This window comes from Pelmatolapia mariae, linkage group LG20, assembly GCF_036321145.2.
Source record: "Pelmatolapia mariae isolate MD_Pm_ZW linkage group LG20, Pm_UMD_F_2, whole genome shotgun sequence".
Taxonomy (NCBI): Eukaryota; Metazoa; Chordata; class Actinopteri; order Cichliformes; family Cichlidae; genus Pelmatolapia; species Pelmatolapia mariae.
In genome coordinates this window covers 27036019-27144810 of record NC_086244.1, presented here as the reverse complement: position 1 = coordinate 27144810, position 108792 = coordinate 27036019, and the positions used below count along the sequence as shown (strand labels likewise).

The following is a 108792-nucleotide window of genomic DNA, read 5'->3' as shown; positions in this document are numbered from 1 at the left end:
GGCTGTCAAGAAGTTCATCTTAAGGAAGGGAATCAGAGAGAAAAGGCAAATTACACAAGAACAGAGCCCAAAATCAGCAGCAGCATTTCAAGGTTGTCAACATGCAATACAATCTGAAAACAGTGTGACTGGCAAAAGTCCAAACACACTGCCAGTTTATTAAATGCAAACCTGGAAAGAAAAACATCCAATAGAACATTTTCAGTCATGGATCGGCCTCCCCAGAGTCTGGACTTCAATATTGATGCAGTGTGGAATCATTATGGAAGAGAATGGACTCAAAGGCTGGAGAACTTTTCCCGAAGATGTCTTCAAGAAATGACAAGGAAACTTGCCTACAAGACCGATCGAGGTGTGTTAAAGAATAGATTTTAGATGTTAAAGATGTCCATACTAAACATTGACTTTCAGTCTTATTAGAATAAAAAAAAAAAAGTCTGTTTTTGCCTTATAGACTGTGTTTCCATATATGTTTACATATACACTGAACCTATTTCCCAATTTTTGCTAGTAAAACAGAAAGAAATGAGGGGTGGCTCAAGACCTTTCCAGGGTACTGTAAGCCCTGGACCAATGGTAAAAGATGATCATGTTCCAAATAACATGTATATGAACAATATTAGCAGATTTGTTTCTAACTCTAATCCTGTGTTAGCCCTGCTGTGTTAACCCTTGTGAACTGTCCAGGGTGTAGGCTGCCTCTCGCCCAGCTAGCTGGGAAAGGCTCCAGCCTCCCTAGTGACCCTTAACTGAATAATACAATAATATATTGCTTACATAGGAAACACAGGTCATAATGAACAAAACGAGTGGCTTATTAGTACTTATATAAATGATGTTAGTAGATTGTTTTTCAGTGAATGATGCAAAAGTATGTGTGGGTTGATCTGATCTGTATAGAGATCTGGAATATGTTGTTAAATTTGTTATGACCCCTCCCACCCCTTCTTACTATGCTAAACATGGGTGTCTCATCCAAGGTACAACTACAGGCAGTAGTCTTCACCCTGCTCATGAAGATTTCCACAAGATTTTTCTTCCTCACATTCATCTGCAATTAATCCAGTAGTGTGGTTGGGCAGTGCTATGGGGTGGCTGAAGGACAGACTCACAACTTTAATTTCATTTTGTCTCAATTTTGTTTGATTGATGTCAAAATGGGAAACTGCATCTTGTTTGTTGCATAGATAGCTAGAATGCTACTTCTGCCCTCTGTTGGTGGTTTTGTGAATAGCTGATAAAAAGTCACATGGCACACACAAACGTTAATTAAATGTTTTTTTTTATTCATCTCCTCCTTCTCGTGTGCTATTGACAAAAGATGCACCCATTACACATCATCATCAGACACTGTTGGATATCATTTATCTTGCAGACTTGTCAGAAACGATGAGAAACGTTGACATCATCATTAGGCCAAACAGTTTTTTTCTCTGTATTGGAGGTGGATACAGCATAACGTTTAGTATAAATAATAGTAGTGCAATTATACTCCATCTTAACTGAGGAGATATTTTGATAGTCTCAGCTAGTGTCTCGTTGATGCTAAACTTTGTATTGCATACAGAATTTAGGCAAGTGAAACGCAATAGGAAATGATAATTGTAAAAAATTGTGCTTTGGAAAACCAAAGAAGTATAATTGACTTTTGTATAAATTTCCTGCAATAAAAATTAAGCAACAGGAGAAGCTGAGTAGGTTTTATCGAAAGAAGGTACTGTGCTCTCTGTGTTTCATCAAGTAGAAGTTATGTATCTCAAACCCGGCCCTTCAGAAATGAATCAGGGTGTTAGTGGAAGCAACCTTAATAGTGGTCCTATGCTGTGCACCATTCTTTAAAAAAGAAAGAAAGAGGATATTACATATAAACACATGCTTTCTGAGGCGCTGATTATAGAATTGTGTACTGGTTAAAACCTGTCAGCTTTTGCTGTTATTGTGCAATCTGTTAATAATAATAGTATCTGCATATTTAATATACAGTATTTACATTTAAGCCTTTATAATGCATATGTAAGTGGTTACATAGGTCGCGCTGATTTAGTCTGAAGAGTGAACGGCTCATGTGACGCTGATCGACGCTGATCTGAAAAAGCCCTTCTGATGAAACATCAATACAATATATCATGCACATATATTAGATTATTTATATGTATGATATGTTAGCTGAATTCTGTAGCTTTAAATGACACAAGCAGTTGCATTAATGCGATTATTGAAGTGCTTACTGAGACGCATTCATTTTTGTGAGCAATGCAAGACATGAAATGGATGCAGAAAAGAGAACACTGGTGGTTGTACGCACATGAAATCTGACATGTTTTTGATTAAAGTCTATGCATATATATAATGTATATCCTGCTATGTGGGCAGAGAATAAGTAATAATGGTTATAAGACCTGGTACTAATGTAAATACATCACCAGAGGTCACCCTCATGTCCAATGATAATAAAATACTTTCCCAGGCTTGTTAGGAAGTAAACCTTTACAATCAGTTCATGTGCTCAAAGATCTTACATGTTCCTATAGAAGAGATGAAGTCTTCTCAGTTGTGTAGTGTAGTGAGTGTCCACAGCTTCTTATTCACAGAGCAACTTAATGCTGACACTATATTGACAGAGTAACAGCAAAATATTGGACATAAATAAATAAATAACCATGTTCCTGGCTGCGTAGCTTACGGTGATGCGCTTATTGTAATTTAGAGCTACAATCACCAAGCACCACGTTCAGAAGACACACTGAGGTAATATTTAACTGTTAATTGTCTACAGATGTTGTTGGAAATCATTAATCTTTCTCATTTCTAATATTTCCATTATTATTATTATTATTATTATTATTGGCGTATTTAAAAAGTTGGTTCCAACAAAAAAGAAAGGTGGTTTAGAAAGTTTTACTTTCAAACCGTCTTAATGAACATTTTGAAGTTAGTCCTAAGACAGAACCAGTTGTGGAATAACCCATGTTAAACATGGGTTATCTGTGATCAATTATTTCTGGGAGGATAAAACAATTTTACAAACTTTTTTTTTTGGGGGGGGTAGGAAAATCATGTAAATACAGTAAAATTTTGTAAAGTGTAAGTATTTAGGATATTTAGATGTGATAACAGACCTTTTCGGGTTTTGCCTCCAATCATCTGCAAACCACAGTTATTATAAGTAATCCTTCCTAAGCCAGTGTTTATACATTCATAGCTGTGACAAAGATGCATATGGACTGTCTGTGCATGTCTGTGCTTGTTATACACGTGTTCAGCATCACTGTTGTGTACAGATATGCAATCAGTGACACCGAGAGTGAGCTTACGAATTATAAACAGTAGTAACAACAGTTACAGTAAAAAGGTCAATAGAAAGAAGAACATAAAAACAGGAGCTGCAAGTAAGGGAAAGTAAGAGTCCTCTAACATAAGTGACAACATGATGCCTCTGACATTGCATTTGTGCTATAGAGAAAACATTTGGTTAAACATTTGGAATGACAACTCATCGAGAGCTGCAGAGATGGAAGACATACAAAGCTGATTTTCTGTCACCCTCTTTAAGTGACGTGTATCAGTCACAAACCCCCTGGAACCCTGTGTTGGGAGGGTGTATAGGTTTTACACTGGTAGCTTTGCTATGCTACAGGACTGTAGGCTAACTTCCTCTGAACTTTACAGGTGTGTGATGTAGCTACAGTGAGAGGCGAATCTGCCTGTGTGAGCAAACGTAGGCTGGCACACCTTTGTCAGGTGACTTCAAATGTAAAAGCAGGGAGTGAGGTACAGGTTTAAGGTCACGGTGAGAGAAAAATATGAGAAAGGGGGCAGATAGTGAGTTGTAACTGCACGGCTACACTGTTTTTCTGAAATACCAGTGCACGTGGAGCTGTAGAAATTGGCCCTGAGTGGTAGTGGGAGCAGGGAGTTTTTGCCGAGGGGGCAGCAGTAAGGTGGAGGCTCCTTCTTCTGTTGCAGCATTGATCAAATCATTCTCCTCCTTCTTCTTGTTTTCCTGTTTTTTGTGTCTTCTCTCCTTCCAGCTCACCAGCCTCCTGCTCCTTCTCTCTCACCATACTCTGCTTTTCCTCTTTTCTTTGGCCCAGGTGTGGCTGGAGAAGGTGGTGGCTAGGTTTGGAGAGACGAGGACTGCTGCTGCCCCCTGGTGGTGCCCTGGTCCCTGTGCGCTACGACTTCTTGTCCGACCCCAGCTGACAACACAAGCTGCTCCTGCAGAGGTCGAAGGGGCAAATTTCAAGAGACAGTAACGATAGCAGATCCAGAAAAGTAAAACAGACTTCATCTCACCTACATCTGAAGTAGTGCTCATTCTATCAACTCTTGAGTCTCAGAAAACTAGAATGGACACAGGAAGCAAAGGATATATTATTAATAATGCATCCGAAAGTAGTAAATCAAGCACCACCTGAGGAGTTTCTTTTTCCTCTTACCTGTTGGCTGGAGTTAGCAGAAGGTGGAGTTATCACACTTTGGTCCAGTAAGGGATTCACTGGGGCAGAACAGGGGAGGTGCGTAGCACGCCAATAAATTTCCAGGTACTCTGCAAGGTGGTCACATGCATCTTCCAGCTGATTCTCATCCAGGATGACATCAAACATCTCCTGTTGATTCAGAAAATGGTAAGAGAAGACTTATACAAAGTCCTTAAATGAAAACTTTTAAAATATCATTTAATTATATAACGTGACATACAGGTGGACACTGAGCGAGCTTGTCCCCCGCCATCATCTGGACATTGAGGTGTTTGCTTTGTGATTTCCCTCGAGATTTAATCAACCTCTGAAGAACCTGCCAGATGATTCAGACACACACACAAAAACAATGAACGAGCATGGTTTTAATTTAATTTCATACAATGAATTTATCAGTTTTAACTGCATTAGACACGCCCCTTACAGACAAAAATTGTTTAAATAACGCTTATGCGTACGTTCAGTAAGAAAGATCTGTAATCACTCATCTGCCTGCTTTCCTGTTTCCATGTCTACCTCTTTTCCATGCTGTCCGTCTCAATATTGACATCTTTACTCTAGTCCAATCATCTTCTCGCCCGCCTTATTTGAGCCAATCAGCCTCCATTCTGTGTGGTTTAAATCTACCCTCTCTTTCATTCTCCCTTTCAGACTCTCATTTGTGCAACCCGCTTCCTCCCCATCCCCCACTCAGAGTCACTCAGTGCTCTAAATCCTATCACTGCTGGGATTCTGTTCTGCCATTATGAGTCATCAAAGTCTCAGTTCCTGTTCAATTCTTCCAAATGATTTCTCCTCATTGATTTGCCTCTTTCGAGCTTCTTCAAACAAATGTTAATCTGTACGGGGAGTGTACTATTTTAAAACCTTCCGAGTTGAACTTTCTAATTCTGTTATCATTTATCCATCCAATCATTTATCCATCCATCTTCTTTCTCTCATCCTATTCAGGTTTACAGGGAGGCTGGAGCCTATCTTAGCTACTTCTGGGCGAGAGACAGGGTACAGTTCACCAGCCTGTCACAGGGCCAACACAGAGAGAGAACCATTCACACCTGTGAGTTATTTACAATAACCAATTAACCTAACTCTTAATTGCATGGACTGCTTTGGACTGCTGGAGGATGCTGGAGTACCTGGAGAGAACCATGTAACCATGTACATCATTTATCATGTAAACTTGTCTAAAACAAGGCATTTTGTGTACAATCCCGCAGATGCTGGGAAGCAGCAAATATTTAAATAATTAAAATAGTGCCACAGAGGGTTAATTAACCACTTGTTTACTCAGAATCCAGAATATGACCAGAAAGGCAGCTTTGAGGATTGTACTCTACTTTAGGTGACGAGACTTTGACGTAGACAATGATGGGAGCCAGAGAGGTTTTGAGGAGTTGTGCTGGGTGATTGATGGTGTCTGCATCCAGGACGACCAGCTGAAGAGACTTGGCCAGCTCGAAGATCCTCTCTATTTCACTCTGGACCTCAGCTGTGAATGGCAGAGAGTTGCATAAGCCACTTTTAACAGAGCTGCATCACTTATTTAAGTTTTTCTGTCATTGAAGACAGAAGAGGCATCTATTTTTAGCAGCTGCCCATCTTTATTGAGCAAAAAAAGATTAAAGACAAGTTTTTTTTGTGTGTTTTTTTTTTAAAATCTCTTACCCAGACTTGAGCGTGTGTTGGATCTCTCCATTATGGCTTTCTTGTTCAGCACTGAGCGCTTTGCCAATGACAGATCAGCGGTCACCCGGGTAATAGTGATCCTAAACAAGAAGCGTCTTATCACATCACATCCACAACTGTTCCATTTCAAAGGAGGAGACGAACTCGTGCTCTCTCTCGCTTGCAACTAAAAATAAATCATCGTCATCAAGTGTGCTTTCGAGCACGAAACGTGAAATGCAGAAACCCACAAACAGCTCGGCAGTTCAGACATAGCGTTACTGTACGCTGCTCTGCATCTGCAGAAAGCGACACAGACAGCCGTTACCCACCTGCCATCAAATCGGTGCTTTAGGAAGTCAAACAAAGCTTTCTGCATCATGTCTGTTACCTAGGAAACAGAAACGAGGAAGATAAGTGAGGGACGTTGTGAGAGAGAAAGTGCTGTGAAATATGCATTCACTCATGCACACATGTCTAGCTCTTTAGTATTTCTTGCATGTTTCACTGATTTTAGTGACACCTGACTTTAAGTGTCTGCACTAAATGAGGATTAATACAGCTGTCACACACTATAATGAAGCTGTAAACAGCTGGAAGGACAGTGACGTGATTTTTTAGCATTAAGACGAATCAGTTATAGCTTTGTAAAGAGACAGAAGAGTCGGCACAGCTAAAAATGAGCAGCATTACAGTCCTTCTTTTTTCAGTGTTAAATCACTTGGATGTCTGAGTTGCACAATGATGTTTGTGCACTGCCTGGATGAAGTGAAGCAGTCTATTTTCAAACAGTCCTGAAAAATGAATGGCCTTTGGAGTAGAGGATGAAGCTTCCACACTGAAACAGAGAGATGGGGAAAGAAGGCGAAGGAGTGGAAAGGAGGAGAGACAGTGCCGAAGAACCCCGATGAGTCGCCGAAAATAATTTGCACACGAGAGACGGAGCACAGAGAAAGAGAATGTGAGGGAATGAGAGAAAGAGGCAGCCTGGCATTCACCACTGGAGCATCCCCAAAGCACATTACCAGAGCAATGCATAAATATTTCAACACACACACACACACACACACACACACACACACACACACACACACACACACACACACACACACACACACACACACACACACACACACACAAAACAAACAGCTTGGCTCATAGCCTGCACCGCCACAGAGGAAAGAGCAGGGCGGGGAGAAAATGTTGAAGCACATGCCTCACATATTCATCCACCGAGTCATTCGAAATTGATGCATTCTGACATTATTTCGTTTTGACTGCAGTGTGTTTTCATATGTCTCAGCTGTGATGTGTGCGTGTGTGTGCGTGTCTGTTGAGTATGGGAGTATAACACATAGTGTGGCTAATGCAAAGGGGCATACATGCAGTTCTGTAGCTCTCAAATGGATCTAAGATGCCTACTGTGTGCCCTTTAATTTCATCAGGGTGGGACTGCGGCTTAGTAAAAGTGTTCATGGGATAATGGAAGCCAACCACCCCAGTTTTACTGGATCAGAAAATCCACACCAGATTAAACTGATGCTAGAAAGGGAAGCCAGAAGAGAAAAAGAGCAGAAACTAGCTGGAAATAACTCAAACATCTAAATAGGTTTAACATAGAATAGAATAGAATTCAACTTTATTGTCATTGCACATGCACAGGTACAGGGCAACGAAATGCAGTTTGCATCCATCCAGAAGTGCTTTAGCCGTGATATAGATATATTACAATATATATTAGCAATAATATAGATATGTAAGTATATTACAGAAAAACATATAGTTACAGTAAATATTATTGCTTAATTTCCTGCTTAATTTCCTAATTTTTTATTCTTTGTTAATAAAAGCAAAGTGAATTAGCTTTACATAATGGCTAATTCCCAGTTAGATTACTGCAACATTAAGTAATGCCTCAGAATAGCTTATTTGTCTTTTTCTGGAAAAGCGATATGGTACATTGCAGCTCTGTGGGTTGCACTTAGGCACACTGGTACTTTCAGCTAACTGCTTGTGTCAGCATACTAATGTGCTCATAATAACAATGCGAGTTTACTAATTATACACATTTTACAGCAGGGGCTACTATGGGACATCATTATGTTTGCAGCTAAAAAGTGAGATTTTGACCTGAGAATGGCAGCCAATGACTCATCATGAGCAGCATGAATCTCAAATTTCATAAATGTTCACGCTAGAGACAAAGTTAAAAGATGGCCAAACGACTGCTAAAACTTCACAATTTGTCAGATAGCTATTGCAGTATTTTCTTACTGGACCAAAATGCAACCCTGATCAAATGTGTTGTCCATAATAAAAATACATAAAAAAAAAACCTATCTCTAAAAAAAACATTTAATATTTAAATCAAATTAATTTACATGCATCAAAACACAAGATTAAACAGAACCAGGCCCGAATAACTGAAGAACTGTACTGATGGCTGACTCACCTCGTAGCCTTTCAGCGAAGGACCCACCAGGACCACCGGTCGCATTGAAGGGACCACATCATATGGGGGAACATGTTCAGTCTGCACAGGCCACAAGCAGACAGTGTGGAAGTCATGAAAATGAAGATATGTGGAAGTTACAGTAATACACAATCACAGAGATAGATTTTAAAGTTATAAAAATTAAATAAATTTAAATTCACTAATTGGAGCAGAGTGATACACAGATGAATACCCCAACATACCTGTTTCTGCTTCTGTTTGGCTTTGAAAACAAACAGAATGAACATTGAGCAAAGAGGAGAAAAGCTAAGTGGGTTCTTGCAATTAGTGATGAGCAGGGGCCTATCCAGTGTTTGTGAAAATGGAGTGGAGGGGGTTATGATTCCACTTAGCAAAATTGTAAGTTACTAACTGGGCTAACAAGACTAAAACATTTTTAAACAATAAAGACTAAACAGAAATGAGTAACCCCACTCTGGAAATAAACTGAAAATAATAAAACAATTTAAGAAAAAGAACAATAACAATCTGGGCTTCTTTTTTTTTTTTTTTGCATTCACTCGAGTTTTTCTTCACAATTGCACTGTTTTGTTAACTGTGTGTTATTCAGGAAGCTCTGATCCAAATTCAGCAGTGATCAAATAACTTTTGAACTTCAGTTTGATTTAAAGTAAAACACTATAGTAAAAAGATTTTTGTAAACACGTGTTTTCCCTGAAGGTAACATTTTTGCCCAGAAATAGTCCCTGTACGCAAATCTGACTCAGTAGCAGCTTGAAGGCCTGACAGACAGACATGGCAGCAGGACTCCTTCAGTCTCTCTCACCTGCAGATGGAGGGGTGGACCTCCAGCCTCCGGATGACGCGTTCCCTCCTTTCCTGTAGAGCAACATAATGCAAAGCTTCATTATGCGTGGATCCCCTACGGAGGCAATTTAGAAAGAAGGACCTCCAAACCACAGCAACATATGAGCAGAAGTAATAAAAATAACTTTACAAAGAGTGTGCTGCAGAGGAAGCTGCTAAAATTAGGACAACAGTGTCAGAAAAACAGAGAGGTCTCTCAGAGCTGCGTGATCTCTGACCTAGCTGCTGCTTTCTGCTCTTGCTTTATCCTCATGGCCTCAAGTTTGACTGGACTGGGGATGAAAGTGATGTCTGCCCCTTCCTTCACCAGCCGACCAATCCACCAGTCATTGTTGTATTTCTGTGTAAGAGTGAAAGACACCTCTTATGATGCAAGATGCGTTAACATTAATCAGAGTAAATATTTAATTTTACTTTATTTGTAAACCATGTAAAAATGCAGAATTGTAATGGCTCTCACCTCTTTTATGTGCAGAAAGTCTTTGGTTTCAAAGTTAATTGCAGCACCTTGGACTGGACAATCTTCATCAAGGGCCCCACAGTAACTCACATTGGTTCTCACTGCAAATGCTACTGATTTAGCCTGTGGACAACAATGGCAGAAAAAACCAAATAAGATCTATGGCAATATATCGAATGACCTTTTCTTTAATATTCAGCAAAATTTGTATCTGAAGATTAGTTTTAGTTCTGTAGACCCTTACACACATAAAGACTAAAGTGGTCAACTGGAACGCAAGCTTTCAGCATGACTCAGGACTTTATTGCTGTACCTTGACTTTTGACCTTGAGGCTCTCACCTTGGCTCTCTCCAGCTGCAGCTGAGCCTGGCGCTCGGCTTCACGCCGAGACGCCTCCTGGTCCTCCTCCAGGGACAGGTCGGAATCAGAGGGTCGACTAGTGTAGGAATCGGCTGAACCCTGAGTGAACGAGGAAAGGAAAGAAACAAGTCTTAAAGCAGGTGGAGAAGACATAAATCAGCCCAATAAGGTACCTGGAAGCAGCTGTTCAAAATTCCTCACGGCATAGAAAACACAGACTTAGCTCATATGTTGCGGATTCAGCTACAGATAGATCATCATCTACGTATTGACCTCCGTATTTCCCTGTTCTTTCCTTCTTATTCACCTGTTTCTGCACCTGGGTGTCTTCTTCTGCAGCTTTCCAAAGCATGTCACCCAGGGGAATATGAACACGAGTTCTGCAACACTAACAAGCAACACGACCTTGCTGTCTATTTATTCACTCAGACTGGCACACCATACATTGGCAAAAGTCCAATTTTCAACCAAGCATATAAACACAAGCATTTTGATAACACATGCTGCAATATCCAGAATTATATACAGTCTCTGGATATGATTTATAATGAAACAAAAACAACAACAACAACATAGGACTATTACCACTGGTACTGTTTTACAATTTAAAATCATACTGACAGTACTGTATAAGGTCTTGAATACAACACAGCTTCTTCAACACAGAAATAGAAATCAGGAGAATAAACTAGCTGTACTCCACAGAAGCATCCAAGGTATACGTTCAGAGGCAGGGGAACAATGTGAAAACCACACCACCAAACCTGGAGATGGAGCAATACTGGAAGAGCATATGGGAGAAGGACGCAACCCACAATGGCAATGCTCAGTGACTAGTGGATCTAAAGTGGCAGCACATATGAACAGGCTGCTAATGGATGAAACACACCCAGAATGGCTAACTGAAAACCAGACAGTCCTGATCCCCAAGGGCCCCCAGAGGGGACCGGTTTCATCCAACTATCAGCCAATAACCTGCCTTAGTACCACTTGAAAGCTCCTGTCAGGCATCATAGTGGTTAAGATGAACAGGCACATGGGTCAATACATGAGCAGGGGCACAGAAATGAATTGGCAGGAATAACAGGGGAACGAAACGCCAGCTCTTGGTAGACAAAGCAGTCGCCCAAGACTGCAAGACCAGACTGACCAACCTGTGCAGTGCCCGGATTGATTACAAGAAGGCCTATGACTCGGTGCCCCACACATGGATCCTGGAATGCCTAGAATTGTACAAGATCAACAGGACCCGTAGAGCCTTCATCAGGAACTCAATGGGGATGTGCCAACAACACTAGATGCCAATTTCAAGCCCATAGCACAAGTCACCATCAAGTGTGGGACCTATTAAGGAGATGTTCTGCCCCCACAGCTGTTCTGCATAGGCCTGAACCCCCTCAGTGAGATCATCAACAAAACTGGCTGCGGATACCGACTATGGAACGGAGCAATCATTAGCCACCTCCTGTACATGGATGACATCAAACTGTATGACAAGAGTGAACGAGACATCGATTCACTGATCCACACCACATGGATTAACAGCAATGACATCGGAATGTCGTTCGGACTGGAGAAGTGTAGACAGATGATAACAAAGAGAGGGAAGGTAGTCAGAACTGAGGGGATCAGGCTACCAGAAGGAAATATTGCAGACATTGAGGACAGCTACAAGTATCTGGGCATCCCACAGACAAATGGGAACCACAAAGAGGGTGCTAGGAAAGCTGCAACCACTAAGTACCTGCAGAGGGTCAGGCAAGTCCTGAGGAATCAGCTGAACGGTAGAACAAGATCAACACCTACGCCCTGCCTGTGATCAGGTACCCTGCTGCTGTTATAAGCAGCACCCTGAGACTGTATGCTAAGCGGAACGAAGGAGGACGGGGACTGGTGAGTGTCAGTACCATAGTCCAGGATAAGGCAGCGAACATCCACAAATACATCAGGAAGATGGGCACAACTGACCGTGTGCTCAGTGAATACCTCAGGGAGCAGAAATGCACCAAAGAGGAGCAAGAGGAGGAACCATCATCTAAGGACAGGCCCCTGCACGGTATGTACCACCAGTTATCATCTATCGTCCACCTGGGCCTTACACAGAGTTTCTCTCTGATTTCTCAGACTTTTTATCTGATTTAGCGCTCAGCTCTGATAAAAATAATTATTGTGGGTGATTTTAACATCCATGTAGATGCTAAAAACGACAGCCTCAACATTGCATTTAATCTGTTATTAGACTCAATTGGCTTCTCTCAAAATGTAAAAGAACCCACCCACCACTTGAATCACACTCTAGATCTTGTTTTAACATATGGCATAGAAACTGAACATTTAACAGTGTTTCCTGAAAACCCTCTGCTGTCTGATCATTTCCTGATAACATTTACATTTACAATAATTGATTACACAGCAATGGAGAGTAGACTTTATCAAAGTAGATGTCTTTCTGAAAGTGCTGTAACTAAGTTTAAGAATATAATCCACCCACTGTTATCATCTTCAATGCCCTGTACCAACATAGAGCAGGGCAGCTATCTGAACGCTACTCCAACAGAGGTCGATCATCTTGTTAATAATTTTACCTCCTCACTACGTACGACTCTGGATAATGTAGCTCCAGTGAAAACTAAGGCCTCAAATCCGAAGTCCCTGACTCCGTGGTATAATTCTCAAACACGTAGCCTAAAGCAGATAACTCGTAAGCTGGAGAGGAAATGGCGTGTCACAAATTTAGAGGATCATCATTTAGCCTGGAGAAATAGTTTGCTGCTTTATAAGAAAGCCCTCCGCAAAGCCAGAACATCTTACTATTCGTCACTGATTGAAGAAAATAAGAACAACCCCAGGTTTCTCTTCAGCACTGTAGCCAGGCTGACAAAAAGTCAGAGCTCTACTGAGCCAACCATCCCTTTAACGTTAACTAGTAATGACTTCATGAACTTCTTCACAAATAACATTTTTATCATTAGAGAAAAAATTACCAATAATCATCCCACAGATGTAATATTATCTACAGCTACTTTTAGTACCATTGATGTTAAGTTAGACTCTTTTTCTCCAATCGATCTTTCTGAGTTAACTTCAATAATTAATTCCTCCAAACCATCAACGTGTCTTTTAGACCCCATTCCTACAACACTGCTTAAAGAAGTCCTGCCATTAATTAATTCTTCAATCTTAAATATAATCAACCTATCTCTAATAATTGGCTATGTACCACAGGCCTTCAAGGTGGCTGTAGTTAAACCCTTACTTAAAAAGCAATCTCTAGACCCAGCTGTCTTAGCTAATTATAGGCCAATCTCCAACCTTCCTTTCATATCAAAAATCATTGAAAGAGTAGTTGTCAAACAGCTAACAGATCATCTGCAGAGGAATGGCTTATTTGAAGAGTTTCAGTCAGGTTTCAGAGCTCATCACAGCACAGAAACAGCTTTAGTGAAGGTTACAAATGATCTTCTTATGGCCTCTGACAGTGGACTCATCTCTGTGCTTGTCCTGCTAGACCTTAGTGCAGCGTTCGATACTGTTGATCATAATATCCTATTAGAGCGATTGGAACATGCTGTAGGTATTACAGGTACTGCGCTGCAGTGGTTTGTATCATATCTATCTAATAGACTCCAATTTGTTCAAGTAAATGAAGAGTCCTCTTCACACACTAAGGTCTATTATGGTGTTCCTCAGGGTTCAGTGCTAGGACCAATTCTGTTTACATTATACATGCTTCCCCTAGGCAGCATCATTAGAAGACATAGCATAAATTTTCACTGCTATGCAGATGATACGCAGCTCTATCTATCCATGAAGCCAGGTAACACACACCAATTAGTTAAACTGCAGGAATGTCTTAAAGACATAAAGACCTGGATGGCCGCTAACTTTCTGCTTCTTAATTCAGATAAAACTGAGGTTATTGTACTCGGCCCTGAAAATCTTAGAAATATGGTATCTAACCAGATTCTTACTCTGGATGGCATTACCTTGGCCTCCAGTAATGCTGTGAGGAACCTTGGAGTCATTTTTGACCAGGACATGTCCTTCAAGGCACATATTAAACAAATATGTAAGACTGCTTTCTTCCATTTGCGCAACATCTCTAAAATTAGAAATATCCTGTCTCAGAGTGATGCTGAAAAACTAGTTCATGCCTTCATTACTTCCAGGCTGGACTACTGTAATTCTTTATTATCAGGATGTCCTAAAAACTCGCTGAAAAGTCTTCAGCTGATCCAAAATGCTGCAGCAAGAGTCCTGACAGGGACTAGAAAGAGAGAGCATATTTCTCCTGTTTTGGCTTCCCTTCATTGGCTTCCTGTTAAATCCAGAATTGAATTCAAAATCCTGCTCCTCACTTACAAGGTCTTAAATAATCAGGCCTCATCTTATCTTAATGACCTTGTAGTACCATATCACCCTATTAGAGCACTTCGCTCTCGCTCTGCAGGCCTACTTGTTGTCCCTAGGGTATTTAAAAGTAGAATGGGAGGGAGAGCCTTCAGTTTTCAGGCCCCTCTTCTGTGGAACCAGCTTCCAGTTTGGATTTGGGAGACAGACACTATCTCTACTTTCAAGATTAGGCTTAAAACTTTCCTTTTTGCTAAAGCATATAGTTAGGGCTGGACCAGGTGACCCTGAATCCTCCCTTAGTTATGCTGCAATAGATGTAGGCTGCCGGGGATTCCCATGATGCATCGAGTTTTTCCTTTCCAGTCACCTTCTCACTCACTATGTGTTAATAGACCTCTCTGCATCGAATCATATCTGTTATTAATCTCTGTCTCTCTTCCACAGCATGTCTTTATCCTGTTTTCCTTCTCTCACCCCAACCGGTCGCAGCAGATGGCCCCGCCCCTCCCTGAGCCTGGTTCTGCCGGAGGTTTCTTCCTGTTAAAAGGGAGTTTTTCCTTCCCACTGTCGCCAAAGTGCTTGCTCATAGGGGGTCATATGATATGATTGTTGGGTTTTTCTCTGTATTTAATATTGTGCTATCTACTGTACAATATAAAGCGCCTTGAGGCGACTTTTGTTGTGATTTGGCGCTATATAAATAAAATTGAATTGAATTGAATTGAACCAGCAGATAAAGGAAGTGGCTGACATCCAGGTCCTACCAGTGGCTGGACAAAGCTGGACTGAAAGACAGCACAGAGGCACTAATCATGGCAGCACAGGAACAAGCTCTGAGCACAAGATCCAGAGGCTGGGGTCTATCACACCAGGCAAGACCCCAGGTGCAGGCTGTGTAAAGATGCCTCCTAAGATAATCCAGCACATAACAGCAGGATGTAAGATGCTAGCAGGCAGGGCATACATGGAACACCATAACCAAGTGGCCAACATAGTATACAGAAACATCTGTGCCGAATGTGGCCTGGAAGTCCCTAGGTCAAAATGGGAGACGCCCCCTAGGGTCGTGGAGAATGGCCGAGCTAAGATCCTGTGGGACTTCCAGACACAGACGGACAAAATGTTGGTGGCTAACCAACAAGCAGTGGAAGACAGCCATAGTGATAGACGTAGCAATACCGAATGACAGCAACATCAGGAAGAAGAAACACGAGAATCTAGAGAAGTACCAAGGGCTCAGAGAAGAGCTTGAGAAGATGTGGAGGGTGAAGGTAACAGTGGTCCTACTGGTAATCGGAGCAATTTGTGCAGTGGCTCCAGCAGATCCCAAGAACAACATCTGAGATCTCTGTTCAGAAGAGCGCAGTCCTAGCAAACAGCAACTGTGAAGGACCCTCAAGCTTCCAAGCCTATAGTAGAGGACCCAAGCTTGAAGGATAGATCGCAGGGGAGATAGGGGAATTTTATGTATATATATTTTAAAAAGTGCTTAAATGTCAGTCAATCATTTCTCAAGGACATCAATTCTTAAAATGCCACAGTTTTATCATTAAAAATGAATTAGTAAATCCGGCACAGACAGATACAGATTATGTAAATAAAACTCAGAATGCTCACTCCATAAACTCCACACTCATCCTTTCACTCCAAGCCTCCTGGTGGCTGCAGTCCCAGCTGGATGTAAGGCTGGAAGACTCCTCACATACCAAACAGGAGTATCCACATAAGACAGCTAAATATAGCTCCAGAACAACGTCATCCTTCATTTACCTTTTGTCTCCCACCTGCCTCATCCCTCTTTCCACCTCTGTCCCCCCTCACCCAGCCCAGAAAAAAACAAACAGAAAAATATTTTAGCTGAATCCAGCACAGAGTTTTGTGGATATCATTTGAATATCAAAGCCTGCCAGAAGCAGAACAGAATCTGAAGTGTCTGCCAGCACAAGAAACAAAACCTAATTAAAGTCCATAAAATTCTACAGATAGATGGGGAGGATATTTATTCTAAAGTTCAGACAGAGTCTCATTAGCACACACAGCATACACAGTGCACACACACACACACTAACTGTACTGTTGTTGTCTAATTTAACTGCTTTGATTTGCTGAAGAAGGGCTGCACAACAGTCATTTTCTCTTTGTCACTGTCCAGATCTTTGCATAGACATAATATCAACTGTCTGCTGTCCAGGCATTTTCTTTTGCATCACACAAAACTTGTAAAAATATACATGGCAGAAGTTGAGAATCTCACATTAAACCTATCTTTTAATAGTATGGGGAGCCTCTGGGGTGTTTTGCTTCTGTCTTTCTAACTACTTCTCATTCTCTTTCTTCCTCAGTGCCTTCCAACTATTCATATGTACCCAATTAGTATGTAGAGAATCGTCTACACAGCCTCAAAGGCAAGTGTGATACATCCCATGGTGCAGTGCCAATGAAAGCCAGTCACAGAAGAATTTCACAGACTTTTGCCTCTATTGCAATTCTGTCAGTGAAGAAATAAGAAAGCTGGAACTTTGGAAATAAGCTTTTGCCAGCTATTATGGGAACAGATGCTGATATGCATGTACCAATTCCAACTCATCAGTATGGGTAAGCATATTAAAGGGCATGAGTTTTAAAAAAAACCCTTTACATTTTAAGCTTTAGTGTCAATGTGACAGCATAATGGCTTTGTTGCTTCACAGCTGGATGCTAGTTTAATGTCCAGTGTACAGACTTACACCTGGATTTCAGTCCTTCTGCTCCTAATACTCTAGATAGGTTAAATGCAGATAATGAATCTTGATCCTGATTTTTAAATAAACTGTTAAGTGATCTAATGTATGACATAGCCATGGTTGTAATCCCTCATATTTATGCATCCTTCAATCCATATTTATAACAAACCGAATATATTGCGAGATCAGAAAAAAAATCATGAATATATTTCACTACTTATTCCATGCTCTGACAAACTCTGTCTCACTGTAAAAAAATACAAAATAAATAAATCCTTGTTCTGATTGCACAATAATAGGACCAAGAGTGGAATCTAACACAATCACAGACACACAGATCAGTCTCAGTGTTGGAACAGCTTTACTGTACCGTGCAAACTCACACCTCACTCTGTTTTCTGACTGACCTGACCCTTAAAAAGATAGACCTGCTCACAGTGCAGCTGACAGTTATCAGCAAAGAGGGTGTCAAGAGAAATCCCCCAGATGTTACGGACGGGAACGTGTGATAATGACACAGCAGCAGTTGTAGATTCTTACCAGCAGAGGGAAGCATGCACATGACAAAACAAGTTTCCTTGCTCATGAACCAGCTGTTAGAGCCATGGCAGTCTGTGCAAAATAAGATACATATTTATGCAGATGTATAAATACACATTATTCCATTAATTGTTCAGTATATATCAAAGTACTGTTATGTTTTTTATTTCAGAAATGATAGCTCAGTCTTTTATTTTTGAATTCCACAGTGAAGTGTTGAAGCTGCTGCTGCATTTTTACAATAATGTCATGAAACATTATTGTAGACAATATCGAAAACAGACCCACAAACGGGTCTGGGGTATAATATTTATTGGTATGAATGACCTTATAAACAGACAAGCCATAAATAAATGGGTCATAAGTCATATTATTCATCAGACAGGCCGCCCACTGAACTACTAGTTAAAAGCACCGCTGCAAAGTAATGGAGTTGAGATAAACAGACAGACTGTGTGTTTACAGTTCAGTGTGTGTAAAGAAGAAAAGAGGGAGGGAGGGACGAGAGGACAAGTAGGGGCTATGCTGGAAAAGTGAATGAAGTGAACAGACTTCTGCTGAGAAAAGAGTGAGAGGGTTGGGGAGAAGAAGAAGAGGGAAAAAAGCAGAATGAAGACGCCTCTGAGCAGAGCGATGGAGGACTCGTAGATGAAGAGGCTGGAATCGCATGCAGAGTGGTTAAATAAGTGGGAGGGTTAACAGCGTACCTTGTTGCAGATGAGTCCTGTAGCGCTCGAGTCGGAGGCAGACATGATGCTCCTGCCAGCGCTTTCTTCCCCCCATTGCAATGAAAAAGCGGAACCCTCCTCCCCTCAGCCCGTGGTAACAGTGGGGAGAGAGGGAGGTGCGCTCTGCCTAAGTGCTTCACAACCACTGCTGTGCTGCCTCAACAGTCATTTCCTATACAAAATTGATGCCCTGACTGCAGCACTGTTGTGTACACGCCCGCATGCTGGTATTGTATAGTTTCTTGCTTTAGCTGCCAGTCAGACTTCATGTAATAAATTAAAAAAAAAAAAAAAGATCTTTTCTCTGTTCAGCGTTGCTCTCCCTTGGGTTGCCCTACTCTGCCACAAATCTCATGCAGCCCTCTCCAGCATCATATTCACAACCCTTTCAGGTTTTTCCATACCTCCCTCTTATGTAAGTTCCTGTATTAAGAGATCCTGAAAAAGATACACATATATCTATATAAAATCAACAACTACATTGCTGGAGTGGTGTTTACTCTCACTGTGCAGTGCATAATTTTTTACTGGGCACAGGGAGAACTTCTAAAAATAAAGCAGAACAAAGGATAAGCTTGTAAGCCTCGATAAGTAAAAATAACAATGGCTGAGCAAAGGAAAGCTTAAAAATAGTCTCTGATTGTCATTCCTCTGCCAATTGGTATCTTCCCTTATTGCACAGGAAAAGCAAAATGAATAAAACTCAGAAATGCAGAGGATGTAAAGCCGTTGATGAAAGAGAGGCAAACATGTGGATGCAGAAACAGGAAGAGAAGGCGAGAGGGGCGAGTAGGGTAGGGCTTGCCTGCTTGCCCTGCCCTGCACCATCCTCCTGACAGGAAGGTGATGCATGAGTCTACAAAACAGAATTGCATCGGTGAGTCAGCAAGCAGCCATCTAGAGTCCATCAGATGTCTTAATAAGCCAGAAAGAGATGTCTCTGTTGCAGAAGAAAGTCTCGTTCCTGGCGAGCCAGGCCTGGATCCCTGCTCTTTACGTTGCCCCAGGCACTGAAGACCCTGATTTGGGGTCCATTGTGCTGGCAGCATGCATGCTCTCTCACCCTCATTGAACCTTCGCTGCTTAAGAATGAAGAAAGTGCACTCTGCCAAGGCTTTTAGGAAAAAAATGCCCTGGGGCTATATTTCTGTGTGGCTTTTTACAAGCAGGGAAGCATATACCATATTAACACACACACGCGCACACACATAGAGACACACACATTATTAAAGTTATTGCAATAACTCTCCGATCCCTCAGCAGAGAAGATATGGTAGCTATATTTCCATCATTAGGGCTGTGGGTAAAACAGCCTCTGAGTAATGGCACCATACAATCATAAAGGGAGAGAGAGTTAGAAGGAATGAAAAAGAAGAGAGAAAAAGAGGGCTAGAAACAAACAAAGGCTAATAGGAACTACATAGAAACAGAAAGAGAACAAACATGCGAGTTTTCAATACATTTTTAAGTCTGGTTGCTACTGTAGATTCTTAGAGCTCTATATTTTCAAGCAAAATGGGTGGAGGTAGATTAAGAGAATAAGATGACAGGAAATTGTGGGAGAAATGAAAAAACACAGAGATTTTTGAAGGAAACAGGCAGGGAAGAACACGGTCAGACTAGAACAGGAAGACAAGATTAAGAGAATATGTCTCTTTTTTTTGTTATTAATTTGCTGTTCAGGTGCTCTAAATATAGCTCTCCTGTCCTCACACTCCTCCCAACAGTGACTGGGCCTGGCAGCGGTGGGGAGATAGCCGAGGACTGTTTAAGTTAAAGTTCAGTGAGTTTTGATGAATTCCTTAAAGAAAGAGTAAAGCAGATTTGAGAATGGCTCAGCTACATTCACTGAAGCCAGACAGACAATCTGAATATGAATGAGCCAATATGGAAAACAACAGCAGGGATCTGTATAACTGTACATGTACATGTGCGCTGTCTCTGCAGTAAAGGTGGGTTTATCTATATTGTATATATTTTTAATATTGTGGTGCAGTTGTACCTTATAATAGCAATTTTGTTCAGATTTCACACAAGCCAATGAAGACAAAAAATGAAACGCATTTAGAGAAAGACAGAAACTCTGGCAAAGTGTACATTTTTAAGTAATTTTATATTTGTATATACGGTTTGTTTATCTTGAAGCAGGTGTCAAAAAATATAATAATATGGTTTTGGTAGTGATAGAAGAGGGTTTAAAAAAAATTCTTTGAGGGCGTAGTGTGACGGTTCACACATTTCGCCTGACAAGTAAAAGATCCTCTGTTAAGTCCTGGGAGGAGACACAAATCCTTTGGATCCCTTTTATCAGGAAGGGCACTCAGTGTAAAAGTCTGCGTAATCAAATATGCGGAGCTACCTGCTGCGGTGACCCCATTGTGAATATAGAAGCACTGAAAGTAGTTTTATCAGTGGCATCCAAGTATCCAAGTACTGAATCCAAAAAAGGCAAAAAACAAAACAAAACCCATAGTTAAATATTAGATTTTAAACCAGCTCAGTGAAGATCAAATAGTTTTTGACCACAAGCAGATCTTTATTTGATACTTTCGGACGCCGTTACTTTCTATGATTATCTGTCTCTCTTTTTTCCAACCATACTCTTGTTCTGTAAAAAATGTGAGAAGCCCTGTGCCATCTGGGCTTTAAAAAAACAGCTCCAGATCTTAACGACAAATATGGAGATTAACATGCTGGAACTCTGCAGTCAACCGCTCATCTTTCTGGCCTTGTAACTCATGAAAAGGCACCTTACTTTCTGTGAGAAGTGTTAGCTGAGGCAGCAGTACAGGGAAAGGTGGATCATTCAGAGCCAGAGAGAAATGCAACCAGAGTAGGGCAGAGTGGATCAATATGAGAGGCACCCAGATTGATACTCCATACTGTCCTTTGCAGCTCCACCCTCCTCCTGCTCTAATGTTACCCCAGAATACTTTATCCCAGTCTTTAATGAGCCTCTGGAAAACCCTGCAGCCTATGAGGACACACTGATAAACAGCTGTTCTCTCAACACTAACTCCACTCTTTAAGGAGACCTAAGGAGTGAATACACCTTGCATTTGTCAGCTGCACAGATAAGTGCTGCGAATGCAACACTGACGATGTAAATATGTGACTAGTCATGGATGGGTTGTCAGTGAAGCTGGCATACAGTAGAAGAAGACGCAGCGAGCGTAGCCAGGAATATCTTTCATCCATGCTGACAACTTGGCCTTGCCGGCTACACTGTGCATCGTTAGACTTTCATCCCCACGGGGATCCCTCAACCTGACTTCACTAAACTGCTTCAAAGCGCAGAGAGGCTGGAGCTAACCCACATAAAGCTGTGTACCGACGGTGCAGCGCAGAATTAAACAGAACCGCATCCTTCATTAAGTCAGATGTGTTTGTTAAAAGATGACCTGATTTAGGCTTTAGATTTGAGTTGTGCCTAATTGGTGTGTCTTGTTTAGTGCACCGAGCTAACTGGGGGGGATTTCAGACTTATCAATATGTAATGGTGGCCTACATACTCACGCAATCCAGCTTTACATTGAAAAAAAAGTGTTCTCTCTCACGTTTAAGTCTCAAAACTATTCAGTGACTACACGGTGTAGGTGAGGAAAGATGTAAGTTAACAAAAGCGAATTAGATAGATACAGATGGATTTTCTAGATTAAACCAGTCCTATGGATACATGAAAGCACATTGTAGGCTATTGTCTTTTCGTTTATCAAGATAATAATGAGAACACCGGTGCACAGATTCTGGAGAGGACCTCAAAGAAGCTGGAACTGGAACCTTTGTGGTCCCCTCAACATTGCTGGTTCATCAAATTTAATCAAGGCTTTGCACACTGATGCACCAGCACACACACACACACATATACGTGCACGCACAAACACACACAAAGCACTTGGCTCCTCGCGGGACAGGCTTTTAGTGCTCTGTCTCATGCAGTATTTAATTGACCCCACACAGGAAGCCTAGCGGTCCCAAATGCACTCCTTCCCCCCACCAGCAGAGAAAGAAACGTTTGCGAGCATGCCCACAGCTTCCCACCAATGCTCCTCTTTCACACAACTGCACTAAATGCCATTTTCTGCTTTAGTGCAAAATTTCCAGTGAAATGTGAGTGCTGAGGGTGAGGAATCTGGATATCCATCAGATCTGTTCACAGCGGTCAAATGGAGATCAAAATTCAGTCTTCCCCCACTTTAACAACTGCAAACAACTCCACTCTTCAAACTTTCAATCAAAATTTAATGAGGAAAGATTTTTCCATTCTCTTCAAAGTCAGCCAAAATCTTTTATCATCTGAAAATCAGACCTACTGTGAGGTCTGAGCAATTTGAGGCAAGGAATTTTGATGTAGAAGAGATAGCGCCATACTTACTCAGATAGAGGTAGGAGAGCAACACTCCCCGTCTCTCTTGCTTGCTCTCTCTGTGCTAGGCAGTCATGGTGTGCTCTCTCTCTTGTGTAACACTGAAGTGTACTGTAGCGTGCTTGTAAGCAGACTATCCCTCTCTCTTTCTTTACAGCCCCCCTCCTCTCCTATTCTCCACCACTCAGTACACAACCCTTCTCTACGTCAGTGAGGCTCTCTATGCTCCACATAGCATCCTCTCTCCTCCTCCTTAGTCTACCCTTCATCTCTACCTTGCCTGTCCAATGGGACTTTGTATCAAAAGCGCATGCTGGGTTCTGTCAGAACTCCACCATGATGCTTAAGGTGACTATGTGATGCAGCATCGGGTGGCACTGAGTCTTAAAGCAACAACCAAGGTAAAAATGACTGGGATCCCTAGACACTTCAGAGGCACTCGAAGGGAAAAGCTGGAGTCATATTTAATTATACCATATCTGATTTTCTTGTAATTTCACAAGTTTTTAACAAAAATACCATTGCCAGAATTATTTGGGCACCCCATCTCACGCTTGTACATAGTCGATGAGCAAGTAATTCCAAAATTAAGTGTTGTTGTGAAGTTCTTCCAAGAAAAAAAACATTTCTGGATATCTGGTGATCACTGCCAAATTTGTATCATTAGAGTTGTGATGAAAACTGATGACATAAATAGGCACCCAAATACCACCATGTGTTGTAACTACATCCTTCTGTACGTTTTCTTATCTGCTTATCCAACTATTCCACCTGTCACAGGGCACAAGTGGGATACACCCCAAGCAGACATCTTTAAAATCACATATTAGCCCAACAAGCAGAACCTTCTTGCAGGGCTAACTGTATAGAGCACAGAGACAAAACCTCCAAGGTGGGAAAAAAATCAAGCATTTCTACAGTCCTGTCACATTTTTCAGCCACTCTGGATTTCAACATGTCAAAAGCTAAAAGATTAAAGAAGGGAGAAAGTCTGATGGTGATGAGAGGGATATGGGGGGCGATGTTCGACATGTGGAGGCGTCCCCGGTGTAGCCTGTGGTTCGCAGAGTGTGTTTTGTAGACGTCATGGATGGCTGTACTCTGACAGCTGCTCGGCTGGTGAGTGTGTGTGTTTTATGGGATGTGGGAGGTCTGCACAAACCACCCAAACATCTTAAGAGGAGACAGGTTCATTCATTTGTGCTCACCACACCTTGCACCTTGCGTCTATGTAAAAAAGCAGCAGATATGTAAAAGCCAAGTAGTCTCACACATGAAGGAGGACCATGGTTGGCTAGACAATCTCCAACAAGACTGAGATTCATAATTCATAGGCTAGGTTGCAGAAAATAGTGAAACAGGAGGAGGAAAAAAAACAGAAGAGGGACACAGAGAAGGCATCCATTTTCATTCTGTGAATAAAAATATGAATGAATGAATGAATGAATGAAGGTTTGGAAGTTAAACAAAGGGAGAAAGGGAGGAGAGAAAGAGAAAGAGAGGAGCTTTAGGAGCTGCACCCAAGCATTGAGTGCAGATGTCTGTCAGTCTGTCCCATATGAAGCGCCTCTGTGGGCAGAGCTGCTGCTGGTGCATTATGGATGAGGAGCTATTTTAAGGCACTGGGGATGCTGCATTTTGATTTTTGAGTGGAGGGAAGATGACTCCTTGCTGCCAAATCCTTTCATGAGGTTTATACAGTACTTGATGGGTTCAGACAAGCAGGTACAGAATGTGTTCCAGCACACCAAGAGGAGGGAGGAGACAAACAGACTGGAATGTTATTGAAGTGAGCGAGAGTGTCACCACGCAGTGCTTCACACAGACAGTGTACTTCTTGCAGTGGCGAGCCGCGCACACGTACCTTACATAATCTCCGGTGAGGCTGTTCACTGAGAAGTTAACAAGCAGTGCACTGAGAAGTTGGTTCAAAGTGGTTCAAATATAATCACGAAAAAAAAAAGTAAAAAAAAGAAAAAAGAAGAAGAAGAGGGATTTCAGAAGTATACTGTGATACTCATAATGTAAACCATAACGACAGATGTGCATGCAGCTACAGTTTGTTTTTTGTAACCTCTAGTACTTCACTCTCAAATTAAAATTTGAAAGAGCCTTATTCCAAATAAAAGTTTTCTCTATACAAGAGAAAAGGTAATAGTTAAATATGTATAAAAATGAATTTCTTTTCCCATTTTATTCATTGAAAAACGCTGTAAGCTGCTTTTTTTTTTTCAGATAGAAAAAAACAGAATCAATATCTAAGATCTGATTTTGCAATACATTGAGTGCCGAACATTTTGCATAGCATATGTATTTTTTGGGATGAGTGCCAAAAAGTACTCAGCATGATGACAGAGAGACTTTTAGCACTTCATCGTAATGCAGAGGGACTGAGCGGACCTCCAGTAGTTTGCTTCCAGACACACAATGAAGCAGATGATGGACCTTTCCCAGCCAGCTGGCTGACAGTATGGTCAGAATTATGTATCCTGACTTTTCAGTCACCTCTAAGTCCAGACCCCCTGGGTGAGATGCAGATGGATTTCCTAATATCGTTTGGTGAATCATCTCACTAGTAAGCTGCAGGTATATATTGATCTGTCTTTGTGAAATGCAACCTCCAGGAAAGACGAGCTTTCAGAGCACCATGGTAACCTTTGATTAAATTAGGCATAAAACATCACAAAATGAAACAACCTAAATAAGTGCAGATTGCTGCAGATGCAACATTATTACATTGATAATTTAGCAGAAATCTGATTTTTGTGTTTTCTATAAAGCACCTAAAGCAGATTAGATTATCAACAGAGAATCATTTCATTTGTATATATTAACATTGTCACTAATTCAGGCTTTGCAATATTATCTGCAGAAGTAACTTCGCCTGTGTTTCTCTCCCTCAACATTACTAAGTAAATAAAATACTGATAGCCATCATATTCGGCCTTAGCGTTGTCACTCTGATTTAGGCACTGAATTACATCACATCCTCTGATGAATGACTGGAGTCCTCTCACATTATAAACAAGCATGAAGATTCTAAAGGAGGCAAAGACACAGCCACACAGTTTAACTGATCGTTAATTACCACACTCATTCACAAATGTATGACACAGATTATGATCTAAATTGCTTTTGTTTATCCTGCAGTATTAAAACAGTTATTACCTCATTTTCCATAAAGTGGGACTATAAAGACACACGCAGTTCATCTGTTGCGCCAGCTGACCAGTTTTGTTGTTTTGGGTGAAATGACTATCACGAACATTTCAAAGCTCATCTGTCTCTAATTCCAGCTGGCAAAGAGTGCCATGCACGTCAAAGCTTTTCCACTCCAAACTGAAAGATTCCCAGCGTGGTCAGCGTGTCTAATTTAATTATCAGCATCCCAGAAAGGACCTGCTACTACTACCTTCGCCCCCCTTACAGGTCTGCATGGTACTGTAAATGCACTGCACGCAGGTTGGTTTCAAACTCCTTCCAGCACAAAAAACAGTCCAAATTTTCCTCAGTTACCTCGACAACATAAAGGTAAAGAAAAGAAGAGGGAAAAACTGAAAGCCCACCTCGTTCAGCAGAAAGACGCTTGAATTGGTCAGGGACATCCGCAGATAACAGCAGTCTCGGTCACCACAGCCCAACTTGGGTGAAAAAGCCACAAGGCATCAAGTAAAGGCAGAGCACCGCGCCTCGTCGAAACATTTCCACAGCCCGAGAAAACTCAGCTGTGATAACGCTTCATTTGGATGCGATGCTCCCACGGCATCTGCGCTGTAAAATCTCTAGTTTCTGGATTCACGGCATGATCAATGACTGTACACAAAGCCACGCGCACGGACACACGACTGGATAGATTACAGCTTTCGTAATAAATTATGCAAGACCTGCACTTTTCGCACAGCCCGGTCCCCCTGGATTTCTGCGACTTCATGTTGGATTTCTATTTTGGAATTTCTGAATATATGACGAACATTTTTTAGTAATTCTCCTAAATTCATCCAATAATGTTTCTATCTCTAATACCGAACTGTTCCCCTTTCCGTATGCGACTCAATTTGTTTTCGGCCCAGTTATTTAAAAATGTTTACGAAGCAAGTGTTGCCCCTCAAGCTCTTAAGCTCAGGGTTCATGCAGGATTCCTTGCTTAGCATGAAATTGGTGTAATGGGATGAGCCGTTATTCCAGGGCTCATTAGAGCGACACGTGAAGGAGAAAGTGTCTGTAATCTGTGCTGTTACACATGGACTAAGCATATTAATTTACTTCATTATCACAGTCCCAGAAGTCCCATTACTCCTGTTTGCTGTTCAGATTCAAAGAGCTTTGTTTAACTGGGATGCTGTTTTTAGACGTTTTGCATTCACTATCTGAAGCTGTCCAGGCAGGGAGGGTTGGATGAAGGTCTTCTCGGTTTTCACTGATCCAGCACTTTGCCCACCAGCCCCCACCACTTCACATCCTGCAGACGCCTTCCATTTACACCGTGCCAATCGACCAGGTAGCTTAAACTGTGTACAGCAGACAGCCAATGTCAAAGACACGGGAGAAAGTCACACACACACATACACAGAGAGGCCCCTGAAGTGGACTGAAAGATTCATTTTGTTCGTTTAATTTCAGATTGTTTTTATTTTAAAAAGATAAGCGGTGTGTGAGACATTCCGTGACCGTTGGCACCCTCTGCTGGGCAAACTGTAATGAAATCCAAATCTCATATTTGGTCACTTATGTCAAGACTATTAAAAAATCTTAATATTTTGGTCGGAAAATAGGAAATAGGTCCAGTGATTTATTAAGACAGTTTAAACATACGTGGGAATACAGTGTGTAAGGCAAAACTAACTGAATTTGTACAATTCAAACAAGCTAGAAAGTCGTTATACTATTTGGTATGATCACATTTATTCTTCATCTTGTAATTTCTTGAAGTTCAGGAAAAGTCCCCAAGGCTTCTAGAAGGACAAAGCTCTTCTTTGGATGTTGGCTGGATTTTGTTGTGTTCTCCGTCAAGATGATCGCACATTGCTTCAATGATACTGAGGTCTTGGCTGTGGGGAGGCCAGTTCATGACTAATAATGATTCACTGTGTGTTTTTCTATTCAGGTATGCCTTTACTGCACTGGCAGTGTGTTGGGGATCATTAACATGCTGAAAAATGAAGCTGTTCCCAATCAGACAGTTTGGATAGTATTGCATGGTGGATCAAAATCTGATGGTACTTTTCTGTGTTTATAATTTCTTCAATTTTGAGAAGATCCCGAACAGTACTGCCTGAATTGCAGTCATGGCTTTCAAAGAATGACACAAGCTCCACTGTGTTTTATACATTTTGACCTCCTCCATATCTATTGCTGGTCTTTTCAATCAAAAAATTGCTACATAACAGCAACCCATCCACTGGTTAGATTTCAGTGAACAGATGCAGTTTCTCTAAGGGGGTATAGCTCAGTGGTAGAGCATTTGACTGCAGATCAAGAGGTCTCTGGTTCAATTCCAGATGCCCCCTATGGAAGCTCAAATGATCAGGTAACATTTTTGAAGGACCCACTAACATTAAAAAAAAACTATAGCTCAAGAGCATTTCCTAGCTGAAGAGGCAGATTCATATTTTCATGATTTTCAGATAGTGTTTATCTGCTGTAAATAGTTCAGCTTCCATAGAAAAAATGGACACATTGAACACTATTTTGAAATACGACAAGTATGCTTGTTATGCAGTGATTAGATGCCAAGACAATGTCCCTCACATCCTTACACTCCCACCAGCAGCCTAAACAACTGATACAAGGAAGGAGCCATGTTTTCATGTTGTATTTGACATAAGATTTATCAGACCAGGCAACATTTTTTTCAGTAACTGTTCAATTTTGGTGTAAAATGTTGCCTCAGTTTCCTGTTCTTAGTTGACAGGTGAGGCCTCTGGTGGGGTCCCCTGCTGCTGTAGCCCATCTGCTTCAAGGTTTGACCTGTTGTCCATTCAGAGATGCTCTTCATATATTGGTGGTTACTTAACTGTGTGTTTTTTTAAAGTTATTTTTGCCTTCCTATCAGCTTGAAGCAGTCTGGTCATTTTCCCCTGACCTCTAGCATCAACAAGGCATTTTCACCCAGAGAACCGGCACTAACTGGATTTTTTAAAAACTCTCTGTAAACACTTGAGATGGTTATGCATGGCGCATTTATTACTGGCAATTTCAGTAAAACATTCATCACTTCACAAGACCTGTAGTGACTCATGTGTTACGGGATTCGGACCTGGCACAAATTCTACCTAGTAAGTAATTAATAAATAGAAATAAATACATTTAATTAAATTTAAATTAGAAAGAAAAAGAGCAAGAAAAACAAAAATGTTCCCAGACTTCCTCTACACGCGTCCACACTTGCATAAAATAAAGGTGTTATCAGCTAAGGTATAAAAACAGTAAGACTTGATGCATGTGTGAGGTGTTGATGCAAAAACATCAAGTTAGTAAGCTTCCCTCAGATAGTCAGTAGTGGTTGCAGACCTTAATGATCTTGAGGAGGCATATGAATGCTGTATATCTGCCACATGATTTGATGCTAGACCAGTTAAGGCTAAACACAAACAGTGACACTTTATACTGAATTCTGTAATGCACAGGGAGCCACTGCAAGGCTCTCAGCACTGGAACAATGTGATCTTTTTCTTTTCTTTTTTTGGCCCAGTCAGAAATCTAGCTAAAGGGTTTTGGTCTAACTGTAAATAAGCAAGGCTGACTGGCTAACTCCATATATATGCTAAACTAAAGATGGAAGGCCACACAAAATAACCTCATTCTTGCCTTGTTTAGCTGTGGGAAAATATGAAACATTGAATTATTTGAAGCCAGGATACAGTGATTGTGCCCTTGTATAGAGGAGTGATTTCCAAGATTCCCTGGTATATGTTTGTAAATCATCTGAGTTGGAATGAAAAAGACATGTCATATTCAGAGGGAGCATGTACAAAGAAAACAGAACAGGCCACAAAATAGAGTCTCTGGGAACTCCAGACGTCATAGAAGAGTATTTTCCAATGTAGACTGAAAAAGCCCCTTATTTAATATAAGACTGAAACCTGTTTAGAGCCAAACCCTTGACTCCTACACAATGTTCCAAACGCTAAATGAGTAAATCATGATTGACTGAGTAAAAGGTAGCACTCGGGACCAGCCGAGCTAAGATGGAACAATCACCAGTACAGAAATCACCAGACATTCAGTAGAGTATCATTTATTACTTTTAAAAGAGAAGACTCAGCATTGTGAAAGTCCCTGAAACCTGACGGGAAGGTCTCATAAATTTTGTTCTTGTCTAGAAAAGACAAAAGTTGAGCTAAAACAACTTTTTTAAAAATAGAAGTTTAGCTGTAAATTACAGTTTTTTGAACAGCTGTGTGGTAAACTGCTGTTTCAGTGAATGCTCAGATATTGTGAAGATTTTTGCATTAGGACAACCCCTACTATACACAGTGTCCAAGAAAAAGAAGGAAAAAAAGACACACATCTGGTCTCAAAACAGCACAAAACTTCAAACTCGAACTTTGCCAAGAGCATTAAAAGTAGCTAATGAAAACTGGCAGGGCAGTTTTGGAAAGATGAAATCAAAATATATTTATTGGACTCAGATGGCGTCCAGCATTTTTGGAGTGGACCTGGCTAGGATTACAACAGCTGGAGGTAGATCTATACAAGTGTTAGCCATGCTGGACAGATGACATTTGTACATTTTTCTGTGAACGCAGGTTTAATGCATTTTGAAGTGCAACAATGCATAAAAGATCAAAGATGATTTCTGGTCTCAAGACACTTGAAAAAACATAAATTTCCCACGCAAAGCAATCGTGAAATTGCATTTAAATGAGAAGTGAAGGCTGTCACCAGTCTCCTAAATTAGAGACATAAATCCAGTTGAACGCCTCGGGAGTATTTTAAAGTTGGAGAAACAAAGACCAAAACAAACAAAAAAAGAAGCAGTTTTCCATTTTCTCTTCTCTTTCTTCTGCACCCACACTTGTGTTGCCCTGGCTAATATAAAGCCATTTTAGTAATATTTAGGCTCACATTAGTAAAATATGGTGCTGTAACATAGATTTATACAGCAGTCCTTCCATGTAAAAGCAGAGTAAACTAACTTACAACTGTGTGCATTAATGTAGTCACACTGCGTGCTTACTGAAGCCCAATATTTAATATTCTTTGTCCCGGTCAGCAAATTGTTCTTTGCTAGCACTTGTTGAGCTACTAGTTTACACAGTTTGCACTGAGTGATTTTTGGTGGTCTGTGCAGCCATTAAGCCCGAGTCAGTTGTTTCTTAATAAATGGTTTTGATGTACTTTATATAAGACCAACTGTGATGATTGTAAGAACTGAATAAAAAACAGTTTAGAGGTCAACATGATCGCTTCGGGAGACTTTTGGAAGTTTTTAGTGGATAAATCATCGCCACTAGGTGGTGTTTTGACAATATTTGCATGCAATGCTTAACAACAGCTTCTTTGTTCTCTCCTGGCTTGCTATTAATCTGCACGCTGTGTTACAACAAGGGTGAAGTAAACGAGGAGGAAGGAACAAATGGACATAGTGACGGGCAGGAGAGTGGATCACACTCGAGCAGGTGGAGACGCACGCATGTCACCTCTAGGGGGACTCCTGCGATCATGAATGGGATGGGAATGTGGGACTGGAACTGTCAGTGTGTGTGTGACTGTGTGTGTGTGAGGGAGAGAGAGAGAGAGAAAGAGAGAGGGAGAGAGGAGCGCTGTGAATGTAGGGTCGTAGCTTTGGCTGGGAAGCGAGAAGGCTGTCCTGCCAATTTCGCAGTTTTCCCTTGCTTTCCACAAGGACAGACCCGCATCCGAAGTGTGTCACGGCGGCTGCGTAAAGACCGAAGACAGGGCTAAGCTCCACTGCAGTGTTACGGTTACTCCTACTGGATGTCCAATGGTAAGTACACTGCATGTCTTAAGCTTTGTATTGGGCAACAATGTGAATTTGCTACAGCTCGGCGACACTGAAAAGCAGTCAAAGGATAGAGCCGTGGAAAAGACTGGGAGCAGTTGACTTGCACTGGAGTGTGTTTTGCTGTGATGACTGCGGCGGCGTTGAGCCGCCTGAACTATTCAGCGGGACTGTACACTACTGTACACAGGCGCAGACATCACTTTATTTATGTAATGTGACATTTAACGCGAAGAGGCGAATCAGCCGAGTGACACTTGGCGATTTTGCCCAGAGCGTTTCACCAGCGTCCTCTTGTCCAGTGACCTGTTTGGAGTCCAAACATAATGACGTACGCGTTTATGTTGGGGGAACAGGCCCGGTGTGTAGCCCTTTTACAGCCCTTATCACTGTACAGTAGTCCTGTGAGCTGGATAGCACATCCATCCGATATCAGAGGATCAGCTGCCAAGGCAGAAGTTGCCCAACGGAATGTTTTACTTACGACAAGTTAGTAGAGGCGCTGATGTGTGGCAACCTGCACTTTCTTCTGCAACCCACACACTCCAGGCTGACTCCAGACTATCCGGGTCCAACGCCGTCTCCATGAGATTTGTGGTTAAAGCGGCTACATTTGAACACTGGGAGCAGTGCCTCAGTGGCTACTTAGAGCGTCCTGTTATGTAATGCGCTTCGGCCGACTGCCCCTTAATCAGACACAGCCTGGGCCTACACGTGTAATTGCCAAACATGTTTTCGGACATCAGAATCATGTTAGCGCCGGTGACTGCAGGGCTGTTGCTGCTCCGTGTCAATGTGCACAATAATACAGATATTTGCTCGTACTGCGAGCCAATTCGACGCATCGTCCTAATTTTTAAACGCACGCAGGACGGCTGATTCCAATGTACAAATGTGCAATGTACAGATTCGTTTCGTGGTTTATGGCAGATGTATGCCTGCACAGATTGCATTACATAAGAGCCGCATATCGCAGTCTGACCTGTCGTAAATGTATAAGGATGAGTCGAGGACTAAGGTTGTTTCTGCAGGAAAAAAAGAAGGTGAAGGGACACATGCTTGCAGTGTGCCAGAGTGGGTCATACGCCAAAAAGATGCACCCAACGTGAAACAGCATGCTGATTGCTTTACCAGTTTGTAAATGTTGTGATCAGCTATTAATCTATTATTAAGTAGGAAGGAATTTAATTAAATAATAGTTACTGAAGAGATGGTTTCCCAGCTTGCACCAGTGTGGGTTATATTTAACATATAGTTAAATAGTTATCCTTTTAGTTTTCAGCTTGGCAGCTTTCATGTTAGAGGCTGCTGTTGATTATAAACATGTGTGCACTTCATGCTTGCTCTTCCCACCATTAGTCTTAGCTCTGTCAGCCTGGGAGATTTGCTTATTGAGTTTAGAGGTTAGCGCTGTCCTTGACATGTACTGCTAGAATCCAGCTATAGTGAGTCATCAAAGCTAATGGGGGAAGCATGGACAATTTAATCTGGACTGGAGAGCTCTTGATCTCTGATGGTGCCCACTCAGTAGGCCTTTGTTGTCAAATAGAGCACACCCATGCCTGCCCACTCAAGATGTTAGGGGCAGATTTCGGTGGCAAAGCATGGCAGAGTGCTATCCACCAAGAAGTGGTGTTTGATACCAGTTGTGGAAGCCGGCAATCAGTGTAGAGTTGGTTGGAACGGGACTGCATTCTTTGTCATGGTTTCAGGATAAAACTTATGAACAGCACCTGCTGTACGAGGCAGGAATTAGAGGAGGTTCTGCTTTTACAGTTCAGCATTTTGCAGGCAGAACAAAAAACATTTGAAAGTGTGGTCCCAGGCTGGTTGAGGCATGGAAAGAAAAGAAGTGGAATGGGCAAACCATACAAAGACGTGCACATTCAGTGGCATAAATAGGCCCTATAACACCAAACATATGTGTAATATGAAAAATGCATACTATTAATGTTAATGCAATCAGGTGATATTCCATCATGCTTTGTTTGCTTAACAATATCACATGTTTTTTGTGTTTGTTTTTTCATTTGCTTTTACAGGAGAACAGGTGGTTTTTAAAGGCACTTGGTGGTGTATAGTGTTGACACACTGACTGTTTCTACAAAAGAAAGCAACTCAAATACAGACGCCCCTCTGATGCTTTTGGCCAATTTGAGCTCATGGTGTGTGCTCGCTGGGGTAAACTAGTGGCCTGGCCAAAGAGCGCAGTGTTGCTAAACACAATTAAGCCAACACAGGTGAGATGATTCTCAAATCTCTATATTAAAAGAGATTAAAAGCTTCAAGATCAGTACTGTTTTATGTGAAACATTACCATTTGTATGTTCTGTTTTGTAGGATGTCATGGGCCAGAGACCTCTTTCCGGGCAGAGTGGACGAGCGAAAGACAGCATGGGGAGAGCGCAATGGCAAAAAAAGGAAGGACAGCTCGTCACTATGCAACCCACGTTACATGAGCTGCCTGAGGGACCCGGAGGACTTGGAAACCCCTAATGCTGCCCCTCAAAATTACCACTGTGGGGCAGGGACCAGTGGGAACAATTTTGGCCTGCGCTGTGGCTGGCAGGAAGACCACTATGGGAAACGGATGGTTGGTGGTGGAGATCTGGGTCTAAAGGCTGTGAATCTGGGCTTCGAAGACGGTGAGCTGAAGGGTAGAAAAGAGGAGGATTTAGGACAGTTGTCTGAGGGCAGCTGCAAGACAATGACTGCCGCAGACTGTTGTATGCAGGTCGTGCGGGTTTTTCAATCCAAGAAATTTCAGTCCACCAAGCTGGAACGTCTTTACCAGCGGTACTTCTTCAGGCTCAACCAGAGCTCTCTGACCATGCTAATGGGAGTTCTGGTGGTGGTGTGCGTTGTTATGCTTACCTTCCACTGTTTCCAACCTGAGTCAAGCCTCAGACCTGGCTACATCTCAGTACTGTCTGTGGCCATGGCTCTTTTCCTGGCGATGATGGTGGTGTGCAATCGCAACGGCTTCCACCAAGATTACATGTGGATTGTGAGCTACCTTGTGATCGGGGTACTGATTGTAGTGCAAGTATATGGGATCATCAGCGTGTGCCCCCACAGGGCATCAGAGAGCATCTGGTGGACAATGTTCTTCATCTACATTATCTATACCTTGTTGCCAGTCAGAATGAGAGCTGCTGTGCTTAGTGGAGCTGTGCTGTCCATCATACACATAGTCACCTGGTATCTCAACAAAGACAATAAGGATAAGTTCGTTTTTTTTAAACAGGTAAGTGATGGCAATAATTCTAGAATAGATGGAGATATGCATTTATATTTAATCATTTGTGAGCAGTTGATGTGGTTATTCTTCCTTTATTTTTAATTTGATGTTATTTCAACATCCATAAAGCAATTGTTCAGCTGAATATTTATTTCAAAACATTCTGTTTGAGTTACTTTCAAACATCATTTATGTTTTATATTGTATTATTTTTTTCAGTTTTTTACTTTGCTTCCACGTGTGACCGGTGTGTTTTTGCGTTGTGTCTGACAAAGAAAGGTAAAAGAAAGAAAGACCTCCAAGTAAATAACTTGCTCGCTCCAGCTTCTCTCCCACAGGGGAATTGTAGAAAAAGAGCTGCATTTATTTTTACATTAAACATAAAGTACGAACTTACATGGAACATATTTGACATAAGATAAAAAAAACACCAACACAAAATCCGACATACCTGACAAAGAAAGGTAAAAGAAAGAAAGACCTCCAAGTAAATAACTTGCTCGCTCCAGCTCCTAAAACCAAATATAAACAGTGGGGAAGAGGGTTAGCTCAACCTATCACAACTTCCAAGCTAGCCAGAATTATATATTCATGCTAACATTAACGGCGCCTAAAACACATTTGTGGCACACACATACTACACATTTATAGCATCTAACAAAAACAGGCACAATGATGACAATAATTGAACTAAAGACACACAATCAGAAACATCAGGGTGGCTAAATATACATTATATGTGTGTTGTACAGGGTCTGGAAAGAAATGACACCCACCTCTCCCACAGGGGAATTGTAGAAAAGGGGAGAGGCCAAAGGGGTACACTGTATTTATAGGGTTGCACCAAAGAAGAAGAAGGACAATGAGGAGGGGCTCCAACTGATAAAGAACATAACTACAGGCTTGAAGGTCCTAAAAGTCAGGTATAAACTGGAAAATAAAATTTGTGGTCTAGAACACATTTTGTGTAATTATAACAATATGTAATTTATGGCCGGGTTACACACGGAGTCAGACATGCTAGTAATTTTTAAAAGAGGTCTTGAGCAATAGTTCCCCAGGATTTCTGAAAGTCTTTGAAAGTTTTATCTTTGGATCGTGGCTGCTTTTTCTCTCACTTACAGTTCAGTCCTTGTACTTGACCACTTTCAGAGGAATGCTTGTTAAGCCACTTAACACTGACCTATGAATCAGTAAAGCATAAAAAGGCCCCTAACTCAAAGGGTGAACCAGTGCTATGTCTAAAAACAATGGCTGGCTTAACAAAAAACAACAACAAACATTTAAAGGCATTATGTTATTGCTATCCTGTCACAAAAGCACATAAAATGTATTCATATTTCTTTAATGGAATCTATGAAAAATGTCAAAGATAGCACAGATAAAATATTATGTTTGCACCGACAAGGTGATTCCCAAAGAGCTATTAGCCAAAAACTTGTCATATCTCGAAATTGTGTTCAGTGTGGTCATAAAAATTGTGAGAAAACTAGAGAATTTCCTGCAGACGAACAATCTCTGTAAGTCAGGAATATGAATTTTTGAAAAAAAAAAAAGCTTGAAGAGCTGAGAGACGCACCTGTCCCTTCAGTTGGGATGTCTTGAGCAATAGCTTGCCAGGATTTCTTCCCCCACCTCTATGTTTTTTTGTTTTCACCCTCTTGAGCTATTACAGGGAGTATCCGGAGACCTCTTGATCTGCAGTCAAATGCTCTGCCACTGAGCTATACCCCCTACACAAGAGTAATACCTGGCTCCAAACCGTTAACAGATGATCCCTCAACTGTTCGCCCTCACAAATGATCTCAATGGAAGGGTGGCTGCCAACAAGCTATTCTTAAAGAAAAGGGAGAAACAAGGAAAGGTCTCAAGGAAAGGAAAGGAAAGGAAAGGAAAGGAAAAGAAACAAGAAGAAAAGGCTGAGGTATGACAAATTGCACAAGAGCTGGCCTGGAATATCAGTGGGAACAGGTCCTATGGAGTGATGAATCCTAGTTACTAGTATGACACTAGCAGCCTAAGAGAGAGAATTTAAATGTGTGTCTTTGTTCAAAATTCCCCTAAAAAATTCACTCTAAAACTAAATTTGTCCCTTAACAAAGAAATTTTTCCAAAGCTTTTTTGTTAGGCGTACTCCTATTGGATATCCAATGGCCTCCATGACGCATTTTGCAGAACTCCAAGTTTTTGGGTTTGGTTCAACATCACAATTAAGTCCTTTTTATAAATACACAGGAATAAATACACAGGAATACGGTTACATGGACCAATTTCTTTTTTACAGGAAGCTACTGGGGATTTGTTTTCAAAAAGATTAATTATTTTTCAGTGACAACGGTCACGTCCACATTTTGAAGCTGAGCCAGTATTATTCCCAGTAACTGCCTGTATGTGAATGTTCTTAAAATTTGTGAGTAAACAAGACAAAACATCTCAGACTTGTTGATTTGTTTTAGTCTGGGCCCGCTATTATCACGACGCAAAGGAGTACAATGTTGTTACTGTACTCATCAGTGGAAATGGCCTACTTTCTCTTTCCATCAATATAGGACAAAACATTTTAAAGGCTCCTCAACCACTTTTCCATGTCAAAGGTGATGTACTAAAAGTAGATGTTACTGTAGATCTCAGCAGTTTTCAAATGAGATTTTTAATGAGCTTACATTATGTGCTGCAGGGCAGCTACTAGCAGCTCTTTTGGGGTTTGTAGAAGGTCATCTGGGTTGAATGAGCCCATTTAGCTACACTGTGGAGGAATATCATGATAATGTAGCATGGTGCCATCCAGGCCGCCAGTCCCTAAAACAAGGAGGCTATTGTACTGTAGTAAAATGAAATGGGGTGGGGTGGGATGCTCAGATTGTGCAATGAATTTTATGGAAAACAGAATGATTACTTCTTCATACTGGAAGCTGTGGGGAAAAACAAAACAGGATTAGGCACTTACAATGACTTCAGCACACTGGAAATATTTCTTCATCACTTTTGTATGTTGGTTCCTTTTGTATGTGCTGTCAGTTACTCATTGATTTTATCACAATTTACACTGTGTTTGCATTAAGTGGATGTGCACCAACTGCACTATTAAACTGTACGTAGTGTTTTGTAAACAAAGTAGACCTCCAGTACAGAAATAGTGGATGTCCTTCACAGACCTGCAGCAAACCATTTTTTTTATCAACTATTTATCCGAATAACCTTCTTTTCATTAAATTCATATGTTATACGCTGATAGATGTCAAAGTCACAGCCAACTTTCCACAACGCCAGTGTGTTAAGTTGTTTTTTATATACACGGTAAATGGACTGGTACTTATATAGTGCTTGTCTACTCTATGTGAGCTACTCTATGTGAGCACTCAGAGTGCTTTTTTACTACAAGCCTCATTCACACAACTGCTTATTCTATGTCTAAGCTTATTTAATCTCACATTCACACACTTTCTCTTAGGGGTTCGGCAGGTCGGTGGCGTTTAGTGGGGTTCAGTGGGTTTGGTGGGATTTGGTGGGGTTCGGTATCCTGCCCAAGAAGACTTTGACATGCAGTCTAGAGCCAGGGATTCAAACATAGTAGACAACCAACACTACCTCCACATGACAAATTGAGAAAAGGGAAGATTTTTATATTTGCCAAACAGAAGCAAGCTGTTTGAAATTATTTTGATTTGTAGTGAATCAATCTCACCAACATGTCTTTAATTTATATTTTTATATTATTGGACTCTACTGGAATAGGTCTGCATAATTAGAGTTCAAAAGACTTCTTTATCCTATATCTTTATTCACTGATATTCTAGACAGCATAGAAAAAATGGTTGAAAACTGTATTTAGAGAACTTTAGGTTCACCTGTTCGCCTCCTTATTTACCGCAAACATCTATCATCAGCCAATCACATGGAAGCAGCTCAATGCTTTTAGGCATGTAGACATGGTAAAGGTGACCTACTGATGTGAAAACTAAGCATCAGAATGGGGGAAGAAAGGTCATTTCAGTGACTTTGAATGTGGCATGGTTGATGGTGCCACGTGGGCTGAATATTTCAAACCACTGGTTTGGGATTTTTCATGCATAGCCATCTCTAAAGTTTGAACAATAGATTACTTTAAAAATTGTTGCCTGGTCTGATGAATCTGAGTTTCTGCTGCATGATTTGCTAGGCCCAGAATTTGTCATGAACGACATGAAAATAGTGAGCCATTCTTTATTGTATCAAGTGTTTAGGCAGCTGGGAGGGACAGTTTCAGGAGATTTCAGTTGAGAAATTGTTTTCGGCAATTGTTCTTTGGACTTTTGGAAGGTCTTCCTCCAAAAAAAGAGATCTCAACTGCTCTTGCAGTTCTCAGAGTTGTCTTTTTCATTTGTGGCTCTATAGGGGGCATCTGGAATTGAACCAGAGACCACTTGATCTGCAGTCAAATGCTCTACCACTGAGCTATACCCCCTATGCAAGAGTTGCACCTGGCCCTTCAGATGATCTGTAAACTGTTCACCAATGCCCCACCACAAATGGTTTCATCTTGACATCCACCCTGGTGGTGTAATGATGTGATTAACATTTTCTTGGCACACTTTGGGCCCCTTAGTACCCATTGAGCATCTAACAAACACATAACAAGTTTTTTTTTTGCGTGGGCTGTTGCTGGAAGTCAAGGTCCCAGAAACTGCAGGAAGAGTGGAGCAGAACAAAGTCCAAGGTGTTTAAAGTCCAGTATGAAGTTACCACATTCTATGATCTATGACTGCTCTGTGTGTCATGGCATGTGCAGCCACCTACCAGACCTTTTTCAGAGCAGTTTTATGGAGATGCTGGTTTCCTTTTCCAGCAGGACTTGGCAGCTGCCCGCAGTGTCAAAATTACTGCTGAGTGGTTTGCTGACCATGTCATTATTGTATTTAATTGGTAACTTGCCTGATCTGAACCTACGGAATATTGTCAAGCTGAACATTAAAAATATCCAACCTAGAAATAGAGCTGAGCTGAAGTCTGCAATATAAGCAGCATGGGCTTCAGTAACACCTCAGCAGTGCCATGAGCTGACCACCTCCATGTCTGATATGGACTATTTTTTATTTTTTGATGTTTTTAATTTCTAAAAATAGCTTTTCCCATATAAATGTATTAAATTTAAATTTAAAAAATAGATTAGTTCAAAAACGTGCGGCCTGACCCTCTGTTACTGTCTTTCTCCACCAGCCATGACTATTAATCAACCAGATGAATGTGCAGCCATTATGAAGAAGGCAATATTGACATAACTCTACTGGTACATTGAGGTTATGTGTTAAGTGCTCATGTCCCAGGGTGTACAGCGTGGTTTGATGTCCTGTTTAGCTCTGGCCCTGGCTGTTGCATTGGTCTTCTGATGATGTCCTGCTACCTTGCCTGAGGGTCTGGACCCTCAACACAACATGTTCCAGTTTTCTAAACAATCAATGGACATCAGACTGTTCCAGTCTCTTTTTGGCTTTACTAAACATGGAGGAAATCACATTTTTCCTTCAATTCTGTTGTTTTATAACAGTGTAGCACACTCATTTTTGCATTTATCATCTCAAATTTATATGGATTTCATGACCAAGATTTCTTTGTTTTTAGCTTTAAAAAATGTCATATTCTTTCATTTAATCAGCTCTCGGGTACTTCTCAGTTGTATGAATATTAAGGAATAACGTTCAGTCTGTCACTGTGTCTGTATCACACAACTAAGCCCTTACAAACCTCGGTTACTCTTCTTCTGGGACCTTATCGACCTCCACCCCATTGTGTGCCTGAGCCGTTTGTATTTTTCCTGCAGAGATATTCATGCAGAATTAGAGCTGAGAAGATGTGAAACTGATGATAACGAGGACAAAAGTGGTCTTTGTGAGGGACCTCCACTATGAAGCAGGAGGGGTGAGGGGTGTGCGACGGTTACGCTGGTGACAAGGGGACAGACACGGATTGAGAGCATGAAATAATGCTAGGCTGACTCACCATGCTTTAAATGAGCTGCTAGTCTCTTTTTTTTTCTCTCTCCACTCTTTTTTTCCCCCTCTGAGTCATAATTCCATTCTTACAAAATCCCTCTCAGATGGAGTGGCCTTTTATTTCATAGCCGACAGAGACTGAGCTCACCCTACTCATGGGGATTGCTTCCATCCATAGATCTCCACATTTCACTGTGCTCTTCTGCTCTGAAGAGCCTCCTGAGACAACTACAAAGAGACAAAGGTGAGACTGTTTCAGGAAGAAGCAAGTTGTGCCATTGCCCTGCAGATTCAGGGTTCAGAGGAACTTCTGTCAGTCTTACAGGTGGTGCTGCCTGTTAAGATTTAAAAAGACTGTCTGCACAACATTTGTGCAACATTCTCTCAGGAATGTGTTGCATAATTTTTAGGCTTTGTTCATTGTGTTTTGTTGTGGCTCAAAAGGCACTTTGGACATCATTGGTTTCCTTTTTCTCACAAATCACTAGCATTTCATTGCTTTGTCCTTTTTAATTACAGTTTTCGAACGAGGAAGAAGCATAGCATCTCAAAACATCAGATTTATTATCCAACTGACGATTTCCAAATTAAACCAGTGCCTGTGAAAGATTAACAAGCTGTATCCCTTAAACTCTAAAGCTTCTCTGTCAGTTAACAAATAAGTTATATATGTTAGTCCTCAGTGATTAAGCTGTTCTCATAATAACATGTTGTATCGCTTCCATACATTTTACTTCAGAACAGTTCAGATGGCTTAATTTGTCTTCACTTTTATTGCTCACTATTACTTTTTTCTTTAAAAGGCTTTGAAGTGGATGACATGCTGTCTGAGTTCGGCTCAAGTTGTTGGAAACTCTTCTTTGATATTTGATGGGTTGAAATCCCTTCCGTGTATTAACTTGGCAACTGAAGAGTAAATGTATTATTTCCTCATCTTCTGCTTGCTGGGTTTTTCCACGCTTCATCCCTTTAACTGGGTTTGGTGTGAAGTCTGTTATGAGAACTTATGTGTTGTGCAAGCTGTTTCATTCCCAGGTCTTCACATCTGCTGGCGCCAAATGTAAATGATCATTTCCTGTCAGTATTAGTTGTTGTGATTGGCCTTTCTGACATTTCTGCTCGGCTACTGGATACTTAACATTATAATCTCAGATCCCTGCTCTAGCGTGTGGACATGAAAAAGAGAGAAACACAACTGTAGTTTTCAATAAAATTATGCAATAATCAAATAAGTTTGGGGGTTTAATTCAATTCAGTTTTATTTATATAACCACAACAATAGCCGCCTCAAGGTGCTTTATGTTGTAAAGTAAAGATAATAATACAAAGAAAACCCCAACAATCAAACAACCCCTTATGAGCAAGCACTTGGCAACAGAGGAAAGGAAAAACTCCCTTTTAACAGGAACAAACCTCTGATTGATAGGACGGGGCAGCTATCTGCCGCGAGACAGGACAAAAAGACATACTGTCGAAGAGAGACAGAGATTAATAATAACTAATGATCAGTTGCAGAGTGGTGTAGAAAAACAGAGAGTGAAAAGAGTCGAGTTAAGATTATAATTTTAGCTTATAGTGCTGAGCACTTGCTTGGTGGTTGAAAGTAAGTAACAGCTGGCATTATTATAGCCATATTCTGTATGGGAGGTCATGTTCCTTATTCTACCATTGTTTCATTGGATCAGTGTTTCCAAGATCTATGATTGTATTGTATTATATGTGGGTCAAGAATAGGCTACACAATTTTATTTGTTTGCAGAAGAACAAACAAACAAATATTTCCATAGACAAATACCAACTCTTTCACAGAGCAGTGGAAGCTGTGAAAAACACTACCCCTTGACACATCAGCACAACTAGTCTGCACTCTGCTGATTGTGTGGTGATCCGACACTAGAGGAAAAACCTGTTTCTTTTGCCAAATTGCTTTGGGGTCAGCGAATGTGGGAGTAGTGGAAACACACTGATCCTTCAGCTTAACACTGGTGAAATCTGTCAATGAAATGTTGCAAGCATGACCGAGGCATGCATAATGCATTTATGCCAGAACATTTGTGTTGCATAAGAAAATCTGAAAGCAGCTACAACATCAGCTACTTTAACCCTTTGAATTATGACGGGTGCCATGTCTGATATTCACGTGTAGGGAACAGCCTCTGCTCTCTGCTGCTAAATGAAAATTGTAGAGATCGTCTTAAATTTGGATGGTACCAACTGTGATGCTCAGATGTTCTTGAGTCATCGGTTCAAAAATATTACACATTACACATTTGTACATCAGGCACTTACATATTCATTACAAGTTAAGTACAGAAAAACAAAACAAACAAACAAAGAAAACCCCAAAACAAAGTTAGACATGGATGTAAAGTCAGTCAGTGTCCCCATAGCTCTGCCACTTTATCACTTCCATGATCTTCATGTTCTCATGACTTTGTATTTCACATTTATGACACTGTTGCATTGTTAAAATTTTTACAGAGACAAATAGAGATATGTATTGTTGCCAAAGTCATTAAAACATTAAACATGTCAGCAGTATAACCCTGTGTAAATAGCTAATCAGATTACATCATTTGAAAATGATCAGACATGGTGAAAGATTTCATTAAAGACATAGTGAGCATGACTTCAGTATGTGTTCATGCATATGATACCAACACTTTTTACACCACTCTACTATTTGCTGGTGTTCATATACTTTAGTTTAGAAAAACTTAAGCCTTGATATTCAGCCTGAGCTGTTTGGAGCCAATCGCATGTCCAGTATTACATACGTGTTTTACAGTCATAGTATTGCACTTACTGCATTGGCCACAGTAAGTGCAATACACGATCTGTGTCTCTCAGCTTCACTCGCAGGCATCGGAGCGCCTCCCTCCCTTTGCTGCTGTCAGATGGTGAGAACCCATCGTCAGGTACTTCACCTCCCAAACAATTCAGTAGCTGAAATAAAAGACCCCACCCGCCCACCCCTCACCCCCTTTACTCCCGACCCCACCCTATCAGAGAGTGAGAAAGTTGTGACTCATCCAGTTATTGTATTACAGCCAAAGGCAACGATGCAAACCCGGATAATTTTTATCACCATGGGTGGGAGAAATTAGGATTGACAATAAGTGAAACATTACTGTTAAAATACAGAGAGTGATAAGGGAAATAATAGCCAGGCTAATAATAGCTGTGTGAGTCAGGCAGGAGGAAGTGCAGGCTTCTAATAACAGTTCATGGTTTACTAACAACTTGGCTCCCTGCAAAAGTAAATACAGGGATTTGAGGCTGAACTGCCATGGCTGACAGCCAAGAGATATATATTAGGAATCCATTAGTGGTGTTAAATGTGCATCTGTGCGGCATGTATGCCCCTAAGCTTTTAAAGGCGGTTTTACTCTGGATATTGTGGAGTGCAGTACCGATCCCAGTGTTCGTGACAGGAAGGTGAATGGGTCTCTGTCAAAGGTCACAGTTACACTAGCCAACTGTCTTGTTATCCTGGCTAACTTGGTTACAGTTACAAAACTGTAACAGAGGCGACATATGTCAGGCTGGAGTGAGGAGGTACTTATAGGGTGAAGCTGTAATAACATGTTTGCTATCAGTGTACAAATAGGCAACACCTTCTTTCTAATAAAATAGGAAGAACACATGTCGAATGTAATAGACTACATAGATCCTCATTCATGCCCTGTGCTGTGTAATACTGTGTTCCAGCTGACCAGAGCAGATCTTTTAGCTCGTGTCATCCAGTTTGTATAGATTTGTTTTTGGTTTAAATGACTGGGCCTCTGTGTTTCAGAGTATGCTTTTTTCACATTTTAAGTGAATGACATCAGATATAATAACAATACCCCAGGCCCATGATTATAATTTCACATCATCAGATTTAATCCAAATGAAGGTGAGCTCTGTCTTGTGTTCGTGCAAAAAGCTCAGAAAAAATATGTTTTATGTTATGTTTCTAGTTTAATTATTATATAACTTCTGTGAATATGGAAGATAAAATATACAGTCACTTCCTGTTGAAATGGACAGAGGTGACCAGGACATTTCTTGTTGTACATTTCTTTGCGTTTCTCTAAAATCGTACTCACTTATACATCTATTCTCAAATTCTGAAACGATGCTCATGTTTCAGGCTTCATAAACGTGCCACATGGCATTTCCAGAAATCAGCCCAGGAGGCAAATGTCTTACATGCATGAGTTCAGTATCAGCTCATCCTTGACCGAGCAAGTGATGAAAGACAAGTCTTCACTGTTTAAACTATAACCTGTTTTTGTCCCAGTATTGATCTGTATACTTAGTAAAAGCCAGCGGTGTGTGATGTTGTTGAGCGAGAACAGGGCGGGACAGTGGGTGAGCACATGCTTATATAACTGAACAGTTAAACTGAACTCATGCCTGTTTAGTTTGACCTTTGTGCACATTTATTTTAAAGTTGTTTAATGTTTCCCCCTTTTAATTCTCTCGCTCCAGGCTAAAGACAGTCTTACCCAAAAAATAACAAACTTACCATGTATTACACAAACACGGTGCTATGTATTTGCACTACAGTCAGTGCGACTTGGCTGCCATTTTCCTTCTTTTGAGCAATGCCTTGATATTAATGTTACATTGGTCTCTCTAGAGATGCAACGGCCTTTATGTTTTACATTATGTGCAAACAGAGATGAAATAGAAGCTCGAGCAGGAATTCCTGGATGTTCAGCTCATAGTCACACACTTCAAGGTCTGACCTCTGTCACACAGTTCAGTCTCTGGGAGGAGGAAAGTGAACCGCCGGTTGGTTGGTTGGATAGTCTAATTGTCAGATTCTGTGTTCCTTCAGCTGCCGTGTTTTAATTGCAGCTGTGCCTGTGAGGGTCTGAGCAGGCAGGAAGTGGAGGGTTAGCAAGGACACAGCTGGAAAGCTGGAAGGAGAGGGTTGAGTCTAGTTCTACACACTGACCCCAGACCTCTGAGCAACGGAGACCACGGACACACAGCAGCTTGTGTGATTTGAACCACAACTTGGAGCTGAAATTCTTTTACGTAATGAGTGATAATTCAGTAAGTAAATGGGAACAGCAGTTGTTATGGTAATGGTGACAAAATGGTAAAAAAAAAAAAGGGGGGGCTTTTTGTGATCCTCTGCTGAATTTGTGAGTTTGCTCAATTACCAAGAAATGAACAGTCTCCACTTTTTATGGTCTTTAATTTTTATTAATTTGACTGCATCTATAAATTGCATATAACTTCCAGTAGTGATGAGGCCATTTACTTGCTTTTAACACTTCTGAACTTTTATAGAGACAGAAAATCTTGGGGAAGAGAGGAAAGGGGGGGCAAATAAAGGGTCCTGGAGCAAACCCAAACCGGAGATGTTACATGATATAATTTTTTTAACAAAAAGGAAGTAATTGCTAAAAGTTGTGCGTCTGCTATTCTTTGTTGAGGGAACATCAATGTTCTCATTAACCACTCACTTTTTATTTGTGTCCAACTTTACCAATCCATGTGTCTCTCGTTTACTGTTATTTTTTCTTTAAAATCGTTATGACGTTACTGACTTGATATGACTTGCTGTCTTAGACTTTCGTCATGTCTGTCTTGAGCTTCCATAGATAACCCTAACCCAACATAAAGTGGCAGAAGAAGATTAGTGTAATCACGGCAAGCTACTTGTACTGTATGTTTTACTCAACAAGGAATATTATCTGGTAGTTTATATTTCAGCCTGCTAACAGTAAATTGAAAGATGAGATATTGAAAATGAGGGACAAACAAGCTTCACAGTGTTTTGATTTGTGGAAAAACTTGTTGGTATTAAAAGAAGTGAGCGGGTAGTTTAAGCTGGCGGTTACAGTTTGTTATAGTGAGTAATTCCAGGATAGCTGGGAGATTTTCCACGTGTTTTATTTTCCTCATGCAAGTATTAATTCAGGATCTGTTTATCTGGCAGATGTGCGGCCTGGGTCCAGCTCTATTTAGCTTCGCGGAATTTGCTTCAGCGTTTCACAAAGATTACTCCGTGGCCTCACTGGTCGCCTGAGACCAATTTTGGTTTGGCCGGAGTCATGACAAAAACAAAGCTCCGATTCCAGATGGCAAGAGCCCAAGATGGCAAAGAAGGCACTCCCACCCTTCAGCAACATCTGTCTTTATAAGGATAGCATCTTTCTTAAATGAATAATTACACCGTTTAGTGACAGCTGATTAGATCAGGTGTAGGCAAACAAAATGGGACAGTATTGTCTATTTTTACTACTGTGGTACCACATGTTGTTTTGTTTTTTTGCAGGCTATGATCAGCAGCGTGTGACTGGGCTTTGGCGTTTAGCTTTGTAAGACATTTTGAAAAGCTCCAGATGCCTATCAGAGGTCATGTGCTGGAGTTTAGTCCCCATGTCAACTGCAGTCAGTGTCCCAAGTGTTGACTTATGGGATGTAGCACTTTGGCCTTTTAAAGTTTAAGCTTTTTTGCTCAGGGTTAGTGAAATATCTGAACTTTTCTTTCAGGCTTTTTAGATACAACTGCATGAATCCAAGCACTGACCAAAAGAAAAGCGCCTTTAACCAGCTGACTTATTTTAGTACCTGTGATTGACAGGTCCTTGTTTTTAGCTACCCTCAGTGTATTGTCCATGATTATAGTTACAATTTAATATGACCACTCTGTGGTTTACTGTTGCCTTCACTTAGCTAAAAGAGCAAAAGTAATGCCTGTACAGTGTAGGCGTGCTGTCAAATGCCACAAAACTATATTTTATTGATCAGAAGAACTTTTATCTCACTTTTATCTCTTTTGTTACTTTTTATCTCTTAAAAATGGATAAGGATGTTGTTGTCATAACTTGATCTGGGCACATGTGTGTTCCAGCATGCTTGAGCATGAGGGAATTGTCCAGTGGGATATTATTAAAGATAGAATGGATTTAGTGTGTGTTTGCCAAGCAGAAATCTTTTCCATCCCCATTCCCTCATTTGATTATTAGCATGCTATCCTTTTCTCTTTTTTTAACTTTATAAAGCACCTTGCTGTGAGCCGCACCTTATAAGCCAATGTTTGGTCTCCTTTTAACTTCACCGCCAAAAGTGCCTGCCTAAGTAGATGTTTAGGCAGGCTCATCTTTAAGAGCCAAAAGTCTGCAGGAAAAATGGTCAGGAGGCATCAGTGGAATATACTCTAAATCCAGATTAGTCGTTATAAAGAGACTGGCTCTGTGTTAATGGAGAGAAGCTGCTTTTCTGTCTTCACTGTTTAGGAAGGGTAGTGTCAGCCGGGGGTCTGTGCTAGATTTGGAGTTCTGGGTGATATGAGTGCAGCAGCAGACACAACAAGCTTCAGGATCAAAGAGCTGCCAGTCCAAAAGGACTCACACACACACACACACGCTCACAAGATTTATTTAAAAGTCTCTGTGAATGCGTCTGCCTCTAATCTCTAGACTGTACGATGACTAAGCATATAAGTTGTCATTAATACAAGCTTTGTTCATCATGTTTCTTCACACTTCAGTTTCACTCATTTATAGCTATCGGGCTGTTATATTGCACTACCCTTCTAGATGTAGTCAGTAGGTTGTTGCATTTTAATAGTCCTGAACCGGAATGCCCCGTCCCCGCTTGCATTTTAAGGCTTTCGCAAGCTTCAATAAATGCTGCACATACATTTGCATCCTATTTGCAAATAAATGCCTATCCACGCTATCCCAGCACATCATTGCACTGAGAGTCTTTATGCGTGCAGAGCCAGACTATCAGTTAACTTCTTTTCTAGGAATATCTAGGAATAATATATGGATTAAAATTGCTCACATGGAAAGCTCGAATCTCTGAAACATGTGCATTGTTGAGAAGTGTGGTCAGTTAGTTGCAGAAGGTCCTGTATCTTAGAAGGGCCACTTAACAAAATTAACCGACTTCCTCTTTTTTTGGAGCCGTCTGTTTGAGATGAATGCGATCGGGTTATATCAGAGTGTCACGTCTGTACGTGCTGTCTATGATATTACAAAGCAAGGCTTATCAGTTTGCCAGTAATTCAGGAGCACAATAGGCTAATCAGTAATTGAACCATAGCATGGTTCCAATTCATTCACGTAAATGACATGAGTCAACCTCTGATGTTTAATGGCCCGTTGATGAGGTGTCATGCCTCTGGACAGCTGTTAGAAATCTCTGAAGTTAATAAGTCATAACAAGTCTGTCATCCTGCATTATGGAGCTCAAGGAATAAAGTGATTACTAGTGATTACTCAAAGATTGGTATTTAACCAGTCCATCAAAGGTATGTTTTTTCGTACACCTGTGAACCATCAGAGTGTTTATTTTTGCTTACCTCTGTGTTCCTAATCTAGTTTAGCCATTTGTTTTCGGGTGGAATAGGAGGCTAGCAGTGACTCTCCCAGAGTGGAATTTGCCTACCACTGTCCTTTGGTAATGGTGTTATGTTTCATTTCAAGCACAGGTTGTTAGATTATCTCTGCCTTGTCGTGACAACAAATAGTAAGTTCTTGTGTATACACTGTAAACCTTTATGTGGGGACAGTGGCAGAGGATCTGCCATCACTCTGCAAGCGTGAGGGTTGAAGTGTGGATACTAGCGCAGCGATGCTTTTTGAAAAGGTGGAGACACATCTTTAAAAAATGCAGTGAATGTACATATACAGATAATCTGCCCCTATCTCCAGTTCAGCAGCTCTCTTCCGCCAACTGTCTGATAAAGACAAATTACAAGCATGCACAGGGAAACACACTGGTCTGGCGACATACCAGCCATGGCACAAAGTTTTCAAATCTTCAAGTTCACTGAGAGTGTTGTCATTAAGACAGATTTAACATTCAGGCTTTTTGTGTGTCCAGTGCGTGCACGTCCTTTTCTCATTATTGATGATATCATCTTCAGAGGAAGCACCCTGGGCTGTGGTCAGAGGTCAAGTGACTTTCCCAGGCTGGAGTGTGTTTCTGAACATGGAGGGGACGTGTGTGTGTGTGTGTGTGTGTGTGTGTGTGTGTGTGTGTGTGTGTGTGTGTACGGGTTCGTACTATCCTGGTGGGGACCAAAATCTGACTTTTACTATCCTGGTGGGGACTTTCTGCACCGTGGGGACCAAAATCCAGGTCCCCTCGGGGTTGAAAGCAATTTTCACACTCAAAATGTGGTTTTACTGTCAGGGTTACAATTAGGTTATGGTTAGGTTTAGGGTAAGGGTTAGGGTTAGGCATTCATTTTTAATGGTTAGGGTTAGGGTAAGGGGCTAGGGAAAGCATTATGTCAATGGGATGTCCCCACGAGGATAGCAAACCAGACGTGTGTGTGTGTGTGTGTGTGTGTGTGTGTGTGCGCATGCCCACGTGTTTCTAAGCTGAGGGGAAGTCCAGAGCTCAAGGCATCCATTTCTGATCTTCAGTCTTGGCTGTGGACTAGTGAGAAAAGAAATCACTAACAGACTCAAATGCTGGCTTACGGCACACATCCGAAAACACAAAAAGTGAGTGGAGCGGCACAGAGGAATGCCTTTAAGGTCAATGACCCCACAAAGTTAACTGCACACGATAAACTTAATTTACTCAAGTCACAGATAATGTTATACAGATTGTGCACAGCATTCTCAGAGCCTCATTGTTAAACTTAGTGGGTACACACAAGGAAGTTACAGTAATGGATCTGTCTGCTTCTATCTGAAGTTGCGCATTGAGATAGACTACCACTTGCATAAAAGATGTTCTGTCTCTCTGCTTTATACTACTTGCCAGGAGATTTTAGATTTTAACAAAAGTCATCTTTTGAAATGCTGGAATAATCTCCCTGTTTTTGCCTTTTAATTGGATTCAGCACAATAAATACAATATTGTTGTTAGCTCTTAAGAAAAAAAAGCTGGAATGACACAATCCTCCCGCGTCTCCACTGATTCATGGCATTAAACAGTCTGGGCTTCCTCTCTGCCATTAAGAACAAGTGTGAAAAAAATCCTTTGCAAAGCAAACACAAGGCCATGCTCATCATCTCTAACCAGATCATATCTAATGGGCCCTCAGACATTTGAGGAATCTTTCGCCTTGCAGTAATTCCTATGACATAGCATGTTATCATTTTCTCTCAATGACCTCACCCAGGTCAGTCAGAGTTTATTGAATTATTGTGACAAGATCTGCACGTGTTTGATGCTCTTTTGTTTTCTTTTCAGCTTCGACCTCATGCTTTGTGTCTGTCTGTGTGTTTTCAGATCAGTGCCAATATCCTGATCTTCCTGTGCACTAACATGATCGGGATCTGTACTCACTACCCCGCTGAAGTCTCCCAAAGACAGGCCTTCCAGGAGACTAGAGGATACATTCAGGCCAGACTGCACCTGCAGAGGGAAAACCAGCAACAGGTACACTTATGTGCACACGGTATGCACAGGCACACACATAGAGACACCTGCTGAGACCAAGTCCTGTAGAAAGACATATACACAAATGCAGAAGAGCAACAAATGAGTGTCTAATTTGTTTGTCTCCCTTTTTGAGGTCAACAATATGTTCTGGAGTATAACGTGTATCTCCGCTCCACTCTATTTTACTAACACCTTCCCACGCAGATCCCAGCGAGCCAGTTTGACTCAGTAAACACTCCAACAGTGGAAAACGCTGAAAATGAATGGACTCTCTTTATCGTGCACTGTCATGTCTTCCTTTCTGTTTTAATTCATCTCTCTGTCTGTTCTCTCATTCTCTTGTGTCATCTCTACCTCTCTCTCAGGAGCGCTTACTGCTGTCAGTGCTGCCACATCACGTTGCCATGGAGATGCAGGCTGATATCAGTGCCAAGAAGGAAGATATGATGTTCCACAAGATCTACATTCAAAAACACGACAATGTTAGGTAAACACAGACAGATGAATGCACGCACATGCTTCTGCACGAACATACTATAAGGCTCAAAAAATGTGGGAGTGCTCAGCTAGCTTCGACCTCAGAGTCCCTCCAACCGCTATTTCCTTTAGAGCATGTATTATGCATGTTGCTGGTTATTGACACTGACAGCACCGGCTTAAGCAACAATATTGGCTTCAGGACGCTGATGTGCTTTTTGTAGCAAATAATTTCAGACAGATCTCAGAGTTTGCTGCCTCCTACTCTCATCCATCACTGATGACTGACTACTAACAGGTGATTGAATCTTTCTATTGGCTGTACTGCAGCAGAGTTTAGCCAGCGCTGTCCATGTTGTGGTGGCATGGAGATTGTAATGAGGTTAAAGCAAAGATCTCCTGTCATAGGTGACCCAGATAGGCACAGGTAATGTACTTAGAATACTCTGTTGCAGCACCACTGACCTACCAAGGTATAAACTTACACAAGCAATCCATTATCCAAATTCAACACAAGACTAAAAAATAAAAAATACTTGGGTTGCTTTGCAAAGGCAATAACACTTAGAAAACAACTAAACTCAAGATATTCAGAGTGTTTTGATTAGCTAACAGGTCTGTAATTTTAAACTATATTTAGTCAAGCATTGTACAAAGTTACTTAGAAAGACAAATCAAATTTAGCATTAAGCAAAGCATTAAGTAAAGCAGTAATTAAAGCAGGTCATCCCTTCCCATTGCTCGCCCACATGAGATCGTTCACTTGAGAGCCTTGCAATCACAAATGTTATTAAGGTGTCCTTTTAAGCTACGTTAGCATGCTCACAGTCGCAGTGCATCTCCAAGCCACTTTACAACCCATGTCCATCTGAGCGACTCCCTTTTATGCTGTTTCTGAGCTTATCAGTATCATATCTATTGTTGTTGATGCCGCTCCATTCTTGCATCTCTCGCCGCCTCTGTCTTTTCATGTAGCCACATGTCTCCCAGTGCTTCTCCTTGCTCTCTGTGTGTGAAGGACTGGGAAGTCCTAAAACAGAACACCCCTGCCAAGTATAAGTTACTACAGGAGTGAATAATAATAGAGTTTTACTGGCAAACCAGTAAACCTAAGGTATATGAAGTTTCAGTACCTTAGTTTTACTGGTTTGCCAGTAAAACTACAGTATATGGCATACTCAGTACTCAGTTCTGAGCCCTGAGCTTTTTCTTCCAAAAACAGTGCACTGGTTCATGATGCTGCTGTTTACAATAGGAAGCTGGTTCACTAAAAGTGGTGTTAGCAAAAATGCATATCTCAAAATATGGGTAAAAAAAATGTCCATTGCAAAACGGCATCAACTTTAGGCTCTGCTCCCACCAGTGAAAAAATACTATAGGTTTGTTTATTTGTTAATTCTATCCCTTATAGATGAAGTGGTGCATCATGGCATCGCCTCATCTTGCCCACAGTGGTAGACGCAGACAAGACTTTGACCGCTGTAATTAAGTGCGAGTTTGTCCCTGGTGGATGACCTCGCAGTGGTCACAGCGCCATCTGTTGCCTTCATGTCTAACTTTCGTCTGGGGTGTTGTTTATCCTCGCCTTTCATTACTATCAAAAGTTTGCAATGAAAGGCATGCAGACAGAGGGATCGAGGGGTAGAGAGGAGGGGAGGGGGGTGTTCTCAGAGGGAAGGGCTGGAGGAGGTGACCTACATTGGCCTGAATGATGAGAGCCAGAGCCGAACAAATGTCTGCCTCTCTTTCCCTTGCTCACATGATAGTTGAACAGGAGGAGGGAGCCGCTAGACCATGCTGTCTCTTTCTACACCATGTTGATTGATTGCATTCTGTGTCTCCTTTTTCTCCCCTTTCTTTCCCTCTGTCTGTTCTGCTTCCCCTCTCTCTGTTTCCCTCCCCACATACCCATCACCTCTCCTGCAGCATACTGTTTGCGGACATTGAGGGCTTCACCAGCCTGGCATCTCAGTGCACGGCCCAGGAGCTGGTCATGACGCTGAACGAGCTGTTTGCCCGCTTTGACAAGCTGGCTTCGGTGAGCTTTGCTGCTGGCTGCCACTACTGTCATAGCGAAACTTTGAACCACCGGTTCATACGCATCTTTACAGTCTGTAGTCTCAGTCCTAGTTAGTATGACAAATAGAAAATGATGCATTTACTGATACTTAAGCATTGTGTAACCTGCTAATTGAACTTTGCTGAGGCTTATAAATCATTCACATTATGCGTTTATAATCTATTTGACATGCTGTGAATCAGCTGTAGGTGAAGGTCTAACATTTTATGCGTTGTGTCTTTGTTTACAGGAGAACCACTGTCTGCGTATTAAAATCCTTGGCGACTGTTACTACTGTGTGTCAGGACTGCCTGAGCCCCGTGCTGACCACGCCCACTGCTGTGTAGAGATGGGAGTAGACATGATTGAAGCTATCTCGTGAGTAAAATGCACACTTAAGACAGCCACAGTTATATTTCACTGAAAGTTGAAGAGGATTTATTATGCTCGGTTTTCCATTTTTTGTCCTTTTACTCAACTATAGTAATTAGCATGATTCACAATATTCCCTTTTTATCTTATACTGAGGTGCCTAGCCCTAGTGCTTTTGCTCCACTTCCTTTAAGCCACGCTCTCTTAAAGCCAGCTTGTGAGTGATTGGGTTCACCTCCCAAACAGAAGGTTTGAAGAGCAGGTGGATGGCTTTTTGGGTTTGAAGGCAGAGCTTGTATGCTCGTATTGACATTATTATCCACCAAGACTGGAAAAAACTGTCTGGACCAGAGCCTTTAGAACAGTCTCAAACCTTTACTTTTAACTCTGACTCATTACTTGTATATATGTGGATCTGATGTGAGGCTTTGTTTATTGCATATATAGGACCTCTTTAAGTTTATCTGTGAATGGCACACAGGGTTTTGAGGAGACTTTGTGAAGCTGAACGTGATGCTCGCCTTTTGACATCAGTGTTCGTGTGTGTGTTCATCTGCAGGCTGGTGAGAGAGGTTACAGGCGTTAACGTGAACATGCGGGTGGGCATCCACAGCGGGCGTGTTCACTGCGGGGTGCTTGGCTTGCGCAAGTGGCAGTTTGATGTGTGGTCTAACGACGTGACCCTTGCCAACCAAATGGAGGCTGGAGGAAAGGCTGGGTAGGTCCTGCCCAAATTACCTCTTACCGTGCTGGATTAATCTTCCATAGGATTTATGTTTTAAGACACACTTTATGTTGTGTGTGGGCGTGTGTGTAGTCGTATCCACATCACCAAAGCGACACTGCAGTATCTGAACGGGGACTATGAAGTGGAGCCAGGTTTTGGAGGGGAGAGGAATGCTTACCTGAAGGAACACAACATTGAAACCTTCTTGGTGCTGGGCTGCAGCCAGAAAAGGGTTAGTGCATGGTCAAACACACACACACACACACACACACATGCTTATCTGCCTGACCTCATCTGAATACCACACTAGTGCTATATTTCACACAAATAATATAATGGGTTGTCACCTGGAATAGAAGACCTTATTTTTCAAAGCACTTACCCTGTTGGGGTTTCTTCACTTCCAGAAAGAAGAGAAAGCCATGATAGCTAAAATGCAGCGTACACGTGCAAATTCTGCAGAGGGAGTGATGCCACGTTGGGTGCCTGACAGGTCTTTCAACAGAAACAAGGAGCCTAAAGCCTACCAGAAGATGGTGAGATACACAGAGGGAACAGTATGCACTTAGGACTTTTCTACAGTACCTCCTCATCCTCTCCTTTCTCTCAAGTTAAATTATATACTAATCTAATACTAATTTAAATTAATTATATACTTTCAATAGGTTGTTTAAAAAAATGTGTGCGTATTCAAATGTTGTGGACATTTCATCTGGATAGAGTTGGTATCACAGACTGTATAAAAGAGATGGACATATCTACTGTGAGGTCACCTGTTCTTCTTTTAAGGCTTAACAAAATCCAAATAGTTGAAGGAAATGACCCCCGCCTCCCCCACTCCCACTTTAAAATTGTTATGAAGGGAGAACAAAATTTGTGATGTTGGACATTTTAACAAGAAGAAGAGATTTGACTCGCTTTTGGAACTGGCCTCAAGTGGCGACTGGAAGAACTACAGTTAGTGACACTTCGGCAGTAGTGTCATCTGTCTGGGTTGTATTTCTACATTTTTATGGTACTGTTTTTACAGATGGCATCTTAGCTTACTGTTACAGAGTATTCTTACCCTTTCCCTGACTTGCATGCTAACATGCGTATTAAGATAAGTATTGGTGACGTGACGTAAGCATGCCTACCTTATGTTGCTGTGTAAAGCCTCATAGAGTTGATGGCATAGCTGTACACGCTTATTTGTTCCCATCTTACTTTTGGCTTCATATTAGACAGTGTTCTGTGAATAAATAAATACATTTGAGTGGCAAACAGTAACAGAAGACAATGAGGACGTGAGAAGAAGTACTGATCTGTAGGGCTCTCAAGGATTCCTAGTTCACTATTCGAGCTACTATGATGAGTCTGCAGCTGCATATGTTTTCTTTTTCACACACTTTTTCTGACATCCTCTCTCTCTGTGTTTGAAGTCTCATTTCCTTTTCTTTCGTACATTCTTTTCCCCTCCTCCTCCTTTTTTTCTCCATCTCAAAGGGTTTCAGCCCTAGGGGCAAAGAGGGTGTAATTTGAAGCCTCCCAGCATTAATTAAAACATCAGTCTGGCTCACAGGGATTAGCTGTGCAGATGTCTGAGTCTGTGTCTATTTTTCAGTCGTACTGTGACCACATGATAATCTCTCCCCTTTGTTTCTTTTTCTATCCTGTTTTTTCTTTTTGTTTTCACTCTCTCTTTTTGTTTTTCTCAGGGCATCGATGAAGCATCCAGCAAAGAAAAGTGAGTGGTTTTTTTGGGTGGGCTCCAGTTTCAAGTGTTTGATTTGTCAGCTGTCACTGTAGCAGTTTAACTTTAGGGTAAACTGTTGGTTTTGCACAGTCAGATCCATCAAACACACTAATGCCATGTTATCTCTGAGTCATCCTCTGTGTCACAGCATAGGGCAACATCCTCATGTACACACACACACACACACAGTCGTTTCATATCTTAGTGAGGACATCTAATCGACATAATACTTTCCCTTTGCCTAAACCTAACCATAACCCAATTGTAATCCTGACACTAAAACACATTTTGAGCCTTGAAAATGCCTTCAACTTCATGGGGACTGGCATTTTGTCCCCATAAGTGACTATTGCTCCACACTTAGGGTAGTAACATGCCAATTTTCTGTCCTCACAAAGATGTCTAAACATATACACGCACACACACACACACACACTTTCACAGTGAAGCAAACACGCAGCAGTGACAGTGACCTATTGTTCCCTGTACTTCACAGTCGCTGTACTCAGGAGGCACTGAACACCGAGGATGAGGTGGATGAGTTTCTCGGACGGGCCATCGATGCGCGCAGCATTGACCAGCTGAGGAAAGATCATGTCAAGAAGTTTCTGCTCACTTTTCAGACTGACGAACTTGAGAAAAAGGTTGACATTTGACAAAAATTAAATTGAAATTCACCCCAAAACGTCCCTAAAAGAAAAAAATTGTAAACTGGACTGCAGTTCATCTGATTTCTCATTCGTTGTCTTTTCTTTAGTACTCTAAAAAAGTTGACAATCGTTTCGGAGGATATGTGGCCTGCATACTTTTTGTCTTCTGCTGTATCTGCTTCATTCAAGTTATTATTTTCCCAAAGTAAGTAGTTCTCTTTGACAAGTTGCCTTTTCCAGTTATACTGAATTGTGCACAGGAAATGTGCTCTTGATTCGTTTATGAGGAGTTCATTAGAGTTGTACATCTTAATGACTCTGTTTTCATCTATTCCTCAGAACGCCGCTTATGCTCGGTCTTTACATTAGCGTCTTCGTCATCCTCGCCAACATCCTCTTCGTCTGTGCCATCTACTCCTGCATCAAAGTACGAAACAAAGGCCTTCGCTACTCATGTGGTTCCTCTTGTAGATAAGAGACATTATTACATGTTTTCAGCCAGCATCGCTAATGGCATTAACTCTCCCTTATCTGATGCTCTCCCTGCTGTCTGTATCAAAGCTTTTTCCAGCTGCCTTGCAGACAGTGACCAAGAAAATAGTCCGATCTCGAGCAAACAGCACACTGGTGGCCGTCTTCACCATCCTCCTCCTCTATATCTCTTCTTTTGCTAACATGGTATGGACTGTCTTAATTTTGATGCTTTTTTGCATCATGAAATACTTATTTCCTGATTATTTTAAATATTATTACACATTACTTTAACATAAAATAATTAAGCACTATCCTGGCTATATGGATGTTGCTGGATAGAGGCAATTAATCATAATCCATCACCTTGACGGATGAGGTTGTAGAAATCAATATTTTCTCCATGTGATCATTATAAAGATCCATTTAGTTTTATATGTGCTCCATACATGAGTGACTATATGAATACTGAAAACTTCTAGTATATCGGGTATAATCAGACACAGCATTTTGACATAATTACTGCTCAAGGCAAAATCTCTATATAAAAGATGGGCATTGCCCCCCTGACCACACATTTTTAAGCTTGAGTGTTGGTGCCATGTTGGATTTTTGAAGTTCAAAATTAAAACGTATTCGCAGTGCTCGGTGCAGAGTGCTATGTTGTCAGCTAATGCTATCAAGCTTTGGTTAGCAAGCTTTATTTATGAACGGTAAGGATGCAAAGCACAGACACACATTCACACTGTTAATTTGTTCATAGGTAACAGATGAATTTCACTAAACAAAACTTCTCAGATGGGCTGCAACACATAGAAAGACAGATTTTTTGTGAGATGAGTCCACTAAAAATGGGTTAAGGGACCTGGGATACAACTATTGCTACAAAGTGGCTTTAATGCCCAAACCTTTTTTTGTACCAGAATGTAAATACACTATGAAATGTGTAGCAGAGCATTTTAACATGAGGATTTGGCCAAGAGAGAAGCTTCTTGGCTTCTTTTTACAGCCCTTGAGGTTCCCCTTGTTTACTAGGAGCAATGAAAACTAGAAACTATGCAAAAATGTCTTTCGCTGTATATCTCTTGGTCAAAGTTATTTAATAATCAGCAAACATGTTGTACCGCCTCCTAAAACCAGTTCCATATGTGCTGCAATATAAGGCATAACATGTGCTTCTCTTCCTTACTGATTCCAATTATTGACTCTTTAATGACAAACTGTTTCCTTCTCTCTTGCCAGTTTACATGCAGCAGAGAGAACCTGAAGGAGTGTGTGGCCAAGGAGTTGAACACATCAGTGACTTCCTGCCTGCTTCATAACCTGGCCAGAAACGGTTCGACTCTGTGTTCCAGCCAGACAATGCCCTGCCATTTTCCAGAGGTCAGCTCCATAGCATTTTTGAAAAAGCCTGTGTGTCCGTAAAGCCACTTTCAGACATTCATTCCCTTCTCATGGCCTCTGAACGTGTCCCTTTCATGTCTGAATGAGCACCTCCGGTCGCTTTTCATAAGAGCCAGGAGGCAGATTTTATGAAGCACTCACTAAGAAACAGAATTGCTTGGAGAGTGTCCACAGGAGAAGTCGTGTCTTATCTCACTGAATTTTGTTTGTAATTTGCAGCAAGATTAAAATATTTGTCTGTGACGCATTTTCATTATTCCCAATCCAGAAGAGGGGGTTTTCACAGTTTGAGTGTGAAGCGTGAGAGCTGCTGTAGCACCTTGTAGCTGTTACAGATACCCACATGGAGAATGAGAGAGCCTGCTCTTAGTGACAAAGAGAGAGAGAAGTAAAGGTTCATTACGTGCTTGAACCTCTGTAGCGCTCATACTAATAATGTCTGTTCTCACACGCGCACACTTGCAGTTGTGGTTAAGACTTCATGAAACCGAGGGGGGGAATGTTAGAAGTGGCTCTTTGTGTGCGTCACTTTGTATCATCACCTGGGCAGTTTAATGAACACAGCGCTCTTACATAGCCAATATTTGAAAAAGGGTTTTTGTATTTGCTTTTGCACATGCACACTGAATCATAGGTGTGTTCTTCATGTTCATGTTTGTTTTTCCGCGTTGGTGAAATCTTGACTTATCACTCTAAACCTAAATCTACTTCTCTTCTTCCTCCTCCTCCCTTTGTCTCTGTTTCCTCTGTGCTGCAGTATTTCAGCTACAGTGTATTGCTGACCCTGCTGGCCTGCTCTGTGTTCCTCCACATCAGCAGCATAGGGAAGCTGGCTCTGATGCTGTTCATCCAGCTCACTTTCCTCTTGCTAGTGGAGTGGCCTCAGGTGGCCCTGTTCAACAACGCAGACATACTGGTCGAATTGTGAGTCCCCTACCGGCAACGCTAACACAGTCACCGTTTTCCCAGTTTTCAACCTGAAAAGTCTCTATTGTGTCACAGTACTGTGGATTAGGTTAAAATTAGCCTACTTTTTTTAAATAAGGTTTATATTCGAATAGACCTACTTTCATGTTTAGTTCTATTTTTTTTTTTTTTAAATATGCTCTTTTTTTTCCTGAGGCAATTAAAACCTGTTAATGATTCTCTGCAGCAGTATGTTAAGTTTTATATTTGATTATATCTACTTTAAGAGGCCCATATAGTTTGTAGACATGACTCTTTCTTGGCTGTTTTCCAGATTTGGTTCCAATAAAACTGCAGAACAGTGGTATGCATCAGTTTTAATACTGAAGACACTCATTCATTCATCTTTCCCTCCTCAGCTGCAACAATGTGACCAAGGTCTCCCTAAAGGTCATGACTCCTATAATCCTCACAGTTTTTGTTCTGGCTCTTTACTTGCACGGCCAGCAGGTGGAGTCCACCGCTCGTCTCGACTTCCTCTGGAAGCTGCAGGTAGGCTGAACGATTACGTGTATAAACTATAAACAAAAGGGAAACCAAAAATACTTAAACTCAGCAAAAGACATTTTTCACTGTGGGCAGTTTGACTTGTCATAGCCTGAAAATCATGTTAGGTTAGCTTTAACAGTGGCTCTGTTCTTATTAAGCCATGTCACTGTGCTGCTGAGCCCACATACATGGCAGCAGGACTAAAAGTGAAGGAGCTAAATGTAATGTCAAAATCTTTACTATGAGGTGTCAAAATGTCTTCTGTGAAAAGGCCAATTCTAGCAGCTGTAATAACATCATGAATCCAGTCACCTGACAGCATGACTAAGTAACCGTATCCCTCCCTGTCCCACTTAAGGCTACAGAGGAGAAGGAGGACATGGAGGAGCTGCAGGCGTACAATCGCCGCTTGCTCCATAACATCTTGCCAAAGGACGTAGCTGCCCACTTCCTTGCACGGGAGCGTCGTAATGACGAGTTGTACTATCAGTCATGTGAGTGTGTTGCTGTCATGTTTGCCTCCATAAGCAACTTTTCGGAGTTTTATGTGGAGCTGGAGGCTAACAACGAGGGGGTGGAGTGTCTCAGGCTCCTTAATGAGATCATCGCTGACTTTGATGAGGTGAGCAAAAGGAAATATAAGAAACAATTAATGCACATTACAATAATTTAGGAAACATTTATTGGACAAGGTGTGGTCATTAGATGTAACCATTTTCATGGTTGCCTGTGCTGTTCTGCCAGTGCTGCTGACCTGTTGCTATGCTGCTTTTGTTTCCTCTTCCTGTCCTTTGCTGTTCTCTCCTAGATTATCAGTGAGGAGAGGTTCCGTCAGCTGGAAAAAATCAAAACCATTGGCTCCACCTACATGGCAGCTTCTGGCCTCAATGACTCCACCTACGATAAAGAGGGCCGCTCACACATCCTGGCTTTGGCTGATTATGCCATGAGGCTTAGAGAGCAGATGAAATACATCAACGAGCACTCCTTTAACAACTTCCAGATGAAGATAGGTAAACACGAAGGAGAGTGAAAATTGCTCTTGAAATCCGATAAGTTTTCTTTGGATGAGCTTTTGTGATGTCAGTCAACGGAGATCAACAGTAATCCATTCAAGTAGACGCTGCATTAATATTTAGTTAAAGTCCTCTATCTGTTATGATGTCTCACAGCCATGTCATTTTTTTCTTAGGGTTGAACATGGGGCCTGTTGTAGCAGGGGTGATAGGAGCCAGGAAACCCCAGTATGACATCTGGGGGAACACAGTCAATGTGGCCAGCAGGATGGACAGCACAGGCGTGCCAGACTACATTCAGGTAACAGTGACTCAGTAACTCCCCAGCAGTTTGTAATTTTATGTTTACAAGAAAACGTTTTGTCCTTTTAGTAATTGTTGGATCAGTCAGCCAACATAGAATACCAATCCAGTTACTCATTAAATTAGTCATCACATTGTTGCCAATGGTTATTCCAACATGAAATGCTTATTTACACCCAAAAAAATGGCCGCACATTAGCCATCTTCGCTCTAGCTGAGAAGTGCTCTTCGCACACAGTTCAAAGTCTTGTTTACAGTATCTAAAAGAGACCTTTGCTCTGTGTGGAAGCATACTACAGAAGCATACTACAGATGCTTCCACACATACTACATTCTGCACATTCAATCAGTGCACCGTCCTTCACTTTACTTCACTTTAGGCCCAGATATCTGCCCTCCCGAAGTAAGAGTCCTGTGTTGTTTTCTAGCAGTAATTGTGCTCTGAAGTCCCTCTGGGGAAGGAAGAGAGAGCCAAATCTAAATTCCCTGTAGACTTCATGCGGCTATCGCAGTGTTATCTCCTTCAGTGGTGGAAAGCCACAGCAAGTTAGCTTTGGGAAAACAAAAAAATCTTATTTATAGATGCAGAAGAGATATTTTGAAATGTGTGAGAAACATCGAAAGCTGTACTGCCAAAAGAGCTCCTTGAAAGATTGATTCTCATTACAACAGCGCTGCCATCTGCTGCACACTTTGTGTTACTGCAAATCAAAATGCCCTCTCTGCTATGCACTGACGTGAACTGATTGTTTTCATTTCCCAGATAACATTTTGAAGACTTTTTGGTTGTATCAACTTGTATCAGTTGAACTACTTTTTTTCAGACACTAATAAGTGCTGAAGATTATAAAAAAAAAAACCTCATATTTAAAAACTTATGCCTCTGTCATCATGCTTTAGGGAGAAACTGGGACTGACTCTTAGGAAGGGTTGAATATCTAATATCCTGAGTGTCAAATATCCGTGTCATCTCTTAGGTGACTACAGACTTGTACCACGTGTTGGCCAACAATGGATACCAGCTGGAATGTCGAGGTGTCGTCAAGGTGAAGGGGAAGGGAGAGATGACCACTTACTTCCTCACCAGCGGCCCCCCAGGTAGTTAACGAGAGACCGTTTGACCGCAGAGTGACTCCCACTCCACTGATACGTCAGAGACTGCAAAGAGAGACAGAGAGTGGTCAGCTCGAAGCGTGGTGCAAGCACTCTGGGGACAGTAGAAGGCCAGCAGAGACGAGACTGTATGTTGCCACGTACTCAGATGCACAAATGGAGGGTGTTGTTCATGTTAGGAGGTTGTTTTTTTTTCTCCCCAAGCTGCCCGAGAGTTAATGAAGCCCAGTTGCCTTAGGACGGAAGTGACTATGCTTGTGTTTATGAGCAATAGTACAAGTATTTCATCTGGAGTAATTATTTATTTTTTGTGGAAAAAACAAAACAAAACTGTTTTATAAAAGAATATATGCAAGGACAACACTATGGATGAAAATAACCAAAGAACAAATGTTTGACATTTGACACACACTAATGAATCTGCTCAAAAAGTACAGTAAACTTAAGTAATTTATTCATCCTTTTGCTAGCAAAGGCCACGGTAATGTCACTGTCATTGACAGGCATGAACCCTTATTTTGTTGTGGACTTTATAATGAAGGAGAACGTGCACGTATGCACATATATGCAGACAACAAACGCAACTACCCTGTCTTGGATTTTTGTGTTTCTTATCAGGGCCTTATTTGTTTCCTCCAGTCTGTAGTTTTTAACAGCCTGATCCTCGGCTGTTTGTGGTTCCCTTAAATCTTTGAGCACTTTGCTCTCCGAAAAAATTTTTTTTTCTCTTTTTGGTTCAAGCCAAAAACAAGAAGTACGACATGAAGGAAGCACGATTGCATTACTGTCACGGAAATGAAGAGAGATTGTTAAACTGTTATGAAACGTTTTATACCAGTGTGTGTGCGTGTGTGTGCGTGTGTGTGAGACAATGTGCTGTATGCATGTGTGGTGTGTGTGGGTGTGACCACATGTTACTGAATGCTGTTCTTTATCTATAAGTGGGCATACCATCACTCTTCACTGTGAGGTTTTTAAGATACTGTATGACAATGCTTTCTTGCCAAACTGGTTGCTACGAGGCATGTTTTATATTATTCTTTGGAGTTATGTGTCCATTCCTTATTTGTGTGTGTGTGTGTGTGTGTGTGTGTGTGTGTGTGTGTGTGTGTGTGTGTGTGTGTGTTAAAATGATAATTTGAAGAGAATTATGTCTTCTACGCCTTTTACTGGACTGTGATTTTGACTGATTTCATTCCAACTGAAAGCCTACATGATGTATGTTTTTGGATTGTGAACCGGTTTCCTGACCACTTCAGGATTAAGTGTATGCAGAAATTTTCTGTCTGCTCTGTATTGCCTTGAGATTATGCAGTTCCAAGGTCCACATTCTTCATGGACTAGTATATACTTTACACAACAGTATTTGACCTGATTTTGTATTTGGCACACATAGGCTTGTAACCCCACCTGCCACCACCACCACCACCCCCGAAATGAGTTATATGAATGTATGTATAAATGAATATTTCTGTCTGAAGCTACTGAAGAAAGCTACTCTTTTCCAAACCTTTGGTACTACAGAAGGAGCTAGATTACTGTACTGGTGGTCAGATTGATTCAACTGCAAGGAGTGTTTTGACATTTTAAACAAGGTTCAAACTTGATTGATATGCTCACTTTTCTGTCCAGAAATGCGGCCTTCATGGGCTGCAGAAAAGATCCTCACTTTTGCTCGTCCCTCTCTGGCTTCAATATGAAAGGTTAACTAAACAATGTTGCGTTTTACTTTTAAAAAAGTGGCAATCTGAGAGTACTGCATTAGTGCATTTATTGGTCTGATTAAATTCCCCTTGGTTAAGAAGTCAACAAATGTCTGTTTTGGGGTTTTTATTATTATTATTATTATTTACATTTGTTTATTGTGTTTATTTGGATTGCAGTTTTAATCTATGCTGTTGCACACTTTCCCCACCTTTCACAGTAATAATAATAAAGACTTAATAATTAATTTCATAGTCCGCAGCTTCAGCCCAGACAGTGGTGCTCTGTTTGTTAGATTTAATTTAGAGATCGTGTCAATCAGCAGACTGCAATCAAGATTTCTCCCTATGACAGTAACCCGAGAGATTCTTCCTTCTCGTTTTCTGAATAAATCAGTCTACAGTTTCAAGAGGGTGATACAGGAGAGAGTATTTAATTGCGTGCACATAAATAATGAATTTCTGTTGAGGTAATAGCGATGCCACTTACAGCACTCTATGCTGAACATTAATTAAGTGACATAAATTCCTCCTAATCCCTGATGAAAAAAAGCACGAATGTGTATTCACTGCGAGTAACAGTGGCCTATCTCAACTGCTGACAGCCCTAGTGAGGCTCTTTGTGGGGGAAAAGAAACGCCGCAGCTTTATTTTATTTTTCTGTAAATTGCGGCTCTTATTTTTGTAGTATTTTGTATGTTCCAAGAGAGGTCCTCGTGCCATCGTCACAAAAAAATTGGCGCGTGACATGTGATGCACGGAAATAAGTGTAAGTTCAAGACTCGCGCCGCCAGCAGGGGACTCACTTTAACTAATTATTTCAACAAATGGCACCTGTTCGAGTGAAAGCATTAGCCGGGAGACCGGTTAACGCTAAACTCCTGTTTGGAAACTTTAAAGGAACTTGAAACAAAAACAAAAAAAAATCCCCTAAAACGCGTCGTGTGAGAACTTCACACACCGATAAAGGAATATCGAGCCTGAGGGACCAGGTGCAGATGACGGCTGTTTGTCGGTTTGAGGTAAGTAGCGGTATTTAAAGTGTAGAAACCATCTACAGTACCCACCTATTAGTCGCGAGCCGTTTGTGTCATTTGTGACCTTAATTGCCAGATTGGCTTCACGGGACAAAATAAGCCATTTCTAGTTTATCTCAAACGATTCAGGACGCGTATTTTTCGTGCTATATTTAAAGCTTTTAATGGCCCTACTTGAACCTTAAACCAGGACATATGCAACCAACTCTTCCTCTTTCATTTTTAGTGTGAGCGCGTTTCGCTGAAGGCCCAGTCTGCGTTTTGTCTGCACTCTCAGCATCTTGCTGACCACAGCCTAAATGCGCTACGATATTCCTAAAGATATAAAAGATTAATTTGAAGTTTTGCCTTCCTGATAAGGAAGAGTAGGCATAATGGGATGTAAATTTTACACAGTATGTACTTATGTGAGAGTTATGAGTGAATGAATGAAAGGTTTGTTCTTTATTTCCTCCTGTGGAACTCCATATTGGATGTCCTGTTGAGCCAGTTTGAAAGTCAGCTGGCTTGTTAAGTGAATTAATTATGACCAAGTAAGAGTGATGGGTCTCTTACTTAACAGTGGTCAGCTAAGGAAACGTGGATGTCCTACATTGCAATGATATCCTTTTTCAGGTCTCATAGTAGAAAACAGCCTCCAAGGCTGGGTGAAGTTATGCTCCTGTCATGCTCCACGTAGCAAAAAAACTACTTCCTGAATCAAGTGACAGATAATCATTACTGATGAGGTGTCTTTGGGTGTGGGTGTCTTGAGGGAATCCATTGTGCGTCACCTATTTACTGCAATGGGACCTGCAGGGTCAGGATCACCTGCTGCCACGTGGCTCCTGGAGGATTGTGGCCGGAACAGGTGAATTCAGGTGTTTACAAAGAGGTGTGGTGTGTTTGTTCTCGCTCACCTCTTCCCTGTTCTACCTACCCGCCCTGTGGGACTGTTTCCTAAAGAGACAGAGGAGGAGGAGGAGGAGCATGGTTGGCTAGATTACCCACTGCAATGACCGTTGACGCTTGTAGAGGCACAAACCGGTTTAAGGGATTGTTGTCATGCTTTTCATTTTTGTATTTACTGTAAAAATAGCTCGGTGACTGTTTAGTAGCTAAAAGAAGGTAAGGGTTACAGACGTGTGGGGGTTGACTGGATTGTATTTCAAAGTTAGGTTCAAGACAGACAAACTATACATCTTCTACTCTTTTCCTTTTTTTGTTTTTTTGTTTAACAGCATTAAGAGAATGCGTTTTTTTATACGCCGGCGGATGTCCCCCCTTAAACTGGTGCTCCTTGGGGGGACTCTCTTCATGGTGGTCTTGGTAGTTCTCCAGAGGGATGTTGGCTCTTCAGCTGGGGACCCCTGGTTACAGGATCTGGTGGTAAAGAGGGACAAGGTAATGGGGATGGTCCGAGAAGCTGTCAACAATATTGGCTTCCAGATCGGCGCTCCACAGCCACCACCAGTAAAAGAGCAGCCTACAGAGGACACCAAGTGCCCCAGTGGATTTTACACTCAGGCTGAGCTCAAACCTCACTTGGAGAGACCACCACAGGACCCCCAAGCTCCAGGGGCTGATGGGAGAGCGTTTCAAAAAGACAGCATGACCCCAGAGGAGGAGAAGGAGAAGGAGGAGGGAATGACACGGCATTGTTTCAACCAGTTTGCCAGTGACCGTATCTCGCTCAGCCGCAGTCTGGGGGATGACACCAGGCCTCCTGAGTAAGAGCATGTTATCAGATTTATTACGTACATAGCTTGGACAAGTCTCTGTTTTGCCAGTAAGTATGATGATATGTACACAGGCCAGATAATGTGCTGCATCACAGCTGGGGTCATACTCACAGAGGTGAATTATTTACATCTGTTTGCATAATGTGCTCCCATTTTCACTGGGAAAAAACCACTTAGTTGAAAGACTACTCTTACTGTAACCAATTTTAAATATAGTATGCACAGAATGCAGTATCCTGGTTAGTACAATGCAAGGTAATCTGTTGTAAATAGTTGAATCCGCTCTGTTTGTGCAACGTAATATTTGTACATCCCGGTAGGCCGGAGATTTATCCGCCCAGTGACTTTTATTGTGAGCTGGTTATTAAAGGTGATGCATATTGAGCTATGCAAAGTATCAGTGAGCAAACCTTGAATATTCTCTTATGTGTCACTTTGCAAGACTGCCACCATGAAAGCCTCTCACTCTCACACACACCTATTTGTCATTCTCTCTCTGCATTTTGACGTGGCTCACCACCACAGGTGCGTAGAGAGGAAGTTTCGTCGCTGTCCTCCTCTGCCTACCACCAGTGTTATTATAGTGTTCCACAATGAGGCTTGGTCAACCCTCCTCAGGACGGTGTTCAGCGTCCTGCACACATCTCCTGCTATCCTACTAAAAGAGATCATTTTGGTAGATGATGCCAGTACTGCAGGTAAGGGTTAAAAAACATGTACTCTAATGTCTTGGCATATGTGATGTGGAGGACTCGCTTACAAGAAGCCTCGGTTCAGTGGTGTGTGACAATACAGTACTGTTGGAGTAAAGTTTTATTGCTAGTAAGCAAATAATAAAGTTATTCCTTTTTTTTTTTTCTTTTAAATAATGTAAATAAAATTGTGGGCTTGAGCCTGTCCCCGCCATCATAGGAGGAGGGGAGGTTCCCAGTCTGTTGCAGTGCTAGCTGACAATCAATCATTGACGCTCACATTTATACTTGTGGCCACTTTTGAGTTACTAATTAACCTAGCAGCATGTCTTTGGACTGTTGGAGGAAGCTTGGGCAGCCCTTGATCATTAGATGATCATTAGATTTGAACCCAGAACCTTTTTGCTGTGACATGATGGTGCTAACCACTGCCCCACTTTGCCACCTGTAGAAAGTAATACTTCTTACATGATATAACTGTAATCATGAATAGTTAATTTAATGTGAAAGAAAATCACTAGGATGTGGGTTATTTTTTGTATGTATATGTTATAATCATGGAATAGCTGTCGAGCAATAAATGGGATAAATGCTGAAAATCTGTCAAGGCTCAACTTAATGAAACTGACCTTCAGGATTTTTAGGGCAATAATTCAGTCGCTTTATCAGCTTTGATAAGATAAACTAGAGTGTTCACTTGGGATTTTAGCAGCTTGCTCATAAAATGCAAGCAAGTAGTACTTTACAGATAGGTGAAGAGACTTGCATTTAGAGCAGGCAAACAATGGTCTGCATGGTCATATATGAGAATGACCCTGTGGGTTTTTACCAGGGATATGTCCAGGTTTGCTACAGTGAATATGAGCTGCAGGATGATAGAAAGCCTATGGGAGCACCTCCAACTCGGTGAAAGCAGGCAGAACAGTTATGATAAGAGACCTGTTTTTAATATTCTGTTCACTGCTTTCCAAAATGGGAAGTGTTTTACAATCCAGCATGTCAGGTGATATGACTTTGCTTGCACTGTGTTTGCCAAAGCTGACTACTCACTTTTGGAAATGGCAAACATTGTGCATCAGCATTCCTTCACCATTTTTACCTTTTTTAAAATCTACTGGCATGCCATTTGTTTCATAGAAAGACCCTTTTGTTATGGTTTGCTCTCTAGTTAGAATCTAAGCTATACAGTCAATGGAATGCCTTTTTATTTGTAGGTCAGGTTTACTACAATGTTGTAGCTAAAAGATTGCAATTGCACTAAAATAATGAGCCCACTGCTGCGCATGTCATCAAAAACCTCAAGCATCCTGTTGTTCATTAATGGTATTTGGTGGCCTAAATGAGCTTAAAATATCTTTTTTTTTTTTTTTTCTTTTTTGCAGCAGTTTTCACTCATATCATGTTGGCACCCTCAAATGCATTTCCTACTGTATGCGAGGTTCTCATTTGACTAACAGATCGCTTTCATAATGCTCATGGTGTGAAGCTGGAGGATTCAGTTAGACTGAAACTTGTAAGAAATGTGGTGTTCACTGTGGTCAAGAAGGCTTCTGCAGAGGAAATGTAACCTAGTTTTACGAGCAGTGTTTACAGTTCATTGGTATTTCTTTTTTCAGTGCTCTCATGGGTACAAACTTTATGGATGATTAACTTTTTCATGTCATTTCACTAAATGCTCTTGGTTTGAAGTTTAATGTCTGTCACATTAATCGCATTGATTACAAAGTGTAACTTTTATTGCAGCAAAGTTGCAGCTTGCCTAAAGACAACTTTTGTTTTACATAAAGGAAGGACTGATATGATTATGTTGCTTCCCTGCAGAGCATTTGAAGAGCAGGCTGGAGGAGTATATACGTCAGCTGAAGATTGTCCGTGTGGTGAGGCAGCCAGAGAGAAAGGGCCTCATCACAGCAAGGCTTCTTGGTGCCAGTATTGCGCAAGCTGAAGTTCTCACCTTCCTTGATGCACACTGTGAGAAAACACACATGCAAACAATACACAAGTCAAAGTTTCCATTTTAATCATCCCAGGTGATTTACTGAGGCATTTCAGAGTTGGAGGGGTGGGCCCCTAAGAGTTAAAAATGTATGTGCTTTTTCAGCTTCTAATACTGTAAATAATCTAATACTCCAGTACTCTAATACAAAAGTGTTTACTACAGCAGTAAACTTATACATATACACACATACCCACACAATTTTCACTTGTCCATATTTTGTAATACGTGATTATTTCATCTTACGTGTACTACTAAATAAAAGTGTTGGTTTTATGCGCTGCTTATGAATGTATTAAAACCACATAGTTTAAGGGCAGGACCCCAGAAACGGAGTGGTTTTAATGTAGCAGTATTGAAACGGATGTAGTCAAAACCTGCACCTCTTCTTTTAGTGACTGCTGCATTTGACACACGTAATCAATACAACTTGTTGAAGTGATCTCTTTTGTTTTACGCTCTTTTTATTTAGTAACTTTTAAACTCTTTCTGCCTAACTGAATCACCATTGGATACAGTTCAGCTTTTTCATACAAGATCCTTAATTACTTTGGTCTGTGCATTTATGATTTAATACGTACAGTATTTTGCATCAACATTTAAATATTTTCACACAGAAGAAAAAAAAAATCAGCTAAATATAATGCCAGCATACATCTAAACCAAGCTATTGGCTGTCGTTACTGTCTGTATGAGGTCAAACTCATTTTACATGGAGGGTCAAATGGAACCCACTTTGATCTTGAGTGGAACAGACAAATGAAACGCCACTTTGTATCAGTGTAAAGTTGTTTAACTACACATTTAATCCTGGGATATCTTATAATGAGATAAAGAAGTGCAATTTCAACAGCAAATCTTGGTTTTTCTTCATGATAAATGTATAAAATTACAGAAAATATTTTTAAAATTTCTTTTAAAAAAATTATTTATTATTCACTTACTTTGCTGTAGCATGAATGGCTCTTTATCAGCAGCAAAGCTGTAAAACTCACAAAAATACAGTTAAGTCACAAAAATCTATGGCCTCCTTCATATTTTCCAAAACTGTTCAGTTGTCCTGATTGGAGTCTTTGGCTGGCCGATTCTGGCCCCTGGGCCTTATGTTTGACATTCCTGGTCTATATGTTACACTGAATGTGGTATTATTTTTGTAGTTGATATTAAGAAGAAATATGAAGCCATCACTGTCCTGTTTTCCCCATTTAGGTGAGTGTTTCCATGGTTGGCTAGAGCCCTTACTGGCTCGAATTGTTGAGGAACCCACTGCTGTGGTTAGTCCAGAAATCAGCAGCATTGACCTCAACAGCTTTCAGTTCCATAAGCCTGTGGCCACCAACCGCGCCTATAACAGAGGTAACTTTGACTGGAGCCTGACTTTTGGCTGGGAAGCCATCCCCGAGGATGCAAAGAGGCTACGCAAGGATGAAACCTACCCTGTAAAGTAAGAACAGTTATGTTGGTGTCACATTCAACTTCCTGAACTGTATAAAATACCTGATTGGTTTTCTGCCTGACTATGAACATTTCAGAACACCCACTTTTGCTGGAGGTCTCTTCGCAATCTCAAAAACGTATTTTGAACACATCGGAACATACGATGACCAGATGGAGATTTGGGGCGGTGAAAATGTGGAAATGTCATTCAGGGTCAGACCTCTTTATCTAATCTCTGCTTACACAGATCCACTTTATGTCACAAGTCTCCTGTTACTGAGTTTGAGTGTCATTTTTGAGTCAGGTGTGGCAGTGTGGAGGTCAGCTAGAGATTATCCCTTGTTCTGTGGTGGGCCACGTCTTCCGTACCAAGAGCCCCCACACCTTCCCCAAGGGCACTGAAGTGATCACCCGCAACCAGGTGCGCCTAGCTGAAGTCTGGATGGATGACTACAAGAAGATCTACTATCGTCGTAACAAAAATGCAGCAATTATGGCCAGTGAGGTCAGTTTTAAGAATAATTTATCACCCTTGTTCTGATACTTTTTGGTTGGAATGCAGACTCAAGTTGATATGATTTTGTGCTCATAAGTTTATTAGTGTGTTTTGTTTTGGGGTTTTTTTTTGGGGGGGGGGGTTTCGTTTGTTTTGGGTTTTTTTTTTTAAAATAACACCCCTTTCGCTCTACAGCATAGATTTGGAGACATCTCTGATCGCCTGAATCTGAAAGAGAGGCTTCATTGCAAGAACTTCAGCTGGTACCTAAATACAGTCTACCCAGAGATCTTTATTCCAGACTTAAATCCAGAAAAATCTGGATCTGTGAGTCATTTTTATGAATAGCGAAAATCTAATGCGCAACATGTGATGTGTACCTGTGGCAATATTTAATTATTGTGTCCATGTTTGGTCCAGATTAAAAACTTAGGATCTAATATGTGCCTGGATGCTGGAGAGAACAACCAGGGGGGTAAACCTCTCATCATGTATCATTGTCACAACATGGGAGGCAACCAGGTAAAGTAACTGATGCAGTATGTTAAAGACGATTTGATTATGCTTTTCAGCATTCGAGTTCTAATTGGATGATTGTGTCCTTTAGTACTTTGAGTATACATCTCATAAGGAGCTGCGTCATAACATTGGAAAACAGCTGTGTCTTCATGCGGCGGTGCGATCAGACCCGGTGAAGCTTGAGCTGTGCCACCTTAAGGGGAAAGGTACCAGTGTGGCCCCTGAACAGGAGTGGGTCTTTACAGAGGTGAGGAGCAGTTGGAAGCCAACATGTCTTTCCTTTTTTTTTTTTTTTTTTTTTTTTTTTTTTTTAACATTTGGCCAAATGCAGCTAATCGCTATCATACTTGTCCACCACATGTAAAGCTACAGCTGTCTTCCAGGTAGCTGCAACTGGGAAATAAAGGGGAAAAAGAGTAAGCTTACTGAGTGTCATCATGAGGTTGCTGAAAAATCTAGTGGACGGTCATCGCAAAGAAAAACGTATAAAACCTCAACTTGCCGTGTGTACACTCTGAACTGCTTTAATGCATGATATATAATATGTAAGGTAGAAAACTTTAGAGGTGGTGCTAGGGAGATTTTACCTTCAGCAGGGCCATCTTTTGCTTTATATCTCCTGTGATGGTTGTGATTTTTCTCAAACTAGATGTTTAACCAATTGTTGTTGTATCCAAACAACAGTTATTTCTTTCAATTATTATGTTTATTTGAGTTTTGCCAACTCCTTCTGTTCTCCAGGAAAATCTTCTGAAGAATCCAAGCAGTGGACAATGTTTAGCGTTGAAAGGAGGCCAGATTTTGATGGACTACTGCAATGCTGCTGAACTCCACCAGCACTGGACTTTCACCTGACCTTCCAGTCTTCCCGCCGGGTGACCTTTGACACCTTCTACCCTCCCCCCCTTTCTCAAACCTGGCACAGAGGAGCCACATCAATATTGATTGAGTAGAACTTCACAGAAGCTGTGAAGCTTGGGGCGCATACTGAATGAATATTTAAAGAAGGAGGGACAAGGTAAAGACAGTCACATCTGTCAGATGCCTGGGGTGGTCTTAGTTCATTTTAAATTTATTTATGAAAGAAACTCTGCAAAGACATTTGCTGGTGGTTGGGGATCTTCAGCGTCTGGGCTGCGGCACTTGGGAGTGTCACCTTGATAATGGCAAAGCTGTGAAAACGTGTGACCTTAAATGACTGGATTTACACCTGAACTTCTTCTTCCTTTGTTTGTTTTTGTCAGACACTGAATGTGATAAGTTTATATCTTACTGAGGAGTAACAGATGTCTGCTTTTTAAATAAAAATTATGTTTTAGATGAGGGCTTGTTTGTACACAGTATGTTTTTTTTCTTTGTTTGTTTTGTCTTTTGTTTTTGGGGTTTTGATTTTTTTGTTTTTTGTTTTTAATTGCCAAGACTATTCCTGAAAGTTTTATATATAAAAACTAAAATATATTGGAGTTGTAACTATCATCTGTTGTACGTTGTGCTTCTTTGTATATATTTGCTATATATTACACAAGGCACTAATCTTAATTTTCTTTTTAGCTGGGAAATGGTTGGCACTGATTAACAAAATGTAGCCACTCATAGGAAGGAGTAAAGGAATAATTTACAAAGACTCTTTGGTTACTGATACTGCAATATCAAATCATCGGGCTTCAAAGCTACCCAGGCTTTCCGGGCTGACAGCCTGGAAACGCTTCATGATTCATTTTACAGCCCGAGAAAACTGTGTCCAGGGTGGTAGTCTGATAAGAACTCATTTCTACAAAGAGTTAAGACTTGCTTTGTCAGAGGTACCTGTTAGGCAGTTGTGCAACATTTATCTAAGGAGTGGCTGAGGAGCAAGAAACATTCCTGGCATTAAATTCATGTGAATAGACCTGAAATGTGACTTAACGCCACTGAGCAGGTTTATCAAACTTCATCTGATGGACTGTGCAGATTCTTGATTTCATATACAAATGAGATTTACATGACAAAGCAGGGTAAATGGCAGCGATTAAATTCTCTAAAATACATTGAAGGAAGCAATGGCACAGAGGCATTACCCATTTTGTACAGTAGGTGGCAGCACAGAGTCGGGAAACTTTTCTGCAAGGCGAGGATCACAGCTGAAATTTTGAGTGTCATGCAGCCACAGGGAAACGAGTGGTCACAGCAGAGACGGACGAAGAACAGATTGGTCAGAAGATGAGCTCAGAGAGTCTGACTCGCTCTGAGGTGTTTGGGCAGCTCAGGAGGGAGCTTTACGGGGAGGAGCGGTCAAGTCATTCCAATACACACTTATTCATCATACTGGGAGCATCTGTGAGTACAGCTCTTTCATGCAGCATATGATGAAATGTCTCGTTTAATGTGGTCACTGGTCTTGTAATAGCACCGTATTCTAAACACATCGCGGTGTCTGAAGTCACGGGCTGGTTTGAGAAAAAAACTTGCATAAAAATACATCCAACATCATACATTGTTGCAGTGTGGTAATCAGAATGAAAGCCAGGTGTGAGCGCATGCAGTTTGAAATGTGCTGCATCTGCTTTTTCCTTTGTTGAGCAACAATAGAAGCTGATGATTTGGCAGCAAAAACATTTTCACTGTTTTTGGCATTGAGCTGGGAACAAAGTACCAGTTCCATGTTTACTAGTCATGAATGTTTGTTCTAGTAACCTAATTCACATTTAGAAGTCTGAGTTCTGCAGATCAGGTGTGTTGCTGGAAAATGTGACTTATTCAATTACTCGGCAGATTCTCTTGCACCACAGTGATTATTTCCAAAGTTTACTTAGTCTTTGGACTCTGAGTGTCCGTTCACTGTGAATAGATCTAAAGAAACTTTTTTTTTTGAATTTGTATGATTTAAACAGGGAGATCTTGCTAAAAAGAAGATCTATCCAACCTTATGGTGAGTAAAGAACTGCAGCACGCACACAGCAGCTACATTAATAACAGAGCCGTGCTTTAAAGTTGTTTAGTCACCTTGTGTAATGAGGAGTTTGACCTTTGGCCAAAGTTTTCTGCATTGCTACCTTTGAATTTTTCAGGTGGTTATTCAGAGACGGCCTTCTTCCGGACAACACGTTTTTTGTGGGTTTTGCTCGGTCCAGCTTAACTGTAGAGGACATCAAGGCAGCATGTCTTCCCCACATGAAGGTAGTACCTTTAAGGGTGTTTGACTATTAAAGATAAGATTTTGTGTTTTCAGAAATCATTGTTCCTCATCTTCCCCAGGTCAGTGATGAAGAAAGCGACTACCTATCAGCCTTCTTCAGTAAAAACTCCTACCTGAGTGGCAGGTACGATAACGGCAGCTCCTTCGACCAACTCAGCAAACATCTGTCATCTCTACCTGGGGGCGCCAACGCTAATAGACTTTTCTACCTGGCTCTACCACCAACTGTCTACCATCATGTCAGCAAAAACATCAGAACCCACTGCATGAGCCTCAAGTTAGTACCTGACAAGTCCTTAAAAACAATATCTCACTTAGTGTTGATTGCATTTTCCTAATCCACTGTTTTTGTGGCAGAGGTTGGAACAGGGTAATTGTCGAGAAGCCCTTTGGTCGTGACCTCCAGAGTTCACAGGAACTGTCAACCCACCTTTCGTCCCTGTTTACAGAGAACCAGATCTATCGCATAGATCACTACCTGGGGAAAGAGATGGTCCAGAACCTCATGGTGCTTAGGTAACAAGCTCAGTACAGACTTTTTTTTTGGTGGACTTTATCACAGGAGTGAACTTTCAGGTTGTCATAGATGGTATTGCTGAATTTCAGAAGTATTCATTACTATTCAACTTTTCCATCCTCCTGTTTTGTTTTAGTAATATTTTACTCACTCATTTCCAGGTTTGGAAATCGCATTTTTGGACCCATATGGAACAGGAACAGTGTGGCCTGTGTGGTTCTCACCTTCAAGGAGCCTTTTGGCACTCAGGGCCGTGGAGGATACTTTGATGACTTTGGTATTATTCGGTGAGAGAGACTGCATACAGATAAATGTAAGTTTAAAAAAAGTTAGTTTGTAAACTTTCCCACATTACTTTCTTTTCTTCTTAATATAGAGATGTCATGCAGAACCATCTTCTCCAGATGCTCTGTTTGGTTGCAATGGAGAAACCTCCTTCTACCAGTCCAGATGATGTGAGGGATGAGAAGGTAAAACCAGGATTTGGGAATTGCTTTCCATGGCACGATTATCAAGTCTTTGCCATCCTTTATCCACCCCATTTTTTTCTTACAAACTCTAGGTGAAGGTGTTGAAGTGTATACCTCCTGTTGAAGTATCAGATGTTGTGCTTGGCCAGTATGTCGGAGATCCTGAAGGGGAAGGTCAATCCAGACTGGGATACCTTGATGATCCCACGGTGCCCAAAGACTCCTGCACACCAACTTTTGCAACAGCAGTCCTGCATGTCCAGAATGAGAGATGGGATGGTGAGGCTTTAGTCCAGCTTTTTTGTTCCTCACCTGTCTCTCCTAGTCTACATTTTATCAAGCCTCCTTAAATTCTCCCTCTTCTGCTTTTGCATCCATTATGCATGTCATCGCACCATGCACACCATGTACATCAGGAGTTCCTTTTATTCTGCGCTGTGGTAAAGCACTAAATGAGCGGAAAGCAGAAGTACGTCTGCAGTTCACTGACGTGCCGGGAGACATTTTTGGTGATTGCTGTCAGAGGAATGAACTGGTGGTGCGGGTGCAGCCAGATGAAGCCATTTACTTAAAAATGATGACCAAGAGGCCTGGAGTTTACTTCAATCCAGAGGAGACTGAGCTGGATCTCACCTACAAGAGTCGATACAAGGTACCTCAAGCTCATGTCAAAATATTCATTGTAATCCAGCTTTCAGAAGCAACTCTTACTCTTGAAGGAAACGTATTATGCTTTTCCTTACAGAATGTATATATTCTGTAAGGAAAAGACAATTTATTTATGAGCAATCCTTGTGAGCCACAACCTTAGGCTTAGACTGCTTCAGTTTTTTTTGTTTTTTTGGGGGGGGGGGTTTCTACTTTGAAATGATGTCAGTATGTGTGGAAATCCTTAATCCAGTCATCTCAGACAAATTGCTCCAGATGTTAGTACAGCAGTGACACCCACCTGTTCTTCAAAGACTCTCTTGGCAATAGATGGAGTTGGGAAAAAGCACAATAAATCAACTTTAAAATAATATTATATTTAATACATTTTGAGACTTTTATGGTGGATGTCCCATTGTTACTTATCCTTGATACTGTAGGTCAGTAAACTTGAACTTAGTATGCATGTAGGAGTTTAACAGCTGCTGTCTATGTGCAGGATGTGAAGCTCCCAGACGCTTATGAAAGACTCATACTGGATGTCTTCTGTGGAAATCAAATGCATTTTGTTCGCAGGTTGGTGCCATCATTGAAAACATGAGCACATCTGCACAGTTTTTGCCAAATATTTTATCAACACTTTTAGTTGGAGATGTGTACCGGCCACGTTTAAACAGCTCTTTTTAAGTTTTTTAGGCAGTGATTTTCAGTGTTCCCTCTTTTTATTTTTATTTATTTATTTTTGGTTGAAATGTTTTCATCTTTCTGTCTTAGTGATGAGTTACGGGAGGCCTGGAGGATCTTCACCCCCCTCCTCCACCACGTAGAGAAAGAGAAGCCACGCCCCATTCCCTACACATATGGAAGGTAACTACTGTTTTATGACGCAGAATGAAATACGCATATTATACTTTAACAGTGACAGTTCTTCTTTCCGTCTTATCTGTTATGTCCACAGTCGTGGTCCAAGAGAAGCAGACGATCTCCTGAAGAGAGTGGGATTTCGCTATGAGGGAACATACAAGTGGGTGCAGCCCCACACCGCTTAATTCTTTCTGTCTCACAATCAAGTACTTGAGAAAAGATTGCCACCACTGTAGAAAAAACAAAGTTTACAAACAATCAAGTTTACTGCAGTCACTGCTGTACTTGATTGATTTCTGCATGTACAGAAGAAAGCACTGCTTTTTATGACTAATTATGTAGAGAATGACAGCAGAGATTAAAACAAGCTGTAACAGTCTGATTTTGATGTAAATCTGGTATTTCTAAATAAATCATCATTCACTCTTTTTCTTGCAATTTTTTTAAAGCATTGCAAATATCTGTATTCCTACGACATTGTGGACATGGAAAATCTACAACCTTTATGGTATCTTATAGATAGAGTATAGGATAATTATTTACTGGCTGTGCCATTTAACTGTTAAGAATTCAAGAGTGTTCAATGTATTGTAAGGCCTTTGTTTACAATTGTCGCTAATGCCCAATGGGAGTCATAAACAGACCCATGTATACCAGAAGGACCTGCTGGCCTGGTTCGTAACAACAGGTGCCTCTTTTAGTATCAGTCATGCAGGAAACACATTTAAATGTCTGGCGTCAGGTAAGAACAACTCTCAGGTATGTTCTAATCTAAACTAAGAACTCTCTTACTAACATGTTAATCTCTTACAATGCATGAACATTAACATGTTTTCAAATGGTTTTATTTTTTTCTATTTCTATCAGCAGTTTTCACCAGATTGATTCTGGTTCTTGTACTTTGTCTCTGCCAGGTTCAAGGCCTAACTGGAACTGCATGCACACAGTTTCTTTCACATCAGTAATAGACCATTAAGTGATCCTGCCAGTACTTTGAAGGCAGCGGGAAGTGGAGCAAGAACAAACATCTTTTTAAACAACTTTTTGTAGTTTCTTGTGACAACCTATTGAAGTAATGATTTTAATGGTCCATATATATTTGTAAATTGTCATGCATTTCATAGATTTGTGTGAAGCTAGAAAATTGTTCACTGATAATGTAGAACCAGTAATCTTTCACCTTTTATTCAGCTGGATATAAAATCTGCACTGCTGCTGAACAATCAAGCAATAAAAAGTCATGCAAGCCTTTTTCATTGCACAAAGATTTTGTTGTCTTTCAAGTTCTGTTTGCATTTCCCATGACTTTATTCACTGAAAACTTGTGCACATAAATAAAATTCAAACCACAAACTGCTCACTTGCCGCATACTGTATAAATTAATGTAGTTTACTCACAAAAAAAAGCCCCCAAAATTAGCAAGCGGTAGTCAACTAACACACACATGCACATTTAAGAATAAATAGTCTTCATCATTATTACAATGAAGATAATCCATAGAAGTACCTGAAATAAAAGGAACTTTTTGGCAATCACAGAAAGCAAGTCTGGCTATTTATTTTTTTATTTTTTAATAAATTCACAAATCAGTCCCACGATGCAAACACTCCATTCTTCACTTTTTTCTCATCAAGAATTTAGTTCAGACTATTTGTATGTGATGCATCTACTTTTATTCTTGTCACTCTCCTGGCTGCAGTTTTGCATGGCTGCTCCGTCCTCAATGCCCCTGGCGTACAGACGTACCAGCTGACCATGGATCCTGACAGAAGTGAACAAATCTATTTAATTATAAATCTTATGTATCATAACGTATTATTGTAAGATCTTTACCCTACAATACAAAGTGCTATGAGGCAACTGTTGTAATTTAGCACTGTATAAATGAAATTGAATTGTAGAACAACACGTTGGGTGGTGCTCTTACCTGCAGAAGATCTCAGTGAAAGGCAGAATCTCTCCATCACAGTTCCACACGGACACAGCTGGAGTCTTTTTGCGGCACAGACCACACAGGATAGGAGCCACTGTTTTGTGCTCGTTCATCTTCTCTCGTTCCACCACACTCTGTGCCAATTGCTGCTGAGATCCATTTCTGCTTACAGTGTCCACGTATTCTCGCTCTTCGCCACCTATTGTGCGATTCAGCTCTCCGATTTCTTCATGCACCTCTTCTTCTCTGCCATCTGGGAGAGAGAAACGGACGGCCTTCACTCGATGGACCTCCACAAACGGCAGGTCAAACTAGGAGAAGTAGGAACGATTGGGTCAAGCAGTTTCTAAAATTTCTCAGTCCATTTTTGTTTTCAGCTGAACGTGATATACCTGGTCCTGTGTGCTTGTGTGTCTGTAGAGGAACTTGAGGAAGCTCAGTGGGTGAGTGTCCCATACTAGGATGAGATCCCCTGTTCCGTCTGCCAGATGAGCAGATGGAGAGAGACCTAATGGGCTCCTGGCACATGAGCTGGACATACAAGTGAGCGATACACACCTGAACCTGCCCTCCACACTCACCCATTCACCTAAAGAGAGACAAAGAGATTGTTCTAATTGTAGTATCTCCAATCTTAGCAGATGTTGATGATTTCTAAAAGAAAATAATGTTTGGCCAATGTTTAATTATAGAAAGAGGTGCCCCAGGGGTCATAAGGCAATTTTAATAGAGTAAGGAAATGGGGGAAAAAACATTTGTGTGATTTTACTTATTTCATTATGTGTTGTGGACAACAACAGGAAGGCAAGAAAAACTCAAACCACCAGTCGTGACAACCAAGGTATAGAGAAGGGCACGTCTGAACAAACAAAAAGTTGTATCTTGAAGCAGATGGGCTGCAGCAGAAGACCACACTGGGTGCGACTGCTGTCAGCTAAAAACAGGAAATTGAGGCTATAATTTTCACAGGCTCACCAAAATTGGACCACAGAAGACGGAAAAAAATCTTTTGTGGTTCAGTTTTGTTCCAGTGAATACTGATTGTTGGTAGAGTCAGAATTTGGCATAAACAACATAAAAACATGAATGCATCCTGCCTTGCATCAACACTTAAGGGTGGTGGTGTCAGTCAGTGTCAGTGGTGTCCTTTTATAGCCACAGGGTACCCATCTTTTGATGGCTTCTTCTCTCATCATCTCAAACTGGTTTCTTGAACATGACAATGAGTTCACTGCACTTAAACAGCCTCCACAGTCACTCAATCTCAAACCAACAGTCCACATTTGAGATGTGCACCAATCTGCAGCAGCTGTCTGATGTTATCATGTACCAGAATTTACGAGTATTTGTATCGTTACCTTCAGAGTCATTGCTGTACTGGCTGAAGTGGGAGCTGTACAGGGAGCCTGAATCAGAAGTGTGTGGGAATAGTCGCTCTGTACTTCTGGAGCACACATTGCACCTAAAAAGAACAAAGAGTTTCACTCTCCATCAAGTCTGTGAACTAACAAGCTCCCTGACCTTAGCAACAGCATTCATAAGAGCACTATAATCCATTCACAGACAGCCAGAGACACCTGCCCCAAACAAAAACTAAGGTACTAACAAGAGGCTTGGTCTCAACTTTCAACTAGATCAAGTTTCTCTTGCTATTTCTCTTCTACCCTCCTCAAGGAACGAGCAACCAACACCTGAGTCCCTGCTACAGGGGGTAGCAGTTACAGTATCTCAAAGTGAATTTGACCCATTTCACTAGTCCTTGAATAATAATGATGCTCCTCACAAGGGCACCTTCTCGCTTTCAAATTAAAAGATTAAAAATGATCTTCCTTTTTAAAACACCCACCAGAGTAACCAAAAAGTTAAAGGCTTTCATATTTTCTTCAAGGTCACGTTTTGGCCTGACTTGCAAGTGAAAGTTGCAGTTACATTAACAATGGGAGGAAAGCCAGAGCACAGTCTCTTTTTATCTCTTTCTAGTAGGCGTTTTACCCTGAGAGGCAGCGCGTTTTATCTCTAGGGCTGGAGAGCAGTGGGTCTGCTGGTAGATACTGAACTATGCCCGCATAGCTTCTGTTGCTCAGGTACACAACTGTACCTATACAGAAGAAAAAAAATAAGGTCGGGTAAAAATACAGAACACCAGATACTGTATATGTGCAAGATTTTAAAATAGAACAACAGTGGTTTTACTATAGCAAATGCTGAAAAGGGAAGCACAGATGCCACTAGAGACTTTCAATGTGGTCATCTTGATAACAGTTACAGTTTCAGGATGAATTTTTAACTTTGAGATAAAAATAAATATAGAGAATCTAACAGAATGTTCTTCGGCAGACTGTCATTTGCTTTGTTTTAAATGAATCATCAGTCTGGACCTGAATAGTCGTATCTAAGAGGTCCCATCCAGCGGTGTTTTTCACTCTCAGCCAGTACGTCTCCATAGAAGCCATAGCCCACCAGAGATACCGAGTAGCGTACCAGGGTGGAAGCATGGTGAACTGAACATACGTCTAATGGCTGAGAGTCTCCTGCAAGGCATTGAGGACATCAAGGGGTGGGTATACAAACTTATTTAAACAGTTCCAATTTTGAAAAAAAAAAATGATCAGGGTTACACTCCTTTTACATTCATGAGAAAGAAAGTTTTCACAAGACTCTGTGCGATTCTTTGAAAACATCAATACACCGTTAACTGCTTCCATAGGAATTTTGAGGGGAAGTAGCATCCAGGTACTGCTAATCAAATGCACTTGATTATTGATTATCATAAGTGTGAGCACTTCGATAAAAGCAGAAGATTTTGCAGTGTGCAGATCTGGAGCATTCAGGTGTTTGCTAACACAATGCCAAGGAGGAAAGGCATCAGCAATGATCTCAAAACCATCAATCTGGAAAAGTTTATAAGAGCATTTCTTAACATTACGGTGCTTTATTTTTCCTTAAAAACCAAGCACAGCACCACAAACACCTAATACCGACTGTGACGTAAGGTGGCGGAGGATTTGGGTTTGTTTTCTAGAGTCAAATGTGAGGCCATCTGTTTGACAGCTAATGCTTGCCCCAAATGGGGTCATCCAACAGGACAATGACCCCAAGCACAAGATCTACGACAGAATAACTTAAAAAGAAAAGAATCGAGATGTTGCAATGACCCAGTAAAAGTCCAGACCAGACAGGGCCTTAAGAGACCTGTGCATGAACAAAAATATCCAAACCTCAATGAACTGAAGCAAAATTGTAAAGAAGAGTGGTAATACGAATATAATTATTTCAAGTTTTTGCTACTGAATATAGTTCTTTGAGACATGGGGTGTACTTAGTTTCCACGCAGCTGCAGAGAGTCTTGTGAAAACGTTATTTTTCACATGACCGTATGCAATATTTCCTCACCAATAATGATGTGCAAAGCTGAAGAAACAGGATCAATAACCCCCACTGTGGCATAACACACACAGTCTGTGGAACCTAAAATAGATAACATATATCAGGAAGTGAGAGTGACACCTTTCAATCTGAAGCCATCAGTTTATAATTGCTTATGAACAACAACCTGCAGGGATGATGCCAATATGAAGTGGGCATGGCTGCAATGTGACAGCGGGATCAGTCTCACAAAGACCTGCCTCTTGTTGTGTCCGCCCAATCAAACCATGAAGTACTTCACTGAACATGCCATCGCCACCCACACAGACCACACTGCAATAAACAAACATAATCGTTTCTATTATGAAAGCACCTCACAGTGCTCTTTCACAACAGTATTTATACCGCTGCGCTGATAGCGCTTACCCATCAAAGCCTGTCAGATCTTTCTTCAAGAGGTGGTCTCTGGCCTGGTTAGCCCGTTCAGTCACTGAAAAAGTTTATATAATGATTACATGTAAACTGTAAGGCTGTGTATCAGAGTTAAACTTTAAACATCAACTGTGCGATCAGTTTACCTATAACATGAGAGCTGATCCCAGCCAGCTCAAACAGAGGGGCAACAAGTGAATGGTAGATCTCTCTTCCTTTCTTTTTTCCTCCAAATGGGTTGATGAACACCAACAGTCTATGCGGACGCAAAGGACCTGAAAGATGCATGTTGAATATCACAGATGGGAGCTCAAAACGTCAGACATGCAACTGATTATTTTTTTTGTTAAAGTAAAATAATAGTCTATTTAGGAGAAATACAAGGTTAAATATCAGCTGTGTTTCTAGTCCAATTATCCACCCCTACTGTGAGTTTTGAGGGCAGTCCTTAGGTGATTTGTCCACTGGTCTCTGAGGACCCGACTGGGGCAGCTGAACTGGGTCCGGCCCAGGCTCCACAACAACCCATAAGTGCTTCTACTTCTGCTACGCTTGATGTAGAAAACTGAAGGCAGATGACAGATACAAGAAATGGAAACCATGCTGTAAAACCATAGTATCAACTGTTGGAAGTGGTGGTGGTGGGGGGGGCTACAGGCACACATTGCACAAAATTGTAAAGTTAGCTGTGAACTTGTGTGTATACTTTTCGCACTACACCGTCATCTAAAACCCACCTGTGAAATCTTTGTCTGTGTCTTCAACTGACTTCTGGGGCAAGATCTCCACCCGACCGTTCTCCACTCCAACCACCTCTGCCACAGGTACTGAAACTTCAATCGTGCAAACGCACAGTGTGAAAAAATTGAGTAAACATGTTTCTTTGTGTCGCTGCAACTGAGTGAACTTTTTAACTCTACAAAAGGATTGTTTCTCATTTTTCACTTGTCATAGAAATTAATGTATGATACAGCTGGTTCCTTGCCAGGTCTCAGGCCCAAACAATACAATAATGCTAGCTGAAATTCCATGCTGCTTCAGTTCCATCGTGGTGCCCCTATTCGTTTATGCTGCTGCTTTATTAAGATGTGGTGGCTCACGAGGACGCTTGAATAGAGCTGAGCTATTGTTTGTGTGATACCTTTAAAAACGTAAGATGGAGAAGGCTTATTGTGTCTGCTGACCGATTGGCACACCTAAAAGGATCAAATTCTACATCATTTACTATGGCAGTGTATCATAAATCACAATGTGTTAGTGGTTTTAACTGGACAGTATTAAAATATTTTTTCGCCTATATTTGTGGATGAGACAGAAAAAAAAACACTTTTTTTTTTTAAAATGCAAACTAGAATTTAAGCTCAGTGTTGGCGTATAATATTATGCCAGGAGGTGGGTGTGTTTGTGCCTGTGTTTTTAGTAAACTACCTTTGTAGGTCATGTGTCATGTTTGTGCTGCTCAACTCGTTCTTCACGTTTTCTGCATGCACTTAGATTCAATTGATGTGCCCCTTCCTGTGTTCAAACTTAACGTCTAATTTGTAATTGGTGTTTGTGGTGTAGGCCACTGTCTTTTTTGTCAGTTCAGTTCAGTTTATGTCAGTACAGTGCAGACGAAGCAGACTTTCTCTTTTAAATGTGGTGTTGCAAAGTGGTCCATGTGTGTACATTTATATTTGGCTCTTTAAATGTTAAGTAAAACAGGGGAAAAGTGCATTGTGAAACTTTGTGAGTGTTTGTGTCGCGCTCTCATTTAAACACAGTCTCTATAAAGCCCCATTAAACATCTAGGATACAGATGTGAGGGAGATACACGAGCACTTACCTGTTTTCTTGTCACCATTCTTTTTATCTGCCTCAGTCCATTTCAAATGCCAACCTGTGAGGACGGCCCGATATCTTTTATTTCCGATCCACAAACTTGACTCCAACCTCAGGTCAGTCTCCATCTAGAAAAGCGCTTTCAGTCACAGAGTTAGTCTTTCCCGTACGCGTTCCTGATCACACTTTATGCCCATGGCGTTTGCATGCCTGAGAAGTGCAGACACCGGCGATCTGATCTCGTCATCAGTCGGCCTCAGTCCTTATCTGATTTGAGGACGTTTTACATGTTCATCTAAATGAACCCGGAGACCTTTTCTGAATACAGGCTCAGAGTATTATTCCTTTAAAATGCTGAAGTCACCGCCCGGTACACGGGCGTTATTCTGAAAATACCAATTTCCTATCTGCACCCTCCTCTTCTGATACCTGCTCGATTTGCATGTTGCGCTGCTGATTGGATGCCAGGTGTTTACCTGGAGCAATGTGGCCAAGTAATCTGACGCGAATGTGTGCTTTCTCTCTGTTTGATTGACCTAAAAGTATTGCTTCGTTGACAGAATGAGAAATTTAAATGCATTTCTCATTACGTCATCTAAATATTTTGAGTGTGGAAGCCTCTGTAAATCATCAAATATTAAAACTAATAATACTTGTTGTAGACTAATATAGGACGACAAGTAGCAGATAGATGGCATTTAAAATTACAGTCTACCGTAATTTATTTTTTTTACAAGGATGAGACTTTTAAATAACAGAATGAGACAGACTATAAATCTGACATATGCAGCAAGGAGGACAGCAAAGTAAAAGAAATAACTAAATAAATAAATCCTCATCCAAAATCTTTTTTGCAGTAAACGATAGGATATAAAGGCAGTTTATCCGAAGGTTGAGAGTATTAATTGATTAGTGCTGAAGCAACATTTTTATATTTTAGCTGGCTGTGCGGCTTTTTTTGGTTTTGTTTTGTTTTGTTTTGTTTGTTTTTGTTTTGTGGGATTGCTCTTACATTTTTTTAAATCTCTAATATAAACTTTTTCAACAACAGTTTGTTTAATCCAGTGTCTATTCAAAAAATCCTCTTTTGTGTTTGGAAGTGTTTGAAAATGTGTTGCATTTTTATCATATTATTTAAAAATCTTAATCTAAACAGAGAATGTTGTCTAGTAAAATGTGTGCATCAGTTCCCTGTTAATTTACAAAAATGTATAACCTCAAATTACCTATAGTTGTCTGTCTATGTTAGCCACCGTCGGGCCACAGCAAGGGTTTATGGCCACTTTTTTTCTTTTTCAAAATAAATCCGATTAATACAATAGGTACAACTTTTATTCTGAAATCCCGGCAGAGCGGAAGTGTATGACGTTATTGTGGCACGCTCCTTCCTCTTGCTTTCCTTGCTAGCAGGTCCATTTAGTTAGCTAGCGAAACAAGCTCTTTAACCCCGTAGGGGAACTGTTATGAATCATTTGACCAGTGTAGTATAATTGATTTTTTTGATTTTCATAATCTTGTTAGTAATTGATATTGGAAAATGAATATACGAAACGCACGGGTAAGTATAGAGAAATTCACTCGAGAGCCACGCTGTTTCTGCACAGAGCTAAGCTAACGTTACAGGCTGCAGTTTAGCTGAGCAGATATCGCCGGTCAGCTGTGTGACCCTTTTTATGTGTTTCTTTCAGCCGGAGGACCTAATGAACATGCAGCACTGTAACCTGCTGTGTCTTCCAGAAAATTATCAGATGAAATACTACTTCTATCACGGCTTGTCATGGCCACAGGTAACGAGCAGTGCTGATTCCAGTTTCCCTGTCTCTGCCAATGGCTCTGCTCCTATCATACAGACCATTACAGTGTGTACGGTTATGGCTCTAATTGTTCTTCCGTTTAAATCGTTCCAGCTCTCATATATAGCAGAGGATGAAAATGGGAAAATTGTGGGATATGTGCTCGCAAAGATGTAAGTATTAGCGAGCATATTTGTATCCTGCTGTCACTTTTAAGAAAACGCATTGATTCTTATGACTATTGCAAACTCTTTATAGGGAGGAGGACCCAGATGATGTACCTCATGGACACATAACATCCCTGGTGAGTCGGAGCACAAGCGACAACTCAGACAACTCCTTTGCCTCTTTTTCTTCATATTCTGTTGGGTGCTCCTTTTGGGGGTTCACCACAGCGGATCTGCCTCCAATCTCATCATGTCGCTAGCATTTCCTCTGTCATTCAAGCCCTCTAAATATCCTCCTTCACTACATTCCTGAATATTCTTCATGGTTTTCATCACTTCTGTTTCTGGCACCTCCATAATATATCCACTATTATTCCATTGCACATTTGCAAACTATCACATCTTTGCCTCTTTATCTCCAAACTGCTCATCCTGAGCTGTCTCTCTGATGTACTAATTTCTGATCGCATCCTTCTTGGTTACTCCCAGTTCTAATCTTAACATCTTTAGCTCTTAAACCTCCAGCTTCACCTAAAACACTCTGTCTTCTAGGCAGTAAAGCGGTCCCACCGACGTCTTGGACTGGCTCAGAAGCTGATGGATCAAGCCAGTCGGGCCATGATAGAAAACTTCAATGCTAAATATGTCTCACTTCATGTTCGCAAGAGGTACTGCGGACTCTTGGCTTGTTGCAAACTAGGGTTTATCTCTTTGTGTACATAAATGATTGTATGAATTCCTATGTACAAAATGTGTTCTGACTCCAATTGTATCTGTAAGTGCTCCTGTTTTCAAGAAATGTTTTCTCCCCACTGCAGCAACCGAGCTGCCCTGCACCTGTACTCAAACACACTTAAATTCCAGTAAGTATTTCTATTTCTCTAGCAACATTACTGTTAAGTTTTTTTAATGTAATTCGTGTACTACTACAACTTTTATTTTATTTACATCAGCTGGGCTACAATAGTTTAATAATACTGGTAGTCGATATAATTTGACCTGTGTTTAGTATAATTAATCAGATAACTGTATCACAAATGTGATAGTTACTTATATTGGTAGATAATTATAAGATTATTATTCCCAGGTAGTACTGGGTTTTGTTTTGTTGTTTTTTTTTTTTTTGTTTGTTTGTTTTTTTAAAGTCTAAAGGCTCAGTCTACTTTTTTCTTTCCCTGACCATGCTTTAAAAATAGTTTAAAGGGTCATTTTCTACATGATTGTTTATATAGATGAAAGAATGTTGGTTGGATTAGTGATAGTTTCAACTATAACTCTCATTTTTAAAATACATTAAAATTCTGTTTGAAAATATGCTGAACAGCTGAATGTTTTTTGGACCGACTTTAACTGATCTATTATCTTGTCCCTTCACAGGATTAGTGAAGTAGAGCCTAAATACTATGCAGATGGGGAGGATGCCTACGCCATGAAAAGAGACCTGGCCCACATGGCTGATGAGGTACTTAATTTTACATCTTTTTTTTTTTTTTAAATATAAGCTGCTTTAGTTTGATTGTCACTCACTCTGAATTGCCCCTTAATATGAGCAAGTGACCAAAATCTGAATGCGTTACTCTTTTTTTTTGGGGGTCCCCTGGTCATCTCACAGCTGAGGAAACCCGGAGCACGTGTGCCGGGTCAAGAGGCACAATCTGGCCAAAGTCCGTCGGGGTCCGGTGACCATGAGAGAGAAAGCGAGAGAGACAGCGGAGGAGAGAGCAAAGAGCTGAGCGAAGTCAGCGAGGCAACAGAAAGCACAGATGTTAAAGATTCCTCTTCTGATTCACAGTGACACTGCAGCTCTAGACATTTTTAAAATCATCCCTTGCATCCAGTTTTTATCTATTTGCCATTTCCCCTGACCTTACAGACTCTGATTATCTCGGCACCAAAAATGTTCCAACATTTACGTCACTTTTTTATTTTTGGTAATTCTGGTTATTTTTTTTCTGCAGTGATGAGCAGAGACTTTATTAATAGCATCAATCTACTCAGTTATCTAAATTAAATAAAAATTAATTACTGGTCTGGTCATTTTTATTGGATTACTGTCATTGTAAAAGCTGTGTGAGATTTAAGACCGCCTGTACTTTTCAATTGGTCTTTATTTAACAGAATAAATCTGTCAAATAATACTTTTTGTATTTCATTTTTGTCAAAAAAGGCATCAAATAATGAGCATCTCTGAACGAAAACCAGCAGAGTCTGATAAAAGTTACTCAACTACCACCTTGGTATTGTGAGTGACGATCTGATTAAAAGTTAAAGACCCAAAAAATAGGATTAAAAACGATGATGTTGGAATAAACGGATAAAAAGAAAAATTCTTCCACGTTAATGATTTAACCCAACTCATTGTGTCTGCATTCTTCCTCTGTGGGCTACGTCCTTTTCTTTTTCCAAAAATGGTACTGTAGCTTCCAAGCTGAACTAATCCTCTGCAAAGAGTTTGTTTTTAATACATACGATTAAAGATGGAAAGGACACCATAGATATCTGTCCTCAGGTAACTGCTTGAACACATGACAAGGAGATAAACATGAATCACATGTGAGCATGCCACCAGTTCAGTATATGGTGTAGGTAGGTGTAAATACTAGAACAGCTGGCACAAAAGTCTTCAATCGGAAGGATTCTGATCTGTGAAAGTGAGTGCTTGTAAGCACGGCCGCTGTGGAAACATGTTAGATGGCATGTAGTAATGGAATGCTGAAGTTCATATTAAAGTGTCATCTACTCAGCCCATGAAATTGTTATTTACAGGTTCAGGTCGCATTTTTAAGCCTATTATTCATAAGTGGGGAAGTGCCTTTACTGTCAAATTCATACTTTAGTGACTCCTACTGGCGGAGAAAGACTACTGCATGGCATGTCACAATACCTACAGCAAGAGTTCAATGCCAGGAATGTCATGGGTCTCTATAACAGGTCAAAATGGGACATAGTTAAGTGTAACTAAATTCAGATGAGTTTACTTTTCCTGCAGTGAACTGAATAGTTGGGCCATGACTGTTTACAGTTGAGCTCAAAGATTTAGTTTACTTTTATGTAGGGTGTAGCAAGGTTCAAAGGTCATTCTCGGTTTAAACTGAAAGACACAGCTCCCTGCTGCATTGGGACTCAACAGAGACTCGCTTCAATCAAACTGTTCTTTCTCGCATGTCATCCAAAATGCGTAAGTTAAATACCAGTTGTTTTTTTTTAATTGTTTGTGCAACACCATCTGTTTGTCTGTTTGAGGAAGGAAACAAGAGTGAAAGAGAAGTACGCGACAGATAAGAACAAATTATGCCTAGTGATCTTTTAAAAAGTTAGACTCTCTCTTACAAATTGCAAGAAGCTCAGCCTCACACCAGCAGGCTGTTTAACACCTCTCAGATAGAGAAGTCAACAATTTGTTGTAAATCTTTCTTGTGTTATGATTTCATAGCAACAGTGGTCTTCGTTTCTGTTTTTCTTTTCCCTCCTAATCTACATAACTGACTGTTTTGTTTTGTTTTTTAAAGTCAAGGTTGCGCCCGCTCACTCATATTGTAGCCATGACAGTGTATAAAAAATATATTTTAAAAAACCTAATAATAATAATAATAATATTCAAAATAACATTCTTTTTTTTCCCCTCAACTGAAGTCAGCTCAGTGCAGCTGATTTCACTCAGGAACCGGCAAGGAGAGCCCAATCAGTGAAAACAGCTGTTGTTTGACTGAACTGAAAACCTGCTGTGGGGTTCAAGAGGGGGCACGAAAGAGAGAGAGAGGAAGGACTATACTAGAAAAGGTTTTCACACGTCACATGCACAGTCACACACTGATGGCTCAAACTGAATGTGTGAGTGAGAAGAAGTGGGGAGGGAAAGGGGGGGTGGGGTGAGGGTGAGAACAGCAGAAGTAAGGAAGTGTGTGTGTGAGAGAGAGTCAGTCAGAGATGACTTCCACTCCACCCACATCCATCCGTGTCCAAAGTGAGGGGGAGGTGAAGCAGTTACTGCGCTATTAACTGGCATCATTTAGTTCAGTTTAGTGTGGAGGAAAGACTAGTCAAGACAACTCCTGATCAGGTATGACTCTCTGCATGTATGACACTCTTATTGATTTTTATTTGTTTTCCTGTCTCACCAAATCAGCACTGGTAGTCAGTTTAATGCTTAATGAACATGTTTTTGTATTAAAAAGGCACATGCTGTTATGCAGTTAAGGATTGCATTGCTTGATCGTTTTATGTTGTTGTTGGCTATAGACAAACCCCCTAGGGCGAGTGATGTTTCATAACTATAGATGCCTCTGCTTGTTTGTGCTTGTTTAAAAAAAAAACAAACACTAAAATGGTAGAAAAGGTTACTTTAGTAAAACAGGAACTGAAAAGCTATAGTAGCAATAAGGTTAAGACTAGCCTTAATGAAATACTGCGGCAGGTTGTGAGGATAGGACGTGGTGATTCACCAGCTGATCGCATGGAGAAAGAATGAAGCGACTAATGGAAAAGGGTGACACAGGCTGCAAAAATTGAACTCCTTTTTGCAGGGAGTTTGGGCCATGCTGAAATACAGCAGAGTCATGTTAGCAGGTCATCTGTTGGGAGAGTGCACATTTCAGCTAAAGAGAGTGCTGATGAGTGATGTTTGGCTTTCAAAAAAAAGGGAAGTTGAGGGGTAGAAATGGAGAGAATGTGTGCGTATTGATTGTGTACAAAAGGGTATGATCCAGCAAGACAACACTCTGATCTTCCTCTTTTTGAATTGCAATAAATTTCCTTTAATGTACAGTATTTTGCAAAGTTCAGTGACTAAGCTGTCGGATTATCATGTGCTGAAGAAAAGCCGTTGTGCTCCAGCCACACTCATCTTTCTTTTTTCTTGAGAATAGGCCTGGGTGTTAGTTTCACCCATAAATTATAGTTAAAAGAGTGTCAAGAAACTGAAACCTATCAGAAACGATCAGTTAAACCTTTATCAGTAAGACCTGGTAGTTTTCTTTGTCTAACTGTATTCAGGGTAAAGCCAGTTCTCCGATAAACATGTCCTGTCGTGTTCATCCTGAACTGGAATATACCTGGGTATAGCCTTCTCAATCGGCCAAGACATACTGTAAAGTGAAAGGCAGAAGGATTTAAACCTTTATTGGTGAAAGTTTTTTTTTCCTTCTTTTTTTTCTTCTGTAAAACCACCTGTAGTGTTGAGCACAAACATCCCCGCACAGTTGTGCGCCTTGTGGTTCGTCCTATTTTTAGGGCAGCTTGAGATGCTGTTAGAGTTATTTTTGCACCTTTTGCAATTCTGCAGTCTGCCCGGTGCAAGCAAGCAACACATGCCAACCGGTTTTCTAGTTGCCTGCCGTTCAGGGAAACGCAGCAGAGTGTGACCACTTTGAAAAGATGTGCTACAGTAAGACGAACATGCTCATTTCAGCTCTACAAGTCTTTCAAGAGGAAGTGCGTAGGGTCTATTGGAGGAAGGGGAAGGGTGGAGGTGGTGGTGGGGACTTCAGTAGAAAGGCTGTAACAGTGGGTTTAACAGGCTTTTTCCACCAAAGGATACTGATCAGCTTGCATGCCCACAAATTTTACTCCCCTCTTTAAGAAAGGGTTAACAGAACAGAGCTGATATTTCATGCTAGCTTATAAATGAAAGCAATCACTGCATTTATACAGAATTCCACCCAGCTGGATCAACAATGAGTTCCCATGTCAAACTTCGGAAGGAGCGGGTTGGTGTGGTGGACTACGACATTCAAATCAAAGGTAAAAGGCCTGTGGTGGTTTGTGCCACACTGAGAAACACAACCTCTTTATTTCACACCATCTTAACTCTGATCAGTGAAACCAGTTTCTAACCTACTTGTCACAGTAAGTGTGTCTTTGTTGGCCTTTCAGAGGTTCGCTGTCAGCTTGTAGACCAACTGAAGGTATTGGACTTGCAACTTGAGCAAAAGAGCCAACAGCTGCAAGACCTGACAGACTACCTGCGTCGGCGGGGTGAGATTGAAAGCGAGTATGCTCGTTCCCTGGAAAAACTAGCAGAAAGGTTCACATCAAGGATAAAGAGGTAATTGCACACTGCACATAACATGCTAAACTACACAGCAGTTCATTTCAATCTTCAAAGTTTGTGTCCTTTTGTATTCTTTTTCTTGTTTATGCATGACCATGCTCAGGAAGGAGCCCAGTAGTAACTCTGTGTCCCAAGTATGGCTCGCTCTGCTGTCCCAGACCCGCCAAGAAAGTAGGGACCATAATGGACTGAGTGAAAGCTGCAACAACTTTCTCACCCAACCTCTCACACATTGTGTGGAGTACACACAGCGCCTTGCAAAGAAGGTACTACTGCAAGCGCTCACCCACGAACGCACTGCCATGCACTTCTGCAGTGCAAATGACATAATACTTGCTCTGTTATCGTCCTTCCATTCTCACTTTAACCACCAGTATATGTTTTTCAAATCTTGATATTAAAAGTATGCCGTGGGTCACTGTGTCCTTGCTGTGTCGTGCCATCTCACTTTTCTGATATTTTGTCTTTATGCTGTGTTTTCCAGAGTAAAGACATCTGCATTCAGCTACAAGATGGGCTACTCAAGGTTACCACAGAGCTACAGGCGGTACGTGAGAAACCAACCACACAGAATGTTTTCCGTTTCTTAAGTACACAGAGGAAAGCATTGCTTTTTGTGCCTGTGTGCAGGCATGGCGAACATACTACCAGTACCACTCAGACTATGTCTGTGCAGAGGGGAAGCTGAGGGAAGCAGAGAAGCAAGAGGAAAAGCAGAAGCAGAGCGCAAATAAAAAACTGGAGAGGCTGATAGAAAAGGTAAATGTTTGGTGTCATGTGCGTGCATGCACATATCATATGACTCTTGCTGACAATGTTTATGTGCTGTAGAGACAAATTAAAGTCCAAGAAATAAAGCTGAAGTGCAGCAAGGCCCGAAATGAGTACCTCCTAAACCTGGCTGCAGCCAATTCCTCCATGAATAAGTACTACCTGCAAGACATCTCTACTCTCATAGATGTGAGTACATCAGTCACCTTTTCCTTTCAACATACAAAAACCCTACATAGCACTCAAGGTCATGATCTCTCATGTCATTTGGACCCCAGCGCCCATTGTTTCCATTCCTTCTGTCATGATCTGAAAGCACCCGAATGAGGGAAGTGATCTGCAATTCCGTTTCCTCCTCCAGTGTGCAGATACAGGTTACCACACCACTTTGGGCAGGGTGATGCAGGCCTACTTGTCAAGACGGTGGAAGGCCCAGGATAACCTGAGCACAGGCCTGCAGCAAATAGAGGAGGCCGTGTCTAGACTGGACCAGAGCCGGGATAGAGACATCCTCCTGCAGGACAACTACAACACCTTCTCTATGCCCCTACGCTTCCCCTATCAGCCCCACGATGGGGACCAGGTGTGTATTTTGATTAAATTATGTAAAGGAACTTTATATATTAAGTGTGTGGAACAACTCTAGACTCCCTTGCATTTCAGGTTACTCAGGTCAGTGCGGAGTGTGAGATGATATGCGAACTGGAGACCAGATTCAAACAGATACAAACTCGACTGCAAGCCGTCACCCAGGAAACTGAGGAGGTAAAGAAAATCGCACCAACCAGGGCTGCTCATTATCATATTTTGAATTTTAACAAGGCTGCAAATAGTCTATGAAAATTTCTTCTTGTTTCCTTAATCTAATTTTATTTAAACTTATTAAAGCATCACAGCCTCAAGTACAGACAGGAAGTAAAAGCGCTTAAAAGGGATGAAGATGCAAAAGCACTATAATATAAGGCGAGAACGCCTTCCACCTCATTATTGGCTATATTTAGCCCTTTTTTAATAGTTCTCATGATCTCAGTTTGTAAGACAAGTATAAATCTCAGCAGTTCTGCTGGTACTTGAAAGTGACATAATGTCTCAAATGTGGGTATCTACACAACACAGAATTATCAGCCAGGGTGTATATCGGAGTGTGCAATATTCTGACCTGATCCTGAAGTACACCCAGCAACTGCAGGTCACCTCTCAACCCTGCTGCTCTCATATAGGTTAATAAGAGCATGTCAGCAGCCCAGGCTTCTCTGCTGGAGGGCATCGGCGATGATCTGGAGCCTTCATCTCAGGAGGGCAGCACTGAAAATCTGACTGTAAAGCCCAGCGCCACTCGACGACGGGCCAACCTGCAGGAAATAGAATACCTCTACTTTACTGTGAGTCTGTAAAATTTGGGGGCAACAGCAATGATTTGCAGTTGGTGTGGTAACGATAAAAAAATAATAATCTGATCGGTCTAATTTGTTTTACAGAAAGTAAAGGAGTACCTTGTTGGCAGCTCTCTTGTATCTAAACTGCAAGTTAAACATGATCTGCTTAAAGAAGCTGTAGAAAAAGGTATTGCTTCTGCATTTCTCACGTTACAATACCACAAGTTGTTGACTCTGTGTCACTTTAAAAAAAAAAAAACAAAGAAAAAAAAGCAGCTGTGGTATTATAGGGTATTACTGAATATTAAAATGTTCCCTTTAAAAAAAAAACAAAAAAAAACCAAACACAGCATAAAACACAGAGTATTTCTCCTTTTTAAAATGGATTGCTCTTATCATATGTTATGTCCTTTTTTTTTTTTCTTCCCAGCTGAAGTATCAAATGACCATCAGCCTCGGTATGAATATAATTTTTTTTAACAGTTGTCGCTGAGTCATCGTTTTTATTTATTCATGCTACCAGTCTTAACACTGTGCCTCCACGGTCCTGTGTGTCATTCTCCAGACACACTGGAAAGTCTATGCGTGTCAGAAAGAATCACTCGAGTGCCAATTTGATGCACAACCAAAAACTTTTCAATGGAGACATGCTGTCCTTCATAACGGTAACACCGGTTTCCTCTTTCAGCTCTCTCGTTGTCATTTTAGTTTTTCTTTTGACTCGTGATGAGTCAGTGAAATTTATTATTTCTTTTTAATTCAGGCATCAGGACAACAGATTCCAATTGTTGTGGAAAGCTGCATTCGCTATATCAACCTCCATGGTGAGTCTTCATTGCTGAAGTAACATTAAACCATTAGATGTTATTGTAAAAAGACAACTGCATACACACATACATCTAGCCTCTTGTGTTTAAAACGTGACTGAGGGAAACAGACACTCATTTTAGACCACTGCGATAATCTGTCTGCCCATCAGGACTCCACCATGAAGGGATATTTAGAGTGCCGGGGTCTCAGTTGGAGGTCAATAACCTCAGGGACGCTTTTGAGCGAGGTAGGGGTGTGTGTGTTTGTTAGATTAACTTCTACTCATAGCTCTCCTCTCCATGGAGCATTAATAATGTGGGGCAGTGTGCCATGGGCTTCCCCTGCAGGAGAAGACCCTTTGGCTGAAGGGAGGTATGACCTTGACTCGGCGGCTGGAGTGCTGAAGCTTTACTTCAGGGGTTTAGAAAATCCACTCTTCCCCCTTGACAGCACCAATCTGCTCCTGGAGCATGCCCGTGAGTGTTCTTGTGCACCTGTGAATATAATTAGTGTGGCTAAGGATGCTCAGCAGCAACTTCTCTTTTATTTCATCACCTTTTTTGTTTTCCAGAAATAAAGAATGACGCAGAGCGAGCAGCTGAGCTGAAAGCTGTGATTTCTTCCTTCCCCGAGCCTGCTATCATCGTCATGAGATACCTCTTTGCATTCCTTTATCAGTGAGTGTTGTTACCTGTGACTTGAATATGGAAGACAAAAATGTGAAAAACTGAATTTTTGCCTTGTTTTACTCATTGCTGAATCATTCTGTGAGAATCATTAACATCCAATGTTAGTGCAGTTAAATAAGATTATATGAGGTAAAAACGACCAATAAAATTAACCAATTTAAATTTTTCTTTATTTCTTTATTTACTCCTCTCTCTCTGCCTTCAGTGTGTCGGAGTATAGTGATGAGAACATGATGCAACCTTACAATTTGGCCGTGTGTTTTGGCCCGAGCCTGATAAGAGGTGCTCATGATGACGACGTCGTGACCCTGCAGCCTCAGATCAATGCCCTGGTGAAGGGCATCATCATTCAGCAAGAAAGCATCTTCCCCACTCAGAGCGAAGTGCCAGGACCAGTTTATGAGAAATGCATGACACTAGAACTGGATGACGGGTATAGTGAAAAATCTTTGAGTTTACTTAACATGCGGGGGTTGGGGGGTGCATTGTGGAATGATTATATGAGGCTCTTTACTTCACAGAGAGACCAATGTTGATGGAGATATAGAAACTGAGTACACCCCTAGCAAAGATGGTAAGTTTATATGGCTATTTCAGTTCATCTCTTCATTAAAAATATATAATGATCACTTTGAAGAATAACAAACGATGTATACATTTGCTTTGCTGCAGATTTGGAAATGGGCTTTTTGGCTGACAACAGCACAAGTATGTCCATGTCTGGAGTAGCAGCACCCAGAAGGGGAGAACGCCCCCGAGCCAATAGCAGCGGGGCACTAGAACACAGATTAACAGCTGCACCAGGAGGGGGCAGCTTCGGTTCAGGTGGAAAGTGCACACTTCAGATTCCTGTTGGGCCGCAATGTAAGCCAAGGAGGATGCCCTCTCCTTGTTATGGGCAAGAGTAAGTAACCCAACAACAGCTGACTGACTGTGCTTGAGTAAAACATAATTATTCAGACTGATCTCTCTTTCTGCATACAGCTACCAGCGACGGTCATCTGAGGATATAGCCTCTCGAGTAGATAAGGTGTGTCTTCTTTTTCTTATAGCTCTCTGTTTATAACCTAATAAATGTCTTTAAAAAGAAAAATACTGCACCATTGTGCAATGAGCCATCTGCAACTTTAAATGAAGCCATTGTGAAGGGTTCTCACAGTAATCTGTGTCTGTAGCTGTAAGCGTTACAACATCAGAGGTTGCTAAAGGGGACAATGAGCCAAACTGTACTTGGAAATGTGCTGCTGCTAAAGAGCAAATGGCTGGGCTGTCCTTTTTTTTTTTTTTTTTTAAATAAATAAATCCATTTTTGATAACCAAAAAGAAGAACTAAGTGCTAACGGTAGCAGGAAACCCACAGTCTGGGTTTCCTGGTTATGACAATCTGAGTGATGTTCAGTAAATGGTTTACTATGCAGAGTAATTAGTCATTGCCAAGAGCAGCGGGCAGAAACGGAAGCTCTGAAGTCGAAAAGTAGAGAAAACGGACACTTCTCCCCGTTTCCTCTCTTATCCGTACTTTTTTATTTTCACATTACAGGAAGTCTGTCGCCAGATGGACTCAGTCTTTAAGGAGCTTTTGATACGACAAACCCATCAGGATCCCACCCCCACTGTGTCCTCCCCCTCAGTCCAGACTCCCCAGAAGAAAGGAAAGCAGGATGGGCGCAGGGGGAGAGGAACAGGGCTCTTCAAATCAGCAGATGCAGCGGACTGAGATGATCAGCAATGGCACAAGACACACGGGGCGAGGGAGAGATGATACTAATGGAAGTTGAGGTGTAGCGTGAAGGCCTTTGACAGTAGCTTTCAGCACATCTATTTCTAGAAACCTGAGATCCTTGACTGAGAGTCCTTTCTCTGAGGTCTCTTTGACTCAGTCCTGTCTTACATGTGATGTACAGCAGATTTCCACAGGCCTGCGGTACTGTGTCAAAACTGTGAACTACTTGAAATGCACCAATGTGTTTTTAGGCATTTTTGATATTTGCACTTCCTCTCTTATTATAGCTGGCCTGCCAGTCAATAATTTTTAGTCAATACAGGCATAAGTGCACACTCTTAATCAAATTTCTGTCAAAATGAGATGCTGGCACAAAGTCAAGAAAACTGTGAATGTTATAGTTGTAAACGTCAATTCCTACTTATCTCAAACTTTATGATTTATCTGTATATTTGAACTACATGCCGAATAAATAATTTGTCTAGGCTTACTGCTTTATTAGATGTGTATGTAAAACATGACTATAACTTGCATTTCTTTTCTTCATCCTGGAGTTTTATACATAGAATACGGTAATATATTCAGGCTTAGGTAAAAGTAGTCCAGATGCTCATTTCTCATGCAACACTGGCTAGATGCCTCTGGGGCCTCCTTCAGTAATTGAAGGCCAGACAAGATGTATTCTTTCCAGTGTTTTCTGGATTTATCCCAGGTGTCCCACCCTGTGGATGTCCCTGGGGAAACCTTCAGTGGAATATGCTTGGGATGCTATTCCAAACATCCAAGCTTCTTACCCCTGCACCACTGCTCAATCTATACCAATATCTCTGTTTGTGTCTTGTCCTATTTAATTTAATTACATTTGATTTATATTGCTTCAAATCACTTAAAGGTATGTTTAAAAAAATAGGCCTCACTCTTCTTTACTTAGGGAAGCAAATCACTCTGAACATGGAGGGATCATCATTTATTAACAAAGCACCACAACCAGGTAGTATGCTGACTTTCACCAAGGTGCTTCTCAGTAGCCTGAATACATTTTTTACATAATTTTCAATTTAGGAGATTCACGAAATATTTAATAAAGAGATTTCTTAGGTTCCCTCAACTGGACACTCATCTTTGTCCAACCTGTCTATAAAGGTGGAGATAATTAAATAATGATAATAATAATTATTATAATATATATTATTATAACTGAATTATTACATATTTTTCAAATGCAGTGTCACAAATCTCTGTATACCCTAGATCCCCAAGGATGTCAAACTCATTGTAAATCATGGGCCACATACAGACCACTTTGATTCTAAGTGAACCTCCACTTTCTTTCATTGTAAAGAAGTTTAAGTACACATTTGAGCCATGCGATATCTTAATATAAGAACAAGAAGTGCACTCTCAACCACGTCTCCTCCTTTCTACATTATAAAGAAATGCTCTTGTATTTAATAAAACAAATATATCAGCACAACTCTGTGGGCTTAAATTGTAAAATAATAATCTAATTCCCCAAACTGTGCTGTTATTTCTAAAACAACGTTTTTTGTAATTCACAGAAAATGTATTATTTATTTCTTTACTTCTTTCACTCGTTTATTTATTTTTACTTTTGTCCAATTTAAACTTTTCTGTTATTTGTTTATCTATTACTTTATTACTTTGTTGTAGTGTGAATGACCATGAGGGAGGCTTTTATTAGAAATTTGTAAAAAAAAAAAAAAAAAAAGGTCAGTTTGTTAAAGCTGTTTGGATCCATCACTTCCGGCCATTTTGATTCTGATGACGTGTCGACGGGGCACTTTCCCAGGGTGCTCTGCGGTTTCGAGAGTCCACGTCATTGGTGCGCAGACGCAGAGGTGCAGAAGCGCTGTGAGCTGAGGTGGACTTCTTCCTTTTTACTGTTTGGAAGGAGCCGAGCACTCAGGCAACTGGACCTCAGGAGCAACACCAAACCTCTCAAACAACCTCCGAGACGTCACGATGATCCGGATAGCCGCCTTCTTTGCGCTGCTGGTGGTCGCCTGCTCAGGTAAGACAACGCTGGAAGAGGGAATACCGGGTTAATAAGCCTGTAATGCTAATCAGCTTTAGCTAGTAGCTAATTCATTGAATCACTACCGGCAATCTCGAAGCCACAGGAGGGTGGTGAAAGTTGTATTATCTATAGATGCTGTGTAGACGATCATGTGCAGGATTTCAGCTGACCTCAGCTCTGCTCTTTGTGCCCATAGGAGAGAGCTGCACGGACCCAGTCATCACTCCGTCGGCCTACACCACCTCTGACGCCGTCATCTCATCAGAGTCTGTCTTCATCGTTGAACTCAGCCTGACCTGCGCCAACGGAGCACAGGTAACTGTCCACCTTTAACACTTTAAGGCAGCCAGCAGCACAATGATGTACTGATGCTACTGGAGCACTCATGGTGATTTCTGCCCTCTGCAGAGCGTAACGCTGTATGCTGATGTCAATGGAAGACAGTTCCCTGTAACCAGAGGACAGGATGTTGGAAAGTACCAGGTATGGATTCACATGTAACTACAGGTCAAGGCACTTGCTTTTACTGAATCTGTTTTGTTAGCAGAGTGTTTCTTGGCTCAGGGTGGGCTTTTTTGATTGATATTTTTTAACAGTGGTACAATGAGCTAGCTGGTGTACAGAACACAGTTCATCTGCCCTGAGAGAAACCCAGCCATGTTCTGTTGTGCTTATTTGAAATTCATCTGAATACAGTTGTAATGATTTTCCTTTGGCTGTAGGTAAAGCCTATTTGTGGGTCACAAAAAGTCCTCTGATTGGGGAAAAACCTGGGTTTAGTGTGCATAGATTTATAAACTCAGCCACATGGTGCCAAAAGCCTGTGTATTCATAGTGCCAGTCTCAAGCCCGGATGAAAGGGGAGGGTTGCATCAAGAAGGGCATCTGGTGTAAAATCTTTGCCAAATCAAACATGCGGGGCATCAAGGAATAGGTTTCCATACCAGATCGATCGGGGCCCAGGTCAACAACAATGGCCACCTTCAGTGCTGCTGGCCAACAGGGTGCTGGTTGATAGTGTGCTACTACTGACTGAAGACAAATTAAGAGGAGAAGGGGAAAAGATGATAGGAGGCAGGGAGAGAGAAGGAGGCTAGTCTAGGTGAGAATAGGAAACTCTAAATGTACACTGGACAAAGGATGTTGAGTATGAAGCAGTCAGGAAGGACAAAAAGAGGAAGAGCGAAGGTGAAGAGCAGGTGAAGGTGATGGCAAATGATCCACTGTGGTGACCCTTATAAAGGGAGCAGCTGAAAAAGTAGTAGCGCTTTGTAGATTTATGGGTACTGAACTACAGAAGGTTGAACATATAGTCACAATGATTTCAGTGCTGTCTAAATACTTGGGTTGTCAAAATCTATTATGAGCCAGATGATCATGGTTACAGTTGTTTTTTTATAATCTTTGTGCCAGTAATAATGTCTCCATTATAAAAAGTTTCTGAAACGGTTTGAATTCTTTCAGCCAAGATTAGACAGCACAAATCAGTATTACACAACTAATAAATATTAGTTACAGATATATGTAAATGTAATCTTGTTTACTGATAGACCCACAGCAGTCAGTTGGCTGGTATTAGCCTATACTGATCAGTTCTTAATTGAGACCACCCTTAAAGCTTATAAGCAAAGGTGGGAGAAAATATCAAAGTACTTCATCTTGTTATACATTTTCAGTACACTGGATGGATTCATATATACATATTGATATCAAAACATGCTGCCCTTTAACTGGATTTTCCTGCCAGTTTGGTCATGACTTCATGACTTCTTGTAGCAGTAATTTCAGTAAATTGCAATAAAAAGGAAAAAAGTGGACAGCAAATTATAGAAATTGTTAAGTGAACCAACACACTAATACACACACACACCAGTGCAATGGAAATTAGAATTAATTCCTTTGTCAAAAGTAATTTCTATTGTATTAATAGTCACAGGATGTCTCATGTAGAGCTTATTAAAAAAACAAAAAATTATTGCTGATTTACTATATGTGAGTGTCCTTTTCAAATAAGAACTACTGGTGTCATTAGGATACTTGTACCTTATGACTTGCTTAGACAGTAGTTTACATTTATCCCTAACCCTTTAATCAGCAGGGAATTAAAATACTCCTTTGCCTTTCATTCTATTATTGAATGTGTACTTTCTTCCATCAGGTGTCCTGGAGTCTTCCTCACAAACAGGCAGCCTCTGGAACATATCAGGTCAAATTCTTCGATGAGGAGTCCTATAGCGCCCTGCGCAAGGTTAGTGTATTATGTGTTGTTGATCAGCTTGCAGTTTCCTTTGCTTGAGCTCCACTTGTTTTGGAACGAGTCATCTTTAAAATCAAATATGCTTTAATTTCAATTAAATCTGTTAATCTCATTTGCTCCAGGCCCAGAGAAACAATGAAGACGTAAATGCCATTCACCCTCTCTTCTCTGTCAACATTGACCACAGGGTGAGTTTCTTGTAGGACCTCAGACTGAACCCATCACTTGAGTCATGATCATGCTATCTTGTAAATTAAAAGCCAGTAAATGCCCTTAAATTGTATCAGCTTTAGTGAGCTTACATCAAGTATCACTTAACTTCCTGGCATGTTTGAAAGGTCTCCAGTGAATGAATAAACCCAGAGAGATTATCGCCTGACTGCACACTCTTACAGGCCTCTATTTTGCAGAGTAGTCATATTGTTTTCCTTAAGAATTAGTGAAGCTTAAAGAAGAGCAAATGGCAAGTGAACTTTGGACTTAAGAACACATGATTACCAGAAATTTGACATGATAGTGTGCAGGTAACCCTCTAACTTTATTTACCTCCCACTCATGCATCATACCGTCATACAATCAACAGGATGTTACGCTCTCATTGGTAGTGGCTTAAATTGCTCTCTTTAGAGTTGCAAAAAGTTTAACTCAGGGATCCGTCGATTTCACGTTGCCAGCATTTTTTTGCCCCTCGTTGCTTGACGTTACCAAATGTCACTGAGTTGCTGCGGTCTCTGGTCACGATTTCGCCGTTTCCTGTGCGGATGCATCTAAGGGGCCAGTGTCTGATTTATGGTTGGAATCTCTGCATTCATTCAAAACAACAAACTCATGTAAACATGAAACTCCAGTTCCACTTTTAGCTTTGTGTGATTCTCATTTAAAAATAATCCTTATCTGTCTCTTATTGGCCCCACGGGCCATTCACCCTGAAACAAGCTGTTTTAGCTTCTCTCCATTTAAAACCATAAAACTACTATTTAAGCCAACTTTCTTCTGATTGGCTGTCCCTCATTTGCCTTATTTGCTTTTGTCTTGTCCTTAAACCTGTTTCCTTTTTTCCCCCTCACTCACTACAGGGTGCATGGAATGGCCCATGGGTGTCTACTGAAGTGGTTGCTGCCCTCATTGGTATCCTGGTCTACTACTTGGCTTTCAGCGCAAAGAGCACCATCCAAGCATAAACTGATCCAAAACAGCTTTTTAAATACTGGATCATTAAAGACTGATTTCTGATGGGGCTCGACCAATTATCCATCATCCAGTGTTGGGACAAACCAACAGGATTTTGCCACTTGATCTGCTTTGGGGCAAGGAGCAGAAGTAGCAGTCTTTGTATTTTTTATTCAGACTGTGTCTCTTATGTGCTTTGAGTCTTTAAAGATGAATTTTGACACACGATTGACTCTCGGTATGGGTGGAGTTTTATAACAATGGTTTCTTTTTTTGGAAACAACAGATCAATAAACCTGGACTTTACAAATAAAGAAATCAAATAGAGCTCATGCATTGTATTGGGTCCTGCTTAAACAGTGGAACATCCTGACCAGATTGTGCTGCAAAGGTCAAAGCTTCCATGCAAATGAAATGTCAATAATGTGGCTGCGCTGACTGGCCTGAACAGGTCGAGTGGATGTGTCTCCTCCAGGAAAGTGAATAAATGACTTTTATTTTATTGGTTGTAGTAAAGCGGAAATCTATAAATTCCTTTTTCTCTAGACAGATGGGAAGGTCTCTTATTTCACAGCAACACGTCATCTACGGTGCTTCTTTTTATTTTCCAGTCTAGAACTAGCTGCAACTAGTCACCTGAACTCAAGTAACAACCAGCTTTAAGCAGATTTATCTTTCACATGCTGAAGTAGTTGAATTGTATCCCATCTATGGGTGGCCAAGTCGCATGAAAATGTCTCCACCTTCCCTAACTCCCATGCAGCCCCAAAAACAGCATATTTAAATCTGCCTGTTAACGTGTTTACTTTGCAACACGTACAAAGCTACAGGAATTCAAGACGGCCTTGGGGTGAGGGAAAAATAAATCTATCTCAAGGAACATGAGCAGGATAAACCTACCCAAAATTAACAAACCAAAATATCTGTGGACTTGACATAAAAAAAGAAAACCACATGTCAGTGTGGTTTTTCTGCTGTAGTCAGACATGTTTGCTTCACTTGGTTGGAGGATGAGTAAATCCTTTGTGACAGTAACCATCTTGGCCATTGCAGTCCACTTAAAATCTCTCTTGATAATCTAAGCATTTATGTTCATAAATCCGGTTACGATAAAGTTTTAAGGCTTTGTACGTAGTAAATATCATTTGTGCTAGCTCGCAAACTCTTGAAAAACAATTCCTTTTTCTCTGTAAACATGTTCAGCTTGGAGGCTGTGGCTGAACTCTCAGTGGACATGATGGCTATTTTTGTCAGCGCAAGAGAGGCAGAGCTGTCCCACTGGTATTCCTCGATAGTCACGGAGAGCAGCGCATTAAACAAGGCAGCACGTCAGCAGCTTGTGTCCTGTCACATTTTCTCATAACGGGGACACACACATGCCAAAAAAAAGAAAAATCTGTTACAGATGTTAATTCTGTGAGCAGCGGTAGCTTGCATTTCCTTTCTAAATTCCTGTAGTGCATTGCCACTGGTTGAGCACACTGTGGCAGCTCTGTCCTGCTGATGGAGACTCGAGGCTGATGCCAGCTTCAACTTTACAGGCAGATTGGATGTGATTTTTACTGGTTATGGTTTACTAATGTTATTATTATGTTGCCTTATGAACTCCATGCCCTCCTTCTACATCCAGTTTATGACATAGAGGTGCTTAGGGGAAAGTCACGCTGATGTGATCTAGGTTATTACAGAGACTTAAACTTAGCTTACTATTTCTGTCTGTGCCCCAAATAAGGTTTAGCAAAGACTCTTCACTCCACAGAAAAACAATTTAGCATCAACAAAAACAGCACAACTGCAGCCTCTCACTCAGTCCTATAGAGTTAATGTATACTGCGAGTAAAGTGATCTGCTCACATAAATACTGCACAGTGTAGAGAACACAAGGAGTTTCTCAGATGACCGCTTCTCTGCTGCTTTGTCATCACACATTCACACTTGTGGTTTAAGTGCTTTAGTCTTCTGGCACCTTGACAAGGAGAGAAGAAAGCCATCGCAGTGTTGTTAATTTAGAATAGACAGGGGCTGGAAGGAATCCAGATGTTGCCTCACAGAGTCACCTATTGGACTGTGGGAAGTCGCGGACAGCTGGATGGAGGGATATAAATGGAACGGACAAATAAACACTGAACGGAGGCCAGCGAGTCGATGCTAACACAAAAACTCCTGCTTCTCTTTGTTGTGTGATGGAGTTCAAAGTGCATAACTCCAGCCAGCACATTAGTGGCCATGACTGCCGATGTGGAATGAAATATTTAGAGATAAATGTTGTCATTTTAGAAGGAATGCTCCGACAGGAAGTCACAGTTTATTCTGCCAATGGCAAATTATTGTCCTATATTTTTTGTTTGTTTTTTCCCCATTTGAGAAAGTAATTTACAAGGTTGTGCAAACAATTCAGTCCCATTTCTATTTATATGATTACATAACCCAAGCTTTTAGTCTTGATTATCAGTGCAAAACATCATTTGTTCTTAAACGTCTCTCACATATAGCCTTTTATCAAAAGTTTATCTTTATTATTCTTACACGATACAAAACATTTTGCTGTGAAATAAGGATAACTGCAGAGGAATTTGTGTGTGTGTGTGTGTGCGCGTGCTCTGAGGCAGAGAAATGCTGCTCTGACAGAGGTGTGTAAAACACACCAGCTCAGGCCACAGACTCCGATGGGCTTAGCGGGATTCAGCAATGTGGAAACCGGCATTGCACAAGTGATTTTCACATGAAGTCAGGCTTTTCTGTCCATGCCATAGGCATCGTTTTTCCTGCTCGTTCCTCACACTTTTCGCAAAGCAGAACAAAGTCCACAAAGTCAACAAAGTGTGGGGCTAACTCAATAATCACAAAGCAGACTGTATCTTTTTACACTGGCTTCCCCTTCCGTCACTACAATAACAGTTCATGCTCTGGTTACTTCATGGTTTTGTTCGTACAGAGGAGGGTGTTAGATGTATAGTTGCTCCAGCCCAAACAGCTTGACAGTGTTTGGGGTTACCATAACTCACTGTAGCTTCCAAACCTCTGCGCTTATTTTCTCTGCATCTCATTCTTCTTGTCCTATTTGGGCATCCTCTCATCTGCTTTGCATGACAAGGCAGTTTGCAGTAAAAAAAAAAAAAAGAACCATATAAGGAAGGAAATTCCTTTCACTCCTTTTCCAGAACATATTAAACATCCCATCCACATGCCACATCAAAAGGACAATTTCTGGTGTACAGCTTTTGTTTGTGTTTGCATATTGGCATGAGTGTGTCTGTGCGTGTGTGCATGCACTTCTTGCAGCTGGCCCAGAACTATTAAATTGGTGAAGAGTCCAATGTTCCCTCTAAGCTGCGCGCGTGCGCAATTGCGCACTGCTGCCACGGTCTGCGCACAGAAAATCTGCGTTGCGCACAAAAAAAATCTAACCTGAATTGAAATTAAAATTAAAACTTTAACAATTCTGTTTTGCAGTGTTAGTCAGTAAGTGACTGGCTGCTCCCGTATGGGATTAGAACATGTCACCTTATCCCATAGTCCAGCCAATAATGCGATTCACATTCGTATATACGCAGCTAATCAACATCGTTGACAGGCTATGACAGTGTCCTTATGTGCCGACACCGGTGTTTTAGCTAGCAAAGCGTTGTCATTAAGCTAAAAGTTAATGACAACACGTACAACCACTGGAGATGTGAGCAGGACAGACGGAACAATTGATGGATAAAGTGTGGACTTTATACCAGTTTTTAAATTGTGTTGACAGACCACGTAAAACCAGAGTTATGATAAAAATATCTGCAATGTTTGGTTTTCTTCCTGAATAC

The 108792-nt window shown here is 41.1% G+C and overlaps 8 protein-coding genes and 2 non-coding genes across 13 annotated transcripts; 7 read left to right on the top strand and 3 right to left on the bottom strand.

Moving 5' to 3' along the window:
* Positions 1 to 1265: 1265 nt before the first annotated feature.
* cacnb3b (calcium channel, voltage-dependent, beta 3b) lies at positions 1266 to 26801 on the bottom strand. Of its 3 annotated transcripts, none has more exons than XM_063463569.1 (14): positions 26566 to 26801; positions 10269 to 10388; positions 9929 to 10051; positions 9687 to 9808; positions 9428 to 9480; positions 8844 to 8863; positions 8599 to 8679; positions 6479 to 6537; positions 6147 to 6247; positions 5819 to 5970; positions 4702 to 4797; positions 4440 to 4610; positions 4297 to 4344; positions 1266 to 4218 (listed from the first exon to the last, which is right to left on the bottom strand). In XM_063463569.1, exons 1-13 carry the CDS (start codon positions 26602 to 26604, stop codon positions 4315 to 4317), a joined length of 1167 nt encoding a protein of 388 aa, XP_063319639.1. In that variant the 5' UTR covers positions 26605 to 26801; the 3' UTR covers positions 1266 to 4218; positions 4297 to 4314. The 3 variants fall into 3 exon arrangements, with proteins under 3 accessions (XP_063319639.1, XP_063319638.1, XP_063319637.1); XM_063463568.1 differs by lacking the exon at positions 26566 to 26801 and adding an exon at positions 18613 to 18713 and having other exon boundaries at positions 4301 to 4344; XM_063463567.1 differs by lacking the exon at positions 26566 to 26801 and adding an exon at positions 18613 to 18712.
* A 1633-nt stretch (positions 26802 to 28434) lies between these two features.
* trnac-gca (transfer RNA cysteine (anticodon GCA)) lies at positions 28435 to 28506 on the top strand. The gene has a single exon. It is a non-coding gene; the product is annotated as a tRNA-Cys (tRNA).
* A 3054-nt stretch (positions 28507 to 31560) lies between these two features.
* adcy6b (adenylate cyclase 6b) lies at positions 31561 to 65229 on the top strand. Its single transcript, XM_063463349.1, has 22 exons — positions 31561 to 31949; positions 34007 to 34204; positions 34305 to 35211; positions 51381 to 51530; positions 51899 to 52020; positions 53937 to 54048; positions 54320 to 54447; positions 55001 to 55159; positions 55259 to 55400; positions 55576 to 55704; positions 56866 to 56894; positions 57400 to 57547; positions 57661 to 57758; positions 57893 to 57980; positions 58115 to 58231; positions 59267 to 59407; positions 60186 to 60352; positions 60754 to 60886; positions 61242 to 61505; positions 61692 to 61896; positions 62076 to 62200; positions 63180 to 65229. The coding sequence occupies exons 3-22, from the start codon at positions 34306 to 34308 to the stop codon at positions 63306 to 63308; spliced, it is 3492 nt and encodes a 1163-aa protein (XP_063319419.1). The 5' UTR covers positions 31561 to 31949; positions 34007 to 34204; position 34305; the 3' UTR covers positions 63309 to 65229.
* trnac-gca (transfer RNA cysteine (anticodon GCA)) lies at positions 39578 to 39649 on the bottom strand. Its single transcript has one exon. It is a non-coding gene; the product is annotated as a tRNA-Cys (tRNA).
* A 473-nt stretch (positions 65230 to 65702) lies between the features above and the next one.
* galnt6 (UDP-N-acetyl-alpha-D-galactosamine:polypeptide N-acetylgalactosaminyltransferase 6 (GalNAc-T6)) lies at positions 65703 to 74312 on the top strand. The gene is made up of 11 exons (XM_063464244.1): positions 65703 to 66040; positions 67276 to 67764; positions 68302 to 68474; positions 70290 to 70439; positions 71674 to 71908; positions 71997 to 72114; positions 72206 to 72406; positions 72593 to 72724; positions 72818 to 72919; positions 73005 to 73163; positions 73658 to 74312. The coding sequence occupies exons 2-11, from the start codon at positions 67286 to 67288 to the stop codon at positions 73769 to 73771; spliced, it is 1863 nt and encodes a 620-aa protein (XP_063320314.1). The 5' UTR covers positions 65703 to 66040; positions 67276 to 67285; the 3' UTR covers positions 73772 to 74312.
* A 787-nt stretch (positions 74313 to 75099) lies between these two features.
* On the top strand, positions 75100 to 78925 carry LOC134618505 (glucose-6-phosphate 1-dehydrogenase-like). The gene is made up of 12 exons (XM_063463933.1): positions 75100 to 75232; positions 75787 to 75824; positions 75964 to 76072; positions 76151 to 76368; positions 76449 to 76607; positions 76770 to 76895; positions 76985 to 77078; positions 77171 to 77357; positions 77495 to 77730; positions 78226 to 78302; positions 78501 to 78593; positions 78685 to 78925. Exons 1-12 carry the CDS (start codon positions 75116 to 75118, stop codon positions 78773 to 78775), a joined length of 1545 nt encoding a protein of 514 aa, XP_063320003.1. The 5' UTR covers positions 75100 to 75115; the 3' UTR covers positions 78776 to 78925.
* A 1313-nt stretch (positions 78926 to 80238) lies between these two features.
* On the bottom strand, positions 80239 to 86271 carry zgc:158263 (ceramide kinase family protein). The gene is made up of 13 exons (XM_063465441.1): positions 86148 to 86271; positions 85060 to 85155; positions 84750 to 84887; positions 84469 to 84597; positions 84317 to 84380; positions 84078 to 84223; positions 83918 to 83992; positions 82903 to 83055; positions 82517 to 82622; positions 81883 to 81986; positions 80917 to 81113; positions 80519 to 80835; positions 80239 to 80353 (listed from the first exon to the last, which is right to left on the bottom strand). The coding sequence occupies exons 1-13, from the start codon at positions 86269 to 86271 to the stop codon at positions 80239 to 80241; spliced, it is 1764 nt and encodes a 587-aa protein (XP_063321511.1).
* A 1247-nt stretch (positions 86272 to 87518) lies between these two features.
* naa10 (N-alpha-acetyltransferase 10, NatA catalytic subuni) lies at positions 87519 to 90210 on the top strand. Its single transcript, XM_063464285.1, has 8 exons — positions 87519 to 87701; positions 87832 to 87930; positions 88051 to 88109; positions 88195 to 88240; positions 88656 to 88771; positions 88922 to 88966; positions 89481 to 89565; positions 89716 to 90210. Exons 1-8 carry the CDS (start codon positions 87681 to 87683, stop codon positions 89896 to 89898), a joined length of 654 nt encoding a protein of 217 aa, XP_063320355.1. The 5' UTR covers positions 87519 to 87680; the 3' UTR covers positions 89899 to 90210.
* Positions 90211 to 91841: 1631 nt separating this feature from the next.
* On the top strand, positions 91842 to 100000 carry LOC134618736 (rho GTPase-activating protein 4-like). 2 transcript variants are annotated; one of them, XM_063464283.1, is made up of 22 exons: positions 91842 to 91883; positions 93753 to 93842; positions 93975 to 94146; positions 94256 to 94418; positions 94637 to 94699; positions 94783 to 94911; positions 94984 to 95112; positions 95285 to 95506; positions 95587 to 95688; positions 96144 to 96305; positions 96402 to 96486; positions 96730 to 96757; positions 96865 to 96964; positions 97063 to 97123; positions 97279 to 97356; positions 97457 to 97585; positions 97681 to 97786; positions 98004 to 98231; positions 98320 to 98372; positions 98471 to 98702; positions 98783 to 98828; positions 99339 to 100000. In XM_063464283.1, the coding sequence occupies exons 2-22, from the start codon at positions 93776 to 93778 to the stop codon at positions 99513 to 99515; spliced, it is 2532 nt and encodes an 843-aa protein (XP_063320353.1). In that variant the 5' UTR covers positions 91842 to 91883; positions 93753 to 93775; the 3' UTR covers positions 99516 to 100000. The 2 variants fall into 2 exon arrangements, with proteins under 2 accessions (XP_063320353.1, XP_063320354.1); XM_063464284.1 differs by lacking the exon at positions 91842 to 91883 and adding an exon at positions 92052 to 92163.
* Positions 100001 to 101355: 1355 nt separating this feature from the next.
* On the top strand, positions 101356 to 105505 carry ssr4 (signal sequence receptor, delta). The gene is made up of 6 exons (XM_063464121.1): positions 101356 to 101553; positions 101756 to 101874; positions 101968 to 102042; positions 103718 to 103807; positions 103939 to 104004; positions 104893 to 105505. Exons 1-6 carry the CDS (start codon positions 101505 to 101507, stop codon positions 104995 to 104997), a joined length of 504 nt encoding a protein of 167 aa, XP_063320191.1. The 5' UTR covers positions 101356 to 101504; the 3' UTR covers positions 104998 to 105505.
* Positions 105506 to 108792: the final 3287 nt, after the last annotated feature.

What these genes read in the sequence shown, in the direction of transcription:
- LOC134618736 (XM_063464283.1), top strand. Translation starts at nt 93,776, where the DNA reads ATGAGTTCCCATGTCAAACTTCGGAAGGAGCGGGTTGGTGTGGTGGAC. An exon ending in CACAGCGCCTTGCAAAGAAG is followed by an intron (nt 94,419 to 94,636) that starts GTACTACTGCAA and finishes TGTGTTTTCCAG; the next exon opens with AGTAAAGACATCTGCATTCA. An exon ending in TCAAATGACCATCAGCCTCG is followed by an intron (nt 96,758 to 96,864) that starts GTATGAATATAA and finishes GTCATTCTCCAG; the next exon opens with ACACACTGGAAAGTCTATGC.
- galnt6 (XM_063464244.1), top strand. Translation starts at nt 67,286, where the DNA reads ATGCGTTTTTTTATACGCCGGCGGATGTCCCCCCTTAAACTGGTGCTC. An exon ending in CAGCAATTATGGCCAGTGAG is followed by an intron (nt 72,407 to 72,592) that starts GTCAGTTTTAAG and finishes TTCGCTCTACAG; the next exon opens with CATAGATTTGGAGACATCTC. An exon ending in AGGAGTGGGTCTTTACAGAG is followed by an intron (nt 73,164 to 73,657) that starts GTGAGGAGCAGT and finishes TCTGTTCTCCAG; the next exon opens with GAAAATCTTCTGAAGAATCC.
- LOC134618505 (XM_063463933.1), top strand. Translation starts at nt 75,116, where the DNA reads ATGAGCTCAGAGAGTCTGACTCGCTCTGAGGTGTTTGGGCAGCTCAGG. An exon ending in GATGACTTTGGTATTATTCG is followed by an intron (nt 76,896 to 76,984) that starts GTGAGAGAGACT and finishes TTCTTAATATAG; the next exon opens with AGATGTCATGCAGAACCATC. An exon ending in ATGATGTGAGGGATGAGAAG is followed by an intron (nt 77,079 to 77,170) that starts GTAAAACCAGGA and finishes TACAAACTCTAG; the next exon opens with GTGAAGGTGTTGAAGTGTAT.
- adcy6b (XM_063463349.1), top strand. Translation starts at nt 34,306, where the DNA reads ATGTCATGGGCCAGAGACCTCTTTCCGGGCAGAGTGGACGAGCGAAAG. An exon ending in GAGGCTGGAGGAAAGGCTGG is followed by an intron (nt 55,160 to 55,258) that starts GTAGGTCCTGCC and finishes GCGTGTGTGTAG; the next exon opens with TCGTATCCACATCACCAAAG. An exon ending in CAACTTCCAGATGAAGATAG is followed by an intron (nt 61,897 to 62,075) that starts GTAAACACGAAG and finishes TTTTTTTCTTAG; the next exon opens with GGTTGAACATGGGGCCTGTT.
- naa10 (XM_063464285.1), top strand. Translation starts at nt 87,681, where the DNA reads ATGAATATACGAAACGCACGG. An exon ending in ATGGACACATAACATCCCTG is followed by an intron (nt 88,241 to 88,655) that starts GTGAGTCGGAGC and finishes TCTGTCTTCTAG; the next exon opens with GCAGTAAAGCGGTCCCACCG. An exon ending in TCAAACACACTTAAATTCCA is followed by an intron (nt 88,967 to 89,480) that starts GTAAGTATTTCT and finishes GTCCCTTCACAG; the next exon opens with GATTAGTGAAGTAGAGCCTA.
- ssr4 (XM_063464121.1), top strand. Translation starts at nt 101,505, where the DNA reads ATGATCCGGATAGCCGCCTTCTTTGCGCTGCTGGTGGTCGCCTGCTCA. An exon ending in CCTGCGCCAACGGAGCACAG is followed by an intron (nt 101,875 to 101,967) that starts GTAACTGTCCAC and finishes TGCCCTCTGCAG; the next exon opens with AGCGTAACGCTGTATGCTGA. An exon ending in AGGATGTTGGAAAGTACCAG is followed by an intron (nt 102,043 to 103,717) that starts GTATGGATTCAC and finishes TTCTTCCATCAG; the next exon opens with GTGTCCTGGAGTCTTCCTCA.
- zgc:158263 (XM_063465441.1), bottom strand. Translation starts at nt 86,271, where the DNA reads ATGGAGACTGACCTGAGGTTGGAGTCAAGTTTGTGGATCGGAAATAAA. An exon ending in GATCAGCTCTCATGTTATAG is followed by an intron (nt 84,381 to 84,468) that starts GTAAACTGATCG and finishes AAACTTTTTCAG; the next exon opens with TGACTGAACGGGCTAACCAG. An exon ending in AGCTTTGCACATCATTATTG is followed by an intron (nt 83,056 to 83,917) that starts GTGAGGAAATAT and finishes AATGCCTTGCAG; the next exon opens with GAGACTCTCAGCCATTAGAC.
- cacnb3b (XM_063463568.1), bottom strand. Translation starts at nt 18,657, where the DNA reads ATGTCTGCCTCCGACTCGAGCGCTACAGGACTCATCTGCAACAAG. An exon ending in CAGGACTCATCTGCAACAAG is followed by an intron (nt 10,389 to 18,612) that starts GTACGCTGTTAA and finishes TCGTTCACTCAG; the next exon opens with GGTTCAGCCGATTCCTACAC. An exon ending in CCAAACAGAAGCAGAAACAG is followed by an intron (nt 8,680 to 8,843) that starts GTATGTTGGGGT and finishes TGGCCTGTGCAG; the next exon opens with ACTGAACATGTTCCCCCATA.